At 37.2% G+C, this 123,303-nt stretch overlaps 7 protein-coding genes across 7 annotated transcripts; 3 read left to right on the plus strand and 4 right to left on the minus strand.

The window, feature by feature from the left end:
* Positions 1–29,535: 29,535 nt before the first annotated feature.
* Positions 29,536–30,483, minus strand: LOC105715543 (olfactory receptor 10T2). Its single transcript, XM_012449967.2, has one exon. It carries the CDS (start codon positions 30,481–30,483, stop codon positions 29,536–29,538), a length of 948 nt encoding a protein of 315 aa, XP_012305390.1.
* A 14,723-nt stretch (positions 30,484–45,206) lies between these two features.
* Positions 45,207–46,831, minus strand: LOC105715542 (olfactory receptor 10K2). The gene is made up of 2 exons (XM_012449966.3): positions 46,135–46,831; positions 45,207–45,253 (listed from the first exon to the last, which is right to left on the minus strand). Exons 1-2 carry the CDS (start codon positions 46,829–46,831, stop codon positions 45,207–45,209), a joined length of 744 nt encoding a protein of 247 aa, XP_012305389.3.
* A 20,811-nt stretch (positions 46,832–67,642) lies between these two features.
* On the minus strand, positions 67,643–68,587 carry LOC105715541 (olfactory receptor 10T2-like). Its single transcript, XM_012449965.2, has one exon. It carries the CDS (start codon positions 68,585–68,587, stop codon positions 67,643–67,645), a length of 945 nt encoding a protein of 314 aa, XP_012305388.2.
* An 8,746-nt stretch (positions 68,588–77,333) lies between these two features.
* Positions 77,334–78,275, plus strand: LOC105715539 (olfactory receptor 10K1). Its single transcript, XM_012449964.3, has one exon. It carries the CDS (start codon positions 77,334–77,336, stop codon positions 78,273–78,275), a length of 942 nt encoding a protein of 313 aa, XP_012305387.3.
* A 6,426-nt stretch (positions 78,276–84,701) lies between these two features.
* On the plus strand, positions 84,702–91,998 carry LOC105715538 (olfactory receptor 10R2). Its single transcript, XM_012449963.2, has 2 exons — positions 84,702–84,728; positions 91,057–91,998. The coding sequence occupies exons 1-2, from the start codon at positions 84,702–84,704 to the stop codon at positions 91,996–91,998; spliced, it is 969 nt and encodes a 322-aa protein (XP_012305386.2).
* Positions 91,999–103,184: 11,186 nt separating this feature from the next.
* Positions 103,185–104,135, plus strand: LOC105715507 (olfactory receptor 10R2-like). Its single transcript, XM_012449936.2, has one exon. The coding sequence runs from the start codon at positions 103,194–103,196 to the stop codon at positions 104,133–104,135; it is 942 nt and encodes a 313-aa protein (XP_012305359.1). The 5' UTR covers positions 103,185–103,193.
* Positions 104,136–110,247: 6,112 nt separating this feature from the next.
* On the minus strand, positions 110,248–111,225 carry LOC105715537 (olfactory receptor 6Y1). The gene has a single exon (XM_012449962.2). It carries the CDS (start codon positions 111,223–111,225, stop codon positions 110,248–110,250), a length of 978 nt encoding a protein of 325 aa, XP_012305385.2.
* Positions 111,226–123,303: the final 12,078 nt, after the last annotated feature.

The raw sequence follows: 123,303 nt of genomic DNA on the forward strand, positions 1-123,303 counted from the left end.
ACAAACTTATTCCCACTAAAAGTATGCCTCACCTGTGCTCACAACCCAGTCTTTCAGCATCAGTTACCAAGTAACACCTGCTTTGTTTATTCCTCTCCAGTTCATGCTTCCTTTTGCCAACTGTCTGCTGTTCTCAGGGTTGCTTGGAACAGCTTCATAAGTGCTGGTACCCATGGCAAGAAGATGATACTTATTCCAAGGGTACCTACCTCCTATTTCTCCAAAGCTTCTGCCCAATCTTCAGATGGCTTTATGGAGGGATGCTCCATATAGAGGCGTGGGGTAGAGCTATGCTTCCATTTTTTGACTCATTTGATACCCAGTTCTAGAAGTTGCTTGGCTTGTGTTGTCTTCTTAATGCCTCTGTGTACAATAACATCAGATTCTGACTCTCACCCATCTCTTGGGGTTCAGTGAAGAATCTCTTAGCAACTTTTCTTTCAGTTTCAGTTGACTGGCCAAATTAGCCAGTTAAGTCATAGCAGTAAATTAAATTACACAGGTGGCAAAGGATTAACATAAGCTACATTTGTTAAAAGACCTAAAAATATTATCAATTTCTGTCACTCTTAATGTAAGCGCCTTGCTTACTACTACATATCATATGTATGTGCCTCAGTGCCGAGATTATACATTTAAAGAAAAGAGAAATTTCATCAAGGGAGGTAGTTGGTTCCATCTCTTCTATCAAGAAAATTTTAGATTACCAACATTCTTCAAATGAAGAACAATGGATCTAATAAAAAATAAAAATATTTAGTTTCAAAGCAAAAGATGTTTGAATGTTATAGTATGTTTAATTTTTATCAATCCTAATAAAAAATTTTATCAATTATCATAAATAAATATATAGTGTTACATATATGTGTGTGTGTGTGTGTGTGTGTGTGTGTGTATATATATATATACACACACACCATTCTATTAGTTATGGGTTATTCATATGCATATTTGTTTGCATAAGCAGGCAAGACTAAACAGAGGAAATAATAAGCACAGTAATCACAAAAATGTATATATTGCAACCAATACAGGAAAATTGCTTATCACTAATTACTATCTAATTCTCAAGTGAAAAAGAGGTCCTACAACTAATCACAGAGAGTCATTGTTGAGAAGACCACTATGTACAGGTTACCAGTGTTGGAAGAGGACTTCAATTACATGGAGGGTAGCAAAAATCATCACCATGCCAACCTCCAGGAATAGAAGTCCAAACACTTACGCCCAATGTATCCTGATATCAGAGTTTCCAAGGAAAACACAGCACAGTCAGGCCATGGATAGAACAACACTTTACTTATATAGAGAAGAGATAGAGCAAAATCATTTTCTATAGTGTATGTCAGTCTCCCATGGCCAGTGGGTCCCTCCTGGCAGCCCGCACAGGGCAGTTGGTCTGTACACATCTTTCTTGTGCTGCAGCAGAAGGGCTCTTTCCTTTTCCCCTTGGAGCCTGAAATACTGAAAGCTGGGAGTGTGCTACAGAATTGGGCATTTATGCACACACTTAACCAAAATGGAGGAGGACACATTGAGTCTGAAATAGGAAAAGATTTTCCCATATAAGAAAATAAGTCTGGCAAAAGTGGTGGGGGTTGTCTCCTGGTAAGAAAATGTTCCAGGCCTAAGGCCCATTCTTATGTGCCCAAGTGCCAAGTTGTGGAGTTGGAAGACCACATGCATAAGACTGCTTTCCCTACAGCCCATCCCAACTCTTGTCTGGCCACTGAAACAGCAGATAAAACATATCAATCACCCACCTTGATTTGGAGGTGTGGTTGTGTCCCACGAGGCCCCTGAACAACTTTTGTAGATGCAGTTTGCTCAAAGAGCCTCTTTTATTTTGAAAGAGCACTTTACCAGAGTCGATAGTGGAAGCAGAACCAGGAGAATGGTTCTCGTCAGAAATTCCAAGTGCTTTGATTAAGGTAACCAAAGAGGTAAAAAATGAGTCTAGGTGGACTGTGGATGTTTAACTGACAAGCACCTCACTGAGTGTGGATATTCAGCTTGGTTTCTACCCTCCCTGAATACTGATATGTAAATAGCAAGCAATGTTGGCCATAACACAACTAACACCATGTTCTGCCAGCAGATAACTGAGGGCTATTCAGTTATTCATCACCCCCTTGGCTGTGAATTTAGTGAACCTGTTCTTAGATGGCTCAGGCAGTAGTGTTAACTAACTCCATCATAGTCAATGGCAAGTTGCGTATTGTTTTTCCAGGATATGTATGCCTATATTGGATATGAGGACACAGACAGTAGAATAGAGCCAGCTTGTCAGTTTTTCCTCCTGGCAGGGGTGTCTCAGGCAACCCTGTGATGTGTCAGAAATGTGGATCCTTCCAATTTCGTGTCATTTTGAAAAAACACCTGAGACCTTCACATTTCTAAACAGCATGCCCATGTGAGGGTGCAGGCACTCTAAAGTCTAGTATTCTAGTATGCCCCACAGAGGAACATACAATCCAGGGGAGCACATGTAATGCTGGTCAGAGAGCAGTTGTTGTTGGAATTCACTTGGGGTGGCTGGAAAAATATCAGGGATGTATTAGGGAAAGTTATAGATTAGTCTCAACTCTTTTGGAAGGCCAAAAGATTTTACTGGGACAGACTAAAGGCAGCCAGTCCATTAAGTTAGGGAAAAGATAGGGATGATAAAAGACTTTCCCAGTTTAAGTCTGTTTACCTCACATCTCTTTGTGTCTACACTAACTGTTTGCTCATGTAAACTTTGTGCTGGATGGCCCTCTCAGGGGGAGGTCAAAGAGAATTACCTGTTAATAGTGTTTACTCTGGATCCCTGAACCTAAAGCTTTTATCATTCGTAAAGCCACTCTTTTAACCATGTTAACTATCCACAAGCATGTTGACTTAGAACCTCTGTTATGAAATCTTTACTGAATAAACGTGTGGATGTACAGGGGGTCTGGGTCGATTGGCAGCAGTCACCCTCAGAAAGCAGCTGATGACCATTCCTAGCCCACTTGAATCACTGAACCAGATGTGAAAGTGCATTTATTCACCTGTTGTTGAGTCAGGGTCTGCAGGACAGACCTCCTCAGGTGGTGATCGATGTCCAAAGTTGTGATAAGAGTTGGTAGTCCAACTGTACAAAGCTTTGTCTGATTTAACCATGAATTATATAGCAGGGTAAAGTTGTCCAAGATCTGGACCTTCCCATACTATCTGTGATGTTTAATTTGCCTTTAATTTTTTTTAACTTCTGATTTTATGTCTGTGGAAGAAGTAAGTAAGCTTCATGCATGGAGTATTGGGTACCCTGCATATTTGAACTGCACTGAGGGTGTCACTCTTGAACTGGAACCTTTAATGACCATTGGAAATCCTATCAGGCTGTTGATAGGCCATACACGGACTATTTGAGGAAATTCAGAGAAAACATTCTGAATACATGGGTGGCAGATCCAACAACCCTTCAAATCTCCACTTGCTGTTACTGCTGGGCTGATCTTCACCAACGTGTTGTCAATTCAGGCACTCCAACTACATTATTATAACCATAACACACTGGGTATAACTAAGGAACAAAAGGGAGAGAGATTAGTATCCCTACTGACTACCTGCTTCTGGTACTTTCAGTGGCTGGAGGCCTTCCTGTCTACTAGTTGGAGTGCTAGATGTCTAAGTATTGCAACCCAGGCTGTCTGTCCCAGTCCTCAGGCTACTATCTATGTGGGTACTCATTGTCTTTGTTACTTGACCTAGATCTTTCGGACTTGAATATCCAGTCCAGAAAGGAAGGTCACACCCTGCACAAACTTGACATGCTGGTTAATGTCACTCATGAGAATGGAAGAATTGGATTTCCCAGTGCCTCTAAAGTGATCCTAGCACCCTAACACTCCTGGGTTCCATTACCCACCCCAGTACAATCCCATAAAAAGGAGGGCCCCAGGGGTAAGTATTGTCTTCAGATTAGAGTCAGAGAGGTGGTATTTAGGGTACAATGGCAAACTGAACTGCAAACCGTCTCTAAGACTTGCACTCTAAGTGGGGGAAAAAATGGTTGGGAATACTAAGTTTGAGGTTTTTTGTTTTTTTTTTTTTGAGACAGAGTCTCACTCTGCTTCCCAAGCTGTTATACAGTAATGCAATCATAACTCAGTGCAGCCTCGACCTCCTAGGCTCAAGTGATCCTCCCAACTCAGCCTCCCAACTAGCTAGGACTACAGGCTTGCATCATCATGCCCAGATAATTTGTTTTTAATTTTCTGTATCCCAGGCTGGTCTTGTACTCCTGGCTTCAAGAGATCCTCCAACTGTGGCCTCCCAAAGTGCTGTGATTATAGGTATGAGCCTCCATGCCCAGTCTAAACATTTTTTATTTTTTTTTTTAGAGACAGGGTCTTGCTATGTTGCCCAGGCTGAACTAGAACTCCTAGGCTCAAACAAATCTTCCACCTCAGCCTTGCAAGTAGCTGAAACTATAGGCAAAAAAACCTAATTTAAAGAAATACAACTAATACCAAGCAAGTGGACGATTCAATAATATAAATTATATCAAGTGTTTTATACCACGAGATTCAGAAAGGTGCAGACTAGGAACAGACTACACAAAATTGTATGTGAAATACCTTTTTTTTTTTTTTTAGAATAGGAAGGAGGAAAAAGGAAGAGAAAGAGAGAGAGAGAATGGGGAGGAGGGAGAAGGAAAAGAAAGAGGGAGAGAGAATGGGAGTATTGCTTTCTTGCCCAGGCTAGAATGCAATTTAGTAATGGGTATTGAAAACCTCTTTTATACTGATAATTATACTTAATGATGTAGTCAGGAAGGAATAAGGGAAGAAGATGACAAACAAACAGCCAACCAATATTTAATTTAAACCTATGAAATGCTATGCGATTACTGAGGAGTGATTTACTTCCAATTATATAGTCACCTTTGGAATAGGTGTGAGGTGGTAATGTATGTTTTGTGTATTTGAAGTGGAGAGTTCTATAAATGTTTATTAAGTTTACTTGTTCCGGGTCTGAGTTCAAGTTCTGAATATCCTTGTTAATTTTCTATCTCGTTGATCTATAGAATCGTTAGCTCTTCTTGTTGCATTGATCCTTTTGCCATTATGTAATGTCATTCCTCGCCTCTTTTGATCTTTGTTGCTTTAAAGTCTACTTTATCAGAGGCGAGAATTGCATCTCCTGCTTTTTGTTTATTAGTTTATTTTTACTCTCTGTTTGATTGGTAAATCTTCCTCCTTCTCTCTGAGTCTTTGTGTATTGTTGGATGTACGATGGGCCCGGATGCAGCATACCGATGGGTTTTGGCTTTTTATCCAATTAAAATATATATAGGTTTAATACCGGCGTTTGATGCTAGCTGGCTGTTTTGCCCATTAGTTGATGTAAATTTTTTATTGTGTTAAAGTTCTTTGCTTTTTGATATATTTTTGGAAAGGCTGATATTGGTTGTTCCTTTATATGTATAGTGCTTCTTTCAGAAGCTCTTGTAAAGCAGGCCTGGTGGTGGTGAACTCTCTAAGTACTTGTTTGTTCGCAAAAGATTTAATTTTTCCTTCGCTCATAAAGCTTAGTTTGGCTGGATAGGAAATTCTGGGTTGAAAGTTCTTTTCTTTAAGGATGTTAAATATTGGTCCCCACTCTTTTCTGGCTTGTAGGGTTTCTGCTGAGAGATCTGCTGTAAGTCTGATAGGTTTCCCTTTATGGGTAACCTGACCTTTCTCTCTGGCTGCCCTTAGTATTTTCTCCTTCATTTCAACCCTAATAAATCTGGCAATTATGTGCCTTGGGGTTGGTCTTCTTGAAGAATATCTTTGTGGTGTTCTCTGTATTACCTGGAGTTGAATATTACCCTGCCTTGCCAGGTTGGGAAAATTTTCCTGAATGATATCCTGAAGAGTATTTTCCAACTTGGATTCATTCTCTTCATCACATTCAGGTACACCTATCAAACGTAAATTAGGTCTTTTCACATAGTCCCATATTTCCTGGAGACTTTGCTCATTCCTTTTCATCCTTTTTTCTGCATTCTTGTCTTCTCGTTTCATTTCATTGAGCTGGTCCTCGACTTCTGATATCCTTCCTTCTGCTTGATCAATTCGACTGTTTAAACTTGTGCATGCTTCACGAAGTTCTCGTGTTGTGTTTTTCAGCTCCATCAATTCACTTATATTCTTCTCTAAATTGTCCATTCTCGTTAACATTTCGTCAAACCTTTTTTCAAGGTTCTTAGTTTCTTTGCATTGGGTTAGAACAAGTTCTTTTAATTCACAGAAGTTTCTTATCACCCACGTTTTGAAACCTGCTTCTGTTATTGGAACACACGTGTAATCTATTAAGCCTTGTTCCGTTACTGATGAGGAATTGCAATTCCCTGTAGAGGGAGAGGCATTCTGATTTTGAGTATTCTCTACCTTTTTACGTTGGTTTCTTCCCTTCATTATATATTTGTCCGTCTGTCGTCTTTATAATTACCGACTTTCTAACTGGGTCTCTGACGTCCAACTTGTTGATTCCCTGCGCTGAAATCTGAGCAATCCACCGAGCCGGCCAAAACAGCGGTGTTAAGATTGATGGTGCTTTTCTGCCCGGGAATCTCCGGACTCTGCACCAAGAACTGGCGTGCTAAGGCACCAGCAAAACCGCCACGCCGGCCACAAGAGTCGCCCTGGCGACCCGTGGAGCTCCTCCACTGGGAATCTCCTGGTCCGTGAGCAACTAATATTCGTCTGAAAATGTGGCGTCCTCTCGTTCTTTGCGCTTTCACTGGGAGGTACGTGCCCGAGCTGCTAATCATCAGCCATCTTGGATCTCTCTCCACCTTTTTTTGATAATAATCAAGTTTGAGGTTTTGAAGTCCCAGACTAATATGGCTTGGCTGTATCTCCACCCAAATCTCATCTTGAATTGTAGCTCCCCAAATTCCCACATGTTGTGGGAGGGACCTGGTGGGAGGTAATTGGATCATGGGGGCAGGGCTTTCCCATGCTATTCTCCTCATAGTCAATAAGTCCCATGAGATCCGATGAATTTATAAAGAGGAGTTCCCTTGCACAAGTCCTCTCTTGCCTGCCACCATGTAAGGAGTCCTTTTGCTTTTCCTTTATATTCCACCATGATTATGAGGCCTCCCCAGTCACGTGGAACTGTGAGCCCATTAAATCTCTTTTTCTTTATAAATTACCCAGTGTCAAGTGTGTCTTTATCAGCAGCATGAAAACAGACTAACACACAATCTAATCAAATGGCTGCCTGATCTACCATGACATCCACCATGTCAAACACCAAGCTCAGTGTTTCCCAACATGCATTGTAGTATCCTCTTTCCCCTGCCATGGAGTGCAATGTTTAGTGTCCATACTGTCCTAGCCAGATGTGGGTACCATCCCACTAGCAAGCCTTATTTGTTGTCCTATTTTTAGTCTTTAGAGTCTACTGTTTCATTGTTTGATGGTTCCATTAACTTGCAAGTAAGAATGCACATAATAAGCCCATTGCATTTTATGAGAGTGCACCCACTGTTGTGCTTGGGCAGTGAAAGATGTTTCTTGGTCAGAGTAAAGCCTCATATATTATCTATAAACATGACACAGTTTTTCCCCCCCCCCAAAGGAGGCTATGGTATTTCTAGCATCCACATTTTGGTCTGTAATAGCGATACCATAACCTGAATAGGTGTCAACAGTGGCGAGTCACCACCAGTGCTTGTGGCTAGCTAGGGGCCATGGATTTTATGTGGTCAATCTGTCAAATTCAGGCAGGTCCTAGTCTTTGGTTAATTTGTCCTTATTTTTCTCTTTGGATGATGTGGTTCAATTACCAAGAGCCACCAAATTATATGGTGTCCTTATTTTCCAGGATCATCTCTTGAGTCTTATCCCATTTTTATATCTAAGATGGACTTCTATTTTCCATCCATATAGGTAGTAGGCTGCCTATTGGCCACAAGCTTCATGAGAAAGAGAATTAATTTATATTTTGTTTTAAAAGATCATTTGTTATATGAGTATACATATGAGTAGCATATTTTTTTTTTCTCGCAGGCAGAAAGCTGCTGCCATAGTTCTTGTCCACACATAGGCATCTTTTAATAGCCAAGTCATTTGGTTGACTTTCTCCTGATCAGGTAGCTAAGTAGTTCTCTGCCTGGGATTCAAGACCCTCTGGAGCATCCTTTGAAATATAGCTGGAGGTAGCTACGTCCCCACAGCTCTTGTATTCTGTGCAACTGAAAAATTAGCACCATTGGATGCTGCCAAGGTTTATCACTTGTGCACTTTGAAGGAGTAGTCTGAGCCATACCTCCACACCTGGGCCCACTTGAGCCACAACTGGATTGCCAAGGAACTCTGCTCAGGTGTGTAGAGAGCCTTAAAATTTTCTGCCCCCAAGGTCCTGGCATTCTGGGCCTGTAATGGTTGGACTAAAACACAATCTAATCAAATGGCTGCCTGACCTACCATGATAGAAAAAGCCCGAAAAGCTCAGAAACGTCTTTTGGATCATTCTTCCATTGTCTTAATATCACCAGGCTTTTGCCCGTTCATACTAGTCTCCTTATTATAAGGTTTCCTGGCCACACCCTTGGTGTCCTCTCCTGAACTCTTTTTTTCATTTTTTACAACATAGCCAGGCTAAGAATTTTCCTAATCTTTAATGTCTGCTTCTCTTTTGATTATACATTCTATCATTTTTCCCCTTTTTTTTTCACATTTTACTGTAAGCAGCCAAGAGAAGCCCGACCACACCCCAACACCTTGCTTAGAGATTTATTCCACCAAATATCTTTTTTCATTGTTTATAAGTTCCTCCTTTCACATAACACTAGGGCATAAATAGACTTTAGCAAAGTTCTTTACCATTTCATAACAGGGATGGCTTTTTCTCCAGTTTCCAATAATATTTTCCTAATTTTGGTCTGAGATCTTATCAGAATAGCCTTTACTGTCCATATTTCTGCCAATATTCTTCTGATCATAATCAATTAGGTAATCTCTAAGAAGACTGAGGCTTTTTCTACACCTCTCCTCTTCTGAGCCCTCACTGGAATCACCCTAATGCTCTGTTCATAGCAGTACAGGATTTTTCTGGCATTAACATCCAAACTCTTCCATTTTCTACTTACTACTCTGTTCCAAAGCTGCTTCCACAATTTTATGACAAGGGGATTTCACCACCCATTCCACAGAAATACAAAGTACTATCAGAGATTACTACAAACAACTCTATGCACATAAACCAGTAAATCTTGAAGAAATGGATAAATTCCTGGACACTTACACCCTCCCATGACTAAACCAGGAAGAAGTTGAATTCCTGAATAGACCAGTAACAAGGTCTGAAGCAGAGGCAGCAATTAATAGTCTACCAACCAAAAAAGGTCCAGGTCCAGATGGGTTCACCACCAAATTCTACCAGGTGTACAAAGAGGAACTGGTACCATTCCTTCTGAAATTATTTCAAACAATACAAAAAGAGGATTTGGAATCCTCCCTAACTTATTTTATGAGACCAACATCATTCTGATACCAAAACCTGGTAGAGATACAATAAAAAAAGAATATTTCAGGCCAATATCCATAATGAACATCGATGCAAAAATCTTAAATAAAATACTGATAAAATAAAATAAATAACATATTATTTATTTAAGATTTTATTGTAAATCTTAAATAAAATACTGGCAAACCAAATGCAACAGCACATCCAAAACATTTGTGTAAGTTTAACCAGTCTTGTATCCTGGGGATGAAGCCTACATCACGATCCAGTAGGCTTCATCCCTGGGATACAAGGCTGGTTCAACATACGCAAATCTATAAATGTAATCCATCACATAAACAAAACCAAAGACAAAAATCACATGATTATCTCAATAGATGCGAGAAGGCCTTTGACAAAATTCAACATCCCTTTATGCAAAATACTGTCAATAAACTAGGTATCAATGAAGGTATCTCAAAATAATAAAAGCTATTTATAACAAACCTACAGCCAATATCATACTGAATGGGCAAAAAATGGAAACATTCCCTTTGAAATCTGGCACTAGACAAGGATGCCTTCTCTCACCATTTGTATTCAACATAGTGTTGGAAGTTCTAGCCAGAACAATCAGTCAAGAAAAAGAAATAAAGGGTATTCAATTAGGAAAAGAGGAAGTCAAATTGTCTGTATTTGCAGACAACATGATTGTGTATTTAGAAGACCCCATCATCTCAGCCCAAAATATCCTTAAGGTGATAAGCAACATCAGAAAGCTTCAGGATACAAAATCAATGTGCAAAAATCACAAGCATTCTTATACACCAATAACAGACAACAGAGAGCCAAATCATGAGTGAACTCCCATTCAAAATTGCTACAAAGAGAATAAAATACATAGGAATACAACTAACAAAGGACGTGAAGGACCTCTTCAAGAAAAACTACAAACCACTGCTGAAAGAACTAAGAGAGGACACCAAACAGATAGAAAAACATTTCATTCTCATGTTTAGAAATACTGAGGAAAATCTGTTAATGCTCGACATGCCCTATAAGAAATGCTCCAGGGATTAAAGGCTATAATAAGTTGACAGAAAAAATAAATGCTCAAGGAAGTACTAAACCTGGAAGTGAAAGGATGGTATTTATGATCATAAAAACACACAAAAGTATAAAACTCACTGGTGAAGCAATCACACAAAAGAGGAAGAGAAAGACTCAATGGTACCAGTATAGAAATTTACCAAACCACAATGACAAGATAAAAATAAAGGAATGAAGAATATACAAAACTCCAGTAAACAATTAGTAATGTGATAGGAATGAAGCCTCACTGGTAACTTTGAATGTAAATAGATTAAATTCTCCACTTATGAAATATAGAATGGCTAAATGGATAAAATTACATAATCCAACTATATGCTGCTTACAAAAAACTCACCTTATCAGTAAATACACATAAAGATAGAAAATAAAAGAATATAAAAAGATAATCCACACAAATGGAAACCAAATACTAGTAGAAGGTAAACTTATATCTGATAAAACAAACTTTCAGTCAAGAGTGATCGAAAAAGACAAATAATAGGATCAATCCAGCAAGAGGATAGAACAATTTTGAAAATATAGGCACCCAACATTGGAGCACTCAACATTGGAGCGCCCAGATCCATAAAGCCAATATTACTAAATGAAAATGGAGAGATTTAGTGCAACACAATAAAAATGAAAACCTCAACACCTGACTCTCAGCATTAAACATATAACCTACACAGAAAATCAACAGAACATTAGGTTTACATTGGGCCTAAGAGACCAGTGGGCCTAAGAGATGTTTACAGAATACGTCATCTGACTGCTGCAGAATACAAGTTTTTTTCATTACTACATAGAATATTCTCCATAGTAGACCATATATTAGGCCACAAAACAAGTCTCAACAAATTAAAAATAATCAAAATTATATCAAGCATTTTCTTATACCACATTGGAATAAAACCAGAAATCAATACTAAGAGAAACTTTGGAAACTATACAAATATATCAAAATTAAAGAACATACTCCTGAATGACCACTGGGTCAATGGACAAATTAACATGAAAAAAAGTTCTTGAAACAAGTGAAAATGGAAAGAGAACATACCAAAAAAATTTTGCAATCTACCCATCTGACAAAGGGTTAATATCCAGAATCTACAAAGAACTAAAACAGATTTACAAGAAAAAAAACAAACAAGCCCATTCAAAAGTGGGTGAAGGATATGAACAGACACTTTACAAAAGAAGACATATATGAGGCCAACAAACATATGAAAAAATGCTCATCATCACTGGTCATTAGAGAAATGCAAATCAAAACTACATTGAGATACTATCTCACATCGGTTAGAATGGTGATCATTAAAAAATCTGGAGACAATAGTTGCTGGAGAGGATGTGGAGAAATAGGAACACTTTTACACTGTTGGTGGGAGTGTAAATTAGTTCAACCATTGTGGAAGACAGTGTGGCGATTCCTCAAGGACCTAGAAATAGAAATTCCATTTGACCCAGCAATCCCATTACTGGGTATATATACAAAGGATTATAAATCATTCTATTATAAGGACACATGAACACAAATGTTCATTGTAGCACTGTTTACAATAGCAAAGACTTGGAACTAACCCAAATACTCATCGATGATAGACTGGATAGGGAAAATGTGGCACATATACACCATGGAATACTATGCAGCCATAAAAAATGATGAGTGTGTGTTATTTGTAGGGACATGGATGAACCTGGAAACCATCGTCAGCAAACTGACACAAGAACAGAAAATAAAACACTGCATGTTGTCACTCATAGGTGGGTGTTGAACAATGAGAACACATGGATACAGGGAGGGGAGCATCACACACTGGGGTCTGTTGGGGGGAAATAAGGCAGGGAAAGCAGGGGGTGGGGAGTTGGGGAGGGATAACATGGGGAGGAATGCCAGATATAGGTGATGGGGAGGAAGGCCGCAAATCACACTGTCATGTGTGTACCTATGCAACAATCTTACATGTTCTTCACATGTACCCCCAAACCTAAAATGCAATTAAATAAAAGAGAACTCTGAGATCTAGAGACCTGAACCACACTACCAACCAACTTGACCTAGTTGACATAAATCTTCTATCTAACAACAGGAGAAAGCATAATCTTTTCAATAGCACAAGGATCATCACCAAGAAAGTGTATATTCTGAGTCATTAAACAAATCTTAATATATTTAAAAGGATTGAAATCATATGGAAAATGTCCCATCACAATAATGCAATTAAACAAGAACACAAAAATAGGAAATTCTGTGGAAAACTCCTACATTTGGAAATGCAAATAACCTCTGAGTCAAAGAAAATAAAAGAAAAAATTAGAAAATATTTTGAGTTAGAAGAAATTGAAAATATAACATATACAATTTATAAGTGCAGTTGATGCAGTTAATGCAGTGCACAGAAGGAAATTTATAGGTTTAAATAATTAAAATGTTAAAAAGCAATATGTTGCCTGAAATTTTCTTTTTTAGTTGTGTCTCTGCCAGTTTTTGCTATCAGGTTGATGTTGGTCTCATGAAATGAGATAGGGAGGATTCCCTCTTTTTGAATTGTTTGGAATAGCTTCAGAAGGAATGGTACCAACTTCTCTTTGCACCTCTGGCAGAATTCGGCTGTGGACACGTCTGGTTCTGGACTTTTTTTGGTTGGTAGGCTATTAATTGCTTTCTCAACTTCAGTCTTTGTTATTGGTCTATTCAGGGATTCAACTTCTTCCCTGTTTAGTCTTGGGAGGGTGTAAGTGTCCAGGATTTATCCATTGCTTCTTGATTTACTGATCTATGTGCATAGAGTTGTTTGTAGTAATCTCCGATGGTAGTTTGTATTTCTGTGGAATCGGTGGTGATGTTCCCTTTATCATTTTTTATTGCATCTATTAGATTCTTCTTGCTCTTCTTTTTTAGTAGTCTGGCTAGTGCTCTATCTGTTTTGTTTATTTTTCCAAAAAAATAGCTCCTGGATTTATTGATTTTTTGAAGGGTTTTTTTGTGTCTCTATCTCCTTCAATTCTGCTCTGATCTTAGTTATTTCTTGTCTTCTGCTAGCTTTTGAATTTGTTTGATCTTGCTTCTCTAGTTCTTTTAATTGTGACATTAGGGTGTCAATTTTAGATCTTTCCTCACTTCTCTGATGGGCATTTAGTGCTATAAATTTCCCTCTAGACACTGCTTTAAATGTATCCCAGAGATTCTGGTACATTGTGTCTTCATTCTCATTGGTTTTGAAGAACATCTTTATTTCTGCCTTCATTTCATTATTTATCCAGTAGTCATTCAAGAGCAGGTTGTTCAGTTTCCATATAGTTGTTCAACCTGTATTTTAATCTTAACCTTAAGTATTTTTAATATTTATTCTCTGATAAAGGGTATAGGAAATAAAAAAATAGGAAATAAAAAAATCATTTACCCAGACCCGTTATTACTCAGCTTGCTCAGAGGACAGCTCAAAAAGTAGGCAAATGCTACTCAGGAGGCTGAGGCATGAGCACTGCTTGAACCTGGGAGTCAGAGATTGCAGTCAGCCAAGATTGCGCCACTGCACCCCATCCTGGATGGCAGAGTGAAACCCTGTCTCAAAAGAAAAATAAAGGTAGGCAAATATAACCAGGTGCCTATAATATTGCTTCAGGCTTTGGGACTGAATCTCACAGCTTAGATATTATTGTGAACCTTTAGCATTTGCTCTTGAATATCAGACTAAGTTAAAGAGCTCCCTGATTTATTTCTCCGGAACATCTGTAGTATCTAGAGTGAAGCTGGGCAAGAGTGAATCACACATTTTGCAGTGACAGTCATCGTGTGAGGAGGAATCCAAGCACGCCTGAGCTGCTAAGTGGAATGACTGTCCCATGTAGGCAATCTGTTGACATGTAGTTGACATGTGGCAAAATAAGCACAACAAAAGCTTAAACTGAATTTCATTTACACTTGTGCCTTGTGTGATGCTTAGTACCTTACATGCATTATTGCATTTAATTCTTTCAGTGACCATCTCAGATTGGTACTTTGTCCCATTATAGAACTGAGGAAGGTTCTGAAAGGATAAAAGAAATTACAATGAAAAAAAAATGGCAGGGTTAGGATAAGAATCCTACCTGTCTAACTGAATAATTTGTTTTCTTAATAATCTATGTATACAAATTATTTCATTCACTTTATATTTGGTAGAAAATGGTGACTTTAAGTCCAAAATTATCACCTGAGGTGTTATTGTCTGGGGAAATCTCTGAAATTTCTTGTCTTCAAGGGAAAAATACTCTATGTAGAGATTTTTAAAAGTCTAGCTAAATCTTATCCAAAAACAACAAAAGGGATTTTCTTTATAACATACAGTTGGTTCTCTGTATCCATGATTTCTGCATTTTTGGATTCAACCAACTGCAAATAAAAAATGTTTGAAAAAATTGCATCTGTAATAAATAGGTACAGATGTTTTATCATTATTCTTTAAACAATTAGGTATAACCACTATTGACGTAGTATTAGATATTATAAGTAATCCAGGGATAATTTAAAGTATACAGGAGTATGTACATAGGTTTTATGCAACTACTGTGCCATTTTGTATCAGGTACTTGAGAATCCATGAATTTTGGTATCTGTAAGAGGTTCTGGAACCAATCCCTATGGATACCGAGGGATCTCTGTAATAGAAAAATGTCATAAAGGATGTCAAATTCCCTTAGTTTCAAGGTCCCGAATTAACTGTTGGGAGGTAACTGTCTATGTGTCTCACTTTTCTGCTCACTGTGGGAGAACTCTGGCACCTTTGTTTCAGAATAGATTTTCCTTAGTGTTTCTGTGGTGACAGCCACAGAAGAGGCAGATATTAGATACTGCCTTTTTTTCTGAGGTGTACCTATTGTCCTTATAAAAGTTTCAACTCCCCTATGTCAAAGCTAATTTGTGCTAGACAATGTTAAATCATCAAGTAAAATTCTATTTAAGTGCATTTCAATAGAGAAGCAAGACCAAAACTTAGTATGAACTAAGCAACTTCATCAAAACCAGAAGCAAGAAGGTTTTTAAAGGTTGAGGTAAGCTAGTAGAGAAGTACTGGAGGACAGTAGACCATCTATGATTACTAATCGGCTTCATCAGAAGGAAAAATACGCCTCTTATATCTTTATGACAGGAGGTAGTAGTTTTGTGACTTTAGTAAAGCACTCACTGAAGTTAGGCTGCTACTCTGCCATGGAAACTGTGAGACAAGGGGACTGTATTTTTTGATGATTACATTTCAAAGAGATGGCTCTCGGGTCCTTAAGAAAAATATTTCTCGATTCTAAAATTGATAAAAGACTTTTAAAAAGATTTATATCACACAGGGCAGATAAATAATTTACAAGTTTTCTAAAGCAAACATTTTAAGGAAAAGGAAGGCAGATACCTGGAGTCAGGAAAAAGCCTGTCTAAAGTTCAGTCAAGCCGAAGGGAACATTAAGGCTATCTTCGTCACTAAGCTCTGCGTTCCTCTCCTGTAATACACATCATTATATGTGCAGATGTTCCAGCCCACTTCACATTTCTTTGTGGGAACTGATGCTCACCACAAATTTTGATAGTCTGGCTACGACTATTACTGTGAGTAATAAGCTGTCCTTTGTCTTGGACCCAGGAGTCTTCTGCCGGCATTCATGAAATTGAATTGACTAACTTCATAGCTTGCAACAAGTGCAAAATCTCAGACTCTTTACAGTTCTTGAAATTCTATTATGTAAGTAAAAGTGATAATTTTTGGAAGGTCTGTGGACAGTTCATGTATGTGAAGAAAGAACTCAGTAGCCAGGCCTTGTGAAGGAAATGAACAACACCAGAATATCTTAGCTGTAGGATCTTTTTAGTCATCTGTTTAGGGAATTATAACTGGATGATTTCCAGCCCTCTCTGTCTCTACTCAAGATTTTACATCCCGGGTAAAAGAAAAGAGTTTGCTCTGCTGTGGTCATGAGCCCAAACTTGTGGTCAAAATGATAATTTCCTGTAATTTGTTTCCCCAGTTGGTCAACATGGAGTCAGGAAAAGAACGTTCCCTGAAAGAGGGATGCTGACAAACTGAAAATAGTAATATCCATTAGATTCCACTGCTGGGCTTTACAGCATGTACACGTGTTTGAATACACAGACATATCCCTTCCTTTACATAGTTCCCAAAATGTCCATTCTTAATCTAATAAAATACTATTAAATAACCACCTACTCTGTGTTAGCCACTTTTCTAGTAAAAGAACACATTAGTGAACAAAACAAAGAATCCTCCAAGGAGTTTACATTCTAGTACACAGAAAAAAAATAAACAGGATAAATTAGTAAATTATATAATATATTAGAGGTAATATGTACTATAGAAAAAAGTGGAGTGAGGTAAAAGAGTAGAGGTGTTAGGAATGATGATTTTAAACAGGGTATTCAGGAAAGCTTCATGAAGAATGGGACATTTAAGCCAAGACATGAAAGAGGTGAGCAAGTTAGCAGTTGTACACAACTGGGAAAGAATAATCAGTTCAAAGGCTTGAAGCCTAGAGCATTCCTGGGGTTCTAGGGAGTCCAAGGAGACTGTGGCTCTAATGGAGAGATGGAGGGAGAGAGGAGGAGCAGATGGATTCAGAGGATTATCGGTGGGGATAAAGGTGGCAGCAGAGTGACCAGTTAGGAGGCAGTTGTGGTAATCTTGTTTACTCGTAGGTTAGGAAAATGATGGGAATAGAGAATGACTCTTGGATTAAGCATCATAAAATAAAATGAAATGTATTTACTGATCCTAAAAGGAGAACACCTAAAGTCACAAATTAGTCATAGGAAGGACCTCTGGACGATGATGTTAATGCATTTCAGTCCTGTCATAGTACCATCTCAGAATTACACAGTCTTTGGACTAGGTGGTAAATTTAAGTACCACCATCACACTGTTAAATAAGATGAATTTTAGAAGAAAGTTTTAAAAGCTGGAAATACCATTAGGTATATAATCCTCAGTTCTTCCATGGATGATGGTGATATAATTGCTGTTTGTTTATTTATGCTTAATCCACTCATTTGCTTGAGCCATGTTTTTTTTTCTTCATTTAACTTAGTAATTGATTGGCATTTGATGCAAATCTTTACCCCAGACAAGTCAGACTCCTTGGAGAATTAATGAGATTGTGCGTGTCTTCTTTTATCTCTAGGCAGGGTAGTACAGTAAGACCTGCAAAAAGACTTTCAACATTCTGTCTCTTCTTCACATCTTTATAATATAATTGTAACCTAATTTCTCTCTGATGCTCAGATAAGCCACCCTAAGTGACATACTCCTTTGTTTTCTTGGTCGTTCAATAGCTTGGGAAACCTGAAATGACCAATGGTCTCATTGATCCAATGACTATTTTTGAGGAAGTGCTCTTTCTTTAGGTTCCAAATTCTGTAGGCCAATGAAGAATTGGGTTAGCACAGACAGAAATGGTTGGGAAGAAAATATTTTGAGTAAAATTAGATGTTAACGGTTGAGAGTTGAACCCTTTACCTCGTTCCTAGGGTTCCCACAAGCCCACCATATATCAATTACTATTTCATATTAAATGTTTCTTCCACAAGATGGCATACTTCTATTTCAAGATATCTTATCGAAGCTAGTATCATACTGAATTCTCAATGGGTTATTTCAGCAAATATAAGACAGAGTTACAACAAACTGAAAAAAAAAAAACCCACAAAATATCAGGGTTAATAAGTATTGTCATCTAGCAATGAGCAGTAGCCAGGTGAGCTTTTATGAGGCTAAATAAATTTTGCTGAGTGTATGGACAGCTTTCCCCACTGCCAACATAGTCCCTTTGTCTGTTGTCCCAGTTAATACACACTAGGTAGGCTGGGAAGAATGATGACTGATGATCTCAAAGTAGGTTACCACATCTACTGGATTGTTAAGATCATTTGTATTTTGGGGTTTTACTGATGCACATTTATGTAGATATAATTATATATTCAAGGATTGTCCTTAGAGGTTTTCCTATCTACTTATTCCCCCAAATATCCTTATTAGCAATGGTCCGACTTTTGTCCTAGGTCTGTCATAAAATGGTGAGACCAAAGCAACTTTCCAGGATTTGTTGCAAATTTCACCTAGATGTCTCTTCACCCAAATAAAGTGAGAAAATATATGTTCTGCCTGGAGGACTGCCCAAAGATGGTTCAGGTCCATCTCTGAGTGACCACAGAGTCCACTTCTTCTTCGTATTGCTATATCAAGCAGAACCAGCTGGAAACCATGCTTGGAAGTTTTCACGCTGAGTCATATATTCATGGGAAACTCCCTTAAATGCCCATAGTTGCAGACTGAAAGAAGAGTAGGAGTATGGTTTTTTAAAAATATGCCTTCTGGGATGGTAAACTATACACGCATATCATACTTGTGTATTTGAGCATTTTTAAAAAAATCTCAGTCACATATATACTTTTTCCAATTCATGATTAAATGTTGTTGGTTATGCCCAGTTTTGTCATTATGCACGTCCAATATCTGATAGTGTTGCCCGGTCACTTAGTTTCTACCAAAGACCAGTAAGTAGTAAGCCAGAAACTTTTTAAAAAACATGTTTAAAATTTTTATTTCAATAGTTTTTGGGAAACAGGTGGTGTTTGGTTACATGATTAAGTTATTTACTGGTGATTTCTAACCTTTTGATGCACCCATCACAGGAGTCATGTACATTGTACCCAATGTATAGTATTTTATACCTCGCCCTCCTCCCAACCTCTCCCTCGAGTCCCCAGAGTCCACTGTATCATTATGCCTTTGCATCCTCGTAGCTTTCCTCCTGCTTGAAAGTGAGAACATACGACGTTTGGTTTTCCATTCCTGAGTTACTCCGCTTAAAATAATGGTCTCCAACTCCATCCAGGTTACTGCAAATGCCATTATTTTGTTTCCTTTTATGGCTGAGTAGTATCAGGAGCTTTTTATTAAATAAATACTTTCTAAAAGGGCCAGTCTTAATCTGACATCAGTGTTGTAGTATGAAAACTTTCTTCTTTATTATTGCTTCTTGTAGAATTCCTGATTCGTTGCAAAAATAATTAGCTATCTCTACAACATGAAAGGGAATTTTTTAAAAAAATAATAAGTAAATTTAGTTTTGAGATAATAACTCAAAAGAACTATTTACATTTAAAAATGTTTGTTAAACACATACATTTATAATAAAGTTTAATTATTTAACATTTATATTAAGGTATGATTTCAGAAAAACAATTGACAAAAAAATAAAAAACCTTACAATCTCTTTTCTCAAGAAAGCTTTTTTTCCCTCCACGACAAAAATCTAATATTCACACATCATTACAAAGAGAAAGAAAACTATGACTTTCTCTTTTGAGGCATGTAATAGGTATTTTCCTAGGTTACTTAATGGAGACAGTAAATAGAGATTGTTTTCCTTAAAATTCATGCTCTAGTTAAATGTAACATTTTATGTTGCACTTCAAGTAATTTCCCTTTTCAAGCTTATATATATATATATATATTTTTTTTTTAATTGCATTTTAGGTTTTGGGGTACATGTGAAGAACATGCAAGGTTGTTGCACAGGTGCACACCTGGCAGTATGATTTGCTGCCTCCCTCCCCTTCACCTATATCTGGCATTTCTCCCCATGCTATCCCTCCCCAACTCCCCACCCCCCCACTATCCCCCCTCCCCGCAACAGACCCCCGTGTATAGTGCTCCCCTCCCTGTGTCCATGTGTTCTCCTTGTTCAACACCCGCCTATGAGTGAGAACATGTGGTGTTTGATTTTGTGTTCTTGTGTCAGTTTGCTGAGAATGATGTTTTCCAGGTTCATCCATGTCCCTACGAAGGATGTGAACTCCTCCTTTTTAATGGCTGCATAATATTCCATGGTGTATATGTGCCACATTTTTCCTGTCCAGTCTATCATCGATGGGCATTTGGGCTGGTTCCAGGTCTTTGCTATTGTAAACTGTGCTGCAATGAACATTCGTGTGCATGTGTCCTTATAGTAGAACGATTTATAATCCTTTGGATATATGCCCAGTAATGGGATTGCTGGGTCAAATGGAATTTCTATTTCTAGGTCCTTGAGGAATCGCCACACTGTTTTCCACAGTGGTTGAACTAATTTACACTCCCACCAACAGTGTAAAAGTGTTCCTATTTCTCCACATCCTCTCCAGCATCTGTTGTCTCCAGATTTTTTAATGATCGCCATTCTAACTGGCGTGAGATGGTATCTCAATGTAGTTTTGATTTGCATTTCTCTAATGACCAGTGATGATGAGCATTTTTTCATATGTTTGTTGGCCTCATGTATGTCTTCTTTTGTAAAGTATCTGTTCATATCCTTCGCCCATTTTTGAATGGGCTTGTTTTTTTCTTGTAAATCTTTTTTAGTTCATTGTAAATTCTGGATATCAGCCCTTTGTCAGACGGGTAGGCTGCAAAAATTTTTTCCCATTCTGTTGGTTGCCGATTCACTCTATTGACTGTTTCTTTTGCCGTGCAAAAGCTGTGGAGTTTGATTAGGTCCCATTTGTCTATTTTGACTTTTGTTGCCAATGCTTTTGGTGTTTTGGTCATAAAGTCCTTGCCTACGCCTATGTCCTGAATGGTTTTGCCTAGGTTTCCTTCTAGTGTTTTTATGGTGTTACGTCTTATGTTTAAGTCTTTAATCCATCTGGAGTCAATTTTAGTGTAAGGTGTCAGGAAGGGGTCCAGTTTCTGCTTTCTGCATATGGCTAGCCGTTTTCCCAACACCACTTATTGAACATGGAATCCTTTCCCCATTGATTGTTTTTTTCAGGTTTGTCAAAGATCAGGTGGTTGTAGATATGTTGTGTCGCCTCCGACGTCTCTGTTCTGTTCCATTGGTCTATATCTCTGTTTTGGTACCAGTACCATGCTGTTTTGATTACTGTAGCCTTGTAGTAGAGTTTGAAGTCCGGTAGTGTGATGCCTCCTGCTTTGTTCTTTTTGCTTAGAATTGACTTGGCTATGCGGGCTCTCTTTTGGTTCCATATGAAGTTTAAGGTGATTTTTTCCAGTTCTGTGAGGAGGGTCATTGGTAGCTTGATGGGGATAGCGTTGAATCTGTAAATTACTTTGGGCAGTATGGCCATTTTCACGATATTAATTCTTCCTAACCATGAACATGGAATGTTTCTCCATCTGTTTGTGTCCTCTCTTATTTCGTTGAGCAGTGATTTGTAGTTCTCTTGGAAGAGGTCCTTTACGTTCCTTGTTAGTTGTATTCCTAGGTATTTTATTCTCTTTGTAGCAATTGTGAATGGCAGTTCGTTCTTGATTTGGCTCTCTTTAAGTCTGTTATTGGTGTATAGGAATGCTTGTGATTTTTGCACATTGATTTTGTATCCTGATACTTTGCTGAAGTTGCTTATCAGTTTCAGGAGATTTTGGGCTGAGGTGATAGGGTCTTCTAGATATACAATCATGTCTTCTGCAAATAGAGACAATTTGACTTCCTCCTTTCCTAATTGAATACCCTTTATTTCTTTTTCTTGCCTGATTGCTCTGGCTAGAACTTCCAGTACTATATTGAATAGGAGTGGTGAGAGAGGGCATCCTTGTCTAGTGCCGGATTTCAAAGGGAATGCTTCCAGTTTTTGCCCATTCAGTATGATATTGGCTGTCGGTTTGTCATAAATAGCTTTTATTATTTTGAGATACGTTCCATCGATACCTAGTTTATTGAGGGTTTTTAGCATAAAGGGCTGTTGAATTTTGTCGAAGGCCTTCTCTGCATCAATTGAGATAATCATATGGTTTTTGTCTTTGGTTCTGTTTATGTGGTGAATTACATTTATAGACTTGCGTATATTGAACCAGCCTTGCATCCCCGGGATGAATCCTACTTGATCATGGTGGATAAGCTTTTTGATGTGCTGTTGTAATCGGCTTGCCAGTATTTTATTGAAGATTTTTGCATCTATGTTCATCATGGATATTGGCCTGTAGTTTTCTTTTCTTGTTGAGTCTCTGCCGGGTTTTGGTATTAGGATGATGTTGGTCTCATAAAATGATTTGGGAAGGATTCCCTCTTTTTGGATTATTTGGAATAGTTTCAGTAGGAATGGTACCAGTTCCTCTTTGTATGTCTGGTAGAATTCGGCTGTGAGACCATCTGGGCCTGGGCTTTTTTTGGGTGGTAGGCTCTTAATTGCTGCCTCGACTTCAGACCTTGTTATTGGTCTATTCAGGGTTTCGACTTCTTCCTGGTTTAGGCATGGGAGGAGACTACTGTCCAGGAATTTATCCATTTCTTCCAGGTTTTCTAATTTATGTGCATAGAGTTGTTTGTAATAATCTCTGATGATGGTTTGAATTTCTGTGGCATCTGTGGTGATATCCCCTTTATCATTTTTTATTGCATCTATTTGGTTATTCTCTCTTTTCTTTTTTATTAGTTTGGCTAGTGGTCTGTCTATTTTGTTGATCTTTTCAAAAAACCAGCTCCTGGATTTATTGATTTTTTGAAGGGTTTTTCGTGTCTCTATCTCCTTCATTTCTGCTTTGATCTTAGTTATTTCTTGTCTTCTGCTAGGTTTTGAGTTTTTTTGATCTTGCTCCTCTAGCTCTTTCAATTTTGATGATAGGGTGTCAATTTTAGTTCTCTCCTTTCTTCTCATGTGGGCACTTATTGCTATATATTTTCCTCTAGAGACTGCTTTAAATGTGTCCCAGAGATTCTGGTATGTGGTGTCTTCATTCTCGTTGGTTTCGAAGAACATCTTTATTTCTGCCTTCATTTCAGTGTTTATCCAGTCAACATTCAGGAGAAAGTTGTTCAATTTCCATGAGGATGTGCGGTTCTGGGTTGGCTTCTGAATTCTGAGTTCTAACTTGATTGCACTGTGGTCTGAGAGACTGTTTGTTATGGTTTCTGTTCTTTTGCATTTGCTGAGGAGTGATTTACTTCCAATTATGTGGTCAATTTTAGAGTAGGTGTGATGTGGTGCTGAGAAGAATGTATATTCTCTGGATTTGGGCTGGAGAGTTCTGTAAATATCTATTAGGTTTGCTTGTTCCAGGTCTGAGTTCAAGTCCTGGATATCCTTATTAATTTTCTGTCTCGTTGATCTGTCTAATATTGACAACAGTGTGTTGAAGTCTCCCAGTATTAATGTGTGGGAGTCTATGTCTCTTTGTAAGTCTTTAAGAACTTGCCTTATGTATCTGGGTGCTCCTGTATTAGGTGCATATATATTTAGGATCATTAGCTCTTCTTGTTGTATTGATCCTTTTACCATTATGTAATGTCCTTCTTTGTCTCTTTTGATCTTTGTTGCTTTAAAGTCTATTTTATCAGAGATGAGAATTGCAACTCCTGCTTTTTTTTGCTCTCCATTTGCTTGGTAAATCTTCCTCCATCCCTTTATTTTGAGCCTTTGTGTATCCTTGCATGTGAGGTGGGTTTCCTGGATACAGCACACTGATGGGTTTTGGCTTTTTATCCAATTTGCCAGTCTGTGTCTTTTGATTGGGGCATTTAGTCCATTTACATTTAGGGTTAATATTGTTATGTGTGAGTTTGGTCCTGTCATTTTGATGCTAGCTGGCTGTTTTGCCCATTGGTTGATGGAGATTCTTCATTGTGTTGCTGCTCTTTACCATTTTGTGCGTTTTTGGAGTGGCTGGTGCTGGTTGTTTTTTTCTATGTGTAGTGTCTCCTTCAGGAGCTCTTGTAAAGCTGGTCTGGTGGTGATGAAATCTGTGAGTACTTGCTTGTTCACAAAGGATTTTATTTTTCCTTCACTTATGAAGCTTAGTTTGGCTGGATATGAAATTCTGGGTTGAAAGTTCTTTTCTTTAAGGATGTTGAATATCGGCCCCCACTCTCTTCTGGCCTGTAGGGTTTCTGCTGAGAGATCTGCTGTGAGTCTGATGGGTTTCCCTTTGTGGGTAACCCGACCTTTCTCTCTGGCTGCCCTTAGTATTTTCTCCTTCATTTCAACCCTGGTGAATCTGATGATTATGTGCCTTGGGGTTGCTCTTCTAGAGGAATATCTTTGTGGTGTTCTCTGTATTTCTTGGACTTGAATCTTGGCCTTCTTTGCTAGGTTGGGGAAGTTTTCCTGGATAATATCCTGAAGAGTATTTTCCAGCTTGGATGCATTCTCTTCGTCACATTCAGGTACACCTATCAAACGTAGATTAGGTCTTTTCACGTAGTCCCATATTTCTTGTTGACTCTGTTCATTCCTTTTTACCTTGTTTTCTCTAATCTTCCCTTCTCGTTTTATTTCATTGAGTTGATCTTCAACTTCTGATATCCTTTCTTCTGCTTGGTCAATTCTGCTGTTGAAACTTGTACATGCTTCGCGAAGTTCTCGTGTTGTGTTTTTCAGCTCCATCAATTCATTCATATTCCTCTCTAAGTTGTCCATTCTCGTTAGCATTTCGTCAAGTCTTTTTTCAAGGTTCTTAGTTTCTTTGCATTGGGTTAGAACATGTTCTTTTAGCTCACAGAAGTTTCTTATTATCCATTTTCTGAAAGCTGATTCTGTCATTTCATCACACTCATTCTCCGTCCAGTCTTGTTCCCGTGCTGGTGAGGAGTTATGCTGCCTTGTAGGGGGAGAGGTGTTCTGGTTTTGGGTGTTTTCATCCTTTTTGCGCTGGTTTCTTCCCATCTTTGTGGATTTATCCGCCTATTGACTTTGTAGTTGCTGTCTTTCTGATTTTGGTAATTTTAAGTCTGCAGCAGCTGAACTCATAAACCCCTTTTTCTTCTCCCCAGGTGTTCTGGCCCAGGGGTTTAGCACTTTATGTTTTTCAGCTGTGTTGCTACCGTTTTCCCTGCCCACAAGGTGGCAGTCTAGTCACACTCAGCCTGCAGAGGCTTCGCTGAGCTGCTGTGGGCTCCGCCCAGCTTCCGTGTGAGCTTCCCAGCAGTCCTGTGGGTGTAGTTAGAACTGCTTCCGCTATGCTGGCCCGCCCCTGTAGTGACGGAGTCTCTGTAGTGGCGGGTTGTCTTGGTTACGGAAAATTGCCCCGGGAACTGCAAGGTGTTTCCCGATGGAGGACGCCCCTCCCCCACAGAGCTGAACCGTCCCGGGTTCAGCCGTGTTTCTAGAGGGGCCCTCTTTGTCCTGTAATCTCTTGGCTTGCCTCCTTGCCACAGTTCCCCTTGCTGGCCCAGAGGGGACACAGTCTCGTTCACTTTGTTCAAGGAGCCGCTGCTCCCCGCCCCCCGTGCAGGTCGAGCGGCTGCTCCGGTCCAACCAGCGGCGCTGGGAATGCGGGGAGCTTCTCCGCGCAATTAAAATCCGCTGCCCTGTGTGCCGCTGCGTCAGCCGAAGCAGCGGCTCTGAGATTCGTGGCACTCCCTTGCCCGGGGGTCTCCTGGCTTGGCTCCCTGCTTCAGCTCCCCTTTCTGGCTCAGAGGGAACTCTGTCTCTCTCGCTCTGCGCAAGAAGCCACTGCCCCCCGCTCCAGGGCGTAGGCTGAGCGGCCACTCCGCTCAAACCAGCGGCGCTGGAGACCCGTGGGGCTTTTCCTCCTGTGAATCTCCTGGTCTGTGGGCAGTAAAAGTCCGTCTGGAGATGCGGCGTCCACTCACCCTCTGCGCCTACTCTCGGAGCTGCAATCCCGACTTCCTCTTAAGTGGCCATCTTGGATCGATCTCAAGCTTATATTTTAATTGCATATTTTAATTCAGTAGAAAAGATAACAGCTGGTAGAGAATACCCTGCTAGAGGAAGTATACTGCTGGTTCTAATCTCAAATGTTTTTTCTTTCATTTTCCTATTTTCCAGTGAGAAAATCATTCAAATCACCAGAATCAATTTTCATAGGCAGGTAGGTAGACACACTTGAAAAGGTATATAGAGGAGACCCTGAAGTTGCAAGAGTATATTTGCCTTAAGTAATTTGTCCCATTGTTTTAGAGAAAAACAGGGAACTAGATCTTTCAGTGTTTTTCTTGTACATATTTATTGGATACAGTGTGATGTTTTGATAAATGTACACATAATGTTATGATCAGAGTGTTTGAAAGGAGCTCCTGTGTAGTAGACATTTATCCTCATAAAGCAAAGAGTGATGGCAACTTGGGGTCTGAAATGCTTACACATCAGAACAAATTTTGACTCAGTGTACCGGAGGAAAGCTGGTGGTTCATACAGAATTGTGAATGGGAATTAAAGGAGGGCACAGTTAAAACCTGGAGATACAAGTGTGAGAGAGTTTTAATTTACCTGGGAGAAATAGATGAATATCCCTCAAAGAACCATGACTGTTGGGAAGTCCATTGCGATGAGTGAGTAAACCAGCACTGCCTGTCAGTCATGTAGGAACAATCCTACTCCTGATATTGTGGCTGGCAGGAAGGACAGCAGCACATAGTGAACCAGCTGTCTCTTGTTTTTGGTATGGAAACCACTCTGATTCCCCTTTTAAATGTGTAAATCCCCAGGGTTTCCGAAAAATTCAGGATAGAATGCCTCAAGAAGGAAATAGTGAATTTCTTCCTAACAAGGCATGTCAGGGGTTGAGGGATAACTTGGACAAACAAGAACTGCCACTGCATCTGCATCTTGCTTCAGTTGTAAAGCAGTTTATAAAATCATATGGATTTAGTTTTAAAGGAAAAATAATAAACCATACACCCACAGCATTAGCACATTTCCCTTTGCTTGCATGTTACATTTCTATTCTCATCTATAGAAAAATACTTTCTTACATAATTAAAAAAAAAACAAAACAGCAGAACCCTCACATCTACCCACAGGGTCAGGTAATTGGTTGATTAATCCAAAGTCTGACAGAGTTGAAAATAAAAAAGATGACTCTAACATACTAAAATGTTTTAAGTCAAACCACTTAAAATACATATATTTATGAGTATATTCATGTAAGGATAAAGTTTTTACTTTGAGTGTTGGACTACTGCAGAGTTCTTCAGAGTACCTCTAGCATAAGCCCACTCGCAATGCATTACATTCATTTTGGTGAATTTAAATATGAGCCGCAACTTAGAGACACTTGCAAATCCAAATGAACAGGACTTACAGAGTTTTGATTTTATATTCTTTCTTATATTTAGTCCTTCCAAAACACTCACCTGGCTGTATTAGAAACAAATGATTTTTTGCAATTTTACTTTATTAGGTTACATAGTACAAAATTATATTTTATAAATAGAGTAAATAGAATGATAAATACAACTGTTAGAAGTGGTTTTGAACACAACACCCAATCCCCACTACAATTTGTAAGGGCAGAAATGTGCAGGCACAATAGAAAGTAATCTGTTAAAGTTGAGTGTTCATTGTGCCATGGAAATCAGTCAGGGTGCTTTACAGAGGGAAGAGAGCATGCTGGTTAATTTGTTATGTAAAAATATTTTTGGCCGGGGCAGTGGTTCATGCCTGTAATCCCAGCACTTTGGGAGGCTAAGGTGGGCAGATCTCTTGAGGTCAGAAGTTTGAAACCAGCCTGGCCAACATGGTGAAAACCCATCTCTACAAAAAATACAACAATTAGCTGGGCATAGTGTTGGGCGCCTGTAATCCCAGCTACTGAGGAGGTTGAAACTCTAGAATAGCTGGAATCCTGGAGGCAGAGGCTGCAGTGAGCCAAGATTGCACCACTGCACTCCAGCCTGGGTGACGAGAGTGAAACCTTCTCTCAAAAAAAATTTATATGTAATTTTCAGTCATACAAATAATGATATTTAAGCTTTTCATTTGTGAGAGGTAACATAATTTTAACAAACGAGAAGGTTTTAATTCTAGCATGGATTGGGTCTCTGGGCAGAAAAAGAATCTAATTAACAGTAATTGACTCCCTCAGCTAGAAGACAAGCACTGTGAGAACGAGATAGTTCACATATTTACTCAAAAGGAAATCTCAGTTGTCCAGACGAAAAAATTCAAAGCTCATCTGTTTCAATAGTTTTAAATAACATTTCTTAAATTATGTAGCTTGAAAATGATAGAGTTTAGATTTAAAATCAATTCTGATCAGTGTTTGTAATTCAAATTATATTATTGTAATCAATAAAATGTTAGGTTCGTATAAGTGTTAGGCTATGATCATCATAGAGATTACGGCCATTTTTGCCTCTTCAGAGCACTGTGTTCTATTTGATCAGCAAGCATGAGGATGTCATTATTGTGTATTTTTAGTCTATTATTAAATAAAATTACATCATCTGAAAGACTTAAACATATCGCTATGTGAAAACAAAACAAACACTACAAACAGAAATAAAGTTTAATTTACAATAAACATAATAAAAATCTAGAATTATCAACAATTCTGATCATATTGACTAACATTTTTGTCACTGTAAAACCCAGTTTCTTAGTATTAATATCTTGTTCTTCATTTAAGGCCCAGTTTAAATTTTCTCTCCTTTTCATCCCACTTATTCTAAATCTTTTTCCCTTTCAGATGAAATAAATACTTGTTTCTTTGATTCTCATAACCCTTTATTTATATTCTTTTAACTGATCTGATTATCTTGCATTATCATATTTTTTCAGTGTTCATCTTTCCACCCACCCAGTCCCAACCTCCATAAACTATATATTTGTTCATTTTAATTTTTACTCTTTGAATGGGACTTGGCACACAGATGAATGTATTATTAAATGAATGCCTGTGTCCTGGATAAAATGCTCCCAGTTACTTCAGACCCTGTTCTGTCTCTCCAACCAGAAAAGCAATTCTTGTCCTTATATTTGTTTTGGGTTGTGCCTTTCCTTGTAAAGCTCTCACGCTTTTCTCTTTTTGTCATGTGTAAATTCTTTTTTTTTTTAACCAGACATTGGACAATATAGTTCGTAGAATGACTTGCATTTTTTTTTTTTTGGAACAGGAGTAAATAAAAAGGCAACAAGTAGTCTTAATCCTTGGAAACACTGTCTGAGACATGCTTCAAAGGTCAGAAAATTTTATGCCTTTGATTTCTTCTGTGACTGTCCTAGTTGGTTTATTATTATTATTATTAATATTTTTGTTAGCTCGTCTTGGTTGTCACAGGCATTCCAAGAACTCTTTTCAACGCAGCTTTTACCTCCTTGTTCCTCAGACTGTAGACAAGAGGATTAAGTAAGGGAGTTACCACTGTGTAGGTCACGGCCACCAACTGATCCTTGTCTGAGGCAGACTTGGACTTGGGCCGCAGATAGATGATAGAGGCACAGCCATAGTGGACAAAGACCACAGTGAGGTGTGAGGCACAGGTGGCAAAGGCCTTCCTCTTACCCTCAGCTGAGGGGATCTTCAGGATGGTATTAACTATGAAGCCATAGGATATGAGGATTAACAGAAAAGGCACCATAATCACCAGGATGCTGAGGCTAAATAAAGCCAGCTCTTTCACATGGGTGTCAGTGCAGGCTAACTTGATAACAGGTGCCATGTCACAGAAATAGTGATTAACCCTGTTGGGGCCACAAAAAGGCATGTCACAAATGAGGTTGGTGGCCACCAAAGCAATAGAGAATCCTGTGGCTCCTGAGAGAGAAATCAACCCCAACCCCAGCCTTTTGTTCATGATGAGTGTGTACCTCAGAGGATGACAAATTGCCACATAGCGATCGTACCCCATCACAGCAATCAGGAAGCAGTTGGTGCAAGCAAAGCCAAGGAAGAAGAAGAGCTGAGTGGCACAGGCCACGAAGGAGATGGTCCTGGTGTCTGAGAGCAGGTGGACCAGCAGCTGAGGGATGACGACAAAAGTGTAGCAGGACTCAGAAAATGAAAGGATGAATAGAAAAGCATACATGGGAGTGTGGAGAGTCCAGCTGAAGCGAATGACGGCCATGATGGTCACATTGGCCACCAGGATTGTCACGTATAGGAGAAGGAAGATGACAAAAAGCAGCAGCTGGAGCTCCCCCAGGCTGGAGAAGCCCACCAGGATGAACTGTGTAACCACAGTGGTTTTGTTGAAACCACACATCTGAAGAACTTTCTGTGAAAATGTTTGAAAGAGACAAAATGATAACTGTCATTGTAATAAGAACATTTTTGCAACGCCTCCACTTTAAGTATATTGTCAGATTCATAATATTAACATCTCTTTCTCTCAGTCTATCTAGATATAGACAGCCCCTTTAATGATTTTTCCAATAAATCATTAATTTGAAATAACAGAGAAATGATTACCTACAGTGTATAAATAACCAAAAGTTAAAAGGATCCAACTATTTGACAAAGTTGAGAAAACTGAGAAAATTTGAAAATATTTGACAAACTGAGAAAATTATCTCAGTTTTAGAAGAACATTACCTTTAACATGGACTAGAAAATTTAACTTATTTTTCTTGTACTGTATGTATTTGGTCCTTGCATGTATATTCTACCCTAGTATGTTGGTTTCTTTCCCTAATATCACTATCCATTTAATTAGCATTACTGTAAAGGCATGAAAGCACTTTGCCTCAGAGCATGGACTCAGGAACCAGAATGCTAGAGTCTGAATCTTGCCTTTGCCACTTAGAGATATGAACTTCAGTGTGACAAATGACAAATTTTTGTCATTTGTAAGACATAAATAATAATAGAACATATTATATAGGGTTGTTATAAGAATTAACTTAGATTGTATAAGTAAAGTACTTGAAACAGCACTCAACACATAGTAACTCCAGTCTATCTGTCAGCTGCTTTTGCAGCTAAGGAGTTGAGAGGCAAATGTCTTGGTTTGATACTCAAACACTAGAAGAGCCTGGACCCTTAAATCAGGATAGAGTTTTCCTGCATTTGACTCATGTGTTCTTATCTTGAGATTCTTTTTTTTTAAATTGAGCAAAAAATTTAAATATGCAGTTAAATAACTCATTTTTACATTAAAATTATTTTCTTTTTAAATTTTACTTTTTGTTAGCAACTAATAATTGTATCTATTTATGGGGTATGATGTGATGTTTGCATACGTGTATACATTGTGGGATGATAAAAGTGGGGTTCTTTAATAAATCTACCTTTTTAAATCTAAGGAGTCCATAGCCTTTGAATTCTCTTTCATGATTCTACGACACTTGTTCTGTATGTTTATGGATTCCTGTGAAGGGACGCAAGGTAAAACCTGGGTCACAAGGTTATGGCATATCTGTCTATGAAACAAAATAGATTGATGATCACCTGGGATAAGGGTGGAGCAGGAGGACTTAGGTTAAGATACAAGAAGAAAGAAGAGGAAATAACATGAATGTACCTTTGATCTCTTGCAAATAAAATAGCCAGAAAGTGATAAAGGCAAAAAGAAGAAATTATCTCAGGAACTTCCCATTATCTTATAGTCTAGGTTATTCCTTCTCCCAGAGCCCTAATCATTTTTCCTTTCAGAATCAGCTTCAGAGATTCAGGAGGACCAGATATAATATTTGCTGGTTCTCAACATCTCCCAACTTGTTGGTTACTTTAATGGCTATAAAATGTTAGGAGTTGTTTGAAATGACACACTGGGTTTGTTCATTATTCATCATCTCTGTTGTGGTTTATTTGCTTAGGTAGCTCCACACACCTGTTACAACAGCTTTTTCCTTTGTATCAGACCTTGCAGAAAATACAATACTTTCATGTAAGCTACCTCATTTGACTCTAACATCCCAGTAGATAGCAAAAGTGTCTGTCTCTCTCTCACAGGTAAGGCAAGTGTACTAAGTGCCCTCTCCTGGGCAGAGTAACCTGTGAACATCCTCATCCTTGCATTTAACATGTTGCATTGAACACACCTCCTTATATATTTGGCACACTTTATAGATTATAAGCTTATTATGTGAAGGAATAACTTTTTTAATTAAAAAATGAGTCACTAGAATATAACATATCTTGTGATTTATCATGTGCTCAAGATTTCGACCTGATTAGAATGTCAAAAAATTAAATAATAAGCTCAAGTGGTAGATCCAATACCAGAATTCAAGTCTTCTAACTTCAAATCCACTTTGTACTTACCACATTTTATGGCACCCATTCTTTATCTTGTGAGAAGATGATCTGCCTATATACTTTTTCCAAGAAACTAAAGCATAGTTCCACACTGTTTCTTCAAGTTAAACTTGTTTTAGCATTTCTGACTTCTCTGGAATAATCCGATTTTAATTATCCAAGTTTTTGAATTCTCAAATTTTATAATATGAGCTTTATTCTTTTTAATATTAAGATTAGGGAGATAAGAAAAAGCTGAAAAAGGGGTAGGAAAATAGGCTAATCAAGGATACAATTGATGAAAACACAAAGGCAAGGAAGGTCAAGAAGATGGTGCTTAATTTCAATCACAGTTTTATGAATCAAACACTTTTCAATATCTCCCCAAATCATCAGCTTCTTTTTTTGTGACTTACATGAGAATTTGGTTATATACAAAATATCCTCTAATCTTGGCCACAACACTAGTACTGTTTTTATATATTTTTTCAGGTTGCTTCATATGTTTGTTTTGCCTATTGTTTTTCATATTCAAATCCTTCCATGTCCCATGTTCTCCAATAAATCTTCCCTGCCTACTAGAGTCCTTACAGATGCTCATTCTCTTTATAGCCCTTAAGGACTTTAAAATCATGCAAGTACAGGAACAGGATACTATTATCTTGTATTACTTTATAGTCAATTTGCCTATGTAGATGCCTCATAACCCTATTTACATTGTTTCTTTGAGGCAAGGGACATAGCAATGTATTCTAAACAATCTGAAGCAGCTTTAAACAATACTAGGCACATAACAGACACTTATTAAATAATTAATAAATTATGGCATGGTTTAATTCTTATTTTGTCTATGAGTTTTCTCATATGCTTTTTTTTTTAAAAAATGTATTCTTTATTCTACTATAATCCATATCATTCTTAAATTTTTATTTTTCTGAAAATTATTAATTAAAAAAGAGAAATCCCACTGATGAGTTTTTCTGTCTTTCCAGTTACTTCTGTTGCTTGGCCCCTCAGCATTTAAATTTGATATATTAAGATGAGGTGGGTGTATATGTCCGTGTATGTGTCTGTATTTGTGTGTGTATGTGGACTCTATCAGAGTGGAAGCTTTTTCACTTCAAGAAAAGAGCAAATAAAGTTTTACTTTGACTCAGAATCCTTTTTATAACAATAAAAACTATGCAAATGAATTCACATCTGAATTTTTGGTAGAAAATATTTCTTTCTTTAGGTAGTAACTGACAAAGAAAATAGACTTACCTACTTATGTCCAAAAGATCAAGGAAGCTGCCATGTGACTTTGTTGACTTATAGTCTGGTAGATCTTTTAAATATTGAAAGAGGCAGCAGAAAGTCAGTTGTAAAATTAATGGCATTTGTCCTGAAAGATTAAATAATTGGAATAAAATGCACCAAAGCATTTCATAAAGGGCTAAATGGAGACTTAGTTGCCCAAACCTTTTTGAATCTTAAATAAGAACTGAAAATAACCTGGTCTATATTCATATGTCAATTCAGATTCTATATAATTATATTCGAGAGTATTTATAGCCCTCTGGGATTCTAAGAAGTAGGGCCTTCTGAGACTTAGTAAGAGCTAAAGCAAGAGAGAAAATAAATGACTAACCTTGAACAGGACATATTATTTAATATCAAAAGAAAAAATTCAAATTGCAATAAAACATTCCATCTCTGCAAAGCACTACAAATGTAGATAAGTATTCTAGTGATTTCCTGACATCAAGTCTACAAAACATTGAAATTCCAGGAGAAACCAAATTCTCCAACCAGGAGATATACAATAAAACTGCCTTGATAAGGTATAAGAGATGAAGGCAGGAGTTGGTAAGTGCAGGTGTGCTTGGCAATTTTGGGAATTATATAAGCAGGCTCTGTTCTCCTAAATCAAAGCCTGGAAAAAAACCAAAGAACTAAATTTCTATTAATTCTGTCCAAGAAATTATTGTAAGAAAATGACTTTCATCTAGCAACCATTTATTGAGTGCCATGATTTGGAGAGCAGTATATGAGGCATTACAGTGATACAAAGATAAAATACGTGAATTGATTTATCTAGTAGAGAAGACAGATGCAAGCAGAGCTGACTGTAATAAGAGGTATAACGATGCTCAATGTTATTGCGACATTAACAACAGGGCAGCTATGAGGATGAGCACCTCCAGCAGAGATCGCCTTGACCACAACCACGGCTGAGATTCAGCAAATGACTTTATGAACAAAAATATTCTGGAATAATAAGCCAAGTAGAAATATAAGAATTAGGACTAAAAAGTCAATGCTGAATGTTTTGTGCCTCGGACACTCAAAGGAAAAAGGAATGATGAGGAAGACTGAGAACTCCTATTTCTGGCGGTGGCTCAGCTGGTCACATGAGAAAACTTTCCTTCTGAAAAAAAAATTGTTGGGAAAATAGAAATCTACTGACAAGCTGAAGGTATAGTAGAAATTTTTATGTCAAAATCTGAAGAAAGCAAATCCATCAAGAAACACTGGAAATTGCTTCTGTTCCAAGGAGATCTGTTTATCTGGATGAAATTACAAACCCAAGCTGTTGATTTGAGAGAATCACAGGCATGATGAGGCTGACAGAAATTAAAGACAGAATCTAATAAGTCAGGGAGTTGAAAATTAGATATTAAACATGTTTCCTAGTTTCCATATTTGATGCTTTGACATCTGAGGCCTTCCTGACCAGAAAGAAACCAGCCCTCCTGGGGTTAGCAGATTCGCAGGGAGTTTAATTTCATGTGCAATCAAATAAATCCAGAAGTCACACATACAATTGCCTATTTTTTCACACTCTTGGACTGAGGGATACTATTTTCTTATCCTAATCACCCCACCAGGCATCGGACAACTAAGGATAGTCCTGGAACCCAGTGAAATTGTTTAAACTTGCCAATTTTAAACCTGCTCAAAACCATTTACCCTGCTTTGCCTCAAAAACCATTATGAAGGCTCTCCAAAACTTCCCCTTGCTCTCTGCCTACAACTGAACTTTGTGCTCTGGTATTCTCCCCATGGTACTTCACGTGTGGTGTGATATGCCCCCTACCACTCAGGCACTCAGGAACTCTAAGTAATCAACTATCTTTCAATGGCAGTCATCTCTTGATCTGCTGACCTCATCGTATCTGAATAAAAATAAAATCAACATTTTAAAACATATTGAAAGAGAGGACCAAAGTTGAAGAACTGACAGTATCTGACTTCAACTTACTGTAAGGCTACAGTAATCAAGACAGTGTGGTATTGGTGAAAGAACAGTTAAATAGAAAAATAAATGGGCTCTCAAGCTATGAAAGGTCATTGAGGAACCTTAAATGCATATTGCTAAGTGAAAACAAACTGTCAGAAAAGTCTATATAGTATGTGATCCCAACTACCTGATATTCTAGAAAAAGCAACAGTATTGAGATAGTAAAATGACCAGTGGTTTCCAGGGATTCAGAGAAGGCGGGGAGGGAAAAATCAGTGGGGCCCAGGGCATTTTTAGGACAGTGAAACTATTCTGTATAATACCATAATTGTGATATATGACATTATGCATTTCTGAAAAATGTAGCATGAACCCAAATGTAAAACATATAGACTTAGGTTAATAAGAATGTGTCAACATTGGTTTAACAAATAAAAAATATACTGCAATAATTTAAGATGTTAATGATAGGAAAAACTGTGCAGGAGAGAGAAGCCATAAGGGAATTTGGTATTTTCTGTGCAATTTTCTATAAACCTAAATATGCTCTAAAAATAAAGTCTACTAAAAAAACAAAAAGAAAATAAGATTCTCATAGACGTGATATATGTAGAGATATAGGCCAAACACAGTATGATTCCTTTTATATAATGATCAAGGAAAGGTCAAAATTATGGTGATAGAAGTAAGGACAGAAGTTATATTTAGAAATGTAATACCTGAGAAGCAGTACAATGGAGCCCTACACGGTTCTCATAATATTTAATTTATTAGTTATGTTCAATTTGTAACAATTTTATCAAGCTAAACTCTTATGATTTATGTGCCATTTAGGGTACATATTATGTTTTAAGATATTTACTTTACTTAAAATATACAAATTAGAGTTCTTTTGGGAATAATGAGCTAGAAATCTTCAGTCAACCCAGAGACTAGGAATAACAAGAACAACTACAAAAACTATTGGGAAAAAAATAAGATTGAAGGCATCAGACTTTAACAAAGGATTAGGATTTAGGGAAAGCAAGAAACCTGTGTTGTCCTGGCATTTGGGAGTAATTACCTCCCAAGGAGAATCTGACAATTCGGGAAGATATCACCAAAAAATCAAGAGGCTGAGACACATGGAGATAAAGGGCAAATATATAGATCATAGACCACTGAAGAGTAATGGGGCTGGCGAACTTCCCAAGCTTTGAATTGACATTTAAAAAGGGAATATAAATAGGAATAAAATTAAACAAGAAATAGATCAACTTTCACAGAAGCCTAAGCTCAGTTTCAAACAGCCTTAAACCCTGGTAAACTTGAGCCAAGACTCAATTTAATACCCTACCTCTGTAAGTCACTCTGAACAGTAGATCATAGTGGCATTTGGGGTCTCTTAGGATCTGTATAGGTTAATAGACAGCATATCTTATAATCCCTAGAAGGCCTGGGTATTTTTCTTTATCCAGTACATAGATACCTTAGTAGATGGCGAAGTTCTCTAGGGAAATATTGGAACAAGATTCTCAGGATATAATTGTGGCCATACTGTAGTGTCTTTTCTCAAAACTCCCCATCTGCTCTCACAATCAAGGGGTTTTGGGTTTGGTAATTGTTGTTGAATTGGCAATTGTGTAGGAGGACATGAATTAAAACACCAGTAACTTACTTTTATCTCTTCATCAGACATGAAATAAATGTCAAACATCGCTTTAGCTGTTTGCTCATCTGCTTCATTGCTAGAAATCCCTTATCCATTAGCCATTTCTACATATCCCTGCAGGAAAAAACTCCTCTCATTAATCTGAACTTCAGATTTATATTGGTCATTTTCTGTATCTTCTCCCTGACAGTTTCATGTAGCCTTCTACCTTCCATCCCATGGAATACTATTATTCTTATTGATAGCAGTGAACTCAATTTCTCTGTAGCATCATCACCATCATCTCTAGGTTACGAATGAGAACTTCCACAGAACTCTTCAAAGATGTTCATATTCTCATCACCAATGCACTTATTGATGCATTTATTGATGCACTGGTGAGTGATTATTTTCCAGGTCCCCTGTGGAATGCTGGTTAGGGACTGGCCAAGGAGGTTGTCCAAATCAATTCATTCCAACACATCTATTTCTCTGAACCTTTGAATGAATTCCTTTACAGTGAGAGAAAAGATGTGGCATTTCCAACTTATTAACCATAAATCAATGTTTAGTTTAGGTTTTGTTTAGTCTATTAGCTAGTAAAATATTAATGTCACTTTTGTATGCATGAGCCAATATATTAAATTCTGAAGCCCAAGAGAGTGCTCCCATAGCAATGAGTTTGACTGAATTCCAATTTATGTTTCCTTCCCCTTGGCTAAAATCTTTGCAATTCTTTCCTACATATACTCTCCTAACTCCCACAGATACAAATTGAAAGGCATTTTATTATTATTATTATTATTATTATTATTATTGCAGTTTATCTGTTCACGGAACCAACCATGTACCTCTCTATCCAATTACATTGTGATCTAGTTCCTGTAGTAGGCCTAGAAACAAATTTAAGTGACGGGGCAATTATTTCAGGAGCAACCCTGAGTCTTTTATGTAGAGGACGGTTGATTACCTTAGATGTGGTGTGTGTGCCTGTGTGTGTGTGTGTGTTGGGGGTGTGGTATTTACCTCAACAGACAAGGGTAATTTAAAGGAAATGGGTCATCAAGGTCTCAGCCTCACTAGGATCTGCTAAAAAATGTCCATTTCATGTCTCAAAGTCGTACTTCTTGTTGAATAGAAGAGTGCAGGTCAGGCTGATAATTTGAAAGCTAAATGTACAGTTTGTGTGCTTCATGCTTGCCCATGGCTGTCCTGAAACCCCAGATGATCCTTCAAATGTGTCATAAAAACATTTTGATTTTTTCATATATCTTTTAAAATGCTTATTACTTATAATTTCCCTTTTGTCTATGCTTACTCTCTATGATAATTAAAAAGCCAGAAGCTTAAGAAATCTCTGAAATCCCTGTTATTGTCATGCCATCTATGTGACAACCACATGATCACCCAATGTCTTGCCCTCCCTTTGTAATTCATCCTATGCTATTACTGGTGCTTATCTGGTAATTAAATGGCATTAGGTCAAGAGTTCAAGACCAGCCTGGCCAACATGATGAAACCCCGTCTCTACTAAAAATACAAAAAAATTAGCTGGGCGTGGTGGTGTGCTACTGTAGTCCCAGCCTCTTGGGAGACTGAGGCAGGAGAATTGCTTGAACCTGGGAGATGGAGGTTGCAGTGAGCCGAAAGCATGCTACTGCACTCCAGCCTAGATGACAGAGTGAGACTCTGTCTCAAAAAAAAAAAGGTATTGAATGTTGGAATGAACTCATCCTTTTTTATCCCAACAAGGAAGTTATCTGTGTACTCATTAGATATACAAGCAAGCCAATCCAAGAATCTCATTTTCAGGATTTTTTTTCTTAAGTCACTCTTGCTCCTAATCACTGTTTCACCCAAGGTCCACTAGAAAATAAACAGCACATCAAAAGAAAGGAAATTTAAGAGACAGGAAAATGCCATAGACAATGAAATAATCTGGGATTAGCAGCATGCCAGTTTTTATATCTTCTATATTTGCGTCCTGTTATTGTAATCCATATAGGTCAGACTTCTGAGGATGAAAGCTGAGTGAAGAATGGTAGACAGCAGATCTGGAGTGGATATGTACATATCAAATGTCAGCATAATATTGACTAAAAAATATGACAGAGATAGTACAATAAAAGAAAATTTCAAGCCAATCTCTTGATCATGGGTGCTGTGAAAATTAAGCAGAAGCTTTAAGAGCTATGGCACAGCTCTATTATCTTGCTTCTTCCCCCTTAGTAAGAACAGCAAGCTATTCTCTTAAAGGCTGTTTCTTCCATTTTAATCACAGAATAAAGGAAGAAGAACCTTTTGAGAGATGATACCCACACACAACTTGTTTAAGAAACAGAACTTTGTAGTTCTAAGCCATTTAGAATTTAGCATTATTTTCTATTGGAGAATAACCTAACAAAGCCTGACTAATAGAGATATAACAATTAAATAATTAAAGACTTATAAAACCCAAAGGAATGTAGTGTAGATGTGTTAAAATGTGATATATTAGGTTTTATAACAAAATTACCAATGATAGAGGGGTTTGGTTTATAATGCATGTGTTTTTATTCATTAGGAAGACACCAGTATATATATATATATATATACACACACACACACACACACACACACACACACACATTCAGAATTAAAGAAAGGAATGCAAAAATCTACCATCATTTGGGAGGTTTAATGTATCTTTTAAAATAATACCATTATCTATATATAAATAATGTATTTATGGCTGTATATTTCCTTCTATGTACTATTTTAGTTGAATATCACAAGTTTCCATGTACAGTATTTAAAAATATTTTCTTACTAAAATATGATTACTTTTTAAACTATTATTTACTCGTGTGCTTTCTAAGTTTCAGACATATGGGGATTTTCTAGTAATGTATTCTATTCATTTTTTATGCAATAAATATTTATCACTTGTTATATACCATGCACCCTTCCAGCTCTAGACTAGACATGCATCAGTGAGCAAAATGAATAAATATCTCCATAAATATATTTATGGCTACATGTTTCTAAGACTTCCTTTTCAACATAGAAAAGAAGAGAGACTGAAAGCTGCATGTAGAGCCTTAAAGTCATATGTTAGAGGAAAAAAAGTTTACAGAAAAGATAGGAATTGAAATAAATTAGAAAACAAACTTACCATACAGATACCAACAAAACCAAAAGTTTGTTCTTTGAACAAAAAACTGCTAAAATTGACAAATCTCTAGTGAGACTGGTAGTGAAAGAAAAGCCCAATATACATTATAAGAAATAATAAAAGAGATATAACCACCGATGCTGCAGAGAATAACAAGTTAATAAGGACATACTGTAAAGAACATTATATATAGCTATGTATAATTTAGAAAAAAATAAATGAATTGTTAATAAACCACAATATGATTCATTCTGGAAGAAACTGGGGACTTATACAAACATTTAACAACTGAATTATTTGTAAACCTTTCAATAAAGTAATATCCAGTCCCCAATGGTTTCAGCAAAGATAATAAAATTTCAATGATTCACTGATTCTTCAGAGAATATAAAAGAAAAATCCCCAAGTCATTTTATGAAGCCAGCAAAATCTTGATTTTTTTTTTTTTTTATGCACAGAAGGACTTTTTATTATTCCTAGGAGGCTGTAGATCATACCCAGAGCAAATTGGTAAAAGTTAAAATTCAAAGAACTCATTCGTAAAATGTTTTTCTCCTGCTGATCTGAATTTGGAACGGAATAGACAAGGGAAATTTTTTACGTTCTCCTCTCTACAGGGCACTGCAGACAGATATCTGGGAGAGCTGACTTTGGTAAGAATTCTTACCTTCTGCAGATTCTGTCAGTCAGCTCTTCCGGGATCCTATCCACAGGCTCTGAAGTGAGTGGCGCATCCCAACCTTTTTTTTTTTTTTTAATTGCATTTTAGGTTTTGGGGTACATGTGAAAAACATGCAAGGTTGTTGCATAGGTGCATACGTGGCAGTGTGATTTGCTGCCTTCCTCCCCTTCACCTTTATCTGGCATTTCTCCTCATGCTATCCCTCCCCAACTCCCCATCCCCCCACTGTCCCCCCCAACAAACCTCAGTGTATAGTGCTCCCCTCCCTGTGTCCATGTGTTCCCATTGTTCAATACCCGTCTATGAGTGAGAACATGCGATGTTTGATTTTGTGTTCTTGTGTCAGTTTGCTGAGAATGATGGTTTCCAGGTTCATCAATGTCCCTACAAAGGACGCGAACTCATCGTTTTTGATGGCTGCATAATATTCCATGGTGTATATGTGCCACATTTTTCCTGTCCAGTCTATCATCGATGGGCATTTGGGTTGGTTCCAGGTCTTTGCTATTGTAAACGGTGCTGCAATGAACATTCGTGTGCATGTGTCCTTATAGTAGAACGATTTATAATCCTTTGGATATATGCCCAGTAATGGGATTGCTGGGTCAAATGGGATTTCTATTTCTAGGTCCTTGAGGAATCGCCACACTGTCTTCCACAATGGAGCTGGTTTTTTGAAAAGATCAACAAAATAGACCACTATCCAGACTAATAAAAAAGAAAAGAGAGAAAAACCAAATAGATGCAATAAAAAATGATAAAAGGGATATCACCACAGATTCCACAGAAATTCAAACCATCATCAGAGATTATTACAAACAACTCTATGCATATAAACTAGAAAACCTGGAAGAAATGGATAAATTCCTGGACAGTTGCCTCCTCCCAAGCCTAAACCAGGAACTGAATAGACCAATAACAAGGTCTGAAGTCGAGGCAGCAATTAAGAGCCTACCACACAAAAAAAGCCCAGGTCCAGATGGGTTCACAGCCGAATTCTACCAGACATACAAAGAGGAACTGGTACCATTCCCACTGAAACTATTCCAAATAATCCAAAAAGAGGGAATCCTTCCCAAATTATTTTATGAGACCAACATCATCCTAATACCAAAACCCGGCAGAGACTCAACAAGAAAAGAAAACTACAGGCCAATATCCATGATGAACATAGATGCAAAAATCTTCAATAAAATACTGGCAAGCCGATTGCAACAGCACATCAAAAAGCTTATCCACCATGATCAAGTAGGATTCATCCCGGGGATGCAAGGCTGGTTCAATATACACAAGTCTATAAATGTAATTCACCACATAAACAGAACCAAAGACAAAAACCACATGATTATCTCAATTGATGCAGAGAAGGCCTTCGACAAAATTCAACAGCTCTTTATGCTAAAAACTCTCAATAAACTAGGTATCGACGGAATGTATCTCAAAATAATAAAAGTTATTAATGACAAACCAACAGCCAATATCATACTGAATGGGCAAAAACTGGAAGCATTCCCTTTGAAATCGGGCACTAGACAAGGATGCCCTCTCTCACCACTCCTATTCAATATAGCACTGGAAGTTCTAGCCAGAGCAATCAGGCAAGAAAAAGAAATAAAGGGTATTCAATTAGGAAAGGAGGAAGTCGAGTTGTCTCTATTTGCAGACGACATGATTGTATATCTAGAAGACCCCATCATCTCAGCCCAAAATCTCCTGAAACTGATAAGCAACTTCAGCCAAGTCTCAGGATACAAAATCAATGTGCAAAAATCACAAGCATTCCTATACACCAATAACAGACTTAAAGAGAGCCAAATCAAGAATGAACTGCCATTCACAATTGCTACAAAGAGAATAAAATACCTAGGAATACAACTAACAAGGAACGTAAAGGACCTCTTCAAGGAGAACTACAAACCACTGCTCAACGAAATAAGGGAGGACCCAAACAGATGGAGAAACATTCCATGTTCATGGTTAGGAAGAATCAATATCATGAAAATGGCCATACTGCCAAAAGTAATTTACAGATTCAACGCTATCCATATCAAGCTACCAATGACCTTCTTTACAGAAGTGGAAAAAACCACCTAAAAGCTAAAAGCTTTTTCAAAAATAAAGATTTATCTGAGGGTTGGATATTGGTTTATATGGGGAACAGAAAACAGCTACTATATGGGTTGCCTTCTGTTAGTATAAATTTGTACTTGTCTTGGCACTCAGTGAGAGCTGTCTTATGACTTCAATTGTCATTGATCTGTTCAACGTTAAAGGATGTCTTAGAAAATTGGTCCTAATTTACGAAGACAGCCTCATAGGCTACAAATCTGGTTTTAGTGCTATTATAATTTTTTGTGGCTGAGGTAACAGAAATTCCATAACCCTGACTTGGTATAACTTTTTCTCTTTCCTATGATGTATTCAGAAGGCACATATACATAATAGACAATGATGAATGGGAATTCAGAATATCAATTTATTATTATCGGCTGAGTTTATGCTTAAAACTCAAGTGCAGATTTCTCTGTAAGCTAAGTAAGCATTCGTGGCCTAGTTAGAAGGCCTAAGGGACTTTACCCTCTTGCTAAAGCCAACTAAAAATCTAAAAATCTTACCACTCTCCTGCAAATTACATATGACTGGACAACAGTGATATGTGTGTATGCACATGTGTGAAAAGAGGAACAGAGAGAGCAAGATGTTCAGTTTTAACATGTGGGAGTTCAGGCCCAACGTCAACTTAAATCTTCATTCACATGGAAAAAATAAGAGGAAGGATAAAATGACAGGACAGTCATTTTTTGTGTTCATGACCTCTTAACACAAAGTGATCCTGCCTACTTGTCAGTGTTGTGGCGTCAGACCCCAAAATAACAGGATTCATAGCTTTTGGAAAGGAACAAGATTAAAAAGACTATTTATTTAACATCAAGAGTGTATCTTCCCACAGATGACATGTGGCTTAGTCTTCTATTGTTAAAGGCGAATACTTACACATTCTACCCTATTAATTAAAGTCACAGTCTTTTCAAGGGCCATGTAGAAGCACTATAAAAGCATTAATAAAGAAAATAGATCATGTGGACTCATTCTTTTAATCATTAGTAGGCAAGTCATTTTATTTGTCTGACTGCCATTTCTCTCATCTACAAAATGTAGATCATAATATATACTTTCCAGGGGTGCTCTAAAGTTTAGATGAAGTAACATTTTTAAACAGTAGCACACAGTGCAGATATAAATAATTAACACATTAAACTCAGCTTATATACTTTTCATGAATCAACTTGACAGGCTGGAGGCATGGAGTGAGCAATATGGCCAAGGAAAAGACAACTTGGTGGCCACTGACATTAATTTTGCATCAGTCTGTGATTTTCAGGTCCCATGATCAGCAAGTTTCAAGCTTCAAAGAAATGGAAGAAATGCAGTTGATTTACATTCTTGGCAAATGTCCTATTATAAAGAGGGCCTGTGAACAAAGCATTCCACTTCCTTCCCTCCTGCTTCAACCCCTAGAAGCAGGACATAAGCCCCTAGAAGGTATATGTCACTGATGAAGAGACTGGTGGAAGAAAAGGAAAAAACTTAGAAGCAAAATAAATCACTCAGAAGACTTTTATTGACAAATGGATCTTGAAAAGAGATACAATGTGAGAAATCATCACCATTGTGGAACTTCCTGTTTGCTATCACTCCTGCAGAAAGGAGAGAGAATGAAAACATCAGATTAAAGTTCTGGTCTCAAATGTACATGCAAACTCTTGAGCTGCATAGAGAACAGACTGATTGCTCTGTATGCAAAGGTTTCCACTTGGTAAATAGTTAGTGAAACTGACTTAAGTTTTAACTCGCCTTTCCTACCTAGTCACTCTGGGTGATTTTTAGGTCTTCTCTTTAACCCATTCACCTGTGAATATCTCCAAGGTATGCTCACCAAATTTAGATGTGTGCCACTACATTACAAATGAGAAATAATCATATTTCATTAATACACTCAAAGCATGGAAATGGATAACTTTTTTAACAATTGTGATCTGACTATGTTGGAAGACTGAGATTCAGAAAACATCTGGAAAAATCCAAGAGATAGAAGCTTTCTGAATTCCTACAACAGAGTTAGGCTTGTGCCACATTTTGCAGGGTTAGTTTTCAGCCTGGCTGAGATTGGGTGACAGTATTTACAAGGGCTTAAAATTCTGAACATACATATGCTTTCCATAATAGCCATGTTATTTTTCATTCAATTGAAGAAAAAAAAACTTCAAAAGGCAGCAATTCATGTGAATGTGGCAAGCAGTTGTGTTTGTCTAAATTTTATATTTGGAGATGAAGGGAAATGATTTCTTTTCCTGTACATGATGCTCAATTGCTTGATCACTTATGTTCTGGGAGTTTTTCCCTGTATAGCTTGTGCTTTACTGTTTGGAAAGAGCAGAAACAAGATTTTTTTTTTTTTAGATGGAGCCTTGCTCTGTTGCCCAGGCTGGAGTGCAGTGGCACGATCTCACTGCAACCTTCTGCCTCCCAGGTTCCAGCAATTCTCCTTCCTCAGCTTCCTGAGTAGCTGAGATTACAGGAGTGCATCACTGCACTGACTAATTTGTGTACTTTTAGTAGAGATGGGATTTCACCATGTTGGCCAGGCTGGTTTTGAACTCCTGACCTCAGGTGATCTGCTCACCTCAGCTCCCAAAACGCTGGGATTACAGGTATGAGACACTGCGCCTGGCCAGAATCAAGATTAATGTTATGACAAGGAAATTGTTCTCACAATTCTACAAAGGGCTGATCTGAACTCTTTATTTCTCAAGCTATAAATTATTGGGTTGAACAATGGAGTTACAATAATGTAGGATACTGATATTAGAGCATCCTGGCTCGAGAAGTAGTTGGACTGAGGCCTTAAGTAGATAAAGGAGGCACAGCCATAGTGGACAGTGACAATAATGAGGTGAGATGCACAGGTGGAAAAAGCTTTGCACCTACCTAATGTGGAAGGAAACTGAAGTATGGCAGAGACGATGTAAATGTAGGATACCAAGATCAACAATAAGGGGATAGCCAGGACCAGTGTACAAAGCATGAAGATGACAATCTGACTAAAGTGGTTATGGTAAGATGCCAGCTTAAGGACAGGAGAGATGTCACAGAAGAAGTGATATAATTGATTGGAGGAATGAAAGGGCAGGTGAAATACCAAGGACGTGATGATCTGTGCAACAGTGAAGCCACAGGCACAGGCAGCAGCCACTAGTCCCATACACACCCCATGTCCCATGAGCACTGAGTAGCGCAGTGGGTTACAAATGGCCACATAACGATCATAACCCATGACTGCCAGCAGGAAGGAATGAGAACAGCCAAGGAAGAGGAAGAAAAACATTTGGATGACACAGCCCACGAAAGAAATGGTCTTCTTCTGGGCCAGCAGGTCAACCAGCATCTTGGGTACAATGACGAAGGTGTAGCAAGTCTCAGAGCAGGAGAGGATGGCGAGGAAGAAGAACATGGGGGTATGAAGGGCTCTGTCCAGCACAATGGTGGTAACGATGACTGCATTGGTGCCCAGAGTGAACAGGTAGAGGAGTAGGAAGATAACAAAGAGCAACTGCTGTAGCCTGGCCAGGGATGAGAAGCCGAGGAAGACGAACTCTCTCACCACAGTCTCATTGACCCGCTCCATGGAGCATACATCATCAAGAGATAATTCGGGAGAGAAGAGGAGTCAGCACCAAAGGAAATCCCTGAAAATTAGTAGATTCACAAAAAATTGATCATTAGCATGTGTTCTTAGATTTTGAGTTATAAACTCATCTTTTCTCCTCCCTCCTGTATTTCCAAGACATGATGTTGCTAAAATCAGGCAAGCATTCATCAAACTTTGAGACTCCATAGTATTTCTGAAACCATAGCCAAAAAGTTCTTGTTGCTTTTCAGATTCAAACAACCCTTCCATTCCCATGGTGAGGCTGTTACTCAGATTCTTAGCCTCTCACTCTTAGATTATCTTACAGCACTTGTCCTTTTTGCTTTCTTGTATCCATATTCTCTCAAAAAAAAAAAAATCTTTCCTGCAGTTGCAAAGTAAACCATCTGAATATACCACACTTATCTATAACTCACTAATCCTCAGTGGTTCTTAATTGTCATTCTCCTTACATCTAAACTCCCACTCTTAGTTTTAATCTCTCCATAACTTAGACTCAAATTCTCTCCAATGCTGTTTTCCTTACCTCCTGGTAGGAATCGTCAGTTATACTTTCATTATGCTGGCTCTTGATTCTGTAGCTTTATTCTGCTTTCAAAGTGGAAAAAATTTCTCTTCTTCTTTCTATTCATTAATTTCAAGATGGAATACGTCTATACCTTCTCCAATATCTATATCAGAGTCTTTCCTCTGGCAGGGAGGACCACAGTCTTTCTTCAGGATTCTGTCCATTTTCATCACTTCCCTTAACTCCTTCTGAAGTCACATTATGGCTACTTTCCCATGACCACTCTTACATCTCTGCAACCCGTCTTTCCCCTGATGACAGATGAAGCTCTTAAAATATAAATTGTATTATATTGCTTCAGTCTTCACTATTGCCCAGCTATGTTCTGTACTTCCTTGCCTCTATTCCTTGTTCATATTAGTTTGTTACTCACTTTTATTTACAGATATTTTATTGTTCTTCTGAAGCCTCCATTAAATCTACCTTTTTGAAAGCTTACTTGCTACCTCCTGGTGAAAGGAGTTGTTTCTTCCTCAGAACTCACATAAGACATTGATAGCCTGTAATCCCAGCACTTTGGGAGGCCAAGGCGGGTGGATCACGAGGTCAAGAGATCGAGACCATCCTGGTCAACATGATGAAACCCTGTCTCTACTAAAAATACAAAAAATTAGCTGGGCATGGTGGCGCGAGCCTGTAATCCCAGCTACTCAGGAGGCTGAGACAGGAGAATTGCCTGAACCCAGGAGGCGGAGGTTGCGGTGAGCTGAGATCACGCCATTGCACTCCAGCCTGGGTAACAAGAGCGAAACTCTGTCTTAAAAAAAAAAAAAAAAAAGACGTTGATAGCCAAATTTATGTGGTGTTTATCTAATTTTGAAATATTACAATGAATTATTCTTGTATCGATTTTCTCCACTAGATTTTGTACCTTTGAGGAAAAGATATGAATTGTATGTATCTTTGCCTGAGTTCTCCTCAGCATCTAGAACCATATTAAGTACTTAATACCTTCTCAATAAATAATTGTTATATAAATGAGAGAATTAACTTGCCACATTATCTATTTTATTCATGGTCAACACAGACTTCTTAGAATCACAGAGTAAGAAAATTCTCAGTGTTACCTCATTCTAGCCATAAGGATTGCTCGGTATCAAGAATACTAACAATGTCTGTACCACATAAAACTAAGTCTGGTCCATTGAAACCTGAAAGAGAAATCTCAGTTTGCAATAGAAAACTGTCACGGAAGAGAGCACCTGATCATCAGAATTTGTGTACTTAGGATGATTCCCAATTCCTAGTACGTTTGCTGCTCTTTAGAGCATACTAGAAACAAGTGAGAGAAAAATCACAAAGATAACCTTACAATTATCCCGTTTAAAAATATATTATTAAAATTACCTTAACTAATATTAAAATTAATAATGCATCTTTATGTTATCTGAGAACCACCGAATCAAGAATATCAGATGATACACAAATATTAAGCGTGTGATTATAACAATGTGTCAGCCACTAGGTCTGCAATGAAGATACACATTTAAATAAGACCCAGTCCCAAGCCTCAAGTTCTTTATGTTTCAAGGGTGAGACACATTTAGAGGAAGACGTTATTAAAAAATGTGGTGATTGAGAGGATAGATATGTATTTGAAATTATAGGAGCACTCAGGAGACAAATCTTGTATACATCCTTGAAAAATAATATGTATTTATTACTTATTTCTGCATTTCTTTACTTATGAAGAGGCTGATCTAAAGTGTACTTGGCAAAATATCATAACATGGGCACTATTTAGTTTCTAAAACTTTTAATCTAAATATATAAATAGGACAAGTAACTACATTTGCTTCTCTTTGCTTCTAGAAGAGTGCAAAGATGTTTTCTGCTTGCATATGCTACTTTATATCACACTCTCCCCCAACCCCATGGAAGGGACAAATACCTTCCTCTTCCTCTATTTTATTCCTCTGGTTCTTTGTCCAATGTCTAGCACAAGGTTTTTTTTATTGCCTAGATGGTTGGCATATTTATTACTAATATACAATTAACTTTCAAATTCTATATTCTCTAGTTTTTAGAACTATTAATAAATTTCTACATATATAATTTGAAATTTTACTCTCACAAGCACATGTAAAGTTGAGTAATGCAGGAATAAAATAGGCTTTAAATTTAGACAGATGTAGGCTCTAATCCTGACTCTGGCAAGTTCTAGTGGTAAAACCTTATTAAACTCCCTAAGGCCTATTTTCTCATTTGTGTGGTAAGAATAATTCCTGCCTCCTGGGCTATCATGAGAATTAATTCAGGTAATATATATGAAAGAGATTTGTTCCACAAATAAGGAGTGCTTAATAAGTACTTTTATTACTTTATTGTTGTTTTATAGGTATTGGTGTCAGCAGTATTTTCATCAGTGAGGTAATAAGCATTTAACTCATGGCAAGTTATTGAATCAGGTTTTTTCTGTACTTTCTCAGGAAGAGAAGACATAAGAGAAATTATTCTTCCCTTGAGGCTCTCCAAACCTGACTGAAAGTAACTTGGCTTTTGATGGAGATCTGTTTTGTTCTTGGAGGGAGGCCATAAATATTTAGGCATCAATCTCAACAATTTATTGAGTTGCTAAAGACTGGTGCAGATTGTCCAACAATTCTCATATTATTTCATGATTTCTATTACTATCTAAGCACTATACATATAAATATGAAGAAAATCATTGCCCCTTTCTCAGAGAAGAATCAAACACCTGCCCATATTACAAAATAGCCTACAAACATTATAAAATAAGTATAAATAAGATGTCCTGAAAATCTTGAGGGAAAACTTACAAAAGGCTTTGAAGAACAAGTAGTATTTGAATTTCACCTGTAAGAATTTAAATAAAAATACTGGCTGAGTCTAAATGACATTATTTATTCTGGATATTTTGATTCAACTAATAGAGCTTTCTTTAATGTTGACTGGCCTTTCAGGATTTTAAAAAATCCTACTGTTTTACTTTTTTATGCAGACACACAGAAACATCCCATTTATAAAGCAAAAATGTAAGTTTACAAAGGCTCATGAAACAAGAGACATTAATTATTCTCCCTTTTCTCTTCTGCTTCCTTACAATAAACTTCATGTTGAGGTCACAAACTGAAAAAGCAAACAAGTAGATAAAAACAAAGAAAAATGAACTCAAGATTTTTTGGGAGCATTATACCACTGTATCAGTCTATCATTATTGCTTTTGGTGTTTCCAGGAAGAAAAAATAGAACACAATTTTGATATCAGTTTATTAACCACAATTTAGAATTATTTTGTAGAAATGTAAGGCAAGTTGGCATTTATTTAAACATGCTCTCTCTATGTTCTGTATTTGGTGAAAATACTGTCATATATATTCTCTCATTTAGCCCTCACAACATCCTTATGAAGTAGTTACTACTTTTAATATCTCCACTATAAAGATAAGAGATTTGATAATAAGAGTTTGGGGACTCCTCTTAAGTTCACACAGCTGGTGGAACCAACACTAGACTACAGTATAATCCGTGTGTGTGTGTGTGTGTGTGTATGTGTGTGTTGTGTGGTGAGAAAGGGAAAGCAGTATTCGGACACTCTCCTTCCAAATAAAGCCATTTAAAGGAAAAGACTTTGCTATAATTTTGTCATGGGCTCAGTTTTCAACTTTGCTGTGTATTAGCTACAGGACTTTGATGTGTCTGAATCAATTTTCTCATCTTTGCAATGGGGTTCATTCTGATTTCAGCTAACCTAACTTTCAAGATTTCTTTAAAGTGGATGAGATAATGCTTTTGCAATGGTTGAGTGGTTTGATGGATATTATTTATATAAGTTTAACTTGGAATTGAAAAGGGGCAGAGAGGGTGGCCAGTTTTGAGAACATACCTTTCACACTGCCTCCTGTAGCTTTGGTTTCAGGATGGATTTAATAAAATAAAAATAATTTCACTTCTCAGGACTGGGAAAGGTATTTTGCAGTAGTTCTTGTCTCTTACTCAAGAGATTTCCAGAAAGCCAGTCATAGTTACAGCTGTATATGGTCTTAAAGATCTAGCTTAGCAGTTTCATCGGACAGATAAGGAAATTGAGCTTCAGAGAGTGCCATGAAGTTTCCAAGACTAGAAAGGAACTGAGTAAATGTGTTAACAACAGAACAGAGGTGTTTCCTTTTTCAGAAGAATGTGATTTCCACACTATTATCCTGCCTTCTGAAGACATTTATTTCATTGATAATTACTTTCTCTTTTTTGTCAGCAGTTACTTACGGTGTTCTTTTCCTGGGTCTATGTGTTTGTGCTAGTGTTTCTACCTGTTTCTGTGTTTGGGTTCCCAGAAGGCAGGGTTTCTTAGTCTTTATATCTGTCAACTATAACTGTTTTCAGAGCATTTATTAAGTCCTCAGCCATATGTTTGGTATTATATCCTTGTGTAGATCCTATCTGATACAGTCCTTTCTACAAAACGGTCATTATTTAAAATTTTATAATTAAAATATTGTTGAGTGCCCTATCGAATTAAATCAGAACCAAGAGAGTGCATATATAAATTTAGAAAGAAAAATGAATCAGTTAATTAAAAAATATATAAATTTATATCCACAATTTTGTAGAAATGCACTTTAAAACCCAAATAATCCTGCTTAACATTATTTGATGTCCTTTTAATTGTGGGTCTCTCTGTTACTGGCAGTGAACTTGAATGGGCTCATCACCCTTCTTCTCTTACCTGGGATGTGAAAACAGGAGTCCTGCTGGAAGATAGATGTTTACTTTCACTTCCTGTCCAATGCCCAGTTTCTCAATATCGTAGATGCTGAGTCTAAGCAAGATGGGTGTCTATTATACACAGAGTGCTTCCATTTTCCTCTCCCTCTCCGTAAGACGAGCCAGGGACATGGAGGCTACAAGAGACAGAATTCAAGTTGATGTGCAGAAGGGAAAAAGGTCAAAGTGGGTCACAGGCTACTGATCTTTACTCAGAGGTAGAGAAGTGCTTATGGTCTGGGGTCTTAGACCCAGACCACAGTCAAATGTAACCAGTCTCCTGCCATTTTATGGCAATTGACTGAAGACCACAAACCACAGCTATCAGTGACAATAAAGCAGTTGGAATTTTCATTTTATTTGTTGGCAGCAGGTGGTTTTTCTGTGAGTCTCCTGATGCCAGAGCCATTGTCATGGAGACATTGTACTGGGTTTAATTAACTGCTGAGTTGATTGTGGAAAATAGAGGCAAGTTACCAAGTGCCAAATTGCTTAAAACTGGGCCAAGACATCAGGGCTTAGGGAGCAGAGGGCTCTAAGCCACCCTCAGATGCAGCAATTTTAGAAAATTTGACTAATTTTAAGCTCATTTCTCAATTTGTTATGTTACTGAAGAGATGAAAGAGAATTTTTATGCAGGTATTTTATAATAATATGTGCGTTGTAAAACGTTGCGTTAGCTTAAAATCTGTTTTTGTACTCATAATTTAGGCTGAGAAGGTAAATTTGGCAATGGCTTTTTAGAGTTAAGTTTGTGTTCAGAATAAGCTGGAGGAGGACACATTTCATCAACTTAACCCCTGAGTTGATTGTTTTCTACCTCTCTACTCCATCACTCATAAACGAATATAGTGTGCTGTTATATGTATGAGACACTAATAAACATGTGCCGAATGTTGGGTGAATAGATGGTCGTATACAGTAATACCTCAACTAAATAAATGCCTCAGCTAAATGAAAATACCATCACTTATTTTCTCCAATATTTCTGGTTTCCACTTTCCTCATGGCTCAACTGGCAATTATACAATTCTTTTTTTAAAATTATACTTTAAGTTCTGGAATACATGTGCAGAACGTGCAGGTTTGTTAAATAGGTATACACGTGTCATGGTGGTTTGCATCCATTAACCCATAATCTACATTAGGTATTTCTCCTAATGCTATCCCCACCCTGGCTCCCCACCCCGTGACAAGCCCCGGTGTGTGATGTTCCCCTTCCTGTGTCCATGTGTTCTCATTGTTCAACTCCCAATTCTGAGTGAGAACATGCGGTGTTTGGTTTTCTGGTCCTGTGTTAGTTTGCTGAGAATGATGATTTACAGCTTCATCCATGTCCCTGCAAGAGACATGAACTCATCTTTTAAAAATTATTATTATACTTTAAGTTCTGAGGTACATGAGCAGATTGTGCAGGTTTGTTACACAGGTATACATGTGCAATGGTGGTGGTTTGCTGCATCCATCGTCCCGTCATCTACATTAGGTATTTCTCCTAATGCTCTCTCTCCCCAATCCCCCCAGCCCCTGCTATTCCTCCCTTACCCCCTACCCTCCAGGCCCCAGTGTGTGATGCTCCCCTCCCTGTGTCCATGTGTTCTCATCATTCAACACCCACTTATGAGTGAGAACATGTGGTGTTCGGTTTTCTGTTCTTTTGTCAGTTTGCTGAGAATGATGATTTCCAGTTTCATCCGTTTCCCTGCAAAGGGCATGAACTCATCGTTTTTTATGGCTGCATAGTATTCCATGGTGTATATGTGCCACATTTTCTTTATCCAGTCTGTTGTTGATGGGCATTCGGGTTGGTTCCAAGTCTTTGCTATTGTGAATAGTGCCACAATAAACATACACATGCATGTGTCTTTATAATAGAATAATTTATAATCCCTTGGGTATATACCCAGTAATGGGATTGCTGGGTCAAATGGTATTTCTGTTTCTAGACCCTTGAGGAGGAATCACCACAGTATCTTCCACAATGGTTGAACTAATTTACACTCCTATCAACAGTGTAAAAGTGTTCCTATTTCTCCACATCCTTTTCAGCATGTTGTCTCCTGACCATTTTCACAATTTTGATTCTTTCTAACCATAAGCATGGAATGTTTTTCCATCTGTTTGTGTCCTCTTCTATTTATTTACGCATTGGTTTGTAGTTCTCCTTGAAAAGGTTCTTCACATCCCTAGTTAGTTGTATTCCTAGGTATTTTATTCTCTTTGTAGCAATTGTGAATGGGAGTTCACTCATGATTTGGCTCTCAGTTTGTCTGTTATTGGTGTATAGGTGCACATTGATTTTGTATCCTGAGACTTTGCTGAAGTTATTTAACAACTTAAGATTTTGAGCTGAGGCAATGGGGTTTTCTAAATATAAAATCAGGTCATCTGCAAACAGAGACAATTTGACTTCCTCTTTTTCTATTTAAATACCATTTATTTCTTTCTCTTGCTTGATTGCCTTGGCCAGAATTTCCAGTACTACGTCGAATAGGAGTGGTGTAAGAGGACATCCTTGTCTTGTGCCAGTTTTCAAAGGGAATGCTTCCAGTTTTTGCCCATTCAGTATGATATTGGCTGTTTGTTTGTCTTAAATAGCTCTTACTATTTTAGATACGTTTCATTAGTATCTAGTTTATTGAGAGTTTTTAGCATGAAGCATTGTGGAATTTTACTGAAGGCCTTTTTCTGCATCTATTGAGACAATCATGTGTTTTTTGTCATTGGTTCTGTTTATGTGATGGATTACGTTTATTGATTTGCCTATGTTAAACCAGCCTTGCAACCCAGTGATGTAGCTGATTTCATTTTGGGGGATAAACTTTTGGATGTGCTGCTGGATTCAGTTTGCCAGTATTTTACTGAAGATTTTCGCGTTGATGTTCATCAGGGATATTGGCCTGAAATCTTCTTTTCTTGTGTCTCTGCCAGGTTTGGTATCAAGATGATGCCTCGTTATATGAGTTAGAGAGGAGTCCCTCTTTTTCTGTTGTTTGGAATAGCTTCAGAAGGAATGCTTTCAGCTTCTCTTTGTACCTCTGATAGAATTGGGCTGTGAATTTGTCTGGTCCTGGGCTTTGTTTGGTTGGTAGGCTATTAATTACTGCCTCAATTTCAGAACTTGTTATTGGTCTATTCAGGGATTCCACTTCTTCCCGGTTTAGTCTTTGGAGGGTGTATGGGTCCAGGAATTTACCCATTTCTTCCAGATTTTCTAGTTTATTTACTTAGAGGTGTTTATAGTATTCTCTGATGGTAGTGTGTATTTCTGTGGGATCAGTGGGGATCTCCTCTCTATCATGTTTTATTGTGTCTATTTGATTCTCCTCTCTTTTATTATTTATTAGTGTGGCTAGTTGACTATTTTGTTAATCTTTTCTAAAACCAGCTCCTTTATTCATTGATGTTTTGGAAGGATTTTTTGTGTCCCTATCTCCTTCAGTTCTGCTCTGATCTTAGTTATTTTTTTGTCTTCCACTAGTTTTGAATCTGTTTTCTCTTTCTTGTCTAGTTCTTTTAATTATGATGTTAGGGTGTCAATTTTAGATCTTTCCTGCTTTCTCCTGTGGGCATTTAGTGCTATAAATTTCCCTCTAAACACTGTTTAAGCTTTGTCCCAGAGGTTCTGGTTGTTGTGTCTTTGTTCTCACTGGTTTCAAAGAACTTATTTATTTCTGCCTTAATTTCATTATTTGCTCAGTAGTCATTCAGGAGCAGGTTGTTCAATTTTCTTGTAGTTGTGTGGTTTTGAGTGAGTTTCTTAATCCTGAGTTCTATTTTGATTGCACTGTGGTCTGAGAGACTGTTATGATTTTTGTTCTTTTGCATTTGCTGAGGAGTGTTTTACTTCCAATTATGGGATCAATTTTAGGATAAGTGTGATGTGGTGTTGCGAAGATTGTATATTCTGTTGATTTGGAGTGGAGAGTTCTGTAGATGTCTATTAGGTCCGCTTGGTCAGGAGCTGAGTTCAAGTCCCGAATATTCTTGTTTCTGTATCATTGATCTGTCTAATATTGACAGTGGTGTTAAAGTCTCCCACTATTATTGTGTGGGACTCTAAGTCTTTTTGTAGGTCTCTAATAGCTTGCTTTATGAATCTGGGTGCTTCTGTATTAGGTGCATATGTATTTAGGATAGTTAGCTCTTGTAGTTGCATTGATCCCTTTACCATTATGCAATGTCCTTCTTTGTCTTTTTTTTAGCTTTGTTGGTTTAAGTCTGTTTTATCAGAAATTAGGATTGCAACCCCTGCTTTTTTTGCTTTCCATCTGCTTGGTAAATCTTCCTCCATCCCTTTATTTTGAGCATATGTGTGTCTCTGTATGTTAGATGGGTCTCCTGAATACAGCACAGCATGGATCTTGACTCTTTATTCAATTTGCTGGTCTATGTCTTTTATTTGGGGTACTTAGCCTGTTTACATGTAATGTTAATATTGTTATGTGTGAATTTGATCCTGTCATTAAGATGCTAACATTATTTTGCCCATTAGTTGATGTAGTTTCTTCACAGTGTTGATGGTTCTTACAATTTGGTATGTTTTTGCCTTTATTCAATTTGCTGGTCTATGTCTTTTATTTGGGGTACTTAGCCTGTTTACATGTAATGTTAATATTGTTATGTGTGGATTTGATCCTGTCATTATGATGCTAACATTATTTTGCCCATTAGTTGATGCAGTGTTGATGGTTCTTACAATTTGGTATGTTTTTGCCATGCCTTGTACTGGTTTTTCCTTTCCATATTTAATGCTTTTTCCTGGAGCTCTTGTAAGGCAGGCCTGGTGGTGACAAAATCGCTCAGCATTTGCCTGCCTGTAAAGGATTTTATTTCCCCTTTGCTCATAAAACTTAGTTTGGCTGGATGTGAAATTCTAGGTTGAAAGTTCTTTTCTTCGTGGATGTTGAATATTGGCTCCCACTCTCTTCTGGCTTGTAGGGTTTCTGCAGAGATCTGCTGTTAGTCTTATGGGCTTCCCTTTGTGGGTAACCCTACCTTTCTCTCTGGCTGCCCTTAACATTTTTTCTTCATTTCAACCTTGGTGAATCTGTTGTGGGTCTAGGGGTGGCTCTTCTAGAGCAGCACTGAATTTGAATGTTGGCCTTTCTTGCTAGGTTGGGGAAGTTCTCCTGGATAATATCCTGAAAGTATTTTCCAACTTGGTTCCACTCTCCCTGTCACTTTCAAGTACCCGAATCAAATGTAGGTTTGGTCTTTTCACATAGTCCCATATTTCTTGGAGGCTTTCTTTGTTCCTTTTTATTCTTTTTTTCTCTAAACTTGTCTTCATGCTTTATTTCATGAAGTTGATCTTAACTATTTCTGATATCCTTTCTTCCACTTGATGGATTTGGCTATTGATACTTGTGTATGGTTTACAAAGTTTTCATGCTGTGTTTTCAGCTCCATCAGGTCATTTATGTTCTTCTCTAAACTTGTTATTCTAATTAGCAATTCTTCTAACTTGCTTTCAAGCTTCTTAGCTTCCTTGCATTGGGTTAGAACATGCTCCTTTAGCTCGGAGAAGTTTGTTAGTAGCCACCTTCTGAAGACTACTTCTGTCAATTCGTCAAACTCATTCTCCATCTAGTTTTGTTCCCTTGCTGGTGAAGAGTTGTGATCCTTTGGAGGAGAAGAGGCATTCTGGTTTTTGGAATTTTCAGCCTTTTTGGCAGTGTTTTTTTCTCATCTTCGTTTGGTCTTAGATCTTGGTGACCTACAGATAGGGTTTTTGTGTGGATGTCCTTTCTGCTGACATTGGTGCTATTCCTTTCTGTTTGTTAGTTCTCCTTCTAATGGTCAGGCCCCTCTGCTTCAGGTCTGCTGGAATTTGCTAGAGGTTCACTCCGGACCCGGTTTGCTTGGGTATCACCAGTGGAGGCTGCAGAACAGCAAAGATTGTTGCCTTTTCCTCTCTCTGGAAGCTTCGTCCCAGAGGGGCACCTGCCAGATGCCAGGCAGAGCTCTCCTATATGAGATGTCTGTCAACCCCTGCTGGGAGGTCTTCTAGTCAGGAGGCAAAGGAGGAGGCATTCTGTCCCTTAGCAGAGCTCAAGCACTGTTCTGGGAGATCTGCTGCTTTCTTCAGAGCAGGCAGACAGGAACATTTAAGTCTCCTGAAGCTGTACCCACAGCCACCCTTTCATCCTGGTGCTCTGTCCCAGGGAAATAGGAGTTTTATCTATAAGCCCCTGACTGGGGTTGCTGCCTTTCTTTCAGAGGTGCCCTGCTCAGACAGGATAAATATAGAGAGGCAGTCTGACTACAGCAGCTTTGCTGAGCTGCAGTGGGGTCCACCCAGTTTGAACTTCTTGTGGCTTTATATACACTGTGAGGGGAAGACCACCTACTCAAGTTTCCGTAATGGTGGGTGCTCCTCCCCCAATCCAAGCTCAGGTGTCCCAGGTCGACTTCAGACTGCTGTGCTGGCAGCGAGAATTTCAAGCCAGTGGAAATTGGCTTGCTGGGCTCCATGCATGTGGGATCCACTGAGCTAGATCACTTGGCTCCCTGGCTTCAGCTCCCTTTCCAGGGGAGTGAACAGTTCTGTCTCACTGGCATTCCATGTGCCACTGGGTTATGAAAAAACTCCTGAAGCTAGCTTTGTGTCTGCCCAACCACTAAGTTTTGTGCTTGAAACCTAGGGCCCTCGTGGTGTAGGTGCCTGAGGGAATCTCCTGGTCTATGCGTTGTGAAGATCGTGGGAAAAGCATTGTATCTGGGCTGGAATGCACCCTCCCTCACAGCACAGCTCCTCATGACTTCCCTTGGCTAGGGGAGGGAGTTTCCTGACCCCTTGAACTTCCCAGGTGAGGCATCACACCACCTTACTTCAGCTCACCCTCCGTGGGCTGCACCCACTGTCTAACCAGTGCCCATGAGATGAACCAGTTACCTCAGTTGGCAATGCAGAAATCACCTGCCCTCTGCATTGATCTAGCTGGGAGCTGCAGACTGGAGCTGTTCCTATTTGGTCATCTTGCCAGCCACCTAATTAATAGAATGTCAATATCACTTTCTATCCCTATGTCAATGGATGTTGAGGACCTCTAACAATACACTGGTGCATAGTGAGAGCTCACCAATAATCTATAATGATACCAAGAGCAAAAAGGTTACCGATAAGAAGAGTGGCATTTAATATACTGAAATGCTGGACATTTGGTTTTTGTTATTTATTCCCAAATTTCACTCCTACTACTTATTGTAATAGTGGCCCAATTTTATTTTGGTTTGTTTTGTCCCCAGTCGCATCTAATTTCTTTATCCTAAAGTTTCAGAGAGGAATAGGTGCCCTGCACTAATTCAGTTAGGTGGTCAGGATATTGGAGTTTCTTTACTGTAATATTAGGTTCAGGATATGCGTATGCTCCAACTGTGGACAATCAGGAACAAAAAAAAATCCATCTCATGATGCTTGTTTTAACACCTATAGAAACAAATTCTTTCTTCCTCTTGACTAGATTTTAGGAGCTGAAAATGTCGAGACCACTGTGTTTAGGCTAAAAATAGAACCAAATCACAAGAAGCAGAGCTATGAGATGCATCCAGATAATAGTCTGAACTTTGAATGAAGCTGAACTTGAAACCATCATAGTATTAGACTTCTCAGCTTATGTGGGCCAATAGATTTATTGTTCGCTAATGCCAGTTTGAATTGGATTGTCTGTTATTTACAACTTAAAGAGTCCTAAGTTGTATGAACATATCTCATTCCAGACAGGATTTGAGATGCTTCAAAATAGGTACTATTAAGGCAAGAATAAATATATTAGGTAAATATATTAATGAATTAGAGCAAAGGTAAAGTATTAATATACTAACAAGGTGAATTTAGGAGGAATCATTACATAGAAACATATTCCTTGAGGCCCAATTTATTTAACCAATTTTTTGACCAAAAATTAAATAGCAAATTTCATGCTAGTTAATTCAATAGACAATATAAATATATAAAAGCCATGTTGTTCACAGATATAAAACATGCAAGGAATGTAATTTCTAATGGAGACGTGTTGGCTATATTAACGAAACCCTAAGTAATTATTGGATATCTGAGTACAATGGAAGAAGTACTATGAAACAATGTGGCTGTACTACACCTTAAAATATCAGATTTATAGCCTAAATGAAAAGCATAGGTTTATTTATCTAGCCTCAGCCCACACAGATCTCTGGTTTATGTGAATCATTACACTGGATGAAGACTGTCCAGACCTTCCCCAGCACAATTCCCACTCTCCAACCTCTACAGGGCCTTGGGAGTTCGAGATGACACATGACAAGACATGAGGATTTATTGTAACATCTTTCCAAACATCCCAGCCCATTTACCCATATTTCTTCTCCCTCTTGTCAAACAGGTGCAAGAGCGTGGATTTGCAGCCCTTGAACTGAATAACTTCAACTTCTGTTATTTTGCTTCAAAGAGCATTTCAAAATCACCTGAGGTTTTCATACCACCCACCTTATTTTTCTCTTCTCTTCTCAATAGTTCCTTCTTTTAAAATTATGCCTGGTGTTCCTTCACATCTTTGCTTGTTCTTCCTTCTCACGGTCTGAATTTCAGAGTTCTATCTCGCTTCTTTGCTCTACAGGCATCTCTTCAAGAAGAGCTTAAAGGGTGAAAGCCAAATACCCCTCTTTTTCTCAATTTTTCTCCTGCACATCCTCTATATTCTTTCTCCTGTGCAGTCAGGATAGTAAGTATCAGCCTGAAATGGAAATAGTTAAAAAGGAGAGGAGAGGAGGAAGTAAGTAATTCATTTTAAGTGTCAGATCTCTGAAGTTCAATTCTGTCTCTGGGCTGTGGACAAGATGGCTCACAGCCAGGCCCCCAGCGTGTTTTAGTTTGAGAGCAGGTTGTGAAAAATAGCAGGGAGAAATGCCTAATGCCAGCATACAAATGGAAATTGGTATAAATTCATTTTTCAAAATAGAAAGTAACTGACACATGATAACCAATTATAAAAGTAATCAAAATCATTGTAGCAATGTATTTATTGATTCATTTATTAGATAATTTTGCTATAAACAGAATGTTAAAAATTGTATTAAATATGTGCTTACTGAATAACTACTCTGTGACTTAGACTATTCTGATCATTTCAAAGATATAAAGATAAATGAGATACAGTTCTTGTCCTCATGGAGTTTTAATGTATTTATGGAATATAAAATAATAAGAAAAACAATTGTATTTTGTGTATTAAACTAACAATTTATATCCAGATAGTAGAAACTGTCCATTATTCCTTTGCCCTTGTATTTTTAACTTAGCCTATCAATCTGATTCTTTCCTAAATTTTAAGAACCTTTTATTATTGTGCAACCTACATATACAAAAGTACACAAATTAAAGTCTATACCTGGATTCACAAAGTGATACACACAAACCCACAATGAGATTTAGAAGTAGAACATTAACCACTTTCTTGCCCGAGACACCATTATTCTGAACTTCTATGATCATATATTTTTTTTTCAGTTTTTGAAATTTATCAGTGGAATTACAGAATATATAAGGTTTTTGTTTAGTTTTCTTTCACTTAAATAATGTTGGTGAGATTTACTCCTGTTATTAAATGTAATAGCACATTTTCAGTGTTGTACAACAATAAACAATATGAATGTTCTTCAATTTATTTGTTCTAACTTTAATGGCTACTTAGATTATTTCCAGATTTGGGCTATAGTGGAAAGTGGTGCTAAGAACATACTTGTACTCTTTAAAGTAACATATGACTCAATTTATTTGGTATCCATTAACAGTGAAACCGCTGAGTCACAGCCTACTGCTGTAGATTAAATTTTAAGCAACAGTTCTTTATTCCTTTCTATGTCCTTCGCTATATGACTTTGCAGTTTCTCTTGTGGGAGGCAGTGTATAATTTCCTACCCCTGAACTTTGGGCTTTTTATTGGGATTTTTTTTCTGCTATCACCATGAAAAGAGCTTTTTTTCCCAAGTAACTTGTGTTCTTTTAATTTAGGCTCTAGCATGAATATAGCTCATACAAATCTAACCCCAATCTACCAAAAGGGGTCAAACCCAAGAGACATGCAGCTTGAAGGAGAGCCACTATTCTAAGCCCACCTTAGATCCTTAAGTTGACTTGCAGACACAAAAGCAAATAAAAAGTTTTAAAAATGTTGTTAAAAACCAAACAATGTAAAATTTAACATCTCAACCATTTTAAGTTTAAAGTTCAGTAGTGTCAAGCATATTCATATTATTGTAAAATAGATCTCCAGAACTTTTTCATCTTGCAAATCAGAAACTGCACTCATTAAACAACTTCTCTTTTCCTAAGTGAATACAGCAGTCACAAAAAGACAAGCAAGGACTTTTTAACCCATTGTGTTTGGATGTGGTTTGTTACACAGCAAAAAGTAAATGAAGGTCTACACATGTTCTAGTATACTAGACTCTGTCAAATAGTTTTTCAAAGTGGCTGTATAAATTTACACTAATGCCAGCATTGTATAGAAATTCCAGTTGCTCCTCATCTGTAACAACGTTTGATACTGTAATTCATTTTTATTTGAGAAATTCTGGTAACTATGTATAATTAGACATGCCTTTGCATGATATTAATGACATTGAGCACATTTTCATGTTTACTAGCCACTTGAATTTCCTCTTCCTTGAAAGTCTTGTTCAATATTTTGTGTACTAAGTAAATAGCGATATTTGTTTTTATTATTGATTCAAAATGTTGTATATAACAAGAATATCAATACTTTATTGGTTACGTGTACTTCAAATATCTTATGTGACTTTGCAAATTTCATTTTCACTCTATTAAAGATGTCTTTTGATTAACATGTTTGCCTATTGCTTAGCTCTCGCTTACAAGTGAGAATATGTGGTATTTGACTTAGACTTGCTCTTCTTTAAGATAACGTTTGTTCTCTTTGACTTCTTGTATTTTCATATTTCATACCCTTAGGCATAGTAATTCTTTCTGTTGACATACAGAAATAGAATTTATTTTTGTGTCACAATTTTGCATAAGGCAATTGTGTAAATACATTTCATTTTAAATTCTTATATTTACCTGCATATTCTCATAGAATTTCATTTTTGTGTCACTGTACTGTTTATCTATGTATTAAGGTGTAATTGACAGAAATTATATATATATATATTTTATATACAATGTGAAGTTTTGATATACAAATACGTTGTTCAATAATTGGCACAATCAAGCTAATTAATATATCTGTCACCTCACATAGTTACCTTTTTTTCATGTGTGTGTGGTGAGAATACCTAATCTCTCAACAACTTTCAAGCATAAAATATGTTATTGACCATAGTCAACATTCTGTACACTAAGTACCTAAAACTTTTCATCTTATAACTGAAAGTTTGTACACTTTGACCAAAATGTTCTCATGTCCCCCACCTTCTTGCCTCTGGCAACCACCCTGCTACTCTCTGCTCTTTTAAGTTTGAATATTTTAGATTCCACATATATGTTAGATCATGAGGTATTTAACTTTCTGTGTCTGATTTATTGTACTTAGCAAAATGTCCTCTAGTTTCATCCATGTTGTAAATGGCAGCATTTCCTTCTTTTTAAAGGCTGAATAATATTCCACTGTAAAAAACATATATATACCACATTTACCTTAGCCCTTTGACTGTTGAAGGACATTTGGTTGTTTCATATCTTAACTATTGTAAATAATGCTGAAATGAACATGGGAATTCATATCTCTCTTTGAGATAGTGATTTTATTTTCATCGGATACATACTCGGAAGTGGAACTGCTAGATCATATGGTGGTTTTATTTTTAATTGTTTGAGTACATTCTATACTGTTTTCTGCAATGGCTGTACCAATTTACTTTCCCACTAACAATGTACAAGGGTTCCCTTTTTTTTCTTTGCATTCTTTCCAACACTAGTTATCTTTTGATTTTTTAACAAGAGCCATTCTCATAGGCATGAGGGAACATATGATTGTGGTCATCTGCATTTCCTTGATTAGTCAAGTTGAACACCTTTTCATATACCTTTTGGCCATTTTGTTTGTCTTCTTTGGAAAAATATGTCTACTCAGATCTTTTAACCATTTTTAAATGAGGTTATTTATTTTTATTTCTATTGAGCAATATGAGTTCCTTATGTATTTTGGATATTAACCCTTTATCAGCTGTACGGTTTACAAATATTTTTTCTCCTTCTGTAGGTTGCCTTTTCATCTTGTTGATTATTTCTTTTTCTGTGTCCTTAACAAATTAAGGATAGAAGAAATGTACCTTAGTATGATATAGGTCATATGTGGTAAGCTCACAGCTAACCTTATACTCCATAATAAAAAAGCTTTTCTTCTAAGATCTGGAACAAGACAAGGATGTCTATGCTCATCAGTTCTACTCAACATAGTACTGAAAGTCTTAGCCAGAGCAATTAGGGAAAGAAAGGAAATAAATGTCATCCAAATCAGAAATAAAGAAGTAAAATTACTTCTGTTTGAAAATTACATAGTAATATATCTAAAAAATAAAAACTTCATTAAACTATTAATACTGTAAAATGAACTCAGTAAAGTTGCAAGGTACAAAATTAACATACACAAATCATTCTATCGAAGACTCATGCACTTGTATGGTCACTGCCATGCTATTCACAATAGCAAAGACATGGACTAAACCTAGAATCCTATCAATATTGAATTGGATAAAGAAAATGTACATATACACCATAGAATACTATGCAGCCATAAAAGAAATAATATCCTTTGCATGAGAGATGGCCTTTGCACCAACATAGATGCGGCTAGAGGCTATAATCCTAAGCAAATTAATTCAGGAACAGAAAACCAAATACTGCATGTTTCCAGTTATAAGCGGTAGCTAAAATATTGAACACACATGGACATAACGTAGGAACAATATTCACTGCAAACTACTAGAGGGGGAAGTGAAAAAGGGTGTCATGGGTTGAAAAACTACCTATGCAGTAGTACTATGCTCACTAGCTCGGTGATGGGATCTGTACTCCAAAGCTCAGCATTACACAGTATATATACTCATGTAACAAGATTGCACATGTACTACATTTATCTAAAATTAAGAAAAAAAGAAATTAGTTGCATTTCTATATACTTACAGCAAACTATTGGAAAAAAAATTTAAAAATGCCGTAAGAAGAAGGTAATATTTAAAAATAAATTTAAGGAGATTAAAAATCTATAAACTGAAATCTATAAAACATTGATGGAAAAATTGAGGAAGACAAAATAAATGGGAAGATATACTATACTCATGTACTGGATTAATTAATATTGTCAAAATGTCCATATAGCCCAAAGTGATCCACAGATTCATGAAACTTGTATCAAAATTCCAACAGCATTTTTCACAGAAATAGAAACAGCACTCTAAAATTCATATGGAATCAGAACATGTTCTAAATAGCTAAAGAAATCTTCAGCCAAAAGAACAAAGCTGGAAGAATCACTCTTTCTGATTTCCATTTATATTATAAAGCTACAGTAGTCAAAACTGTGTGGTTCTGCCATAAAAGCAGACACATTGATCATTGAAACACAAGAGAGAGCTCAGAAATAAATTCATGCATCTATGGTTAATTGATCTTTGTCAAGGTGCAAAGGATACACAATGGGAAAAGGACAGTTGCTTCAATAAATGGTGCTAGGAATATGGGATCTCCAAATGCAGAAGAATGAAACCAGACTTTTATACCATACACAAAAAATCAACTCAAAATTGATTAAAGGCTTAAATGTCAGATTTAATTAAAGGCTTAAACTGTAAAATTTCTAGAAGAAAACACAAGGGACAAGTTCCCTGACATTGGCTATGGCAGTGGTATTTTAGATATGATATCAAAAGTAAACACAACAAAAGCAAAAATAAGAAACTGGGACTACATCAAACTACATAGGTTCTGAACAGCAAAGAAAACAATCAGTGGCCAGGTGTAGTGGCTCATGCCTGTAATCCCAACATGTTGGGAGGCCACTGCAGGTGGATCATCTGAGGTCAGGAGTTCGAGACCAGCCAGGCCAACATGGTGAAACCTCATCTCTACTAAAAATACAAAAATTATCTGGGTGTAGTGGCGGTTGGCTGTAATCCCAGCTACTCGGGAGCCTGAGGCAGGATAACCGCTTGAATCCGGGAGGTGGAGGTTGCAGTGAGCTGAGAACATGTCATTGCACTGCAGCCTAGGTGAAAGGAATGAAACGCCATCTCCAAAAAAAAGAAAGCAATTGGCAACATTATTATGTAATTTCTGTTACAAGCAGCAACTGCTCTTTTGTGTGTTTTCCTTATATTAAGAAATATCGCTAATAAAAATATTCAGTAGAAGCAGAGATAGTGGGCACTGTTGTCTCATTAATGATATTAATGGGAAAATTTCCTCTATTTTATCATTATTATAAATTTTCAAACATACTCTCAAATTAAGATAGTTTCTACTATTTTCAGTTTTATGTTTAAGAGTAAACAAAAATTAAAACCCAGGTCTTTGTGACTTCAAAGTCTGTGTTTTCTATTCTATCATCGACCTCTTAGAACTTTAATCACCACCCCCTCATTTTCCAGAAGTAAATTTATGTTTATTATTTAGAAATAATTTACTGCATATATTTCTTTATATCTATCTATCTATCTATCTATCTATCTATTCATCTATCTATCTATCTGTCTATCTATCTATCTATGTAGATCCAGGGATAGGGAAGGATCAGGAGATATGAATAGTGACCTATCCCAATTCAAAGATATCTGAAGTAATTTATCTTTATTTTTGTAAGTTATTTCTATTATTTATATTACTATGTATATAGAAGGTTTATACTGTAAAATCAAAATGTGATGTAAAGCTCATCTTATCTAATATTGTTGTCTTATGGAAGAAGAAAATGAGGCTCAAAAAGATTAAATCATTGCTTTAACCCATTTCCTGTTTGCCCTGAGAATACTGTATTGGCACAGAACTCCACTTTTTTTTTTTTTGTAAACAGGAAATGGGTTAAACTTTATACACACACACACATATATATATACTTTCTCATATGTACACACAGATATGTATGTGTATGTATATATGTTTAATAAAAAATAACTGCAGTAAATTATTTCTAGAAAATATTCATCATAAAAGGAGTATTAACAGTCTAGGAATTCTAAAAAAGATAATGCAGCACTTGTAGGGTTGATCTGACAAAACAAATATTTGCAATGCATAAAAACAATGTAGCTTGCATTCTTGAAAGTTTCAACGTTCATATAATTTTCTGGAGACCAATTGGTATAACTTTTGCACTGGATATAGGCTAATTTGAAAAAGAAATTTTCAATACAAACAATCAAGGTCACCTAAAGTCCTTCTTTCTTTCTTTTTTTTTTCTGTCAAGGAGTCTTAAGAAAAGGACAAATATGTTTATAGAACTGAAGTTCTATCTAGGAAACTTTTATGAATATAATTTACTGCCATATCAGCCCACTTATACAGTTTTGGAATATGAGTATCTACTCAGAACCTTTCTCAGAGCCATCTTTACTTCTTTATTTCTCAGTGTGTAGACAAGAGGGTTAAGTAGTGGGGTAATCACAGTATAAGTCACTGCCACGAGCCGGTCCTTATCTGAAGAGTACAGGGATGTGGGCCTCAAGTAGATAAAGGAAGCACAGCCATAGTGGACAATGACCACTGTGAGGTGCGAAGCACAGGTGGCGAAGGCTTTACGCTGTCCTTCCACCGAGGAGATCTTGAGGATGGTGGAAACTATGAAGACATAGGAGATGAATATCAACACAAGGGGAACCAGCAATACCAGAATGCTGAGGAAAAAGATGACCATCTCCTTCAGGTTGGTATCTGTGCAGCCCAGTTTTATGACAGCGGAAATGTCACAGAAAAAGTGATTGATCCTATTGGAGGCACAGAAGGGCACACTGAACACCAGGATATTGACAATCACAGAGATCAGGAAGCCACAAAAGCTGGAGGCTAGAATCAGCTGCATGCAGGTGGCTCGGCTGACAATGAGTGTGTAGTTAAGAGGGTTGCAGATGGCAACATAACGATCATAGCCCATCACAGCAATGAGAAAACAGTTGGTACAAGCCAAGCCCACAAAGAAATAAAGCTGGACTGCACACCCAGAGAAAGAAATAGTTGGAATTGCGGATAGCAGGTTGGTTAGCATTTTGGGTACAATGACCAAAGTGTAGCACGTTTCAGAGCATGAAAGGACAAAGAGGAAGAAGTACATAGGAGTGTGCAAAGCCCTGTCCAGGCGAATGACCGTCATGATGGTGGCATTGGCCATCAGAGTGGTCAGGTAGACTAAAAGGAAGATAAAGAAGAGAAGGAGCTGCAGATCCCCCAGGTTTGAGAAGCCTGTAAGGATGAACTCGGTAATCACGCTCTGGTTCTGTCTCTTCATTGCTCAGTGGAATTAGACTTAGGTAACCTGAAATTGAGAGGAGACAGGATTTGACAAAAGTGAAATGACCCTAGAGAAACTCAGTTTGCATTTCTTTAAAAAGCTGACAATACTGGTCTGAAAAAATATGTAATACACATTAAGTACATAGATCAGGGTATATGGAAGCATCAAGGAACATGAATCGTGACATACCCCAATTCAAAGATACCTGAAATTATTTATTTTTACTTTTGGAAGTTATTTCCATTCTCTGTATTCCCATTTGCCTAGAATGTTCATACTGTAAAATCAAAATGTGACTTAGAACTTATATCCTTAAATACTCTCATTTTATGGAAGAAGAAAATGAAGCTCAAAAAGATTAAACTATTTGCTTACTCACATGACAGTGATAGTTCTTAAAAATCACTTATCTTTGCTAACACCTTATACAAATCTGATTCAGAAAAACAAACAAAACAAATAAAAAGTGATGTACCCATTCTCTCGTATAAATAACTCAAATAATGCTTGTTCAGATGTAGATAAGTATTTTACTTTTCTTAAAAGTATTCAGATTCTATTTACCCATGATCAATTGCGAAGACTTTGGAATGGCTCACATATTGGGGTTTCCCTTGTCATGAGTGCGTGGGAATCTGAGATTAAGAATAGAATTAACCTCAGAGCATTATGAGGCTTGAGCATTATGAGACGTGGGCTGAGATCTCCACCCTTTTGGCCCAGGCCTCAATCTCCGTTGCCTGCATAATGCTCTAAGAACTTTCATCATTATCTGTGAGAAGATCTGTGGTCTGATTGGGAGATCAAATAAATGCTAAAACTTTTATATCAAATTATTTTTATTTTATAAAAAAGATAAAAAATCTAACTCAACTTGCATACAATTCTGTGAACCTCTTTATAGCAATGTAGGAAGTATTGTCCAACCTCCATAGTCAAGGACAAATTTTAAGGAGTCACTGACTTCCAAAGCAGGCTGTTCCCTTGCTACATAGTTTACTTGGCTACTTCTGAGCTGAACTATGCCTCCTTGAAATAGTCACCCATTGTTTCTGATTTGTCTCTACAGATACTCACAATAATGTTAACTTATTTCTATGAATGACAGCTAGCCTTCAGTTATTGAAATAAAATGATCATGTCTCTTTATGGGTCTTATTTTCCTTCTAACTATTTAATACATACTTTATGGCAATGTTTTTGGAATTTTCTCTGTCCTAATTACCATCTTAGGTGTGTTTGTTCTTAGTCTTAGGTCATACATCTGCCCCTCAGCTGTAGACAAGCTGGTTGGCTGCAGCCATCACACATAACTAACTTTGTCTCTCTGCCTCTACACACAACATTTTCTTTTCTATTTTTGTTATCCCTCACAATTAGTATTTATCTTGCCTACAAAACCTCAGCTTATTATTTATCCCCTGGGAGGCTTCCCTACCTAGCTGTCAATGACTGATTCCTGTTTGAATTTACTTCTCTATCAGTTTGCTCTGGGAGCATTGATTAGAATGGCAGCATAGTGAGGCTGGGAAGGACACAGCCTCTGGAGTCAGACTGCCTAGGTTGAGACGATGGCTTTGCCAATTTATAATGTTGGGGAAATCACTTTGGGTCTCATGATTTAATCTCTAAAATGGCAATAATAATAATATACACCAAAAGGTTTGTGTGAGCACCAAATGCCCACAGGGAAGTTCTTGATGTATAAGTGGTCAATACATGTAGGCTGTTAAACATCTAGTCAAGCCCCCTCACATTACAAACGAAGAATCAGAGGCCCAGAGAAGTAAAATCTCAAGATGTAGGTTGCATAAGCTATGAGGCAGGAACTGTATCCCAAATACCTTAACTCTCCCATCTAGGGTTTTGTCTTTTGAATTATCTGGGTTCTAGTTTAAATATTTCCTTTGTACTGCGAGTTTATACACCAGTGACTTAGAAAATAGATCGACATCTTCTGTACTCTGTATGATCCCCACAGGCTTTCTGTTCCACTCTTCCATCCACTCCTATCTCTTATCCTTCCACCTTACTCCGCCGTATATTTTTCCTGATGTCAAGGTACATATTAGGCATTTTCTATCTATTTCCTAGGTTAGGTCTATTTTAAGAATATATTGCTGTTTACACTCTTAGTTATTCTCTGCATTTTCACTCTTCCATGCTCACATGGTCAGGGTTTGTGTGCTGCATCTTTGCCCTCTCCATATAATCTCTGTCCTGTCTCTCATGCTGGATTCTGATGCTATGACCCACTTCACCAGTGTATGGTATCCATGAATTCTTCTGCCTCTGAATCTTTCTTTGGTATTTAAAATATTTTTAGAGCAAATTGACAGATATTACTCATAAGAAAGAGGGTAGAGTCCTACATCTATAGTACAAAACAGACACTTACATCCACAGGCAGTTTTAGCACAATCCCATGTTCCTTTTTATCTCATATGCCATCAAAGTCTAAAGAGGAGAGAGAAATAGGCAAACATTTAAAAACTATCAGGTAGCGTATTTCTCCCAGATCTTACTGGGGAAAGTCCAGGGGCCACTTGCTTTTAAAGATGAAAGACAGCTCTGCCTGGTCTCTGAGCTGGAAGTAACTGTACAGCCCCGATCTTAGCAGCTCTGTACCCTTGATAGCACATGATCCAGCAAAATCCCTGGGTCTTATGCAGTTGTGGTGCCTCAGGGGATTAAGGCCTTGGAGGAAGGTTCTTCCTTGGACTCTAGGCATTAAAAATGTAATATTCAACCTTAAAGAAAGAAAAAAAACTGAGTAGCTAAATTATGTGGTTTACTTGATCTGGGTAAAAGATGAATAGCTTTAAATATTATAATTTTTTGCATTGGTCATTCATTTTGGAGCAAGATTACATTTGCTGAATGAAGTGATGATTGTGACTTTCTTAATCATTAGCTTTATAGATGCTAAATATAGATGAACTGCTTTAAGGGATAAAATAAATGACATTCTTGACAATTTTTTTCCTTCCTTCTTAAAGTTGTTAGTTGAATTATGAGATTATTTTTTCTATAACTCTCTTGCTTTATGAAGAAGGTATACTGGAATCATAAGAGGGCATACACTCTAACCTTTTCTACATTCCTCTACATGCTTGATTTATCTCTTCAAATACATTAATCAATGTTGACGTTCATCAGGGCATTCATTAGTCCATTAATTTAATGAATATACATTGAGTACCTATAATACTTCAGACACTCTGGTGAGGGTTTTGGTGGGGAAGGTGGCACAATGATGGCTTCATCTGCATCAATGGTGATTTATGAACCCATATATATCTGAGCCTCCTGAGGTGCACGTGAAGATGCATATTTTGGGGCTTTACCCTAGGATCTCCAAAATAAGAAATATTTTAGGTGGAGCTTGGAATATTTTGCAATCAGTTTATGTGATTTCTTTGATTTTCAGAAAGTTTAGAGCTACTGACTTCTTTCTGATAAAAGCTTGATGTTTAGAAGATGAGATAAATAAATTAATAATTAATTACAGCAAGCAAAGAGGGCTAAGCTAGGGACAAGCACAAGGCATTACAGCATTACTGAGAGGAAGTACAGTTCTCACATTTAGTACCAAAATGAGTGGGTCTCAAACTCCTTAAACTCCCCTTACACCTTTCCAATCCAATCCAACAATATTTCTTTTTCTTTCTTTCTTCTTTTTTTTTTTTGAGACAGAGTTTTGCTTTGTTGCCCAGGCTGGAGTGCAGTAGCACAATCTCATCTCACTTCAACCTCTGCCTCCCAGGTTCAAGTGATTCTCAGGTCTCAGCCTCCCAAGTAGCTGGATACAGGCACGCACCACTACACCTGGCTAATTTTTTTATTTTTAGTAGAGATGGGGTTTTGCCATGTTTCCCAGGCTGGTCTCAAACTCCTGAGCTCAGGCAGTCTGCCCTTCAAAGTGTTAGGATTACAGGCATGAGCCACCACGCTCATGACATACTCTTTTCTGCCTTGGTAGTGTAGTGTCAATGCCCTATTTTTCTTTAAAATACAAGATTCATTTTTGTCTGGAGATTACTGGAACAGAAAGACAAAGTAGACTGAAGTGGCTAAGGGGCCATCTCAATTTCCATTTTTGTGTTTCTCATCTGCATCAACAGAGCCTCCTCTATCCATCAGGACTTCCCAATTCTCCAGATAAGTCACCATCTTCAGAAGTTCTGATGTTCTTAGAGGTATTATTTCACAAAGCTCAAATTTATGCATGTAAGTCACTAGGAGTAATAACAGAAGGAATCATTTCATCTCGCCTCACATTGGTTCTCAGACTTATATGTGTTTGTTATTAGAGAATAGACACAATCCTTTGGCTGCTGGTTCAGAGTCTATTCTGCTTTAGGCAGACACATGGGGCTCTATTAGGTGTTGGCACAGAGCCAGTGCAGTAACTGGGCCTCAAGTAAATCATTTCATATTCTACCAGGTCACCTCCTTTTGAGTGGTGGAGTATACAGAGCTTTCCCAGTATTATTTAGTAAGTAATTATAATTATCTCACTGACTTGTAAGGTCATTTCTCCCAAAGACCAAGTTCTCAAATACACATACATTAATTTCTGAGCTCTCCTTTCTGTTGTTATACTACTTATTTCTTCCTGCACCAGTAGCATGCTCTTTTTTATTACTAAAGCATAGTTTTACTGGGAAGAGTGAGTGCCTATATTACTTGCCCTTTACAAAATTGTTTTATGTTTTCACGTAAATCTTGGAAATCTGATTGTTAGGGTGATTTCAAAATGCATGCAGGGATTTGGGTTGGAATTATATTGGCTTTATAGATTAGCTTGAATAAAACTTACAACCCTATATTATTTCGTCATTCTGGTAAAATACATTCATAACATAACACACCGTTTGAGGATAGAGCTCAGCTAGATTTGATATATTTACTAAAATTTTAGGTTTTTGCAAAACATCTTAATGTTCGTAATTAGGGTTTCTCGGGGCAGGGGCCTAGAAAATAAATTTGTAATTCAGCCCTCTTTTGATTCTTAGAAACACTAAAGTTGAGTGTCACTGGACAAATTCATCAATCTTCTGCCTTAAAATTTAATAAAAATTTTCCACTTGGTCTGCTGCATTACAGTCTTAATTGTGGTGGGCTCTCCTTCAGAATCATCACAGATGGACTCAACTTTGAAAGCATACATGGGCTAATTATGCTCATGGCTTCACCTCCCCAGGCTCCTCAACTGAGGCCACCTTTGAGAAACTGATGACATTATTTTTTCCAAAATAAAACTGACTTCTAATTAACCTCAAGACAACACCTCCAGGGCAGTAGATCTAGCCTCAGGAGTCCAGTGATTACAGTGCATGCTTCTAATAACCACAGCTCATGTTGGTCATCAGAACTTCTGAAGATGGAGATTTATCTGGAGAACTAGGGAGTCCTGATGGATAGAGGAGGCTCTGTTGATGCAGATGAGAGTTTCTATCTCAAGGCAGCTTCTCTCTCTTCTGCTGTTATTCCTCAGGCTCTGCTCTGTGGCTCTGATGCTACTTGTCAGGAGACCTCAAATACTGAATAGCTGTTTCTCTCTAAATTAGAAGGGAGAAAGCAATGTAAGTACTTACTGAGCAGTGGGAACATTGACCTAGTTTGGGGTTTTGTGGGGCCTGGACTTGAATGATGAGCAGTGTTTGAGAAAGCCTCTCTTTGTGCCCCGCATGGAGATCAGTGATGACATTACTGGTAAGCAGCAGAGTTAAAAACGAGAATCAAAGGCTGCCTTTCACTGCAGGCACTAAGAGTGACTGAGAATGGACTTTATAATTCTCTGAATTTGGCTGGGTATGGTGGCTCATGCCTGTAATCCCAACACTTTGGGAGGCTGAGGCAGGTGAATCACCTGAGGTCAGGAGTTGAGACCAGCCTGGCCAACACGGTGAAATGTTGTCTCTACTAAAAACACAAAACTTAGACAGGCATGGTTATGAGCGTCTGTAATCCCAGCTGCTCAAGAGGCTGAGGCGGGAGAATCACTTGAACCCCAGACATGAAGGTTGCAGTAAGCCAAGACTGTGCCATTGCACTCTAGCCTGGGCAATAAGAGCAAAGCTCCATCTGAAAAAAAAAATTATCTGAATTGTTCTCGATGATCATATTGGGTTATTCTCACTCCTAGCTGGATTTTATTTTCTTCCTTCCTTCCTTCCCTGCCTCCCTCCCTCCCTCCCTTCCTTTTCTACTCCTCTTTTTCATTCATTGGTGAACTCACGGATTAAATGAAACAGATACTCTTCTCTCTTCTCTCATTTTTTGACTTCTCTTTCTGCTGTGTATTCCTGGATGTATGCTTTTAGCTGTAATTGAATTCTAGTATTTAAACTCCATTTTAATATGGCAACCTGGAGAAATTAAAGATTTTTATTTGTATCTAAGAAGTTAAAAATTCTACTCCTTTACTATCTGAGGCTGCCTATGTAATTTCTCTCAGTTAATTGATTGTTTTCCTTAAAATAAATATTTGTATTTTTTAAAAGTTGTACATTTCGTGAAAACTCTGTATATTGCTTTCTTCTAGGGGGAACCCAGCAACCTCAAATATTATGTCTCTATTTAAATCCAGATTACATAAAATCCCAGTGGAACATCTGAGGAATTAGAAAAATTAAACACTGAAGTACCATCTAGAATCAGCTGGCCTCATGTGCCTGAGCAAAAAATAATCCAAACAATTCTCTTTGGTATTGGTTAGATACAGGTAGTCCTTCAGAATCAGATAATTCTAGCTTCCGTGGTCTACATTATACATCATATTCAGTTGAGTGAGGGCCTAGTGGTGGTTAGAGGTTGATTAATTGAAAGAAGATTCAAATGAAAGTCTTTTGGGAAAGTGATGAGGAAAGGCAAAGCAATGACCGTAAGTTTAGATTTCCTCACTGTTTTGAATATACAGGAATTCATTTGTTGAGAAGGAGGTATTATATAGGGAAACTTTTACCCTTCTGTATATAAAAACATATAACTAATACACACATGCAATCATACATACAAATATAAATGGAGGTATACATTGTATTTACTTTTTCTATGTTTATATATAATAGTGATATCTTTATAGCTATACTAACATTATTAAAATAAGTAATTATGTCAACTAAGTTTAGAAAGAGTTTCTAATAAGTAAGAAAGAAAAAAATATCATTTTCAAATCCTATGAATAGATATAATGAATTTCAAGAATGCCTGCTGAATTAACTTAGGGTTCAGAAAACAAAAAAAGTTGCTCTTGACTAGAAAAATGCGAAAGTAACAACAACAAAATTATGGTAGCAGATGGTAATAATTTCCCAACACAAAATGATATAGTAACTTCAGAAGTATATAAATGAAGACTGGATACCAAAAATACATACTGGATGATTTTCTATCCAGATAGCACCTTCTTTACTTATTTGGATGGATTATTGAAAATGTTCCCATGAAAAAATTAGGCTTAAGATGACTTTAGAAATACTGCTATAGCAGTTTGCAAAGTATTTTTAGTGGCAGAATGTTCAAATGAAATCTTATTAACATAACAATATATAAAAGATACAAAGGTTAAGGTTTACAGCAGGGTAGAGAAAAGTGGCCAAATTCCCAAGTGTGCCATTCTCGCCCACACCATGTGGCGAGCTCTGTCATTTCTGCGAAACTCTTTTTTCTCTGAGTTTCTCCATGTTATCTCAGCATGGAAAAGTGAAGTGTGTTGGAAAATGCCACAAAGTCAATCATCTCTCTTTAATACCCTGGTGATCGTTCTCTTCCTGAAAAAAGAATTTTTTTCTTTATGCTAATGTACTAATGTTATTTATTTATTTAGTTTTTGAGACAGATTGTCACTCTGTTACCCAGTGTGGAGTGCAGTGGCGCAATCTTAGCTCACTGCAACCTCCGCCTCCTGGACTCAAGTAATTCTAATGCCTCAGCCTCCCGAGTAGCTGGGATTATAGGCGTGTGCTGCCGTACCTGGCTAATTTTTGCATTTTTAGTAAAGATGAGGTTTTGCCATGTTGCCCAGGCTGGTCTCGAACCCCTGGCCTCAAGCAATCCATCCACCTTGGCTTCCCAAAGTGCTGGGATTACAGCTGTGAGCTACCACTTCCGGCTAATGTTATTTTTTGTTTCACTCTTGACTAAATGTTTCAACTTGTGGAACTTCCAATAGTATTTCTTATCCTTCTCTCAGAGATATAAAAAATTCCCAATAAATGCATGTGTCCTCACACCTTTACTTAGAGATCATCAAATACTTTCTCTCCTTTCTCATTTTATGGTTGGATAAACTGATGTCCACATGATTATGTCTTAACAATATTCATTCTTTCATTCTATATTCTGATCAGCTTCAGGTAGCTGAAGTTAACATTTTTCACTTTGGAAGGTGAGTTGCCTTGGGTTGACAGTGGACGAGAAAAACAATAATCTACATGTTACATAAAGAAAAGAAGGAAAACTATTAGCGAATTTCCTAATTCTTGGACAGAGAGGTAACCTGTTCTTCACATTAGACAAGGCCTCCAAACTGGTTGTCAGTTATTCTTTTGCATATTTCACTTAACTCTTCTTTTAGCAGATATTTTAATGAGGGAATGAAGAATCCCACCAAATATCTGGAAATGCCTGCCACCTGCAAACTTGGTGTGAAATTTCCCGTACATTTTTGCTCTGCTTTCTGGATCCTGGCTTCTACCTCTGTCCCTGACTCTCTTGTATAGAAGTACTTTCCATGGAGCGGGTCAACGAGACTGTGGTGAGAGAGTTCGTCTTCCTCGGCTTCTCATCCCTGGCCAGGCTGCAGCAGTTGCTCTTTGTTATCTTCCTGCTCCTCTACCTGTTCACTCTGGGCACCAATGCAGTCATCGTTACCACCATTGTGCTGGACAGAGCCCTTCATACCCCCATGTACTTCCTCCTTGCCATCCTCTCCTGCTCTGAGACTTGCTACACCTTCGTCATTGTACCCAAGATGCTGGTTGACCTGCTGGCCCAGAAGAAGACCATTTCTTTCGTGGGCTGTGCCATCCAAATGTTTTCCTTCCTCTTCCTTGGCTGTTCTCATTCCTTCCTGCTGGCAGTCATGGGTTATGATCGTTATGTGGCCATTTGTAACCCACTGCGCTACTCAGTGCTCATGGGACATGGGGTGTGTATGGGACTAGTGGCTGCTGCCTGTGCCTGTGGCTTCACTGTCTCCCTGGTCACCACCTCCCTAGTATTTCATCTGCCCTTCCACTCCTCGAATCAGCTCCATCACTTCTTCTGTGACATCTCCCCTGTCCTTAAACTGGCATCTCAGCACTCTGGCCTCAGTCAGCTGGTCATATTTATGCTTGGTGTATTTGTCTTGGTTATTCCTCTGCTACTTATTCTAGTCTCCTATGTCCGCATCATCTCTGCCATTTTAAAAATCCCTTCCTCCGTTGGGAGATACAAGACCTTCTCCACCTGTGCCTCCCATCTCATTGTGGTAACTGTTCACTACGGTTGTGCCTCTTTCATCTACTTAAGGCCCAAGACCAATTACTCTTCAGGCCAAGACACCCTAATATCTGTATCATATACCATCCTTACCCCACTGTTCAATCCAGTGATTTATAGTCTGAGAAATAAGGAATTCAAATCAGCCCTACGAAGGACAATTGGCCAAACTTTATATTCTCTTAATTAAAGAGCCATTTTTTAAAACTATTAATGCCTAGTACATGCCAGGGAAAATGTGTGCTTTTACACATTTTCTCATTTAATTGTCCAACTGCACTGTAATATATGAACATTTCACATATGAGAAGAATGAGGCTCACAGAAGTTAAGACAGTCTCGCTTTCTACTGTCCATGATACTTCAATAAGACTAATCAGATGTGGGAACAGAGCCCTCAGTTTCATAATAAATTTAATTATATTTTACTGCTTTATATATTGCTAATTCAAAAACTAATATGAGAGCAAAGATGTATCCTAACTTATGAGAGCTATGTCTTGAAGCAGACAGCTTGGATCCATCAAGACAGCAAGGATGTATCCAAAAAAAGGAAAAGAGCAGGAAATCCATCTATCCCTACTTTCCTTTTTCTAAAGACTCGAGATAACTTTGTTTCCACACATTCTGCTAGAAAACTTGGCGGTCCTTTTTGTCCCTGACTCATTTCCTTAACCTACATGTTGAAATATCTTTGCCTTTACTTGGAGTTGTTTTGTTCTTTCTTTGTTTGAGGTGGAACCACTTCATGGTTCTCTTGATGCAAATGTATGTCCTTCACATACTAGTTTGTCTTAGTCCCCACATTTATTCCTGAACCACCATACTAATTTTCTCTCTTCAAGGAAGCTACAAGCATTGCCTACTTGCTGAAATATCTCAAGTAATTCCAAGCAAAAGGCTTGAGTTAATGTTACCAGAGGGCTAGAGTCCTAGAATGACCAGAGAAGCCATGGAAAAGCCTCCAGTGACTCCCCTTGCCACACAAGATAATATCAAGTGTCCTTCATTATCACAGATCTATCATCCAGTTTCTGCCTATCTCTCCAGTATTATGGTTTCTAATTTTGTTGTTCTCTGTTTTCTATATGCCTTCTTGTACGTTCTGAAGCTAACCAACTATTTGCTTGTTTCAAAAGTGACAATATTCTGTGTTCTCATGTGTTGGTTATTCTCTTTAGCTCATCTCCTTTACTTAATTTAATACTTGCTCTCATATCTCAAGACCATCCCAGCTATCTTGCTTTCCTCTAAACCCTCCCTTGTCTGTCTGCTGCACCCTACTGATGAGATTAGGCTCTGCTACAACCAGGACTTATTTTTATTGTTTCTTGTATAATTTCAACAAGTATTTATTCATTTCCTAATAAGTACCAGCTACTGTTTTAAAGCTACTGGAAATAAATGATGAACAAAATAAATGTGGTCTCTGCCCTCATAGACCTTATCGTCTGGTTCAAGACAGTCCCAGTAAACAGAAAAACGAAGGAAAATACTTTACCAGTTTAAGTTTATTCTCTGAAGAAAAGGTGCATTCAGGGGATAGAGGAGAAAATACTAAGATAAACCAAATTTAGATTGAATCGTGTGGGGTTGGTTTCCCAGAGAAACTGACACTTAACCTGTATGTAACCTGAAAGGTAAGTAAAAGTCATCAAGTACAGGGGATTATTTTGGGAGATGCTTTTAGACAGAAGAAGCAATGTGTGTAAAACCCCTGAAGCAAGAACTGGATGAGCTGAAGACAAGCAAAGAAGGCCTGTATAAATGCTTTTTATAAAATGCTTCTTAATTGACAAAAATTATATATATTTATGATGTATAACATATTTTGATATACATAGGTATTGTAGAATGATTAAATAAAGTTAATTAACATATACCTTTAGCTCATGTACTTATTTGTTTGTGGTGAGAACACTTAACAATCTACCGTTAGCAATTTTCAAGTACATAATACATTATTACTAACTATAGTCACCATTATATGCAATAGAGCTTTTAAAATTATTTCTCCTATCTAACTGAAATTTTGTACTCTTTGACAAACATATTCAAAACTCTCCCCTCAACCCCTCACTCACCTGATTTCAGCCTCCGGTAACCACCATTCTACTCTCTGCTTTTATGAGTTTGACTTTTTTAGATTCCACATATGTGTGAGATCATGTGGTGTTTGTCTTTCTGTGCCTGGTTTATTTCACTTAGCATAATATCACCCAGGTTCATCCATGTTATTGCAAATAACAGGACTTCTTTCTTTATATAGCTGAACCATATTTTATTGTGTATATATGCCACATTTTCTTATATTAGGTTGATGCAAAAGCAATTATGTTTTTTCTAGATAACTTGCAACTTTTACGTCAGCACTCGCTGCTCCACCTTGCCCTTTTATGTTATGAAGATAGCGCCTTTCCCTGAACCCCATAAACCAGCTTCTGCTGGCTTCCAACTTTTCTTCTGCAGCTTTCTTATATCTCTCAACCTCTTTTTTTTTTTTTTTGCCATCACTTTCAATGGCAAAAACTGCAATAACTTTTGCACCAACCTAATACATTTGTCCATTAATAGACACTTAGGTTGATTTCCATATTGATCATACTAATTTACAACTGCCAACAGTGTATAGGGGTTCCCCTTTCTCCAAAACCTCCCTAACACTTTTCGTCTTTTGTCTTTTTGATAATAGCCATTCTAACAGGTGTGAGGCAATATCTCATTATGGTTTTAATTTGCATTTTCTGATGAATAGTGCGGTGGAGCATTTTTTCGTGTACCTGCTGTCCATTTATATATCTTGAGAAATATCTATTCAGATTCTTTGTTCATTTATAATTGGGTTATTTGTTATTTTTCTATTGAGTTTTTAAAGTTCTTTACATATTATGAATGTTAACCCCTTATCAGATACATGGTTTGCAAACATTTTCTCTCTTTCTGTAGGCTGTCTCTTCGTTCTTTTGATTGTCACTTTTTCTGTGAAGAAGTTCTTTGGTTTGATGTAATCTCATTTGTCTATTTTTGTTTCTGTTGCCTGAGCTTTTGGGGCATAAATGCTTTTTCTGCTTTCTCTCTGCAATGAATTTGAATTTACTGACAGTGTGGGTTTATGTATCAGACACAACTTTGTTGATCCAGTTCCTTGTATGGTGCCTGGCATAACAGAAATATCTGTTTTATGAATGGCCATGACAGTCCTGCAATTTTATGTCCCCACTAGTCTTGCTCTGCCACCTTCACGCCTTATCTTGGTGAATATTAACTCCATCCATCCTAGCAACAGAACCAAGCACATGGAAGTCTTCTTCACCACTTTTTTTTTTTTAATCGTCATACCGCCCATTGTGTCTTATAGATTCCACTGGCTAAAAAGGTCCTCAATCACATTTTTTTTCCTATTTTTACAGGATCATCCTGTCTTCTCTGGATTACTGCAAAAACCTCAAGCACTGTGGTCCCCAATCCATTCTTCACACTGCTGCCAGGGAAGTCTTAGGGTTGTTGTGATTGTTAAATTAGAAAATATGTGTCAACACTTAAAACACTTGTGTGGCATATACTGAGAACTATTTTAATGTTGATTTTTATTATCATTGTCATCATCATCATTCTAAAATAAAAATCTAATTAAATAACATCCCATATTATAAAACTTTCAATAGTTCCTGACAGATTTGAAGGTACATGTTAAGTATTTGTTAAAAATTCTACCCCAAAACCAGCTCCTGAATTGACTGACTTTTTGAAGGGATTTTTTTGTGTGTCTATCTTCTTCAGTTCTGCTCTGATTTTAGTTATTTCTTACCTTCTGCTAGCTTTTGAATTTGTTTGATCTTGCTCCTCTAGTTCTTTTAACTGTGACATTAGGGTGTTGATTTTTATATCTTATCCTGGCTTCTCTGGTGGGCATTTAGTGTTATAAATTTCCCTCTAGACACTGCTTTAAATATGTCCCAGAGATTCTGGTACATTGTGTCTTCGTTCTCATTGGTTCCAAAGAACACCTTTATTTCTGCCTTCATTTCATTATTTAACCAGTAGTCATTTAGGAGCAGGTTGTTTAGTTTCCATGCAGTTGTGCAGTTTTGAGTGAGTTTCTTAATACTGAGTTCTAATTTGATTGCACTGTGATCTGAGAGGCTGTTTGTTATGATTTCCATTCTTTTGCATTTGATGAGGAGTGTTTTACTTCCAATTACATTGTCAATTTTAGAATAAATGTGATGTGGTGCTGAGAAGAACGTATATACTGTAGTTTTGAGGTGTAGATTTCTGTAGATGTCTATTACGTCCACTTGGTCCAGATCTGAGTTCAAGTCCTGGATATCCTTGTTAATTTTCTGTCTCATTAATCTGTCTAGTATTGACAGTATGCAGCCAACAAACATATGGAAATAAAGCTCATCATCACTGGTCATTTGAAAAATGCAAATCAAAACCACATTGAGATACCATCTCATGCCAGTTAGAATGGCGATCATTAAAAAATCAGGAAACAACAGATGCTGGAGAGGATGTGGAGAAACAGGAACGCTTTTATACTGTTGGTGGGAGTGTACATTAGTTCAACCATTGTGGAAGACAGAGTGGCAATTCCTCCAGGATCTAGAAATAGAAATTCCATTTGATCCAGCAATCCCATTACTGGGTATATATTCAAAGGATTATAAATTATTCTATTATAAAGACACATGCACACATATGTTTATTGCAGCACTGTTCACAATAGCAAAGACTTGGAATTAACCCAAATGCTCATCAATAATAGACTGGATAAAGAAAATGTGGCACATATACACCATGGAATACTATTCAGCCATAAAAAACGATGAGTTTATGTCCTTTGCAGTGACATGGATGAAACCAGAAGCCATCATTCTCAGCAAACTGACACAAGAACAGAAAACCAAACAGCACATGTTCTCACTCATAAGTGGGAGTTGAACAATGAGAACACATGGACACAGGGGGGGAACATCACACACTGGGGCCTGGGGGGTGGGGGGCTAGGGGAAGAATAGCAGGGGTTGGGAGGATTGGGGAGGGATAGCATTAGGAGAAATGCCTAATATAGATGACGGAGTGATGGATGCAGCAAACCACCACCATTGCACAAGTATACCTATGGAACAATCCTGCATGTTCTGCACAGGTACCCCAGAACTTAAAGTATAATAATAGAAGAAGACCAAAAAGTAGATCTACCATTTGATTCAGCCATTACACTAAAAAATAAAATTCTACCAAAGTACTTCTTGTTTCAATAAAATACATTGTTTCATGCCTCTTTACCTTTACATGTATTTTCGCAAAATTTATTACTTCGTATTATTTGTCTACCTACTACTCAGATTTCAAGACGTCACTCAAGCATAACTACCTCTCAGAAGTTATTGACCTCCATAATCCAATTCGTATTTGTTTTCCATATCCCTTTATAGTGACATACACATATCTCTCATAATGCCCCGTCAAAATATGCTTTCTATGTTTCCTCCACTGGGGGTTTCTTTCTTTCTTTCCTTCCTTTTCTTTTTTTTCTTCCTTCCTTTCCTCTTTTTCTTTTTCCTTTCCTTCCTTTTCCTTCCCTTTCCCCTTCCCTTTCCCTTTCTCCTTCCCCTTCCCCTTCCCCTCCCCTTCCCTTCCCTTCCCTTCCTTTCCTTTCTTTCTTTCTTTGACAAAATCTCACTCTGTCACCTGGCTAGAGTGCAGTGGTGTGATCTTGGCTCACTGCAACCTCCGCCTCCTGGGTTCAAGTGATTCTCCTGCCTCAGCCTCCAGAGTAGCTGGAATTACAGGCGTGCGCCACTATGCCTGGCTAATTTTTGTATTTTTAGTAGAGACTGGGTTTCACCATGTTGGCCAGGCTGGTCTTGAACTCCCGACCTCAGGTTATCTGCCCATCTCGGCCTCCCAAAGCGCTGGGATTACAGGCATGAGCCACTGTGCCCACTAGGGGCTTAATTTCTTAAGGTAAAAACTACCAATTATTTGAGCTCAAATGGTCTAAACATAACACAGTTCATGATGGAAACTAAGCTTTGGGATAAATAAATACATCAATGCTGTCTCTGGGCCCTATAACTGAGTTCTCCCACACTCTGCCACATCTCCCAGATTTGCTCCTTGCTGCTCGATCTACAAGCACCTGTCAGTCCATGTCTCTGCCATTTCTCAAAATATATTTTTCCCCTTGAAACAGAGGCTAGAGTTAAGGAGTGAACATGCTTGTCTCCAGCCAAAGGGCAAAACTCAGGAACTATAGGCCAAAGCCCACGGGAGGCTTTTCTGCTGACTGTGTTTCCAGTAGCTTCCAGATTTTCAGTGAGTCACTTCACCAAAGAATCTAAAATAGGAAACCAACTAATTTCCTGAGTCGATTGCATAGTTTATCTATTTGGCAAAAAAGCCTTGAGGAGTATTTTCCCTTTGGATCATAGTTGCTAATTCAGGGAGGGCAGAACGTGTCAGAAGCAATATGGTCATGGCTCCCTAGGGTGCTGGATAGTAAAATTACCAAGCAGGGCATTGATGCTAATGATAACCAGAAAAAAAGCTCATTAATTACAGTCCTTAGGGTTGCAGCTGATCCAGCCTATACAGAAGAGGCACAATGACCACTGTTCTGAGGAGCGAAGTAGTAAGTCATTTGTTGCTGTCTTGAAAAATGTAAGAGAGCAGCAGGAAGTTGTGTAATATACTGGGAACATGCTTGTTTTGGCAAATTACTTAGACTTTTCCTTAAAGGGCCTGGGCCATGATTAAGATATAGGGCAACTGCATTCCTCTGTATCCAAAAATTCATATTTTAAAGAATGTGAAACTCTTTCATATTGAAGATTTGGTCTTTATTCTATAGATGCCTTGAAGAAATTAAATTATCTAAAATCTTAGGACATATTTATGCCATTTCAAAGACGTTAGCTAGTTATGCCTTTTATCTTATGTTTAATTCAGAAATTGTTGAGATTTTCTTAGAATTGTAGTCTACAAATACATGACAGTGAAGGTTTGGGAGGTGGTAATAGGAAAAGTAGCTGGTTGGGGAGACAAAATAACACTCAGTTTGAGGTCTTAAGGTCAGGAAAAAAGAACATTAGAGATATTGCAGAATGGTCAGAAAGGCTGTCCCTAGCACTAGTCTTAAGAAGGAATGAAGGAAGAAATGAAGGAAACATTTAAATAGGGCTTCTTATATATAATTCTGGGCTATGTTTTTTACTTATGCTGTCCATTAATCCTTATAATATCCCATATTACAGAGGAGAAAACTAAAATTCAGGAGGATTAATTTATTTGCTCACAGAAAATGCAGAAATAAGATTGTGAATTTCATCTCTAGTGCTTTCTTCATAACGTAAATTTTTATCTAGCTTCCTTGCTCACTCACTGGGATTTTCTTTATCAATGACATGAGAAATACCCATAAATTAGTTGCAATTATTTATTCATGTATTAAGTTGTTTACGATCTTGTCAGATAGATTTTGAATACTGGTTCTTGTTAGAAACTCTGATGCTAATGTGGTTAGACAGATGTATACAAATGTTTGATGTCTGGTACAGAAACTTTTGTCAAATGAACAGCATAGCCTTTGCCTTCTAAGAGCTTAAATTGTACTAGATAAGAAAGATCATTGTATAGAATGATCTAAAATGCAAGAAGTCCTAGAATGTATGTTTCACGAGGGCAAAGATCTTTGCTTTGTTCACTGTTGTATCCCAAACACCAAAAAAGGTGTCTCAGATTTAGTAATGTATACAATAAATAGTTGTTAAAATGCAAGAGTGCTTGGAAACCTGACTTACAGGGAAATGATTTGAAAGATTAGAGGATCTGCCCTAACACAAGAAAAGGCATTGTTGTTATACAACATGGCTCTTTGCATGTTCAATGAACTATGACATTCCATATTATTAAAACATTGGGGTAAAATCTGGGAGCTGAAGGAAACATTTGCAGTGTTGTAAGAGATCAAATTATCAACAGACTTTTTCCTTTTCTTTCCTTCCCTTTCCCTTCCTTTCCCTCCCTCCTTCTCTTCCCTCCCTCCCTCCTTCTTTCCTTCCTCCTTCCCTCCCTCCTTCCTCCCTCCCTCCCTCCCTCTCTTTCTTTCCTCCTTTTTAAGAAAATTGGAATTTTACAATGTTTGTAGGGATTATTATACAGTTATGAGTAAGAAGGTACTTGGTTAAATGTAAATTTAAATGTCTCTGTGATTGACACTTCTTAGTTGAACTGTTTCAACACACATCTTACCATTTAATCTCCTATCTTCTCCCACCTTCTCCCAGCTGTTCTCTGTGTTCGCAATGCCATGCCTTTCATTCTCAGGCCCCTCTATCTCTGTTGCCCAAATCACTCTGGAAAATAATCTCCTCCAGTTGCCCTTCCCAAGTCAACAGGAGTGAAGGTAAAAGTGAAAAACAAAATGAAACGAAACAAAACCCTACAGTTTCCAACTTTGAATAAATTTATTTCCTCTAATTTCTTCCTTCAATTTAGTAAAGCCAAGTTCCCTTCTTCTAGATTCCATACTGTCCTTCAATACACAATAATACTGCCTTTCTTAAACCAAGTACTATTAGTTTGTGTTATGATTTTCAATTTTTCCTTATAAATACATTTTTACATATAAATCTGTATGGATAACTTTTAAGAAATAGAATATTGGAATAAATTAGATAAACATATTCAAGGATATTGATATATTTTGCTAAATTTCTTTGCATAAATAAAACCAAATTATAATCCTGTTAGTAAATCTTTTGTTACTAGTCATATAAAATCACCACAGCTAATCTGATGAGTGTAAATAATATCTGCATTTATTTTTTGAGTTGAAGTATATTTCAAACAAAGTAAAATAAATTTTTATATGTTTGATGCATTCTATTTCTATTTTATAAACTGCTTATATCTGTTTTCTTCTTCAAAGTTTGTTATTTTCTCTATCAGTCTGTAATAAATTTTTCATTAACATTAACATTTGAAGAATATTTTTGGTAGTTTTCCATTTGTTGTTTTCTTTCTAATATTTCTAACTGTGCCTTTGTTGTAAATAAATATTTTATTTTATACAAATTGTTGCTTACTATTCCTCAATAATATTTCATTATTATTTAAGTTTAGCTTTTCAAATTTTCTATCCAATAATAAAATGTTTTCTAATCCTTTATAATCCTTTGTATTTTATTAACATACAAAACAAATTTTGAAGATATGCATTGAAAATTTAAACTGATATTTAAAATGTATTAAAGATGTATTTATTAAGTCACTATTACATGTCAGAAACAGTTTAGATGGCATTCAGATGTTTTATACTTTAAGAATAATTAAATTTTTGTTTAGGTAAACAATTAAGGTATAAACTTTCTTCTGATAACTGCTTTAAATTTAGTCCATATAGTCTAATATATATACCTGACATTATTTTCTAGAACTTATTTTATTTTACATTGTATTTTCCCTTTGACCCAACACTTAATGGTATTTTCAAATATTCATATGAGAGAGCTTTCAAAAATATGATTTCCATATGATTTTATTTTTATTGTTACTGATCAGTGGTTTTACTCGAACATACAGATAGGTTTTCTATATATTTTAAAAATTAAATTAAAAATTTAAAACAAAAAATTAATGTTTTAATTAATGGTTCTTCAAATATATAAGAGAAATGTGTAGGATACATTTTAGTTTTTACTGTTTTTGATGAATGTTTATGAGCATTTGGATAGTCATGAATATGAATAAGATGAAAGGGTGATGAATCATTTCAATGTATAGATACAAGTCTTTTATTTCATAGCATTCTGACTGGTGTGAAATAGTATTTTGTGGTTTTGATTTGCATTTCTCTGATGATTGGTGATGATAATCATTTTGTTTCTTGGCTGCTTGTATGTCTTATTTTGAGAAGTGTCTGTTCATATCCTTTGCACATTTTAAAATGGGGTTTATTGGTTTTTGCTTGATTTGTTTAAGTTTCTTGTAGATTCTGAATATTAGGCGTTTGGTGCATAGTTTGTGAATATTTTCTCTCATTCTGTAAGTTGTTTAGCTCAATATATGAAAATCAATAAATGTAATTTATGACATAAATAATTAGAAATAAAATTTATATGATCATCGCAGTAGATGCAGAAAATCTTTCAATAACATCTAACATCCCCTCATGATAAAAACCCTCAACAGACTAGGCTTCGAAGGAACATATCTCAAAATAATAAGAGTCATGTATGACAAATCCACAGCCAACATCATATTGAACAAGCAAAAGCTGGAACTATTCTTGAGAACTGAAACAACACAAGGATACCCATTCTTACCACTCCTATTCAAGGCAAAAGAAAGAAATAAAAGACATCCAAATAGGAAAAAAAATGCCAAACTCTTTGTCTTCGTTGTTGATATTATTCCATATCTAGAAAATTTTAAAGACTTTGCTAAAAGGCTCCTAGAACTGATAAATGACTTTGGTTAAATTTTAAGACACAAAATCAATCTTAAAAAATCAGTGGTACTTCTATACATCAATAATGTCCAGGCTGAGAGTCAAATCAAGAACACAATTACATTTCAATAACCACAAAGAAAATGGAATATCTAGAAATACACCTAATAAAAGAGGTGAAAGTTCTCTGCAAGGAGAACTACAAAACACTGCTCAAAGAAATCAGATCACACAAATAAATGGAAAAGCATTCCATGCTTATGAACTGGAATAATCAATATTGTTAAAATGGCCATACTGTCTAAAGCAATTTACAGATTCAACGCTATTTCTATCAAACTACCAATGTAATATTATCAGAATTAGCAAAACTATCACAAAATTCATATGAAACAAAAAAAAGGGCTCAAATAGCCCAAGTAACCCTAAATAAAAAGAACAAAGCCAGAGAGCCATCATAGTAACCAAATTCAAATCATACTATGATGTTACAGCAACTAAAACAGCAGGGCTCTGGTGCATAAACAGGAATATAGATCAAGGGAACATAATTTAAAAAAAAAGCTCAGAAAGAAAGCTACACACCTACAACCATGTGGTCTTCAACAAGGCTGACAAAAACAAACAATAGAAAAAAGACTTCCTATTCAGTAAATGGTGTGGGGATCACTGGCTAGCCATCTGCAGAAGAGGAAAACTGGATCCTCACCTTTCACCATATACAAAAATTAACTCAAAGTGGATTAAAAATTTAAATGTAAACTCTCAAACTCTAAAAATCCTAGATGAAAACCTGAGAAACACTATTCTCAATATCAGCTTTGGCAAAGAATTTTTGGTTAAGTCCCTAAAAGCAATTGCAGCAAAAACCAAAATTCATAAGTGGGAGCTAATTAAACTAAAGAGCTTCTGCACAGCAAAAGAAACTATTGAACTACTGACAGAGTGAAGAGATTCTTATTTCTACTTGTTAGAACCTGAGGGGAGGTTTAGGTGCAGTGATTAGAATACATTTCATATTAGCTAATTTTATTTAATGAGATTCTACCTGACTAAAAAGTATGCTTATCTTCTTTTATACTGTTTTAATTGTTACTAGAAAATCAAAAGTATACTATGTTGCTTTGACTTTTTACTACAAAAAAAATCTATTGTAAGTTTCAAATCTCAATTTTCATTGCTTTTCATTTTTTCATGAACCATACACAAAGTTTTTTCTAAAAGCAGTATATATATCAGAATTCAATGACTCTACAATGGACCATGTTTATTTAAGACATGCTGGACTTCATGTGTGTCTATAGATAAAGGTGATGATGGGTAAAGAAAGAGGGAAGGTGATAAGGATAATTCTGGTCACTTCAGAAAATATTTATTCTGCATATAAATACAGATAATTAATCAAAATCTGTTTGCTCATTTTTCTTGAATGTCTATATTATTGTTGTTCAAAGTGAGGAATAGGTGATAGTAACCTAATTCAATCCATCTATATTGAACCCAACCTTCTGTTCAGGTATATAATATATTCTTTTGTAAAATGTGTTTGTGGTTATTTTAATTATGGTTACAAATATAACTGGGCATTACTAGAGTGGCAAACTTTAAGTTATCAGCCTGAGAATGCAAATAATTAACTTACAATTATTTTTACCAACAATCTTGGAAGAACTGTGATGTGTTCCAGAAACACTTAAAGATCCTAGAATAGGACAAAAATGGTGACTGTTAAATGGATCACAATGCTCCAAAGGCCTCTCTTTAGTGACTAAACTAGACACATTTGGGCAATTCTGATTCCTTTTCATATAAATTTTATAATCATCTTATCAACCTTTAGAAGAAACACCTGCTGGGATTTGTTAAGAATTATGTTGACTACATAGACCAATTTGATCAGAATTGCTCTATATTTTATTAAGTCTTTACACAAACATGGGTATTCTTCATTTACTCATGTTTTATAATTTAGCTCAACAATGTTTGAAAGTTTTCTGTGTATGTGTCTTGAACTTTTTTGGTTAAATCTAACACTAAGCTTTTTTTTATTATATTGTGAATTGAATTGTTTTCTTAATATCATTTTTAGAGTGTTTGTTGCTTGTGGTAGTAGGCCAAATAATGAGCCCCCAAAGATGTCTATGTCTTAATCACTGGAACTTGAGAATATGTTAGATTATACAAACAAGAGGAATAGAGGGTGCAGAAGGGAGGTCAACTGACATGGAGATATTACCCTGTATTATTCTGGTGGGGCCAAAGTAATCATAAGCATTCTTAAAATTGGGAGAGAGAATCAGAAAGTCAGAGAAGGAGATGTAACTTTGTTGACTTTGAAGATGGAAGAAGGGGACCATGAAACAATGAACAGGAGAGGTAGCTAGGAACTGCAAGAGGTGAGTAAAAGGCAAAATTCTTCTTTGTCAGGTCCAGAAAGGAACACAGGACTGCATGACCCAATTTCTTATATTCATATCCCTGAATATGTTTTACTTCTTTCCCTTTGCAGATACTGACAGAAAACCTCACCACGGTCACTGAATTCCTGTTGCTGGGTTTTTCCAGCCTTGGTGAAATTCAGCTGGCCCTCTTTGTGGTTTTTCTTTTTCTGTATCTGGTCATTCTTAGTGGCAATATCACCATTATCAGTGTCATCCACCTGGATAAAAGCCTACACACACCAATGTACTTCTTCCTTGGCATTCTCTCAACGTCTGAGACCTTCTACACCTTTGTCATTCTACCCAAGATGCTCATCAATCTACTTTCTGTGGCCAGGACAATCTCTTTTACCTGTTGTGCCCTTCCAATGTTCTTCTTCCTTGGTTTTGCCATTACCAACTGCCTGCTATTGGGTGTGATGGGTTATGATCGCTATGCTGCCATTTGTCACCCTCTGCATTACCCCATTCTTATGGGCTGGCAGGTGTGTGGAAAACTGGCAGCTGCCTGTGCAATTGGAGGCTTCTTGGCCTCCCTTACAGCGGTAAATTTAGTTTTCAGCCTCCCTTTCTGTAGCGCCAACAAGGTCAATCATTACTTCTGTGACATCTCACCAGTCATTCGTCTGGCTTGTACCAACACAGATGTTAATGAATTTGTGATATTCATTTGTGGGGTTCTTGTACTTGTGGTTCCCTTTCTGTTTATCTGTGTTTCTTATATCTGCATTCTGAGGACTATCCTGAAGATTCCCTCAGCTGAGGGCAGACGGAAGGCGTTTTCCACCTGCGCCGCTCACCTCACTGTTGTTATTGTTCATTATGGCTGTGCTTCCTTCATCTACCTGAGGCCTACAGCAAACTATGTGTCCAACAAAGACAGGCTGGTGACGGTGACATACACTATTGTCACTCCATTACTAAACCCCATGGTATACAGCCTCAGAAACAAGGATGTCCAACTTGCTATCAGAAAAGTGTTAGGCAAGAAAGGTTCTCTAAAACTATAAAATTGAAATATTATTATGTTTTAGATTTCTCAATAAATAATGCCTTTTTATCACATGCATATTTTAATGGTAACAAATTCATTGAAATAATAGGGGTCTTTAAGATGCATGTCATAAAATATGTTATTTTTCTTATAGTCTCTTTAAATCCAATCCACAGGCTAATCTTTTTTATTTTCACACATGGAATCTCAGAAAGCTCTTCAAATTTAAATGCCCAGTCCACTGCGATAACCAAAAATTTAACGTTAATTTAAAGCTAAAATTTCTGCCTTTTCTGGGTGTTGATTTTTGAATTGGGAAGCCTGCATTAGGACCAATGAAGGTTAACTTAATGTATTAGCTCTCTCAGCAAACACTTTTCTCTCTACTTATTTCAGTGACTGACCCCTCAAGCATTACACTGGGGAGAGAGGCATAGATGGAGGGAACTTCTTACTTGATTGCCACTGTCATGCTCTGGCAATAGTGCTTTCAGATGTTGCACACCGAGTCTTTCTCATGCAAGGAGCCTTCATAGCTGCTGAAATAATTTCATACTGGGGACTTCCACCACATTTCTTGTGATATGGTTGAATCTGCCTCTAGCTGACAGCTTGTGAATTTTCCTCTTAATTCTGAGATTTCAACACTTACATGGGTCACCTGTTTTCTGAAGGTTTTCTTGGACAAAAAGTTATTTTTAAGTGATACCACAATGACTATGTCTCCTACATGGTCAATATATGATCCAAAATAAAATTTTGACAATCCTTGCTACCCATAGTCAGTTGAAGTGCAGACACCTTTCTCTGTGTACTGGCATTTCAGGCCATTAACTGCAGATGTCTACATTCAGATTTCTCAGGTGAGCTCAGATATCAATCCACCGTGTTCCTTTATCTCCAGCAGATGTGTATCAATATCTTGAAGCAGTTTTCTACTCTTGAGGAGAGATAAAACATTGATATCCAAGAGCTTCCTTCAAAGATTATATTTCCTCCCCTTTTTTCTCAAAATGTTTATTTTTTGAGTAGTTCAGATTTTATTCTCAGCTTTTGTGCCCCAGCTGAAACTAAGAAAAACTGCCTTTTATGATATTGCTGCCTGTTTTTCCTTATAGGATAAGATGTTATGATGGTGTTTATTGGTAAATATTGAGTTCATAAAGTTACTGTTTGTATACAGAGTCAAATATTTGGCCTGACCAGTGGTATAGCCATAAATAATCACCTTAATCACTCTAGATCATATTTTGCAGCACGTGGTTTTTTTTGAGAATCTGTTGAAAGCTATTTATCTAATACATGAAACTCTCCTCATACACAAATACAGGAAAAAAAAAAAACTTGCTTACAATCTAAGGAGTTTACATCATATACAAAGTCCATTCCTAAATCCAATCCATGGGAATCCTTGTTCATGGCCAAAGTCATATAATCCATTCAAATTTGCTTTCATCATTTTATCTTTTCTTTTTTACTTTCAACAATTTGTTGTAACTTTTTTTTTTACCTGATTGAAAGATTATATCCTCATGTCACAGAGTTTACATGTTTTATAATTTTACTATAATGGCAGGATAAACTAATAGACATCCCGCTGCTGTCTTCTAGATCTCTTTAATGGATTTAATTTCCTTTTTAATATCAAATTTCAGAAATTTTATAACGAAGTAAGCAGTGAAGCTATCCTGGTCAAGATAGCATATTCAATTAACTATAGTAGTGCTATTTTATATCACATTCACTAAAAATTTAGAAGCTACTATGTGATCTAGAATTTGAGGTTTTTAAATATAGATTATGTATACATTTGGAAAACTAAATTCTATACTGTGAAAAAGAATGACAACTAAGCAGAAAGTTTCAGAAATAAACTACACTTAACATCTTGGTCAACTTTCATAAAAAGTAGCTGATTTTTGTGTTCAACACTAACATATAGAATATTTTCTACAGCATGCTGATGTAAGTGTGATTAAAAATTTTTTTTCTATCTTACTTTACAGATCCAGTTTTCTATTATCCTGGCATATAGGTCTCTTGAATTCCTTTTTTATTAGTAGAAACATGAAAGACTTAAAATTATGTTTAAAAGGGATTATAAGAATAAATAGTAGAATAATACCTCTACAGAAAAAATAATTTGCAATGACAAAATGGCCTTGTTTGGCCATCATTAAATGAAAAGGCAGTAGAAGATAAACCTAAATTTGCCATACTGTGCATCACATTCTTTACTTAGGGCTTATAAGGTGTGATCCTTATGGAGAATGGTCCTGTGCTGGCCTAAGAACCAAAGAATTTCTTATTTAAAAAGATTATCATCTTCTTTGTCCAACGTCCACCATCAAGGATTTTTTTATTTTCACCTATTTCATGAAGTATTGCCTGATTTCCATTCTTCAAAACACCATAGCAATGTAAGCTTTACTTATACTTTAATATACTGAGCTGATTATGTACATATCTTATTCTCTCTGCTGGACAATCAGCAATGTGAAAGGAAGTAATTTATTATACCTGTATATTAACTCTTCCTAAATGTCTTCTATATCCCTGACATTCACGATATAACTAATACATGTCTCTTAACTTTAACTGAATAAATAACTGCTTGGCCTAGCTAAGTAAAACATCTGAAACTACACATGAAAGTGTAGCAATATTTATGTCCCCCAAAACTGTAATCAAAAATAACAAGGATAATTTATTTTGCTCATTAATCTCTACATGGGAGAGGGCTAATAAGATTGGCTTGTCTCAATTCCATACAATGTCAGCTGAGCTGCCTGACTAGAATTGAAGGACCCACTTCCATTTGGCTCATTTACATGGCTGGCAAAATGGTGTTGGTTTGTGGTAGAGCTGAGTCAGGGCTATAGGTTGTAAGAGTCAGTTTCTCTCCATGTGACTCTTTCCATGGGGTTCCATAAACTTTCTCATCACATCATGACTGGTTTCAAAGACTAAATGTTCCAAGATAGAGAAAAAGGAAGCTGTTAGTCTTTTAAGGCATAACACCAGCTGGTTGTCTGCTTCTGACATCCAAAAAGACAATGATGTGATGGGCATAGGATAATAGTAATGGATATTTCCCTTTGAAAAAGGAGGAAATTAGACACATCACAGTCATTGGTCCATAGAAATTCTCAAATTCCTCTGGACACATGTTGCCAGTCCTGTTTCCTGGAAATGAATTCCATGACTTTTGTATATAACTTGTGATGTCATTTCCCCACTTTCTGATCATCCTTTTTTATCCATAATACATAGCTACAATTTGCAGACATGTCGTTTCTCAGTCTGATACCTCCAGGTAAGAAGAGGGTTCAAAGGTCTATTCATTTTTCTTGGCTCTGTAGTCTTTAGCACATGTTGATAGAATGCCTTTTTAAAACTGTGTGGGTTTCCTATGTTTCAATTTATAAATTAATTCCATTAGATAAATGTCATGTCCATATTCATTTCTTTATTATGGGTCACTTGTGAGGTACTAGTATTAATAATTGCTACATGGCAATTCCCTTAAGATTCTTAAAAAGAAAAGAACTGGAAAAAAACACCTTAAACACAGGGAGGGGAACATCACACACTGGGGTAGGTAGCGGGGAGGGGTGCTAGGGAAGGAACAGTAAGGGGAGGGGATGATGGGGAAGGAAAACACAGGGAGAAATGCTTGAGGTAGGTGACAGAGGGAGAGAAACAGCAAACCACCATGGCATGTGTGTACCCATGCAACAACCCTGCGGGATGTGTACATGTACCCCAGAGCTTAAAGTACAATAAAAAAAAAAATTAAAAAAAAAGAAATTATCTAAAAATAAAAAAAGAAGGCTTATTGTTAAACTTTAAGGATTCATACCCTTAGGATATTTATAACTCTTGTTAGATACAGCCCAAAATATTTCTGAGTTCTAACAAAAAGTATTACAGCTACATTCTTAAGATGTTTACCCTGAGACATTAGTTTCCTGATAGCACCTCGGATTTCATTTCTTCCTTGAAGCCATTTTGTACTTTGTCTTTGTTTAGAGAGATTGTGCATGAAAAACATCTTTATTTGCAAACTCAACAAGATTTGTATCTTTATATTTCCTCTAAATTCTCAGAAACTTAAGAAACTTTAAAAAATTATGTACTTTTCAGTTGACCAATAGTCATTGTGCATATTCATTAGGTACATAGTAGTATTTTGTATAGGGATTAGACAAAGTTAATTAGAATATCATAATCTCAAACATTTATCAGTTTTTTCGTGTTGGGAATGTTCAACACCCTCCTTCTGGCAATTTGAATCTATATACTATTGTTAACTATAGTCATCCTACAGTGATATAGAACACTGTAACTTATTCCTTTATCTAGCTGTAATTTCGTATCCTTTAGCAAATCTCTACCTAAACTTCCCTTTGCTCTGCTCTTCCATTCCTCTAGTATCCTGTGTTTTACTCTCTCTTCATATTTTATAGTTAGTTGGAATTTTCTCTAATCTTCCTGGAAATTTCTCCAGGAAGATAATGAGATACTAAATAGTCTATTTTCCAGGCTGTAGCATGTGGCCATGCTGCCAAACGTCCAAGCAATGGATAATAAATATCCATGTTTTATCTAACTCTAATAATAGTTTCCTCTCTGTCTTTCAAATATTTTTCTCTCTGTGCTTCAATGCCTTACCAAGAGTTGCCTCATGATCCTTTCACTTTTTAGTAAGAGACTCCTTAAGCCCTTATGGATTATTTATTCCACCAATTACAAAATTAATGCTAAGTGTTTTAAATGTTGATTATAACAACACCCTGCCATCAGATACCAAATTCTATTCTCATTATTTACTGCTGCATAATGAACAACCTACAACTTTAGTTGTTTAAATTAGCCATAATTATTTTGCCCACAAGTCTGCAATTTCGGCAGGACTCAGTGGGGACAGCTGGAATCTTCTCTATGTGCCATCAGGTTGGATGATTCAACTGGGGCTGAAGGATTTACTTTCAAGATTGCTCAGTCATATGCCTGGTATGTTCATGTCAGCTATTGGCTGTTTGTTCAGCTGGGGCTATTGGCCAGGAGCCTTGGTTTATTACCATGTAGATTCTCCAAGGGCTGCTTGGGTTTCCTCAAAATATGGTTGCTAGGGTACAAAAGTGGATGATTCAAGTAGCAGCTATTAGACTTTAGATGCCAGGGTTAATAAACAGATACAGTCTTACATTTGTTAAAATTTATTGGTCAAAGTAGTCACTCATCCTATCCGGATTCAGGGGAAGGAGGAAGCCACCAAAAGTTTTTGTCTGGGTTAATCAGTTGGGACTTTTCTTTTACTTCCTCGTCTGGCAGCATTTTTTTAAAAAAATTTAATTTTAAGTTCTTGAATGCATGTGCAGGACGTGCAGTTTTGTTACATAGGTAAACGTGCTATGGTGGTTTGCTGCATTTATCAGCTTATCACCTAGGTATTAAGCCCAGCTGCATTGGCTATTTATCCTGATACTCTCCCTTTCCCTGCCTCCCACCATAGGCCCCAGTATGCGTTGTTCCCCTCCCTGTGTCCATGTATTCTCACAATTCAGCTCCAACTTATAAGTGAGAATGTAACCGAATTCTGAATTCCAGGGAGCGGGGGAGTCTCAGCTCCCCAGAGAGGATGTTCTTCCAGGCTCTTGGTCTCTCATTCACCCAAGAATGGGAGAAGGGACCACACTGGGCACAGCGAGTGACTAAGTAAATATCAGACCCCAAAGAGTTTTGCAGAAAGTGATTTATTTAGACAGAGAAAGAGAAAAAGGAGAGAAAAAAAGATGTGAGAGAGAAGCTTCCACGAGACTGTGGAAGGGGATCCAGATCTGGAGTCCGCCTGGATTTGGGGGACAGGGACTTTTAAACTGGGAGGTATTCTCACCTCATCCAAGCCCTCTGGCTTATGAAAGGAGTTCCTTTAAACTTCCGCTAGAGTGACTGATCTTTGATACTTACTGTGTGTGCCAAAGTTTAAACAAAGACCCTTAAGATCTCAACAGGGAAAGGAAGATATGGCGCTGGGAAATTCTTGCCTTAGAAACTACACCCCCTTGTGGACCCGAGAATAGAAGACATTCCCTCAAGAACATGCAGGACATGACTTACACAAGAGCAGTTCACGTGAGCACCTCAGAGAGACATCCATGTGTGTCTAGCATTTGCCCCATTTCCAGCACAAGTGGATGCACTCACTGTCAGAAAGAATCAATATGTGAGCTGAAATGAGGAGATAGCTGATGGCCTTTGTGAAAAACTATATGAAGGCACTGTCACATTTTTCTTCATAACCCAAACTGTATTCATATACTGAGGAAATATTTACCAAATTAACATTATATTCCAGAAGCAAACCTGTTTCTAATGTATCTGAAAGATTCTGGCATTCTAATATTCTGTTCTCTATTCTTCATATCTTCCTTTATTCTAGCTTTCAGAAATAGGAATGTGTAGCAGCTTAAAAAAGAATACTTTTCTGCAATTGCAGAACAAAACTCTAGAGGCACTATGTAGGGAAATTCAAAGAAGATGGTTTCATTGATGTATATTTTAACAAATCATGCCTGGAGAACTACCACATCTCTGACTCTTTAGAGAATTTCTAAGTCAACTAATCCACATGAATAATAAGGCTCTTTCTTTGGCCAGTGAATTCTCATAGTATATTATCATTGTTCCACTTGCTAATTAGAAAATTTATGGACAAGTATTGGGCACAATGTGGTAATTAGCTCCCTGTGGAGGTGGAGAGCTCAATTACCAACCAAGGCATTGAGTCCATGGCTAATGTAAAAAGGAAAGACCATTGATGATACCCCTTGAGGCACTACCTAAAGTACCCATGAAGAAAGGGCACACAGGTAACATTTTTTTGTGGAGTAATGCTATTCTCTTATATTGGTCTTGGGAGTTCCTGAAAGATGAAGAACCCTGAGGCATCATGACAGGGAAGACAATTTTGGCAAATTTCACCTACAAACCTTCACAGAAGTTTCTAGGAGGTGCCTGAGAATGAATAAAACAGGTACTAGAACTCTGATTTGAACAAATGTAAAATTTTAATGTTTATTTAGAGACTTTGTTTTTTATTAAGAATACCAGTGACAGTCACTTATTTATATGTCAAATTTAAAAATTGTTGAGTTTTTCCCATGAGCTAGTGATCTGTTTACTTCTAGTTATTTGTAATGAAAAATAGAAATTGCCATCAAATGACAGAAAGAAAAGCTAAATAGTGGAAAAAAATAAGGATAAAGATTGAGACCAAGACAAAGGCAGAGACCCAGTATAAGTCTTGATTATTTCATAGAGTGGGGGCGATATTAGTCTGAGAAAGGAAGAACAAAAAAATTACAGTAAACATACAACGTCTGAGGAACACAGAAGTGTTTCTCACTTAAGAGGCACATGGTAGTGCCTCTTAAGGAAACCAAGTTAATACAAAATAAACTAATTGGGATTATTATTAATTAATTAATAGACATTTATTCATCAAATATATCTCAATTATTTAAATATTGGATAAAGTTGAGGATACAAAGGGAATAGATGAGGCGTTTATCCTTGAGACTCTAAATCTATTGAAGACACCAATAAGAAAAAAAAAATTAGATATAATATGTTGAGTATTTTGATAAAGACAAATTAGACAAGCTTTAAATTACTAAGAAGGAAACAGCATACTCTCCCTAGACATATTGAAGAAAGTTCAATAATTGATGACTTTAAAAATGTGAGGAATGAGTGGGCCATACATGAAGGATAAATGATATTGGAGGCTGAGATCTCTCTCTTTCTCTCTCTCTCTCTCTCTCCCTCCCTCCCTCTCACTCAGTGGAATATTGATACACAAAGGCATATAAAGGAAACTCTAAGTATTTCAGTACAATTCCTGTGTGATGAAAACTTAGAGGATGAGATTATAAATATACGTGGACAGAGAATCAGCTGTCCTATGATTCAGCTTAAGGAATTCTGCCCTTACCTTATAGGTGATAAAGAGTTACTGAGCAACATAATGTGAAAAAATCAATTCACTATTTCGACTTGTTAAGAAAGTGATCTAATTATTCTATTTTTCTTCTTTTCTCCCCCTCTTTCTCATTTTTCTAAGCTTTTCTTTCAACATGTAATGCCTTCCCTTCCAAACTCAGGTCACTATCTCCTATTTACCAGTTATTTTAAGCAGTATCCTAGACTGAGTTAAGTGAAGTCAAAGATTTCCATAGTAAGTTTTATTTTTAACTATTAGTTTCCACATAGGTTTTAAGGATGAGTTTGAAAGAACAGATGGTTGATGGGGTAGGAGTTGTAGAATAGATATTGAGTAATGCAACCTTTCTTTTCTTTCGGTTACACCAACTTTCCCTGCATACTTTGTGACTATTAATACTGGGGATGAGCCTGTAAATGATAAAACACTCCAAGAAAGGATATATGGAAAGTGGAAAGGCATAGATGATGTCTCAGGAAAAATGTTAGGGAGGACTCTGTGCTGGTCAAATGAATGGTGTATATTCTTTATTTATAAAGTTTAGAGATAAGGCAATTCAAAAATATATAGAGATGAAAAATAAAACTCTTGGTTCTAGTCCCATTTCAAAATTTTATTAAATATTTGCCTAAGTAAAATAGCAAATATTGACAGCAATTTAGTTATTTATAAAGGACTTCAAGTCCCCAAATCAAGTATTTCTAAAATTAAAATAAAAAGTTTAGCTAGTGAGATAATGGAGGAGACTATTTGATAATCAGAAATAATAAATAAGATAGCAACATTTTTATGGGATCTTTTGTTCTACAGTCAGAGAGATTTTTCATCCCAAAATGTTGAAGCAGAGTATTAATATTACAGGCTAGGTTAATATTAAGGTAACAAGTTTGGAAAATCCCTGGAATCAAATGTCATCTACTTGAGAGTTTTGAAATGATTTAGAGGATAAAGTGATATTACTGGTCATTAATTTTTTTTCAACAAATTTTCAAGCACTTAGTAGATGTTGGGCATCGTTGTATGTGTTAGAGATGCAGTTTCTGTTACCTGGTAAGTTATAGTTTGTAGAGTCAAAGACAATCTTATAATAGTAGTGGCAAAGCAAGTAAGATTCTAGTGATTACTAAGGAAATCCACAAAATATGGTGCAGCATGATTAGGAGCAGTAGGAAGGATTCTATGAATAAAGTCATTTAAAATGAAAATTAAAAAGAAGGAAACAACACATATGAGGCAGAGACTATTTTTAGATACAGAAAGTAGTATGAAAATGACTTGGTTGTGTAAAAGTTCTCACTGCTGAAGTACATACGAAGGAATATATAATGGCAGTTATGAGTGAAAAGGTAGAAGTGGGAATAGTGTGAAACACCTAGAATATTTTATAGATAACTGAGAGTCATTTGGTTTGGTAATATGATAGGATTTGTTCTATAGAAAGATAATTCTGCTGCTATTGTGGAAGATTGCTCAGAGTGTAAGAGAGAATCCGGCAGTTCATTTATAATACTATAGTCCAGTCAAGGGATGATTTCTTACAAAACAATAAGAATAAGAATGAATCCTAAAAGTGTTTCAGAACAAAAATATATTGAACGTAGGGGATTAGAAAAATGGTGAGTTTAAACATACTTTAGAAATTTATGGCTTAGATGGCTTAAGAGTATTTTATTTATTGAGATACAGAATCTAGATAAAAGAACACATTTAGGCAAGAGGTAGGAGAGAATAAGAAAGTTTTGATTAAAGTGTATGTAATTCAGTACCAGCAATGATAAATATGTTGGGGCCTTAGGAAAGGTATCTGAGCCTACTTATTCAGAAATTTAGAGACAGCTTGTTGGAATGACAGTCTTTGGGCCACCAAGTCAGGTACCTCAAGGGTAGTACATAAAACAATGGACAACAAGTGAATGCTGAAGCAAAATTAAATGACTCTAGCCATGTCTTTTCTGTAAGGAGAAATCAGGCCTATAATCCTGTAAGAGTCTGTAGAGTAATCATGAAGCTAGTGCTAAAACAATAGCAATAGTTTAAAACCAATTTATTTTTAACAAAAGGAATGCATAAAAATTGGTTATACAATTAGCTGTAAAAGGGACCTGCATTCTTTAAGTAATGCAAAGATCAATGGATGTTTCTCTAGATGGGGAAGGTATTAAAAACAAGTGTAGAAAGGTGGATCATCAGACACAGGTGCTATTGCTTATTGATGCTATCACTTATTGATGTATATATCAGTAATCAGAATAAAATTGTGACCCTTAGAAAGAATAATTAATGTAGATAAAGGATTTTATAAGATTAGATTACAAGAATCCTCTCTAGTCTGCAGGGAATATGTCCCAAGACTCCAGTGGATGTCTGAACTGTGGATAGTACTAAATGCTAAATATACTATGATGTTTTTCTATAACACATGCCCATGATAAAGCTTAATTTATAAATTAGGCATAGGAAGATATTAACAACAATAACTGACAATAAAATCCAGCAATAATAACATTATATCAGCATCACTACTTTTGCACTTTGGAGCCATTACTAAGGAAAATAAAGGTTACTTGAGCACAAGCTTGGTGATATCATGACAGTCGATCTGATAACTGGATGGCTTCTGAGTGACTAATGGATAATAACATGTATGGTCTGGATACATTGTGCAAAGGACTGATCCTTGTCCAGGGCAGGAAGGAGCAAGACAGTGCGAACTTTCAACATGATACACAGAAGGAGACACAACTTTAAACTTATGAATTGTTTATTTCTGAACTTTTCCATTTAATACTTATGGATTGCAGTTGACCTGGGTACTTGAAACTGACCTGGGTACTAGAAACCAGTGAAAGCAATACTTTGGATGAGGAACTACTGTATTAAAAAATTAGATGGTATCTATATAAGTCTCCAAGTAGGGGACATGATGAATAGGCTTTATTTGAGCAAATGACTGTACACTTCATGTGAATGTTTGTCCCCAGATTCACTGCTAAAATCAGCAGCAGAAAAATGGCAGTTTGAATGCATATCAATTTATAAGAGCTTCTGGTAAAATTTACAATTCTTTTTTCTCTTCCATACTTGTTTCTCATCGAAACGAGAGTGGCATAGCTACTTTATGAGGATTAAGTCTCCCTGAATTTTAAGTTCCGCAGATCTCTGGACCTGATCATACTGACCTTATTCCATGGGATCAACTCATCATGGCCAATTCCTCTTCTGTCACTGAGTTCCTACTACTGGGCTTCTCCAGCCTTGGGGAATTGCAGCTTGTCCTCTTCGTCGTCTTTCTCTGCCTCTATTTGATTATCTTGAGTGGAAACATCATCATCATATCAGTCATTCACTTGGATCACAGCCTCCACACACCCATGTACTTCTTTCTAGGTATTCTTTCTATCTCTGAAATCTTCTACACAATTGTTATCCTGCCCAAGATGCTTATCAACCTATTCTCTGTACTCAGGATACTCTCTTTTGTGAGTTGTGCCACCCAGATGTTCTTCTTCCTTGGTTTTGCTGTCACTAACTGCCTGCTTTTGGGAGTGATGGGTTATGATCGTTATGCTGCCATCTGCCAGCCTTTGCACTACGCTGTTCTCATGAGCTGGAGAGTATGTGGACAACTGGTAGCAACTTGTATTATTAGTGGCTTCCTAATATCTCTGGTGGGAACAACTTTGGTCTTTAGCCTCCCTTTCTGTGGCTCCAACAAGGTCAACCACTACTTTTGTGATATTTCACCAGTTATCCGTCTCGCCTGTGCTGACAGCTACATCAATGAACTGGTCATCTTCATCTTTGGGGTCTTGGTGCTTGTTGTGCCCTTGATATTTATCTGCATTTCTTATGGCTTCATTGTCCGCACCATCCTGAAGATTCCATCAGCCGAAGGCAAGCAAAAAGCCTTCTCCACCTGTGCTTCCCATCTCATTGTAGTCATTGTCCATTATGGTTGTGCTTCCTTTGTCTACTTGCGACCCTCAGCCAAATACACATCAGGCAAAGATAGGCTGGTGACAGTGACCTATACCATCATCACCCCGCTTTTAAATCCCATGGTATACAGCCTCAGGAATAAAGATGTACAGCTGGCTATTCGGAAACTGATTGGAAGGTCTGGGTTTTCTCTTAAGAGTTTATAATCAGAACACTTTCTAACAGTATGGACACCATTAGACCAATTGTGTCACTAATTATTAAAATCATGAGATTATCTAGTCTATTTATCTATCTAACTGTGCAGCCTTGGATGAGTTATTTGACATTTGGGGCCTTAATGTTCTATGTAAAACAGAGATAACAATATTTTCTTCCTAGAGACATTGAAATTACAAAATATCTGTCAATAAAACATAACTCTCCTCCTCTTTCTGTTCTTCCTCTGGATGTATAGTTTCAAAATCTCTGATTGCACCCTTTGTTTAAGGTTATGTCCAACTTAAAATGAGGTGTCCAGGCCTGAAGGTGGCTTAGATCTAGTGGTATGACATGGCAGGGAAAACTGTACCATACTGGCAATTAGATGATTTAAAACTGGACACTGATTAGGTCATGACGAAAGCTTTGACTCTTCTCTGAATATAAATTCTAATATATGGAAAGTAGGGATAATGTAATTTTCCTGTTCTATTTCATGGGGGTTTGATTTGTATCTTATAAATAGTATAAAATAAAGTGTAAAAGAAGTACAAAATGTGAAAATACATACAATGTATAATTCATATCAAATAAGCTTTGCATAACTGACAGGATTTTCTTTCTTTCAAATTCTTCAAAACAGGTATTTTGGGATGGCTTTTCTGACTGTTCCTTTGAATCACTTCTTACGTAACATAGGAGTTATACTATGTAACATAGAAGTTATGCTACATAATGGAAAGGAAAAGAATATTCAACCACCCTGTCCCATCTCAGGCTAAAGGTATCTACATGGCTTTCCACACTGAATTTATTATGAAGAGGAAGCTACCAAGTTTCACATTTATCATGGGAATACATAAGATTTGAGAGAGAAGTACTTCGGTGATCGTCTGGTCCAGAAGTTTCTTCATCAGCATCTCTAAGGGAAACCAGCCTCCACTGACTGGGCATCAAAGACCTTACAAAATGTATATTCCCACTGCACTCAGTTCTTACTATTACTCCTCTCATTTCAGCTGATGTTTGCCTCTGCTTTTCATGCATTCTATCTCTTGTGTCATACAGTAAGTCTACAGTAAGTCTGATTCACAGATGTTTGAGACGGTTATGATGACAATCAGAACGTTTTCCGTAAGCTATGTGACCTGAATTTTAGATGCCTCACTATCCTGGATGCAGTCCTCTAGTTATGCTATAGATTATCAGTATTCTTTTAAAAGAATAATAAATATAACTGGAGTTCATATGTCATATGCAGCATCTTTTTCTGGGGTATAACTGTATTCTTCCTTGTTAACCTAATTTAGATTTTCAAATTAAAATGTGTCAAATCACAAATAATGTTTTCTCATATTTAAAAATTATACCTCTGTTCCTATTTTTATCTCCCTTTTCCAACTTTTGGCCTAAGTATTCTTATTTATTTTCATTTTACTTCATTTCATTTTCATAGTTAAGCAATTAATGCATTTCAAGTACAACATTGGTTATTGCCATTGTTTTCTTCTGTTCTTTTTTTTTAAAATATATATTTTATTGCATTTTAGGTTTTGGGGTACATGTGAAGAACATGCAGGATTGTTGCATAGGTACACACACGGCAGTGTGATTTGCTGCCTTCCTCCCCATCACCTGTATCTGGCATTTCTCCCCACGCTATCTCTCCCCAACTTCCCACCCCCCGCTGTCCTTCCCCTATTTTCCCCCAACAGACCCCAGTGTGTGATGCTCCCCTCCCTGTGTCCATGTGTTCTCATTGTTCAACACCCACCTATGAGTGAGAACATGCGGTGTTTGATTTTGTGTTCTTGTGTCAGTTTGCTGAGAATGATGGTTTCCAAGTTCATCCATGTCCCTACAAAGGACATGAACTCATCGTTTCTCATGGCTGCATAGTATTCCACAGTGTATATATGCCACATTTTCCCTGTCCAATCTATCATCGATGGGCATTTGGGTTGGTTCCAAGTCTTTGCTATTGTAAACAGTGCTGCAATGAACATTCATGTGCATGTGTCCTTACAATAGAATGATTTATAATCCTTTGGATATATACCCAGTAATGGGATTGCTAGGTCAAATGGAATTTCTATGTCTAGGTCCTTGAGGAATCATATGGATTTACAGCTGAATTCTACCAGAGGTACAAAGACGAGCTGGTACCATTTCTTCTGAAACTATTCCAAACAATTGAAAAGGAAGGACTTCTCTCTAACTCATTTTATTAGGCTGGCATCATCCTCATACCAAAATTTGGCAGAGATACAACAAAGAGGATATGAGGCAGATCTGGTATCTGTGATACAATTCTGATTGGTCCGCTTAAAAACTAAATTATTTATTATTATTGGGGAGTATTTCTCAGCATTTGCCGCATCTGGGAGGAGGGGTCGCCACACATCCCCATTCTCTTTCTTCTCTTTGGGAACCAACAAGTTACAAGAAGCTAAAACATTAGGGGAGAACTGAAGGTGTCTGCCTATGCCAGTTCATTGAGTATAGAAGTCTCTCTGATGGGATCTGATTAGAGGGTTCAGTAAAGGAAGCCCACTGTTTCCTAAGCCACTTCCTCCAACTTAGCTATAAATACTAATAAAGATATGTTTTTTTTGTTTGTTTTTTTGTTTTGTTTTGTTTTGTTTTGAGACAGGTTTTCACTCTGACACCCAGGCTAGAGGGCAGTGGTGAGATCATAGCTCACGGCAGCCCCTACCACCCTGGCTAAAGCAATTCTCCCAACTCAGCCTCCCAAGTAGCTGGGACCAAAGGTATAAACCACCACACCACAACTAATTTTATAATTATTGCAGAGGAAAGGTCTTGCTAGGTTGCCCAGGCTGGTCTCGAATTCCTACACTCAAGGGATCCTCCTCCTTTGGCCTCCCAAAGTGCTGGAATCACAGGCATGAGCCACAAAGTCTGGCCAAAGATGGGATTTTGATTTTCATTTTGTGGTTTGATTAGTCTCCTCAACTGGCTTAAAAACATGGTCAGGCATAAGAGTAGTGATATATGACTTCATAAAACCTCCGACATAGTATCAGTTATAATCAGGTATTGTAATTTACTGAATTTTTATAATTAATGTCATTTAAACGAAGGAAATGTATTCAAGAAAATTAAAAACACCAGGAAATGTTTTTCTCCTTTATGTGGTTAATATTTTTGGTGAATAGTAATTACAGAGCTAATACATGTTCATTATAGAACATTTACAAAATACAGGTAATTATAAAGTAAGCCATAACTCTGGAGAAAATAACTTGAAAGTGTCACTTAAAACCTCTCTAGAAGTTTTTTTACATACACATTTATCTCTCTATCACTAATTATATCTTAATTAATGTAGTTGTTCATAATATCAAAACTATGCCATATTACCCCTTTAATATTATAATTACTTTGTAACATTGTTTTCTTTGAAGTATGACTTGCAATATCTGTATAGTGTTTTATTTCATAGGTAAACCATACTTTACTTAAATCTTTCAATTATTTGGAAAATGTACATGCTTTTAAAATTAAATATGCTGAATTGAATGTGTGTGTGCATATAGCCTCATAAATTATATCCCTAACAGAGACTCCTGTATTTGAAATTATAGAGCCAACAGAACTATTTCTAAATTGACTACCAGAGTTTGAAATAATTTATATAACCACTGGCAGTATAATACAATTTCTTATGTCACTTATGTGATGGATAACATCTCGCATAAATAACCAATTAAAATATTTGGGTATATTAATATTGTTCAGATTTTAATTTTTTAATTTAATTTTTAAGTTTAGGGGCATACGTATAGCTTTATTATATAGGTAAACTTGTATCATGGCATTTGTTGTACAGATTATTTTGCCACCCAGATATTTTGCCTAGTACCCATTAGTTATTTCTCCTGATCCTCCACCTCCTCCTACCCTGTACCCTCCAAGAGGCCCCAGTGCCATTGTTCCCTACTGTGTATCCAAGAGTTCTCTCATCATTTAGCTCCTACTTACAAGTGAGAATATGTAGTATTTGGTTTTCTTTTCTTGCATTAGTTTGCTAAAGGTGATGACATCCAGCTCCATCCATATTCCTGCAAAAAACACGATCTCATTCTTTTTTATGGCTGCATAGTATTTCAAGATGTATATGTAGTGCATTTTCTTTATCCAGTTTATCATTGATGGGCATTCTGCTTGGTTCCATGTCCTCACTATTGTCAATTATGCTGCAATAAACATATGTGTGCATGTGTCTTTCTAGTAAAATGATTTATATTCCTTTGGGTATCTACCCTGTAATGGGATTGCTGGGTCAAATGATATTTCTGTTTTTAAGTCTTTGAGGAATTGCTACACTGTCTTTCACATAGGTTGAACTAATATACACCCCCACCAACAGCATGTAAGTGTTCCTTTTTCTCCACAACCTCACCAGCATCTGTTTTTTTTTTTAGTAATAGCCATTCTGACTGGCGTTAGATGGTAACACAATGAGATATCACTTCGCACCAGTTGCAATGGCTATTATTCAAACCACTCACTGTGATTTTGATTTGCATTTCTCTAATGATCAGTGACATTGAGCTTTTTTTTTTTCCATATGATTGTTGGCCACATGTATGTTTTCTTTTGAAAAGTGTCTGTTCACATCCTTTGCCCACTTTTTAATGGAGTTGTTTTTTTCTGGTAAATTTGTTTAAGTTCCTTATAGATGCTGAATATTAGACCTTTGTCAGATGTACGGTTTGCCAAAATTTTTTTCCATTCTGTAGGTTGTTTGTTTACTCCGTTACAGTTTCTTTTGCTTTGCAGAAGCTTTTCAGTTTATAATTATATCCCATTTGTCAATTTTAAATATCTTTTTAAAAATTACTGAGGTTTATCGGCTCCTGTATTAGTTTCCTAGGGCTGTCATTACAAACTACCAAATACTGCCTCAGTATTTTTGAGGTTAGGCATCAGAAATCAAGTTCTTGGCAGGGTCATACTCTCTCTCTCTCAGTTCTAGAGTAACATCCTTCCTTGCTTCTTCTGGCTTCCAGTGTTCACCACCAATGCTTCTTCCTTGGCTTATAGATGCATTGCTGCAGCAACATGGTTGCTTTCTGCCCTGTGTGCGTGCACATTGTCTTTCCTCTGTGTGTGTCTGTGTCCAAACGTTTCCTTTTTATAATGACACCAGTCATACTGTCTTAGGTCTCACCCTAACAGCCAAATTTTAGCTCAGTTACCTCCATAAGAATCCTACTTCCAAATAAGTTCACATTCTGAGAGACCGGGGATTAGGACAACATACTTCTTTTGGAGGTGGGGAGGAGTGGGACATAATTTTGCCCAGAACAACTGCCTACTTTTAAAATTATGTTTATATTCTTAACTGGTTTTTCCACTGAGAGTTTAATTTTTATATGTTTATTTTAAAGTGTTTTTAGTATTTAATGTTAGTATAGGTTATTATTAATATTAAAAATTAGTAATAGTTTTCACTTTGTTATTTGGTATAAACTTAATCTTTCGTTTTTAAAAGCCTTAACAAATTAGTCATTTATGTTATTTGGAGGGAAGTAGATGGGGTCTCCCTATGTTGACCAGGCTGGGCCCAGGCTCCTGGACTCAAGGGATCCTCCTGCCTTAGTCTCTTGTGTAGCTGGGACTACAGGTATGTGCCACGGTGCCTAACAGGCATTAATTTATGTTTATCTTTTTCTTTTACTTCTACAACATAGGGAGTCAAAAAACTCTTTTCTAACCACCTGAGAGATGAATTATTCTTTATATTTAATTATTTGTCCTATCTGGTATTTATTTTGATAAGTTATATGGAAAAAGTATTTATCTTCTTCCTTTCCTGCCTCCCTTTACCACCCTCTCTCTCTCTCTCTTTCTTCCTGATCTCAAGTAGTTTTTCTAAAATTTAAAAACTTGTCTCTCAATCTGACAGCAGAGGTTACTTCTTGAGAACATGTTTCTCTAGTCATGATTGTGTGTACACACACACACACAAACACACACATGAGCAATGTTACAGTGCTGGAGATTGAAGAACAACCAAAGACAAGACTGAGGGGGAAACTATGTAGTGGTCATCTCTCAGTTCAAGCCTGAAAGGAATCTATACATTTTTCAACTACTGAAAGCCCCATTTTCCTGGGGCCCACTTCCTCTGCAACATATGGTCTTTCTGAGGGCTGCCTTTACTTCACGGTTCCTCAGACAGTAAATGATGGGGTTGAGGAGTGGAACAATGACAGTGTAGAGAACAGATACCACTTTGTTGGAACTGTAGGCATACATGAGTTTGGGATGGGCATAGGTGAAAAGAGTTGTGGAATAGAAAAGAATTACAATGGTCAGGTGGGAGGCACAGGTGGAGAATGCCTTTTGGCGGCCCTGAGCAGAAGGGATCCTGAGGATGGTGGCAAGGATTGCAGCATAGGATGCCACCACAACACAAAGAGGAACAGCAATGACCATGAGGGCCAAGAAGAAGTCCACCAGCTCAGCCTGTGAGGAGTCCTCACAGGAGACGTTGAGGAGTGGAGAGATATCACAAAAGTAGTGATTGATCTGAGGTGTGCCACAGTAGTAAAGTTGCGCTATAAAAACCATCTTAATCATGGCAGTCATGAGTCCACAGAACCAGCATCCTCCAGCCAGTGTGCCACAGAGCTGGTTGGTCATGATGGCTGGGTAGCGTAGTGGATTGCAAATGGCTACGTAGCGGTCAAAGGCCATGACAGCAAGAAGGATGTACTCAGTGCAGACAAAGGTCACAAAAAAGTACAGCTGAGTCATGCAGCCATTGAAGGAAATACTTTTGTCATGGCTGAGGAAGTCAACAAGCATCTTGGGGCTGATGACTGTGACATACCACATTTCCAGGAAGGAGAGGTGGCTCAGGAAGAAGTACATGGGCTTATGCAGCTGCCCATCACTGTGGATAGCTAAGATGATAAGAAGATTCTCCAGCAGTGTCAGCAGGTAGGTTGCCAGGAAAATGGAGAAAAGAAGAAGCTGGAAGGCTGGTCGTGTTGGAAACCCCAGAAGAATGAAATGTGTTGTCACTGTACGATTATCTACTTCCAGAATTATGGTGGTCATGACTGGCTGTGGGCACAGACAAAGTCAGTTCCTTCCATGATGCAAGCACTAGTCTATGGTTATTTGTACTGATAGGGCCCACCACCAGCAAATTTATTACAATAGGTGATCTCTGCTTTTTAAAATCTTTTTACCTCTTGAATTATGATGAGAACCAAAGCCTTTGAGAAAAGGTGGAATTTAGGGAGCTTATAATTCAACATTTTTTTTAAATTTTCTCAAGAGCAGTAACTTGTGCAAGGTCATACAAAATAGAGATTAATATAACTTTCTAAATCCCAGTTCTGTGCTTTGCCAATATATCACTTTTGCGCACATAAAAACTGGTCTCCATATCACCCTTGCACTACAGGCAAAACATCCCCCGTCTATTGAATATGAAGAGGAGGAAGAAGGCCCAATTGCCCATTCTCTAGGGGTAATTTGTGTGACTCTGGAGTGGTTGCATGACCCCACTTAACTGTAAAATGGAGAGAATTTCCCTGCTTTTATTTAACAAGGTGCTTACTCTTGAATGACGTTATAGTTGAGCACACCCATAGGATTAAAAGCAAAATAAGGTTGATAAAATCATTTACCAGCTTTTCAGAGAACAAAACTGAATGGATAACTTGAAGGGTAATATTTTCTTCAGTCCAATCCATTGTATAGAATGCTTGCTTAGGAGTTTGACAAAAGTGCATTCGAATCCAAATTTTGTCTTTGTATAGCTAAGTGAGCATATCACATAGTCTTTTATAATATTAGTTACTTTATTTCTAAAATGGGGATAATACAATAGGGCTCATATTTTGTGAACATCAGATGGGATTTAGAATTTAAATTCAATTCCTGTGATACTTGCTTTTACCTTTCTAGGCACATAGCTCATCCTCCTTTCAAAACAACACACACTCCACCCCCTACACAGAGCTTCCCCCACTCCAACTTCTACCCCTGCCAAAAACAGCAAAAAACTGGTGCAAACAGCAGCCATTGTTAATGAGAAAAGGGAGAGGACTGTGGGACTTTTCCAAGGGTGCTAAATTTAAAAACCTGTAACCTGTTAGGAGTAATATCAGAGAAAAAGAACAAGAATGATTTTTTTAACTGACCCTTCTGCATTTCTGTTCAATAATTTAGCAAAATGTGTTGGGCTGAGAATCATTCCCAAACCTACTGATATTCAACACCTTCCCATTTCAAGTCTCACTCTGTGTCCCATTGCTTCATTTATCTTTTCTGTTCTTCTCCAGAGCTACAGTCTCCCTTGCTCCCCATTTCTCAACAGCTCTATTTTATGATGTAAATATGCAGGACAACTAGGGGAGGTTTTTTTTTTTTCCTAAGGAATAGTCATGAGAAAAAGAGCCAGAAAACTACTGTCCACACTATCCATTTCCTTCTTCCCACTTAGATTTCAGCTTTAGAATCCTGAAGAAAGGCAGAATTGGAAGGCAGGATTATTCTTTCTTAGAGAAGGAAATGGACACAGATAACCCAGAAAAGGCAAATAATATATAATAGTGCAAATTCAAATAATTTAGTTTTCTGTTGGAATACAGTCCTGAGAAACACACGCACGTACACAACCACACACACAGTCAACACAAAACTTGCCCTTACTCAGAACAGCTTGGTATTCCCTAGGCAGTGTGAGAGGGGGGCTTACAAGCAAGGCAAGGTTTGAATCCTGCTTAACTTTTTCTTCATCCTGATTTAAAAAAAAAAACATCTTTGAGTCCAAAAATTCAAACCACTTAAAATCTATTTGTGAAGAGTGCAGGTCAGTCTCTATCTGGCTCTCTCTTACTTAATCACTTTCCTTTTCAATGAATTGATGAAATAAACATGTTTCTAGCTATTGAGGGAAGTATTACTATTTGGGAGGCACTTTCTTAGTCCATAGTAAAAGGACATATCGGTCTCCAGAGCCATGTCCTTGGGCTTAATCTTTGCATGTATTTTTTTTTTTTTTTAATATTCTAGAAAACTACAGGCAAGGCATAATACCATAATGTCCTCGTTTCTGGGAACCATCCCCAGTGTCCTGTAGAAGATGCCTAGCCTAGAAAGCATAGAACAACCCTACTAAATAATGCAATGTATTCGCCATTTCTTTGCAATAGATATCACCATTCTTAGGGTAGCTGCTTCAGACACGAAGCTGGAAATAAAAACATCTAATTTAATTTTAAGAAGAATTGGTAAATAAAGTGGGTGATATTTTTACAGAACTATGCATTCATTCATTCTTTCTCTAATTCCAGCAGAAATATAAAAGTCCAGATGAAGCTCCACAAAATAAAAATACAAAGAAATGAAAAGGGAGTATGCAGCATTATATAAAGAACAACTGACTAAGCAGCTTTATCATTTGAGCATGGAATTCAGCTTTGAGGTCTCAAAGTACAATATGCTCACATTCAATTTTCAAAGTTATTCACACATGTATATATAGATTTATATTTTGATAAATGTGAGTTAATGTATAAAGAGGTAGAGTGCTTTATCAAAAGGCACATACATTGTAGATATGGTAAAGGTTCTAAATTCCTAATTTCTAGGGCTAGATTGTCTGAGTCACATCCTAGTGCCTTCTAAGACTCTTTAGATTGGGCAGACTTGTTAGGAAGAGAGCAAGGCTCACATAGTTAATGGCACTTCCTCCAGTGGAAGTTTTATAGCAACTAGATTCTGAGGAGGCTATGCTGAATGTGTTAAAGTATCTTTACTGCCAAATGATAACTCACATTTGTGTATGTGAAAGCACATTCACGTCGTTTTATCTGATCTTCACCATCATGGAGTTAGCACGAACATCACAGTGCTGACTTGACCCAGGGATATTAAATGTCTAGCTGAATGTTACACAGCTAAACTGCTTAGTGACAGAATTGAAATTAAATGCCAAATTTATTTTTTATAGTCTACTGATTTTTGTGTATGAGTAGGCAGAGGATGATCTATGAATTGGGTGAGTTTTTTTCTTCTGAGAATTAAACTGTAAGAATAATTTCAATAGCACTCTATGCAAGGAATAAAAATTTAAGGAGTGAAGAATCAAAGGGCCAGGATGAGAGTCAAGAGCGAGTTGAACGTTCCAGTACTCTGGATCTCAAACATTTACCTAGCAGCAGGATAAACCATCTCACTTTTTTTTTTAGCAGACTCTTAGTCATGCATTACGGACTTGTCTTATGAAATAATGGCATTTTAAAACCAGTGGTATTTTAATTCAAACTTCTTTCTTTTCCCTCAGATACGGAAATCCCAGAATGACTTAAATGATTTTCTCTAGTTTAAACAACTATATAGTGGCAGAGTAGCAATTTATTAATGATTACATTTTAGTCCCTAGCAAGCTTTAATCCTTAATTGTCTTATACAATTCATTCAATTTAATTATTTAATTTCTTCTATGGCTCCCTGTTATACACTTCATTCAAATTAATTCCTTATGTGACCCAATTATTATTAGCTGAAGGACAAATTATCTTAAGTTTTAGCCTGATTTGAACAGAATTATAAAAGTTAATGTGAGTCTTAAAATTATGATTTTTCTCAGAAAAAAATATTTTTTAGCTTTCACAATTGCTAGCCCATTGTATTGATTACACACACACACACATATTACTAAGGAAGTGGAAAGAGATCCTTCAGCTCTAGAAACACAGGACTGTAGCACTGCAAAAAACCCAAGAGGTAATATGATTTAGGTCCCTACCACATTCGTGAATCACCAATGCATAGACGTTAAGTATTCATCTAGATTTTGCCTGACTTTTTCAGAAATGGAAATTCAGTATCTATAAAACTACCATACTTTAAAGAAGAGAAACTTTTAATTTGGGAGATGCAAGGCTTTCTCTTCTGAAACCCAATGTACCCACATTCAGGGTTCCTGGTTCTGTTTCTAAAAATAAGCCTCATCATCTTCTCAAAGGATAAACTTCACGGTTTGAAAATAGTGTCAGGTCCATTAAACCTCCAGTTCCCTGCCCCACCCTCCATATCCCCTGTCTCATCATGTCTTTCCTTTTTTAGATTAGGCCACTCAATTTCCATATATATATATATATATATATATATAAAACCAGGTTATCAATTCCCTAAAGTTTGTGATCATCCTCTTTGGATGATTCCAGCTTAACTGGGACATTTAATATAGACAAATATCATCAGGCTATGGAAAATACAACAGGTATTTAAGGTTTAGTTTCATTCTGGAATCAGAGAATAGGAATATCTTCTTTATCCCTTTGAGCCTTCCATCAGAGAGGAGCAAGAGGCTCTTTCTGATTTCTCAGAAAGGGTGGATATGACCTTTCCCATAGGTAGTGAACGATGAGCCCAGGATAACAATGTGTCTAGGAAATGACCTGCTCTATTGTTTGTGGGAAAATGAGGAGCAGGAAAGAAAACGTATATGGTCAAATTGCTCCTGGTAATGGAGGCATTTTAAAAATTGCCATACAAGCTCTGTGGGGATTGGTTTGGCCAAACTGAGGGGCTCAGAAGTCTTCAAAAATGGAACATAGGTAGTGAGACAAGTAACAGAGCAACCACTTGTGCTCAATCTAGTCTTCTACTAATTCCTGCAGGAAGGTGAGAAAAACAAAAAAGTATAAGTTAACCATAGGTGGACATATCAGTCTTGGATGCTCAATTGTAAGGCATTTTCTTAAGGGGAGGAACACAGTCTTACTCTTTCAAGTCAGTTTCAGAGAGATACAATTCTAATCCAGCTCCCTTTTCCTAGGCTTTTCAGGAACATATATGCTTCAGGGTTATATGCGTAACAGCTGCTGTGCTTGTGGTAGAACACAGTGCCTAGCTGCTGTGTAGTGAACCCCTCTGCACTTTTCTGTTTCTACTGTGAGTTGGCTTTGAAGACTTTAGGAAAAAAATGTGCATTTCATATCCCTGATCCTTTATACTCTTTATTATTTTCCAAAATCATGACTTGTAGTTTGACATAATTTAATTTTCATCTCAGTCCTTTAGGAAAAGTGGCTTAATTTCTATGGGTCTCATTTGGAGCACGATTAATTTTTGCAGTTATTTCAGGATTTCAAGTTGAAAATAAATGTGGTCACATAATGTGATGCAAGTTTTTGACTAACCAGGACAACAGAAAAAGAATTTTTCTTGCTCTATGGCACTATCACTAGAAGTGAAATTCTATGTTCTACAGCCCCGTAGGATGACTATGGTTAACGGTAACATGATACATAGTTTCAAATAGCTAGGAGGATATTGAATGTTCCCAAGACTAAGAAATTGTCAGTGTTTGCGATGATGAATATGTTAATCACTCTGATCTGATCACTGTTCATTATATGTATGGATCAACATATCACTATGTACCCCACAAATATGTATAATTATATATATACATATTAATTAAAAATAGAAAAAATGTAGCAGGAGGAAAAATATTATAAGCCTTCCGACCCTGCAGACATCATCTTGTTTGTCAGCCCCGCTCTTATTTAACATAAAAGCACGCATGCTTACTCACATGCCTATGTTCCACCCACAAATTCTCGCATATGCATATTCATTCATCTACACCAGTCCTTTAATTCCATCCTCTATGACGTTTTCTCTCTTTTTGTCTCTTAAGTCAGAGTAGACTTGGAATCTGCACTTTGCAAGGTAGAGTTGGTCAAATGCATTAAGGCATCTTTAGAACAAACCTTTGGGATTATTTTCATAACCAGGTCTATTTCACTTAGAGTAAGTTATCACGGTAGAGTCTTAAAATGACATGAGAATCCATATGACACTATATTTCTGAACCCTTAACATATTTCATATGGCTAGTTATACATACATGCTGAAAAAAATTTGGTCGAACTGGAATGAATCTATGTACATACTAAATTCCTCTCCATCTATAACTTGTATCACTACTCATTATAGGCTTAAAGATGACAAAGTGTTTTTAAAAATCAATGAAATAAAATTTTGGATGAATCAGTAATTTATATACAATTTATCTTCAATTATTCCCTGCTTTCCTTCATAAAAATAAATAAATATAAGATGCCTAAAGTCTCCTTTGGAAATATCTGAGTCTTTTTTTCAACTCACCATTTTCTCAGGAATGTAACCCTTTTTCTACTTAGCTCTGTCAAGGATGGCCAGCTTGCTCTGAGAAAAGAGAAGAAATCATGTAAGCCAAGAGAAGGAGAACAATGTCCATAAGCCTAGAGGGTTGCTGGGCAAGTCTGGTTTATGTCTCTGCTTGAAGAAGGCACAGAATGGAGCTATTTGTGCTTCTTCCTGCTTTCAAGCTACAGGAGGAGATAAACAAACTCCCTTCTATCCACAAGGGACCTCCCAAGAGACACAGCCTTCAGGAATATATCTGGCCTTTCCAGGGCTCAAGGGGATCCTGGGAGAATATTAAGGAAGAGCTAGCAAGTTAAGTAGAGTCTCCAGGCACAAAAGAGACCTTAGACTGGCTGGAAGTACACTGCCCATCCTCCCTAAAAAGACTTGGGAAGAGAAAGGTGGCAAGGGGAAGGGGTGTGTGTGTGTGTGTGTGTGTGTGTGTGTGTGTGCGCGCGCGCGCGCGCCCACTTTCTGAGAAACAATCTCACAAATAATAAGGTCTTCCAGAAAAAAAGATAGTGCTATAACCCAAGTCATTCAGAAAATAAGAATAGTAAGTACGCTTCCTTATTTGGAGACCCAAGTGTATGAGCACATGCACGTTAACAAACTCCAAACACACTCAGATATTGTGCTTATAAGTATACACAGAAGTAACTGCAATGCATCAGTAACTCAGTAGATGTGAGCAATGAATACACTGCATTCAGATATCTGTATTTCCAAAAATAAGAACATGTTATATATTTACTCTTATTATCTACAACTAGTACACATTCAGAAGCATATAAAGGTATTCAGAGAAAGTAGGCGGTACTAAGATTATGTGGAAAATAAACTGGGATGGAAATTGGGCAGTTATCTCTTTAGGTATACATGTTGCTTCCTAGGTTAGGATAGCTGCACATCCAGGATAATTATCTTTAGAACCACAGACCCAGGACTACAGCAGAAAGTGAGCCGGCTCTGTTGGATTTTGATATGTACTACTATGAAGGATGTTGACCATTGTAGGAGACTGCTTTTCTGGAGTTGGGAAAGATGAGAACTAGCCAAAAAAGAATAACATCTCCCAATAGAAAATTAAGCTCTTTATTTTAAAATAACAGAATTCCCCTGAGGAAACATAGCAAAAACCCTTCAGATTCCAAAAGGCCTAGTTCATATTTTTAGGAGTAACCACTTTTTACTCCTTACCATTTTTCAATTTGATAAAAAATTTAAAAAGGAAATTATTCCCATAGAAAACTAGAATAACACTTCATTTATTTCCAGGCAGTCTCTTAGCTCATTACTGGTTCTTTGGTGATATTCTGTGTTGCCATTCTATAGGAACCTGACCATTCAATAAATACGTATTGAGTATCTTTTAAGTTTCAGGAACTATTCTGGTCACATGTCACTACTCTTTTCTTTTTTTTTTTTTTTTTGAGACGGAGTTCCGCTCGTCACCCAGGCTGGAGTGCAATGGCACTATCTCGGCTCACCACAACCTCCGCCTCCTGGGTTCAGGCAATTCTCCTGCCTCAGCCTCCTGAGTAGCTGGGATTACAGGCACGTGCCACCATGCCCAGCTAATTTTTTGTATTTTTAGTAGAGACGGGGTTTCACCATGTTGACCGGGATGGTCTCGATCTCTTGACCTCGTGAACCACCCGCCTCGGCCTCCCAAAGGGCTGGTATTACAGGCGTGAGCCACCACGCCCGGCTCACTACTCTTTTCAAATAGTTTTACTGTAATAGTTTTATTCCCCTTTTAGGAATTTGCTGATAGACTTCAAGAACCAGAACCTTTTCTGATAACAGAGGAGGTTCAAACGGAGTGCTATTAAACCTCTGTTTCCTATTTACTATTATCAAAAATTCAGTAAATAGGAAACAGAGGTTTAATATCACTCAGTTTTAATTCCATTCTGTTGAAATAGAGAAGGAAAACATGATATAGATAATTAAAAATTTCTGTGAAATGTAAAAGAAAGAGGACATGGCTTTCAAGTCAGCAAAACATGGATTTGTATTGCTCTTTGTCAGCTCTGGATGTAAGTAAGTTCTCAAACCTCTGGAAGTATTACATTCTTCATATTTAAAAGGTGATATATCAAACCAAAGGTTAGTCTTAAGTAGCAGCTCTGAGTAAAGATTCTGCAGCTAGAGTGTCATGGTTCAAATCCTGGATCAGTCATGTTCTACTTAAATGACCTTGGGCAAATTATTCTGTGTTTCTGTTTTTTTAAATTGAAAAAATGAAACAATAAGAGTACTTATCTGTTAGAATTATTGTGTTGGTCCAGGCGCAGTGGCTCACGCCTGTAATCCCAGCACTTTGGGAGGCCGAGGTGGGCGGATTATGAGGTCAAGAGATCGAGACCATCCTGGCCAACATGGTGAAACCCCGTCTCTACTAAAAATACAAAAAAATTAGCTGGGTGTGGTGGTGCGCGCCTGTGGTCCCAGCTACTAGGGAGGCTGAGGCAGGAGAATTGCTTGAACCCAGGAGGCGGAGGTTGCAGTGAGCTGAGGTCACGCCACTGCACTCCAGCCTGGCGCCTGGTGATGGAGTGAGACTCTGTCTCACAAAAAAAAAAAAAAAGAATTATTGTGTTGATGGTATGGGTTATATATATAAGCTGTTTGGAACAACACTTGCCGTATAAATACATGCTTTTATGTGTGAGTATTTGTATTATATCAAGCAAATAGAAGGTGTTCAGAAAAATTAATTTAATTTTCAATTTCCCTTATAATTTACTCGCACACGAGCATAAGAATTTTTGTCATTTTTGAAATTTCCAGAATATCTGAATGAAACAATGATGCCGTTTTTGACTGAGTCATAAGTTAACTGGCTTCTCATCAAGAGAGTGTCCACTTTTTCCAGTTTCCATGTTAAAGTAGAGGCAGAGCCCACTGTATGCTACTTCTTAAATAAAGTTCTGTTTATTTAATTTGTAAAAGTTGATGAAATATAGATGACTGAGACTCTTAAAAATTATTTAAAAATTACTGGACTAAGGATTCTCAAGGAAGGAGACTTTTCCCAACTTACTGCTTCTGAATACAATGTCTGTTACATAGTAGACACTTAAAATATCTGCTCAATGAGGAAATGAGCTGAGTCCTATTTTATTTAAATGACATAAAAATGTGCAACTTTAGTGCAGAGGAAGATAAGGAATACCAGGAGCTCCTGGCTGATTAAGTACTATAGTGGGGAGATTTGTAGAAAAAAATATGATTACTATCTAAGATCTTTAACAAAAAATCTTTCTAACTAGTATTGTGAACTGAGGAACTAATACAAATAAACCATGGTCTTTTCTTGGTTTATAATAATTTCTCAATACCAAAATATATCGTTAGAACTATGAGTGCTTAAAGTGAAAAAAATCTAAGTTTGTTATTATTTTCTGTCAAAAAAGAAATAGTTTTAAGAGTTAGTATTAAAAACAATAGGTAGACTACATCTGTGAGTTGAATGAGAAAAAGTACATGCTTATATATTGCAAGAAGTTGGGCTCTGAGGAAATACTCTGAATAATTATGCATTTTTCTGTGGTGAGAAGAAATGGAGTAATTTTTAAATGAATAAGTTTACTAGGGAAACATTTTTCTTTTGTGTTAGTATTTTATAATTCTTTCTGAAAATTCTAAAGTTTCTATATCTTCTCTTAAGTCACAAAAATTTTGAGATAATCATGTCCTCTGCCTTCTACAAAGTGTCTTGTGAATGAAAATCGCAAAATTTTTATTTTCTTTTTAAATTTGAGTACATTCTTAGTCAATTGGATGAATAGTGCTGCTATTTTAAAAGAGATTAATTTCATTTAAAAATCATGATACCCCATTCTCCGCAATGTGCTTATTTCACATTGCATGCTTGTGTCAAAACATCTCATGTACCCATAAATATATACAATACTATGCAGCCACTGTTTTTTAATTACACGGCCAAAATAAATAAAATAATGATAAGCTTCACTGCATGCTCCTTTATGTTAGTTTACACACTACTTTACAAATTAAGAACCTTAAAAAGTAGGAGGGAACCAAGATGGCCGAGTGAAGACAACACCGGAATGCAGCTCCCAGCGAATGAGAGGCAGAGCGCTAGAGGACTTCACGATTCCAAACGAAGTGCTGGGTTCGTTTTGGTGGGACTGATAGGGCACTGAAAATAGCCCAGGGAAGGAGCCACAGGGCGAGAGCCGCCCAGGGGGGCAATTCAAGACCAGGGGGGCGGGGGGCGCGTCCCCACTTGAAACATGCAGCTGGCTGGGAGGGTCGGGGACTTCACCCCCTCTGTGCTCCGTTTCGTACCCTGTGCTTACCTCATTTCTCCTGCAACCCACGGTCCACGAGAGCCCAGCCAGACGGTGGAGCGCTGTGTGTAGTCCATGCAAATCTGAGCAGTGGCTCCCGCCAGGCGGGAGTTGTCACACGAACTTGGACGGAAGTTTGCACTAACGCCAGCGGGACAGACCAGTCCCACAGAGGGAGGCAGAGTTGGAAGCAAGGAAACAGACCCTGAGGCCTGGCAGGCCCCACCTCCACAGAGCTCAAACTGAAACCCTCGCTAGAGAGCTTGGCAGCAATTACACCAGCTTGACCCCAACTAGGAAGATTCAGCTGGGGAAGGAGAGACGCCATTGGGAAGGCGGCGCCAATCTCACCTGTGAACAAACTCCAGGAAAGGACCACCCACCCAGCAATCTGACTGAACCCGAGAGAGCCCAGCAACGCCCTCTACAGGCCAAAAAAGATACAGCTCCAACCTCAACAGAAAAAAAACATCCACTCAGGGACTCCTCAAATCACCAACTTCAAAGATCAAAGGGAGATAAATCCATGAAGATGGGAAAAAAAACAAAAAAACAAAGCAAACAAAACAAAAACAAAAACACCAAAAAGCAGAACACCTCTTCTTCTCCCAGGGATCACAACTCCTCACCATCAAGAGAACAAAAAAGGAAAGAATGAATTTGGCGAATTGACAGAAGTGGGCTTCAGAAGGTGGGTAATAAACTTCTCTGAGTTAAAAGACCACGTTCTAACCCAATTCAAAGAAACTAAGAACCTTGAAAAAAGGTTAGACTAAATGCTAACTAGAATAACAAGCTTAGAATAGAACATAAACGACTTGATGGAGCTGAAAAACACAGCATGAGAACTTCACGAGGCATACATAAGTGTCAACAGCTGAATCGATCAAGCAGAAGAAAGGATATCAGAGATAGAAGATCAAATCAATGAAATAAAATGAGAAGGCAAGATTAAAGGAAAAAGAGTGAAAAAAAATGAACAAAGCCTCCAAGAACTATGGGATTATGTGAAAAGACCTAATCTATGCTTGCCTGGCATACCCGAATGTGACACAGAGAATGAATCCAGGTTGAAAACACTCTTCAGGATATTATCCAAGAGAACTTTCCCAACCTAACAAGGCAGGCCTACATTCAAGTCCAGGAAATACAGAGAACACCACAAAGATACTCCTCAAGGAGAGCAAATCCAAGGCACGTAATTGTTAGATTCACCAGGGTTGAAATGAAGGAAAAAATCCTAAGGGCAGCCAGAGAGAAGGTCGAGTCACCTACAAAGGGAAGCCCATCAGACTCACAGCAGATCTCTCAGCAGAAACCCTGAAAGCTAGAAGGGAGCGGGGGCCAATATTCAACATCCTTAAAGAAAAGAACTTTCAACCCAGAATTTCATATCTGGCCAAACTAAGCTTCATAAGTGAAGGAGAAATCAAATCCTTTATGGACAAGCAATTGCTGAGAGATTTTGTCACTACAAGACCTGCCTTACAAGAGCTACTGAAGGAAGTACTAAACAGGGAAAGGAACAACCAGTACCAGCCACTGCAAAAATGTACCAAATGGTAAAGAACAATGACACAATGAAGAAACCATGTCAAATAAAGGGGAAGAGAACCAGTCAGTAACAAAATGGCAACAATTTGTTGTTGTCAACTTC

The sequence above is a fragment of the Aotus nancymaae genome, unplaced genomic scaffold (genome assembly GCF_030222135.1).
Source record: "Aotus nancymaae isolate 86718 unplaced genomic scaffold, 86718_ANA_hifiasm-v0.15.2.pri h1tg000108l, whole genome shotgun sequence".
NCBI lineage: Eukaryota > Metazoa > Chordata > Mammalia > Primates > Aotidae > Aotus > Aotus nancymaae.

Coding starts and splice junctions, on each gene's coding strand:
- LOC105715539 (XM_012449964.3), top strand. CDS start 77,334: ATGGAGCGGGTCAACGAGACTGTGGTGAGAGAGTTCGTCTTCCTCGGC.
- LOC105715538 (XM_012449963.2), top strand. CDS start 84,702: ATGACCACTGTTCTGAGGAGCGAAGTA. Junction 84,729..91,056: donor CTGTTCTGAGGAGCGAAGTA/GTAAGTCATTTG, acceptor TTCCCTTTGCAG/ATACTGACAGAAAACCTCAC.
- LOC105715537 (XM_012449962.2), bottom strand. CDS start 111,225: ATGACCACCATAATTCTGGAAGTAGATAATCGTACAGTGACAACACAT.
- LOC105715507 (XM_012449936.2), top strand. CDS start 103,194: ATGGCCAATTCCTCTTCTGTCACTGAGTTCCTACTACTGGGCTTCTCC.
- LOC105715542 (XM_012449966.3), bottom strand. CDS start 46,831: ATGGAGCGGGTCAATGAGACTGTGGTGAGAGAGTTCGTCTTCCTCGGC. Junction 45,254..46,134: donor TCAGTTTCCTTCCACATTAG/GTAGGTGCAAAG, acceptor ACTCTGTTGTAG/GAATTCAGAAAGCTTCTATC.
- LOC105715541 (XM_012449965.2), bottom strand. CDS start 68,587: ATGAAGAGACAGAACCAGAGCGTGATTACCGAGTTCATCCTTACAGGC.
- LOC105715543 (XM_012449967.2), bottom strand. CDS start 30,483: ATGTGTGGTTTCAACAAAACCACTGTGGTTACACAGTTCATCCTGGTG.